The sequence below is a fragment of the Labrus mixtus genome, chromosome 12 (assembly GCF_963584025.1).
Source record: "Labrus mixtus chromosome 12, fLabMix1.1, whole genome shotgun sequence".
Lineage (NCBI taxonomy): Eukaryota > Metazoa > Chordata > Actinopteri > Labriformes > Labridae > Labrus > Labrus mixtus.
Window position 1 is genome coordinate 9,540,405 of NC_083623.1, and position 105,789 is coordinate 9,646,193.

At 39.9% G+C, this 105,789-nt stretch overlaps 4 protein-coding genes across 4 annotated transcripts; 2 read left to right on the forward strand and 2 right to left on the reverse strand.

Annotated features, from left to right (window-relative positions):
* The first annotated feature begins 16,637 nt into the window (after positions 1 to 16,637).
* Positions 16,638 to 47,622, forward strand: enpp1 (ectonucleotide pyrophosphatase/phosphodiesterase 1). The gene is made up of 23 exons (XM_061051859.1): positions 16,638 to 16,923; positions 21,558 to 21,630; positions 25,233 to 25,293; positions 27,030 to 27,127; positions 27,210 to 27,289; positions 28,801 to 28,920; positions 30,200 to 30,309; positions 30,407 to 30,472; positions 30,551 to 30,623; positions 31,490 to 31,598; positions 32,075 to 32,206; positions 32,320 to 32,351; positions 32,488 to 32,615; positions 34,059 to 34,128; positions 36,166 to 36,253; positions 37,255 to 37,439; positions 37,982 to 38,021; positions 38,108 to 38,271; positions 39,495 to 39,636; positions 40,573 to 40,647; positions 44,275 to 44,407; positions 44,990 to 45,134; positions 45,352 to 47,622. The coding sequence occupies exons 1-23, from the start codon at positions 16,792 to 16,794 to the stop codon at positions 45,502 to 45,504; spliced, it is 2,409 nt and encodes an 802-aa protein (XP_060907842.1). The 5' UTR covers positions 16,638 to 16,791; the 3' UTR covers positions 45,505 to 47,622.
* Positions 47,623 to 47,757: 135 nt separating this feature from the next.
* sytl3 (synaptotagmin-like 3) lies at positions 47,758 to 59,080 on the forward strand. The gene is made up of 14 exons (XM_061051860.1): positions 47,758 to 47,883; positions 51,003 to 51,278; positions 52,236 to 52,451; positions 53,577 to 53,644; positions 53,876 to 53,927; positions 54,033 to 54,099; positions 54,186 to 54,258; positions 55,068 to 55,183; positions 55,446 to 55,568; positions 55,744 to 55,913; positions 56,000 to 56,096; positions 56,456 to 56,626; positions 57,619 to 57,700; positions 58,596 to 59,080. Exons 2-14 carry the CDS (start codon positions 51,181 to 51,183, stop codon positions 58,601 to 58,603), a joined length of 1,341 nt encoding a protein of 446 aa, XP_060907843.1. The 5' UTR covers positions 47,758 to 47,883; positions 51,003 to 51,180; the 3' UTR covers positions 58,604 to 59,080.
* Positions 59,081 to 61,838: 2,758 nt separating this feature from the next.
* On the reverse strand, positions 61,839 to 92,387 carry ezrb (ezrin b). Its single transcript, XM_061051861.1, has 13 exons — positions 92,168 to 92,387; positions 86,058 to 86,141; positions 79,268 to 79,363; positions 76,940 to 77,214; positions 75,574 to 75,657; positions 75,333 to 75,479; positions 71,627 to 71,723; positions 70,938 to 71,101; positions 68,625 to 68,755; positions 67,240 to 67,400; positions 65,096 to 65,188; positions 64,628 to 64,870; positions 61,839 to 63,413 (listed from the first exon to the last, which is right to left on the reverse strand). Exons 1-13 carry the CDS (start codon positions 92,177 to 92,179, stop codon positions 63,249 to 63,251), a joined length of 1,752 nt encoding a protein of 583 aa, XP_060907844.1. The 5' UTR covers positions 92,180 to 92,387; the 3' UTR covers positions 61,839 to 63,248.
* A 3,865-nt stretch (positions 92,388 to 96,252) lies between these two features.
* On the reverse strand, positions 96,253 to 101,130 carry rsph3 (radial spoke head 3). The gene is made up of 8 exons (XM_061051409.1): positions 100,913 to 101,130; positions 99,785 to 99,866; positions 99,552 to 99,693; positions 99,296 to 99,441; positions 98,745 to 98,948; positions 97,365 to 97,527; positions 97,089 to 97,175; positions 96,253 to 96,670 (listed from the first exon to the last, which is right to left on the reverse strand). Exons 1-8 carry the CDS (start codon positions 101,020 to 101,022, stop codon positions 96,591 to 96,593), a joined length of 1,014 nt encoding a protein of 337 aa, XP_060907392.1. The 5' UTR covers positions 101,023 to 101,130; the 3' UTR covers positions 96,253 to 96,590.
* Between the last annotated feature and the right edge of the window lie 4,659 nt (positions 101,131 to 105,789).

Below are 105,789 nucleotides of genomic sequence, written 5' to 3' on the forward strand. Positions count from 1 at the left end.
AATTCACATATTCCAATAAAGTAAATGAGGCAATAAAAATACATATAACAAGTTAAAGCCCAACTGCTCCTTAAATCAAATTGTTACAGTAAAGTTTGGAAGTATTATCAAAAGAACACACCTTTAATATAGTATCTAAAATCGTTGGTGCAACAAGTGTCAAATATTTTACTTTAGATTGAGATTTACTTTATTGATCTTTCTGTTTTTACACTCTGCAAGTCATCAGACAACACACAAGGCTGAAATACACACACATGCACAAACAGGATCCTATGGACATGCACTAATGGAGAGATGTCAGAGTGACGGAGCTGACGCTGCTGAGCTGATGGTGGGGAGGGGGTTTGGTGCCTTGCTCAAGGGCACCTCGGCAGTGCTCGGGAAACGATCTGACACTTCTCCAGCTACCAGACCAACTTCCATACTTGGTCCGCACCGGCACTTGAACCGGCGACCCTCCGGTTTCCAACCCAAGCCCCTACAGACTGAGCTACTGCCGCCCAAAGAAGTGAAGAAGCATTAACACTTCTGAGTGAAAATACTCCACAAGTAGAAGTCCTATGACGCAGAGCCTAAATGAAAGTGTGTAAGTATTATAATGTGAGTGTGACATATATATATATATATATATAAGCCAATATAATGTGGTTTATACCATGTTATCACATATTTGATACCAGTGTATATTTTGTCTGATATGTATAGTTGCTTTTTATTTACTGTACATACAATGCAGAAAGAAATTGCTGGGTTTGGTTTTGAAATGATGTCATGATAGTATTAGAGCTGGCTTTTTTGACTGAGTGTGTGATTTCCGGTGCTTCTGCAGCCAGCCTCAGGTGGACACTGAACTGCAGGATTTTGCACTTCGGCATTGGCTTTATTTTTTTCAACACTGTAGGTTGCTGCTTTCATGCTACACACACACACGAGCCAGGAATACACACAGACGCACAAATAGGATCCTATGAATTCAAATGCTGTTCTTTGATCTGCAAACCTCTAGTCCCAACAGACTCCAGTTGCTCGCCACCGAATTGATTTAACTAACTGTTACACCCTCAGAAATTAATACAGAAAAATTGACATCTAGCATGGAGCCACGTTATGTGGACACTAAAAAATCATTTTTTGGACAAAATCTTATTAATTCCTATGAGACTTGTGGCGTAGGTTTTGGTCCAGCTGAGCTTCTTCAACAGAGCAGCAGGAAGTAAAAAAGCTCCATAATTCACTCACCTTTTTTTCCATTTATGAGTGATTCCCTGAACATGTTGCAACACAGAACTTCTCCAGAATCCAGCTGTTAGTCTGGCTCCAAGTAAAAACCCAAACGTCACACTCTTTGACCTCATCTTTTCCCTGTGCAGCAAGCCAATACTTCAAGTATTTTTTCAAGCTTGTGCGCAAATAAACCGCAGACGAAACTTTCCACCCTTGTTTAAATATCTGATGTTTACTCTGACCAGCAATTAAGCTGAAGAATTGGCGAGTGCTGAGTGAAATTCGTATATATGTACGTAAAAACAGAAGCATGTGATGATGATGATTTGACGCAGAGAGACAAAATGTCAAGTGAAAGTCTAACTGGGGCCAACTTTGATGACCTTCTGTGTCAGCGGTTTCCAGTTTGTGGTTCCCTGATGCTTTGCACGTCAGTGGGAAAGGGAGATTCTGATTGGCTCAGTGGAAATCCTGTTCTGATTTGATTTGTCATTATTGTAATTTTTCCTTGAAATTAAAGGCTTTTTTTTTTACTAGACAAACACAAGTATGGCCAAAAGAAAGAAGACATTTTGACCACATTTGGTTGTTGCTCATTTTAAACGTCATTCTTTAGTTACAAGAGGATACTTCTGTGTGCAATAACAGAATTTCACATGCAGTATATCAGTGCAACCTATAACATATCTGCAATATATACAGCATCTAACCAACGTGTGACAGCCGATGACATCTGTGCTGCTCCTCACCTGCTCTATCATTGACTGATAGGACCTGGCCAATCTTCAGTTGCACGCTGTGAGCCCGGGCCCAAAAATAGCTCTGGCTTCAATAACCAGGTCAGTCAAGTGAACCATGACTGAGCCTGCATAAATCCTACCGCCACAGACTGAAGTGCTGCAAGCCCCGGCCCGATCAATACGTCAATTAATCCATGACACTTTGATCAAAAAGGTGGCTTTTCAAATAATGCCCTTTGGGAGGTGAATACATAAGACATAACAAATGGCATTTTTAACCTGTCACAGGTGTATAAAGGGGGTTTTGATTTATCAATATGAATAGGTTATAAACTTAAGAGAAAACTGTTATGATGGTTTTTGACCCTATCACAATAAAATAACCATCAAGATCAATAGACCATCAAGCTCTATACAGCTTCATTGCACTTCTGCTGTTGAAAATAAAATCTAAGTTGAGGCTATTTTGGTCCTGCTGAGGATGTTCATCTTTAAAAACATATCTGAACATAAAAAAATCTTTCTTAAGAAGGTTTAATTTCCTTACTATATTTCTTTGTAAACAATAAATAAGTGTACCTTTGGCATTGATGATTTAGGTGATAGCTTTGGATAAAGACAATGCTTGTTAATAAAATCCATTCTTCTTTGATTGGTCTTGAGATTTGTTGATGATATTACATATTACATATTTAAGCACACACAGTTTAATCAAATGGCGGCCATTTGGCGTCACACTCATGGTTAAATGTTGTCATAATGCCTTACTGCTGTTCCCAGGTTTGTAATGCCTTATAATGTGTTGAATCTAAAAAAAAATGCTATTACTTCTGCGCATCCTCAATGAAAAATAATAGACAGTGAAAATCCGGAGGAACCATACATCAGGTTAAGACAACATAATTATACACTGTATCATACAACATACTTGGCAACCCATTAACAACAGCTTAGCCCCAGGTGCTAACATCAGCAGACAATCAATTCCTAGCTAGCTGAAATTGATGTTAGCAAGGAATATTCCCCCTTTCCGATTTTACCATGTAACACAACCAGATAAAACCTAGCTATGAAGTAGCTAAACACTAAAGTTAGCCGATGTCTAACGGTGTCAAATGGGTCATCAAATAAGTATGAAATCCTAGCTTATGTTACTGCATAGACTTACAGCTATAGCTAACGCTAACATTAGCTTAGAATTAAGTCATTTTCTATCTAATTGTGTAACATTTTCTAACAGTTATGTGTGTGCTTATGTAAGCTGTTGTCTAATGTTAGCTAACAGGTAGAAGAATAAGTTATACATGGTCAGATGTTCCTTTAGATTTTCACCTTTTTGTTGCTATATCAATAAGGAGGTGGGAGCCGGGTTTCATTTCATCAGAACCAAATGCATAAGAAACCACCCTACAAGTTTACAGGTCAGCAGAAAGAGGATGTGTTAAAAGTGCTCTTTGTTGTGTGTGTGTGTGTGTGTGTGTGTGTGTGTGTGTGTGTGTTATTTATTCCTCGGCTGAAATAAAAGCCTTGGTCTCAGCTGTAGAGTCCCGCAGACCTGCAGGGCTTCAGCTGCAGGCCGGCCAGCTCTCTGTGTACCCTCCACTGCATAATCACCAATACATCCTCATGAGCCTTAGTACTTCCTGTAGCTACTGACCCATCAGACCAAATTTTCCGGTGGCAGTCTGACCCCCGGTGATTTGTGCAGGGGATCAAGCCTGGACCCTCATTACTGCGATTTTGGAGAGGCTGCGGAGTCCCCACTGAGGTCACAGCTTTGATGTACTTTGAACCTCGTGTGTGTCCAAAAATGGAGCCTCCAAAAAGTACACTGCTGCCTCTTGAAAGTTCCCACTGGCCGATGTCCACTGGGGAAAATTAAACATAAATGGGTCAAATATTGATTCTGTTTTACTGACGCATTAGTTCTTAGGGGGATCTCTCCAGACTGCTCAGTCTCCAGATTGCAAAATGTCATTTTTTTAAATTACAAAAGTAATGCCGGTTGCAATATTTATTTGATCTCTAAAGTGCTGTGACTTTTATCTGAGACTAAACAAGTCAAGTAAACAGAAAACCCTGCAGACATAATAAGTGTCAAAGTGTATTCGCTTTGCATCTCATAACTGTGATTTAACTGTGATTCATCCCCTGCTGTGGCCTTCAGATAGATGACATACTCTTTGAAATGTGTCCTCTGTGATATGCAAAGACACTCAGATAATAAGGCAGTCAGCAGAAAGTTCAGGAGGGGGAAACAATACACGCAGGCAGGTCACCAGGCACCGCGTGTGACTGCAGCAGAGCTGGAACGTGAGACCTCACAATCATGTTTCCCAACCTCATCTTCACATGGAATTTTGTAGAAGTGGCCAAAACATTTGAACTCATTTAACTGCTTGGTGGCCGTATTTGATCTGCCAATATTAACCATTTTTTAAAATAATTTTCACATATGCTACCATTTTTATTTCTGTGATTTTTTTTTTGCCTCCACTGCAAAACATAGAATAGACATGAAGGGAGAAGAGATGGATGATGAACAAAAAGCAACAAGGAAGAAAACTCGGGACATGGTTAGTACGTAATCATCCATGCCACCATGACGCCCTTCAAGTAAAGTTGACTCAAAAGTATTTAGTAATCGCTATTTATCCACACATTTTCTAACTCTTTTCCGGGCTGGATTACGGTGGCAGCAGGCAAAATTAGATATTTCATTCCTTCAGCATATTTTAGGTCTACTCAAACCAGTTGGACGTACTTTAAAACCTTCAAAGGAAGACACCCAGGAGGCATTCTGATTAGCTTCCACCACCACACCGTCGGCTCCGTTTAATGCAAAGGAAAAGCCTCTGTGTGCCGAGCTTCCTCTGGATGTCTGAACTCCTTACGCTATCTCTAAGGCTTGAACCACCCAGTAGAAGGAAACTCATCATGAACACCTGTTGCCACAATCATATCCTGGTTGGTCACAACGCTCATGAGCTTAAGTGAGGGGCTGGAATCTAGATCAACCCAAGAGAGCAGCTAAGTTCCCTCTCCAGCGAGAAGGAGCAACAATGGCCTTAGACTTGGAGGTGCTGGCTTTCATTTCAAATGCTTCACAGCCGGAATGCAAAGCACTCCAGTTCTTTATGAAGTCAATGGAATATATATCATTGGAAATATGCAGGTACTTCTAAAAATAAAACCAAACCAAAAATATATCCTTTGAAAAGTCATGCAGGGTCTTCAAACTGGTCAATATAGTTAATTAGTCTTTATTTTTTCGGAGACATTTCTGTCAAAATGGTTTCATTCACATAGTCACAGTTAACATGCTTTTGCACTTTATTGGCAAACTGACAAATCCCAGAGGTAAAGAAAAATCCATACTTCCTGGAAATGATGCACATCGATCTTGAGACCATCCAGACAAAAATAATGATAACATATGTGTTCATGTACACATACACTGTTCATATATAGTCCTACATACACAAACAGTTGGCATGTTGGCTCTAGTATTGTTGGCTGGGCTTGGGGTGAATAAGGCTGACTAAACATCGCTGAAGAGCATATTACATAATGGCATTATAAGTGGACATCATTAAGGCAAACCCTGGGATGCAGGAGCACCCAACCCCCCCCCCCCCCCCCCCCCCCCCACCATCATCCTGAGTCTGTACCCACGCCTCACCACCACCAGCAAAGCATCGTGGGGTGCCCTTCAGCTGCCTACATCTCATTACACAAGGTTCAACGTGGCCTGAAGCTTCCCACTGACATTCAATTAAAGCCTTTCATTTTCTCATCATATGCTTTGCATCCGTGACTCTGCTCCTGCTGACATTTGATAATTATTCCAAACATCCCTCCAATTAAAGGTAAATCTGTTTATTAGCTTCAACACCCCTGTGACAAAGATACACCTGCACTGCTCTCCAGGATAAGAGGCCTAGAGCGAACACTTTGAAATAAGGTTTAAAGGTTTGGGTTAATGAAACTTCACCTCTGATCTACAGACCTCCGGGTGTTTTATTCTGGTTGAGTTGTTTTCCTGGGCTGTGTCACTATGGGTCAAACCTTAAATCATTCTGCATGACAATCACTTGTTTCACAATTGATTGCTCTATGGGTGAAGAATATTCCTATTTTTAGTTTGAAATGTATTGACTTGTCAAACCATGGATGCCAAACAGTGTCGCTGAGTCACTATCCTTTTTCATACTTTGCAATTTCCTCATGCTGTTCATTACCTCCACCTGGTCATCACATAACATTATGTTACTTTGTATTACGTTGCATTACGTTGTGTTGCGTTCCAATATGATACTATATGCGTCATTGTCCCTGTAGGGGAATTTCTAACCATCCGCCATGTTAGCATTATAATTTACAGCATGTTTGCATGCGCATGTACATTCTTTGGCAAAAAGTTCTGCTGTGCATCAACACAACCTCACAGAACTGATAACATTTCGGGAAAGCAAGACATTTTCATATACATGCTGGTTTTCCAAGTCTTCACAAGATTTCCTAATGTACAACCTCAAACCGTTGTTGGTATTAATATATATTGCCAAGTTGACATTTTTCCCAATCCAAAAATGGTTTATATGAAAGTGATCCATTTGAAGTGTCTGCAAAAATATGAGCTACAGAGCAACTGATGCAAACAAGTCAAAGAGGCTTAAAAGAAAAGCTATTAACTTGTAAGTGTACAAATACAAATAAGGGGGGCAATTCCTTTTGTTATTATCAATTTATGTCCTGAAAAATTTGTCACATAACAGATATGTTATGTAAAATGTGAAAGTCATGTAAGAAAAATAAATACACTTAAAGTAATAATGTGAACATTGTCAAATGATGAAGACAGTTTTTTTATTTCTATTACCTGTCCAAGAGTCTGAAACCTTTAAGGACTATAATGTAAGGTAATGTTACTTAAAAAAAACACCTAAAAAATTATTTGATTGATTTGAATGATTGCTGAATTATTTTCAAACCAACATCCACCTATTGCTGATTTAAGGATACACTTTTTGTACGATACATAAAGGCTACTACGATCTTGTTATGTCCTCCTCTCTAATGAACACTGTCACGTCTGTTGTCTTATTACATAATGCTCGTCTCTTTATGAATATTAATGCAGTGATTTCTCTCCTGTCACCAGATTTTCTTCACATAGATCTATAATCAACATTGACAGCATGACCCTTATTAAGTCTGAAGTGTGAAAGGTCACATATTGGATGTGGGTTATTGATTGAGCTCAAAATGAATCAGTGGCAGAGAAAATACCAGGGATATATTTACAAATAATGGGCAATTGGCAGGATCATGGATTGGGCTAAAAATAAACTTGTGACAGTACCACCGAAATTTATGAAATGTCAATTATGTAGTTAGGTAAAATTGTTAGATTTTAAAAAGCTATGTATCAATACTATGAATAGATGTATGAATAAATGTGTGCAACATAAAATAGTTATCCTGGGAAAAGGTGAGTTAAAGAGGACGCATTTTCTCCTTTAAATTCCCCAAATAATCAAAAGACAATTAAATTTATTTCAAAGCGAATTCAACTGGCATTTTCTTCACACAAAATTGAATTCTAATTTATCTTAATTTGAAAGAAGAAATGCACAACATGAGTGAGTGACAACCGTTTCAGAACCTCAAGAGTTTCTTTGAGGTGGCCGAGTGTGATTGGCCGGCCCTGCTGACACACTGATGGAAGTTAATGATTGAGAGAGCTGACTCGGGGTTCTTGCTGCAGTTGGGCGCCCCCACTGAGTGATACGTCTGACAAACGGTATTAAGACACTTAACAGCTCCTTAGATTTCCAGCTGAGCTTCGTATGGACCGGACATCGGGCTGTCCGTCTGTCCTCTCTGTCTGTCTGGTTGTCTGAAAGGACTAAAATGTTCATTTTAGTTCAGAGGTTCCTCAGACATTAAAAGCATAGGAAGTTATTAACACAATGAATGTAAATGTGACAACATACCATGTTTACTTAAAGAACACAAACTTTAACAGAAAGGTGTTTTTGCTCATACTGAAGCTTCAGATAAGCAAATCTCATTGCAGTTATTTATTATCTGAAATAAATGACCACAAATTAAATATTTTTATTATAATTATATATTAATTGAATCATTAAAACATTTTTGTGTTTACTTAGAATCACACAGCACAAAAGGCAATAAATACATTTTATTCTAAATGAATCTGCAATCACAAGGGCTTTGCATATTAGTAAAAAAAGATAATACTACTTTAAATGACAGTTTTCACTTTTTAATCCCCTGGGAGCCATAACTGTTACCATTTCACTAAAGGCTGGACCACAGCAACACAACAAACACAAGTTTCAAGGGGTTTTATTGTCCAAAAAAGGAGCAGCATGGCTTGATGTCTGACAGGAGAGGTTGTGGCAGACGCGTTGCCAGGCAGGCAGAACAAACAAGTTTAACACTTTCGAAAAACTTTTCAAGAAAATAGCAGACAAACTCTATCTCTATCCAAACGGGCCGACAATCTGGCTAAGAGTGGATGAAAGACAATGGTTTTAAAAACACTGCAAGGCTTTATTAAGGATGAGAAACAGGTGTGCAGCAAGGAGGAGGAGGAGGTGGAGAGGCTTGACCAGGTAAAGAGGAGGCAGGACTGGAGAGTGATGATTTTCGGCTGCAAAAATCGAGCGTTGAAGGAAGTTTAATTTTGATAATTTGTCACAGGCTAACTCTACAGAGCTAATCACTTACCATGGCATTTACAGCTTTGAGAACAGATACTCACTCTTGTGAAACTCACATATCTACGGAGTCAGTGGGGAACTGGAGGGGTCACTGGTGCGGGTCTGGTAACCTCAGCAGTGCTCAGGTGCCCTTGAGTAAGGCATCGGACTCCCCCCACCAGCTCAGGAGTGCTCGCTGTGGAGAAGTCCCCTCACTCTGACATCTCTCCATTAGTGCATGACCATAGGATCCTGTTTGTGCATGTGTGTGTGTTCTAGCCTTCGTGTGTGTAGCATGTTCAAAAACGGAGTGTAAAATTGAATTTCCCCTCGCAGGATTAATAAGGTATATCTTCTTCTTCTTCTAAACAAAGCCCATGTTAACCAAAAGGTGAATTGCCAGACTTCATAAAGGTTTAAAAAGTAAAATTAGTTGTTTTTCAAGAGGTTTTCTAAAAGTAACGGAGGTTGACTTATAGACTCAGCTTTGTTATCTTACGTACATTTTTAATATTTTGAGCTACATTTCAGAAGCTTTAAACTCTGTTAAAAATAATTGTTTGGCTTTGACATTCTAGCCAGATCTGCATTAGAAAAAAAAGGTAGCTCGTCCCTTATTGCAGTAATTTATTTCAGAATGAAATACATTCTCAATTTAGTCTTTGCAGCTAAAACTTGCTCACTTGAAGGGCTGTCATACTCACAGATATTGACTGTGCTGTTTTTTTTAAGCTTGAGCTGGGTCATGAAAGCTTTATCATTTGATATTCTGACCTCCTTATACAGCATGTCTCAGGTTTTTTCCTGGTAAAAATGAAGGGTTTGGATTACCCTCAATATTTAGCTTTTTATATCATATTTGAATCCTGTTTCTGCATTTTGTAATGCTGGCACTTGGCACACAAACCGCTATGATCTGTTGGTATTTTGGTCTCTTTTATTGAGGCAAAGATTTGTTTTCCCATCATTTAGAATGTAGTTCTAAGAATAGCTTTTTCCATGTGTTACTTATATTGAAGGTCTATGAGACAAGTTCTAATTTTGGGAAGTTTAAGTTTTAGAGAAAAATCTATTCATATGTTTGTGTCTATAAAGTAAAAGTGTATTCTTTAAATTATTTCAAACTGTATTTTCACGTACACAGGTATAAACACATTGAAATATACAATTGTAGAGGAATCCTTAAGTTGTGTAAAAAAAAATGCTGAACTGTTTTTAACCGTTTAAAATGAATAAACAAGAAGGTGATACAAGCTCGTTTTTTTAACACAATCCTCCTTTTTAAAAGAAATATAAATAAAGTGAAAAAGTAATCATCTTAAATAACTTTGGTTTATTTAGTTATATTTATGTAAAGGCCAATAATCTGACAATGACTCCCTTCGTCCTGTTTTGATCAGTCATCTTGAACTTGAACGTGACCAGACAGACACGAGTAGCCCAAAGTTAATATTAATGACTGAATCCACATGATGATTTATGATTGTTTCCAACATATTGCTGAATTTCAGAGATCAGAGTACAGTCAGCTGATTCAATCCAGTGGTTTTCCACACATTTCCCTGACGGACACTTTTAGTTCCCTTTCGGTGGTTGCTCCTTGTGCACATTGACCAACACTTCTTTTACCGTCAAACAAAAAGTCATGATGCCACTGATCCTACTTCTTATTTTTTGTCATGCCAAATAAGTCATCCTTTATTTTTCCAATAACAGCAAAAAAAAAAGTTCTTCAAATGAATTAGAGGAAGTGAGTAGTTAGCATTAACATGACAAGTGATTCACAATAATCTAGCTTAACCAACCTTAAACTTAGATATTATTCAAACGCTAATAGCTCTTCAAATCTCTAAAATATGAGTGCACAATGTCAGCTCTGTGTTTGTGGGAGGATTCTGTCTTCTGAGCTGACCTCTGTTCCCCCAATCAGGCTGTCACTCTTTACTAGCTTGTTCTCTACTTTTAAGTCCCACATGCACTGGTCATACGGGAATGCAGGAGTGAGTCGTACTTGTTGACTGGATTGCTGTCTGTCATTATTTGCACGGCTGTCCTGTCCTCGCTCATGGCAAACAAGATCAACTTTCAATCACTTTTGAAAGTAGCATCACCAAATGTACAGAAGCTAAAGGTTTTAAAAAAAAACAAAAAACAATACTGTCATTTTTATTTTATACTGTCAGTTTAATGCACACAATGCCAGTCATAGTCAATCCTAGAAAGCTCTAGTGATAGATTGTTTTCCGGCCATTTAGCATTTTCTGTAGGTGTGTTGTTGTTTTTTTATACTAGTCAAGATTGAAAAAAGAGGCTATTGATCTCGTTTGAATTTGAGCCGAATGTCTTGAATTCTGAAGAGAGGTTTTCCCTTTCATGTCGACCTTACTGTCAGGAGAACAGGCTTAAAGATTCTGTATCCAAAGATGGTACTTGGTCTTCCTTAATAGTTTACAGCCAAGCTAGCAACATGGCTAGCATCTTTTCAGTTAACTGCTCACATTATTGTTACCTAAAAATTGGTTAGCTAGCTATGTACTGTACCACTAATCAGGAATTCTACACATTTGCTGTCTTAACTTTAACTTAAACTCCCGAAAACTTCCTGAAGTTTTTTTTTTTTTTTTTAAGGGTGAGCTACATGAGTGAACACAAACAGCCAAATATTTCCCTCTGACTTTACCTGGACTCCTCCCAACACCCCAGTAAATTTTCCGTGTGAAGTCGGGCTGAGCTGATGGGAGGACACTGCAGGTTCAAGAAAAACTCACGGCAAGCGCGAATCCATAGCCAGTAGACACGCAACTGGTACGATCTCCATACCCGTAATGAAACTGCTTCATTATGTTTCCTCTTCTCTGCCAGTACGTTCTGATGCTCTCTTTTGTTGATATTGCGAACGTGTCCAACTACAGGTAGCATTAATATAGAAGCCAAAAACTACACCAAAAGTTTCATTAAAGTTATTCTCGGGGCAAGCTCTTACAGTACACCTATGATATATAGCAATAAGTAAGGTATTTTACCTGCTTTTTGTAACATCGCAATAAGTAAGGTCTTTTACCTGCTTTTTGTAACATAACAATGAGTAAGGTCTTTTACCTGCTTTTTGTAATATAACAATAAGTAAGGTCTTTTACCTGCTTTTTGTAACATAACAATGAGTAAGGTCTTTTACCTGCTTTTTGTAATATAACAATAAGTAAGGTCTTTTACCTGCTTTTTGTAACATAACAATAAGTAAGGTCTTTTACCTGCTTTTTGTAACATAACAATAAGTAAGGTCTTTTACCTGCTTTTTGTAACATAACAATAAGTAAGGTCTTTTACCTGCTTTTTGTAACATAACAATAAGTAAGGTCTTTTACCTGCTTTTTGTAACATAGCAATAAGTAAGGTCTTTTACCTGCTCTTTTGTAATGTTAACAGACAAAGAGTAAGGTATTTTACCTGCTTTTTGTAAAGTGTCTCGAGATAACACTTGTTATGAGTTGACGCTATACAAATAAAAATTGATTGATTGATTGAAGTTTAAAAAAAGGAAAGCTTCCACAGTTTTGTCTTTTTTTTTTTTTTCTGTGGTTTCTTCCTCCAAACATTCGCAACATAATGAGAGCGAAAAATATTTCAGAAGAGTCATTGAGAAGCATTTCCGCCCAGTTGTGTTCTTCAGCAGGCTGATGTAGGCGTCAATAAGCCTTTTGTGGGCATTTACTCTCCAATTATCCAAAATTCAGGTTCTGCTTATCTGTACACACACACACACATCAGATCTATGAAGTTTATTTCAGGTAAAACAAACCGTGTTGAGTGTCAAAAACATGTGTGTCTTATTTTTTTGTACTTTCAAATTCTGTCAAATATACCATGGGCTCAGAAGTGATGGTAGAAATCCACACATGTCCACAAAGTCAGTGGGTGGTCAGCACTATTTTATGCTCCTGTTGTGGGTGAGTAAAGCTTTGAAAGGTGCTCATTATTTCGGGACAACAACAAAAGCAGGCGGCAGAGCAAAGACACTCAGCTCTACTGTTAATCCTGGCTGACAGGTAGTCAGTGACGGATACGTCTGAGAAGACAGAAGCTTTCAATATAATGTGCGGAGGATTGTCGTGCTGAATGAATAATTCATCGCAGATTTACAAGCGCCTACAGTAAATCTCATGGGGAAGACGTGCCCATAACTGTCAGCTGATGAAATCTTTAAGCACACCTCCTGCTGCTCTTCCACCGATGTGTTATTCATAAGTCGTGGCTCGGCCGAGGTTCAAGCCACTCCACTTCACTTCAAGCGTTGCTGCAGGCTTTGAATTGTTTCAACAGTGATGCTTGATTGATTTAAGAGCAGTAGATTTATAAAGTAGAGACGGTCAAACTGATTTAAAATAACTGCAGCATCACTTGTTGCATGTACTTGTTGCTGATAAAAGAAAGCACCTACTCTAAGAAATCCTTTAGGTTGCATTTGGGTATAAAATGTGTTACAAACATTTGCCTTCACTTTTGTTTTAGTCATGGGCTGTCTGATTAATAATGGAATTATTCTTCCCTAAATGGTAAATAACTAAACTAATGCAGACATGCAGAGTGTGAATTCAAGAACAATCAAAGAACCATGAAATAAATTAAACATGCACCACATTATGGAAGTGCATTAACAATTAACAATTAATTAATAATTAAAAGATGCACAGTGAGTACTGGGATGAAGTGTGGAAAGGAATGAAAGCAATTTTAGGTTATGAACTTCCTAAGACTTGTGAAGTGCTGTATCTGGGAAATTTAACACAGGAAAATATACAAAGCAAAGACAGATACCTGGCTGGAATACTACTGGTGGCATCAAAGAAAGCTATAACAAGAAAGTGGTGTAAGGAGGACACCCCCCCCCCCCCCCCCACTCGGAGAAACTGGTTGGACATTATTGAAAAACTACATGATATGGAGAACTTTACACACAATTTAAGACTACAACAATCTGCATGCCAAGGAAAATGGATAAAGTGGGCTGACTTTAAAACCCATCACTAAGTATGAAGAGAATGGACTATTTAAAAGGAGGCGAAACTGACTATTGTTAACTGACACCAAAGATTGTATACTGTGTTTATTTTTATGTATCTTCATTAAGAAAAGCAAATAAAATATAAGTTTAAAAAAAAAAAAAGATGCACAGCAGGCCTATTGTTTTAACATGTTCTGGGGCCAATAATTATTCAAAACCACTTAGCTTTAAAGCCCAGATGACCAAAGCCTTTGATTGGTTGATAAAAGGTGAAAGGTCATTGGAGTTGTCATATGCACCGATGATGTAATGTATTTACGTTTTTTCTTATTAGGTTTAATCATGTCACCTACGTTAGTCTTTTCATTTCACTGAGAATAACAATAGTTGATGAATTTAGTTTTCTTCTTTCTTACACGTCATCGGGTCATTCCAGTGTTTCACCACAACAGGTGAATGAAATGCACCATTAACCTGAATCAAACTGTACTACTCTACTAAACATATCACAGAGCTTTTCATATTTAGACATTTTACTGAGGTATGTTAAATGTACCTTTGGACTGTTTTGAATTGCTGAAATTCAATTTGGCTGATTCTGGGGTGAACCAAAGCAAATGTAGAAAATTATGAAAAATATTCAACCATAAAAATGTTTTTCTTTCTTTCATGTAAGTATGTATTAGTTTCCATGAAGTGACTGAACAAGCACATACAGTATACAATGAACAATATATGACACACCTCATACAGTGTAGAAAATCTAATGTTTTTCTACCTTTGAGGCTATCTGGGGAAAACTAGAGGCATTCAGAGTTCAGGGTTTACCTTAAATACAGCAGCTCTAAGGTTTTATTAACTTTTTTGACTTTTATAATGATAGTTTTTGAGATGAAAGTTTAAAATACTTTCTTGATTTCGCCTTTTCCCTTGAAGCCCCTCCTACTTGTAACTAAGAACAGCTGAGCCCCCCCGCCACCCCCCACCACAGGACCCACACAAAAAAAGTTATACATTGCTTTAAAAAACATCAACCTTCATTATAATTGCTAAAATCCTATCAGAATATGCATACACATTTGTTCTTACCAACAGACCTTTGTATACATTTCCCAGGGCCGGGACCCCAGGTTGATAAACAATGGATTAGAGCGAGAGAGAGAGAGAGAGAGAGAGAAGACATGTCATGGGGACAATAAGGGCTACATGTGTAGGTCAGCATTAAAAGGTCATACAGTAAGGTTGAGGACAGCTGTAGGGAGACAGTCTGCTGAGAGACATACAGTTCACTGAGCAGGTCACATACACACCGCAGGCAACTACGAGAACACACACTCATTAACAAAACACACCTGTAACTTCAGATGATAACGCACAATCAGGCCTATCCACTCACAGATACAACAACACACAGTATATGTGGAGCATGATCAGAAATGCAATTGCGCAGCCACTGGTAAAGAGAAGGGTACACAGACAGGCAGTGAGAACAGTAATCCCTGGGCTCTTTATGAGTGCAGGACGAGGTCAGAGGTCAGGGGTTACAGCCACATGCGATCTACATTATCACACCACTGGACAACAACTGGATCTGACGTAAACCAAGACCCCACAGAGCTGTGATGTGCCTGTGTTAAGGCTATTGGGGATCAGGGGCGGTATTCTGTTATATTTATAGCTCTTCTTTGGGCTCCATGAAAATATCTCGGCCACAGGGAACTTTAGTGTCGCGTTATCTCTACTGCAACATCGCCATCTTGTGGATGCTTTTGTAACGTAGCGAAATGGATTACTCAAAGTCTGTACCTACTTGTGAGCATGTCTGTATGGAACTGAAATACAAAAGTGTAAGGCTTTACGAATGAGTCCCTATACACAACGGTTAAAAGAGAAGTTTACTGTTTTAGGGAGGTAGGCAAGACATTTAATTACAACACATCTGAGGCTAAATAAGGAAGTAGGTTGTGTATGTGCAGGTTTAAAGGGAAGCAAATTAAACTGAAATGTAAATGAATAGGCAGAACTGCTCAGCAAGCTGTGACTATTTTTACAGGTTTATGTTGAACTGTGGCGCTCGATACGCTAAGCAACTTAATCTTTAACGGCCTAGAATACCCCCACATGTGATGCACTGAAGCTAAACAAAAAGACTGAACATATGAATTATAATTTACTATCAAGTAAAGAGAGCTAATTGCATAAATATGTATGGATGTTGCTGCTAAATGTCATTCAGTGAATAATGACACTTTCAGTATTCTGCTCTTCCTGTTGTTGTTGTTGTTTTTTTATTAGGACAACTTGACATTTAGCAAGAAAGAGAGAAGCAGGAGGGAACAAATGAAAGGTTGTGAATATGAAAGAAGAAGCCCCAACTAAAGGGGCTGGTGTGTTAAAGCTAACAGGGTGTTGATATTAAACTAACCAGTAACTCCAGTCGCTGCTAAGGTAGTTACAAAGTTGATTATGTTATTCCTTGGTATGTAAACGTTCAACTTTAAACTGTGCTTCATTTGAATTAAAGTGTGTAAAACGGATTATTTTTGCCATGAAATTCATCAAAACTGGTATGAGTTTAATGACCGGTGTTGTCTGTAAATAATAAATCTGTTTTACGGTCTATGGGTGAACCACTCCAGAGTGAGCACCAGATGGCGACAGCACCTAGTCACGTAGAGCTAGATAATTAATCATGTTAATAACTGTTTGGTGTGTAGTTTTCTTTGTCTTTTTTCTTTCATTCTTTTTTTAAACTTAAAGTTCCGAGTCTTTGCTGAGTTGTCTGACGTTTTTTTTTTTTTTTTTTTTTTACTGCCGGACAGACTTCGCTGGAAAATGACATACGGGCCAAAATAGCGGACTGTTGAGGTCTTGCTCTGCCTTTTTTTTTTTTTTTTTTTTTTTTAATCAGGCTCGCAGTTTGATAAGTCAGGTCTCCGAAAACTTGGGACACGTCAAGAATCGAGGCGGTGCTACACTGGAAGCAGAGGGTCGTACCGTACCCACTGCATATGCTCCTCGCCGGGGAAGTTGTGTCTGCGTCTCAGTCCCTCCAGGAAAACACTGGCTGGAGTTTTCAGCGCTCAGCAGCATGGACGTAACCAAAGGAGAGGAGAGCTCCACTGAGCAGGCTGCGTCTTTATTTGGGGCCTCAGAGGTGGAGAGTCAGAGGAGAAACAATGAACGGGGAAAGAAGAGGAATAACTGGAAAATCATTTCTGCGGTACGTTTCACGGAAATAGTTTTTTTTCTTTTTTCTTTTTTTTAAACTTATTGGTTATACCTCTCTGCCTCACCACCTAACCCTTCTCTTATCACGACAAACAACAGTTCATGGCCACATAGTGGGATTTACTTTCCCACTTTTGCATTCAATTAAAAAAAAACAACACAGCTGATAAAAGTTGCTGTTTTTATCTGTAACACAAATTAGCGTCCCTTTCAATCAAAGATGAATTGGGTCTTGCTGTGAGTTTAACTGTAATATCAAAAAATGACTTTAAATAATATGTAAAAGTACTTTAATGTACAACACGTTGGTCATAATTAGACTATAGGCCTTACACAGAGTCCTCTTTTTCTTCTGTATTTTTATTAAGCTCTACTTATAGCCTACTGTAAACCACAAAAATGTGTCTATGAACTTGAGTGTGCCCATAAACTCAAACTTTAGTGACAGTTTAACATAAACTATCAGCCAGTCAAAACATATAAGAGACTATTTTTTTTTCATTTTCAAGCAAGTATTGGGAAATACTGCCAAATGTTCTGGTTACAGCATCTAAAAAGAGAGGATTAGATGCTTTTCTTGGTTATGAACTGTAGGCTGTCACTTTTGGTTTTGGACTTCTAACAGGACAGCAAAAATGTCAAGTTGGGTTTCTGGGAAGTTTTTTTATGAGAAGCATTTTCATTTTTTGTTGTTGTTGACATTTGACAGGCGATATGATTAACTGTGAAATTCAGCAGATTGATTTATGACAGTGTCTGACTTACTCAAAAGGCAAAGTCATCCCTCAACAGGAATCTAAAACCACAGCCTCAGGTTTGACATTTCGACACTGTTTACAGTGTAGTTAATTTACAGCTGTCAAACAGCTGAGACGCTCTGAGCAGCCAGTGTGAAAGTGGAAACAAAATGTTTTCACTCCCATGCAAAAAGACAGAGGCCTGGAGTGTCTCTGCAGGTGGAAAAGATGATCTCCAGCTACAGTGTAACGCAGACCACACAGTGCTGATTGTGATCCAACAGGGGAAGGACTCAGCTGAGAGTCTGGTGCAGCCACAAAGTTAGGAGAGGACTTTTCTTTCTCTGCATCGACAGTGTTTTGCAACAGACCCCTTTTTTCAGATGTTTATTCCGGATGTTTGACGGCTATAAAAATGGAGGGACACAGGCAGGCTGGATGAGCTTCTAAATGTTCTAACACTTTTATCTGTCACTTTCACTTCAGACATTCAGACACACCACACAATAACATGGACCAGACACTTCATCTTGGCTACAGTTTGGGGCTTTACATTACGACCAAAACCATAATTGAAAGAACTTCAATAATACAAATATATGAATAATGTGTTAGATAGGGTTTTTATGCAGCTTTGGTGGAGGCTTTATCTTAAAAACATGATATTTTAAATGTGAAATCATCAAATCAAACACTACAGTTAACCAAATTGCACTATTCAGTGGAAGAGTGATGTGGCTGTACTGTTTATCCTCAGATTTACCTCAACACTAACAAATAAAACCATGAAGATAGGAAATTATCTGACTGCATACACACAGCCGTCAGATTACCAGCAAACTGAAGCTAAAACCACAACAACCTGTGTTTACTGCTGCTGTCTACTTGGCACTGATTGGAAACACATGTGGGACACAGTCTAGACAACAACAGTAAACTCCAATCATACATCGGCATCTGTTAGTAATTGTGATACTGGTACCCCTTACACTGCACGGTGTAATTCATGTGAAATGTTTTGGGGGGCTAAAGAAAAACAGGGCTAGTGTTTTTCCTCATTTGCTTTTTCAGCCTAAACGTTCCCAAAAAAAAAAAAACTGAGCTGTTTTTGTTTTTATGTAGGTTATGTCGTGCTGTCCTGTTCAGTCCAAACAGATAATTTCCCTGTAGACATATGAGACAAAACTTAAGTTAGAAGTGTGTGTCAGAGTCAGACAAGAAGGTTTTTCTTCCAGACAGATAGTTTACTTTTTACAACCCACAAAGACCACGTCTTTCCCAGGAGCCTGTCCAACCCAGGTCTCTCTCTCTCTCTCTGTCTCTCTGTCTCTCTCTCTCTGTCTCTGTCTCTCTCTCTCTCATACACACTCTCTCTCTCTCTCTCTCTCTCTCTCCACCTATTGAAAGAGAAAGCTAAGTAAGTAAGTGCACAGTACTCCCAGACACGGCACTACGTAACAGCATATTTTCATACCCGTCTAGGAATTCTTGTTTATGTGGATCACACTCAGTGGATTACTGGTGGGGGATGATTCCTATAATCCCTCCTTTGAGACGTTAACTGCACACAAATGCAGGTTTGAAAGTCCACGAATGACTCAACCATAAACCGTCCGATCAAGGTCAGCATCAGAGGGTTGTGTTTGTCTTAAACGCAGTAAAAATGTTAGTAACGACATAATGTGCACCCTGCGTTTACCAACAAGGTTTAAACATCCATAAAGGCTTTTGTAGGCTTCAAAGAAGTTTAAAAAAAAGACAAAAAATGATTTGAGTTGTTATATTGTAACTAGGGTTGTCAGCATTAACTAGTTGATCGCGATTAATTATGTTCTGAAATGATGCATGCTATTTTGTCCCTTAAGGCGCACCGTGGATAAGACTCAGTGTCTCCCTGTAGTCACGGTGATGGAAGAGAAAGACCCCACTGCTCCTTTGTCTCATTTCACTTAAAAAAAAACAACAACTTCCAGACATCTCAGTTGGCAATTCAAAAGTAATATCCACACCGTGACATCAAACATTTCCCTTTAGCTTTTACTTTTATTCGTGTAACAGGTGATTACGTTAATGTTGTAACTTTCTTTCTACCGTAAGGCCCTTACAATTATTTATCAAAATAAAAGCAAGTAAAGCACTCTCATCTTAAGAGGGTACGAAAATTCAAAATAAAAGCCTAGCAGTTTTTATTGCTCAATGTGAAATAATGGAATTTCAAACATGTAATTTAAAAAAGGGATTCATTGAGATTAACTACAGAAATTTCAAGATGACTTGTCTAAAAAATGTAATCGTCTGACAGGCCTAATTCTAATGCAGTTAAAATATGGACAGAAAAGATAAATACAGTTGAACTGTACATTGGCCTGCTGGGCAAATTAATATTAGATTACATTGAATTACAACTTTTTCGACGCCTTGAAGACATGCGATTTTTGCAGCACAAAACCTCAAAACTAAGACAAGCAGCATTTAATTCACCTTAACTCTGTAAGGTAAAGTGTGTGTGTGTGGGACTTAATTTATGATTATAACTTATAATAGAGGATGTTATAATCATGTGATGTGTAAGCAGGGGTTTCCAGCCCAATGGTCAGGCCCCAGCAAAAACTGAAAGGGTTAAAGTGATAAAAGAAAAAAGTACTCTGCTTTGTCAGTTGCATAAATAATTAACTGAGGAACATCATGTATACATTGTACATTTGGGGGCACACGTTGACCGCACTTGATTTTTAAAATGTCACATGCCAAAACTTTGGAAAAGCACTATCTTAGTTGTTCAAAAAGGAAGGGTGCTTTTTCAAACTGTCTTTATACCTCCACACATATAACACTCTCTGCAGGTCTGGGTTTGGGTTTTACAAAGTCTTTAAAATAATCAGCATTGATAAGACTTTTAAATTGATGCTTCTCTGAAACACCCCTCTAATCACAGGCTCCTCATCCCTCAGTGTGCAGCCGTCACTGGACAGATATGAGTTGAGCAAACTGATAAAGAAACAGCAAGGCCTCCTTTCTTTTGACGTTTCAATTACTGAGGGCTAAAACCAACATTTGGACACATGGACATGGTGTACGAAGAAGGGTGCAGATGCATAGATATCACTGGGCGGGGCTGAAGAAATAAACAACGGCCTACCATCACTCCGCAGTGCAAGAGCAAGTGAAATCATAAACTAGGCGTATATGCATACAGCATAAGGATCCTATCCTAGGATACGACTTTACCTTTTCATCCTGTGGGAACCTTGAACACCTGTACAGAATTTCCTGTCAGTTTGTTAAATTGTACTCAACGCATTTCATTAAAACCAAACGTGAGCCTCATTGGGTCCTTAGAGGGGAAGCTGGAGGTTCACCAAAGTCTGTAGGATTCGTCCTCTGGGGAACATGAAACGATTTCATGCACATTGGAACCAACAGTGGTTGAGAGATTTTTCCGTCTGGATGGCTGTGGTGTGTCGAAGAAACAACATTACTATCTTTAGAGGCAAAGCTATTAGCATGGGTAAAAAACAATCTCTGTGTTGTGTAGTTACAGGAACCTCTCTGTTGTATACTGTAGAGACTGGAGGAGATGTTTATGATTCTGCAGGACGTCATGATTTATCACTCTATGAGCCAGAAGTTTGTTACTGGATGCTTGTGCATGCAGACACATGAGCGTGTCTACAGTTACAGTAGAACAACATTAAGATGTGATTTAAATGGAATTATTGTTGTTGGGGAAAAAATGATAGCTGGTCACTCCAATATCTGTTGTTTTACCTTTTCGTTTTTTCACCTTCCTTTCATCTGATCCAAAGGTTTTATGTTGGACATCTTCAGTCATGTTTTTGTAGAGCTGCAGGTGGTTGTTGAGCCCTGACCTTTGTTCTCTGGATTTTAGGTCCTGCTGCTGTGCTTACTGGTGGTCATCCTGGCCGTGGTGTTTTCTCGGAGGAAGAGCAGTGATGTGAAAGGTAAGCACTAATGACAGACTCACTATGACAGCTATTGCATGTTTTGTAATCTTTCCACACCGTCTTCATATCCAGCATCACCACAGTCAAGCTAAAGAAAGGAGTTTTTTTTGAGACTAACAATTTAAAGTACACCTCAGAGCTGTGCTTTTTGACCCCTGGTTTCACAACAGAGCAATGTTTTGATGAGAGGCTCCACATCTTGTTTGAATCAAAGTAATCTGCGAAGAAAAGTTGCAGTGTCCAAACAAAAGTTAGGACAAAAGGTACTATGATCTCATGTTGTTTTTGAGCCTACAGATGACACTTTCTTAATCAAGATATCCTAAATATTTAAAGGATATCTTGATATCTTTATTTGACAAATGACAAACATTAAAAATAAAAGTGTAAAAATTCTGAAAGTACCAAGAGTGCTGAAGGAATGAGTCCACACCACGAGTTATTCCAAATATTCCTAGAGGACTTTCTGTCATAAAAATAAGGTCTGTGGTAAAAACAAGCTCTTTTTCAATGGTATGCTACAACATTAAATAAAGGCTTTCCTAAGTTTCCATGTTGGAAATGCCATCCCAACTTTTGATCAATCTAAAAACAGACAGGTGACAACGAGGTGGATCTTAAGCCTCCTGGCAAACTGCAACAAAGTGATCATCTGTGGGCATTTTAATATGAGCTCTAGTGGGGATTTCTTGGCTTTTGCTATCAGCTGTATTTGGACATTCGAGGAACTGCAGTGTTTTGCACTTCCACTTTGGCTTCATTTTTCAACACTGGATGTTGCCACTTCATCTTCACACCAAACATGAAAAAAATGTATTCACAATTTTCAGGATCTTCATTTGCTTATGCTTTCCCTCTCATTGAAATATAATCAGTACCATATTGTATTTTTTTGTAAACCATTGTGTTCATGTTCCAACAAAAGATTAGATTAACATTGACATAGACAGAATGCATGGTCAGACACTTCAAGTGAAAATATAAACTTCCAGTTATCAGAGGCAGAAGAATAACAAAGACTGCAATCTGCAGAATAACAAACACTGGCAATTTGGGCTATTCAAAGTCCAGAACCTGCAAACACAGTGGATCCCTCTGAAACTCTAAACTGGCAGTATTTAGAGCAACAGTGAGGGAGGGTCAAGTTACCGACCAGGCAGTGAGAGAGACACACACACACACAGAGAGGTGAATGTAAACTCCTGAGACTGCACAAGAGTTCTCCACAGGATACATTTCTGTCAGGGTGGTGTGATCCAGCTTCTTTATTTAAGCCCAGTGTCTCCAAACATGTCGTAAACACACATTTAAGCGAGACAGGAATGTTCACCGGGGGTTGGCATGTTTTCCGCTGCTATAGATTCCCCTCTGGTTAGCCGTGGGCAGCTGCGTCACTGTGCTCTTTGTTGTAACCCAACGTGCCAAAACACCCTTCTTCCATTTCAGGGGCAGCGGTGGTGACTGTGGGCGAATGTCCCCAGGCTGGGCGGGGTGCTCTCTCTTCTGTGGTATTTCGCTGTAGCTTGTACTTCCTCTTAACATGGAAGCCATATGGGAAGGATACATTTTGACTTTTCAGATCTATGCAGTTTTGTTGGACTTCCACATCTTTCATCTACAATACTGCTTTCTTGGTCAGGCCTTTGGAAACAGATGAAAAGAATAAAAATAACCCGGGCACTCTATTTCTTCCTAGAAGTGCACAGTATGTAGCGCAGAGTGCAGCTGAGAGCGGGCTTTTCCCTAAGATTACAGACCACAGCAGCTCGTCTCCTGAGACGGAGCATCTCCTGTGTTTGGTCCAAACCGCTGGCCTCGACAGGCAGTAAGGGGGAGCTTTCTCACCAACACGCTAAGACTCCCTCTGTCATGTGTCCAGTCAGCAGCAGACCTGCCAGATGTGTCCAAAAAAATCTGATTCTGTAGTTTTCTGTGTTTCACCTGCATTGGCTCCTATTAAGTAAATCATATAAGTCTCAAATACTGACGTGCCTTGTCTGAAGTGCATATATTACATAAATATAAGGTGGGGACTCGTTAAATGATCACTTGTCCTTGAGAAAAGCGTGTTTGTCTCCCTGTTATTTTCTCTCCATCTGAACAAACATACTCACCAGCATATGATCTGGCACCGAAATGTGATGGTTATATTTGGCTTTGTCCTTGAGACGTTTTGCGCTGTTATCCATATGTGCTTCTACACAACATATTCATGAGTAATGGCCAGGAAGCACAGGAAGCCCTCTGTCATTCCGAAAATATGTGGATGGCAAAGTGGGATTTCACTTCCTGTTGCACGGTTGGTGAATATGAGTCGTTCATTCCTGACAACCTTGTTTTTGAAGTTAATTCATCACTCAACTCAACTCAACTCAGCTTTATTTTTACAAGACCTTTTATAAAAACATACAGCCCAAAGTGCTTCACAAAAGAACAGACAGAAAACAGCAGAATTAAAACACAAAGAAAGTCAAATACAAAGAATTGACATTTTTGTATTGACTTTAAATAAATCGAAATAACAAGAGATAGAAGAAATGATAAAGGAAAAAGTAAAAGCAGTAAAAATCGCTCCTAATTAAAAGCCAGATTAAAAAGGCAGGTCTTCAGTTTACGTTTAAAAACAGAGACTTTTCTGCTCTGATGTCCAGAGGCAACGAGTTCCACCGTTTGGGGGCGTAAAGACAGAAATCTCTCTCCCCGTATGGGTCACATGAGGGATGTTTAAAAGAGAAGCGTTCGAGTAATTATGTGCAAACGTTTTTTAACAACTTCATGTTGGAGATTTTTGTTTGTTTTAGCCTCTTCCTGTCTTTCAGAAAATAAGATAAGGTCATGTGATTATTGAATCAAACATGGCAGTTGTGGGGTTTTGGTGTTTTAGTTGTGAAACCCACAAAGGCCCAACAAGACAGGTTGAACATGAATAAGGATATTTTCTGAACTAAAAGATGAGACCTAATTATTAAATGAATTGCAACCACCAAAAGATTGTTTTTTTTTAATACAGGTGATGATTATTCCAACAAAACACACATTACATGTAAAAACAACCTTTTTACAGCTCAAGACTCGTTTGCATGTTTGTGTGGATCTCTAACTTTTGTTCAGCTAAATTCTTTCTTCCCTTTCTTACTGTGACAAAATGAGTAAGCGTCAGAGTTCCATTACATACAGTATGTTGACATCTCGGACTGCAGTGGCAGCTGCCGTGCCAACAAGTGTAAAAAGCAGAACACTGACTAATGTAGCCCCAGCCTGACCCTCTTACACAGCTACGGGTAACATCAGTACACTTAATCATTAAAAAGCAAGTCTGCTTTGTAAGCTTTTTCAAGTTAACTGATTCTTATTATATATAACTGAGTTTATAATCATTGACTGTATAAAAAGATGGACGACATGACAGCTCCCTGAAAGTGAAGCAAAAACATTTAGCACCCCCCCCCCCCCCCCCCCCTACAGACCGACTGCAATATAGGTCAGAAGCTCCACTTCCTGCTTTTATGATAGGTGAAGCCGCACATGTTCTTACTGAGAGAATAAAAACATCTGATCTATACCATGCAGCCCTATTGATTACTCTTCTTCTCCTGCAGACGGGGAGCTCTGGCTGCTGCAGGCTGATGAGGGAATTCAAGAGCTTCAGTGTCCGCCTGGGTAATAAAAAAACCTCTTTTCTGCTTAATGTGAGAAGTTATGTTGTTTAGTACCCTATCTGTCATCATGTGTCTGCCATAAGAATGACGCTTGTCAGCCGAGTCGCCCACAGCCACCATGATGAGTGGAGTCTATTGTTCCCAGTTTGCAGCATAAACAGAACTATTTCTCTCTCACTTTTATGTGGAAGTGAAAAAAAGAAGTCAGACACAAGACTCTTGTGTTATTTTATTTTATTTTTATTCATGATGCTGTTGTTTGAGTGGAAAAAGGTAACCGTCGCTACGGAAACCCAGGCAGCGACTCTGACTAATCAGGCATGTGTAAGTGAGTTGTTTCTGTGTGTGCGTGGATGATGTAGTCACATGCGTGTGTGTTTCTGCTTTGGTAAGGGAGTAACCTCAGACGGATTCATGAGATGATGGAAAAGAAAACCTGTGGCTCCAGATGAAGTTATTTTAGTTTATTTTTAGTTTAGTTTTAAAAGATCTTTAACACAAGGAAAAGTTCTTTTAATCAACCCCATTAGTCCCTGGAGTTTGATTATGTTGTTCTTGTTGGCAAACCACACTTGTATAATTTGGGGTTTGGTCTTTAGAAACAATAAAAGAAGAAGTTTGATGTCTGTGAAATGCTAATTTGTAAATGTTTCTATATGTTGATAATTTAAATTCACCATGTTAGAAATAAGAGTCGCTCCTTCTAGTTCCTGAAACTTGGAGAGTAGCTTTTCTGATTCTGATGTGCAATCTGTTTTTTTTCTTCTTTCATTTTGTTAAGATGTTTTATTGGAAGTTTTTCAAGCTTTTTTTCTGTCTTCAATCGCTACCTTTTCAAAAGTCAAAACATTTAGTGATGATGACAGAAAGGCCAACGACATCATCAGTCGTGTAATATCGAGCTCAACATTTGATATCAGTTGATACTTTAAGTTGACAATATTGACAGTATATAGTATAACTAATGTATGGAAGCCCTAAGTGGACCATATATTATTTTTTTTCCCATTTTCCTATGATAAGTCATTTCCAGTTGTTTTCTAGCGATCTCGGCTTTATTTCTCGATATCTCAGGGAATGATAATGGTTTTCTCGTGATGACACTATCATTTTCTGGGAATCGAGAAAACAAATCAGTAAAACTGATCTGAAATAGGTCGGACCAGACCATGACATTGCCATGCTGCCATTTACCACACTAATTAGGTTGTTAAGCATATTTCTATGTTTGTTTTTTGCAAGTCCAGATCTCAAGAAATGACTCATTATCACAGGACGATGGAATTGATAAAATGTACGGATGCACGCCAGCTTAAGGCCTCCGTACTTATCACATAATCAGGCAATAGCGTCCATGGATAATCAAATGTTGTGTAGTGCACAAAGTGAAATGGGAGGGAGCCATGTCTCACAGTGGGGAACAAAGAAATCTGCTGATGCTAACAGAACTCTCATAGTCTTTGATTTACTGCCAGTAGACTCACATTTCTCTTCCTGTTCTCCTCCCATGTGTTTGTGTGGTCTGTATTTCGACTTTATTTCTCCTCTCGCCTGCTTAGTCAAAGAGCCGCTTTGTGTTCTCTCTACACAGACCTACTGTACGACACGACTGCTACACTTCTGGTGCCAAAGATATCAATGTCTCCTGCTGTGTAATTGTTCCTTTTTCCCTTTCATAAATCCACCTCAGTGCACGCTCAAAGCATCATTCTTCCTCTCTGTCCCACCACCACCCAGTTTCTCCAGGCCTCCTCTCATCCTGGTGTCCCTGGACGGTTTCAGGGCGGAGTACCTCAAAGATCACAGCAGCCACCTTCCCGTCATCAACAAGATACGTAAGTCACCAACACACTGAAAGCGGCACCCGGTCATGGCTTGCTATGCATCTTGGTGTGACTGAAATGTACTTATTTACAGGACGTACTGGAACAACAGCGCCATACATGAGGCCTGTTTATCCCACAAAGACCTTTCCCAACCACTACAGCATCGTCACTGTAAGTCTCCTCTGGTCAGCGTGAGATTTATTGGACATAGTTGGTCATGTGGTTTGTCTGACTTGTTTTGTTCGGTGGTTGAAGAAGAACTTGTGTTCAACAATATGAAATTATCTAGTACAAGGAAAACTCTTTTCAAAGTCCTCATTAGGTAAAAGTATTTTGCTCTAAATGTACTGTAAAATGTTCTCTGTGACCAACATATGTCACATTCATATTTTTTGCTGGGCTTTTTTGCTTGATTTGATAGAACCGCTATAGAAAGGCAGAACATATAAGAAGAGAGAACTGATGCCTCTTATGTCGCCTTCATTTAATATATTTATAGTTTATTTTTTCATACAACAATCAAACAGCCAGACAAAGCACAATGCTTGCTTCAAAATGGGAAAGGCAGGCAGGCTTGCAAGTAGGCATCAGCGTTTTTGCCAAAACTAAAAATATGGCTCCATTTACAATCATCAAATATTTTAAGTACTTAAAGCTACTGCCAAGAGTTTTAAGCTAGTTAAGAAACATATTTAAATGAATTCTGATGATGCATCCATATGTTCTACAAAAGCAAATAAGCCCATCAGGAATGAGACTGATTGTTTCTTTTCTTTTCCTGAAACCACCGGCACTGGGTCAGTGTCACTTAGCATTCAGACCTTTGTTTATAGTTCATACAGAGAAGATTCTTAAAGAGTCACAGTGAGTGACTTTGACTTTTAGAAGACAACATGAGTTTTTTTGTTAAAAATCTGACTTAGTCATGTATAGGACATGATCAGAAAAGACATATCACACACTGATTTGGCCACAGGGACAAACAAAACCAACACAAATTCCTCACAGTGGCTTTACGACACAATGCAATGTAAGATCTAACAAATCTGAAAATACAGTATGTCTGTTCTAGGTGTTTGTGTGTAGTTTGCTTGCTCTGTTCTCCGCCTCTGATGGCAACCAAAGGTAAAGACATTGCTTGCCGATTTCTCAAACTCATTGCAAGTTGTAACCTGGCAGCTGTTGAGATTGATTTTATTTTACAAGGACTTAAAGTTTTTCCTTTAACAATTCATTATACTTACTACGTCAAATGAATACTATATAGAGGGATATACAATCATTTCCTTTTCTAAAAAGTGAAAACTACAATTACAAAGTTGCAGAAACGTGAAATACTAAGATATAATATACCTCAATATTCTACTTACATGAAGTACTCACTTAGTTTCCATCACTGCTGTTAGTCTGTGACAGCACAACAGTGCACTCTGGGTTTTCCCCCTACAATTGTGGAGCCCCATCACAGTAGATTAGAGGTTACTAGTGAGGCCTCGTGCTAACATGGGCTCATAAAAAGAAACAGCAGCAGCACTGAGGGGCTCACAGAAATGGTTTTCACCTCTCGTGGTTGAAACTGTATCCTTAGATTAACCAGACTGCTGTGGTTACGAGCGGCATTTAGGTTAGAAAATGAAAGGAGGTGACTGAATTTTTTTTATTTTTATCTCTGGATCCTGCAGGGTCTCTATCCTGAGTCTCATGGGATTGTGGACAACAAGATGTACGACGTGAGGCAAAACACATTCTTCAGCTTGAAAAGTGATGAGAAATTCAATCCAAAATGGTACCAAGGAGAGCCGGTAAGTGAATCTGTGAAACCTAAAACTTTTTTTTTTTGTCCACTTGTGGGCAATTATTCCCTTCACACTGAGGGTCTGAGGTGGAAACTATTGTTCTCGAACGTGTGAAAGCTAACACGCCCTTGCTTTGAGGGAAACCTGGCATGACTCTAGAGAAGGCACTTGTTTCTAGTGTAAGAAATATGAAGCATGGTGGAGCGTGCTGTAATTTGCCGTCTGTGAGCAGCACGAGACACTTGTTTTTCTGACAACCAGAAGTTTCATTGCTTGGAATGAAATCTTCCCATAATGAGCTTCTAAATATAATTATGGATTCTGCCTGTGCCAAACACAGCTTGTGACAGCCTGAGCTGAGCTTGTCAAGACGCTTTGTGGTTCCCTTTTAAATAGAAGTGCTCTTAAATCTCATTCCTTCAGAGTGTGACAGGCTGCTCATCTTTAAAATGCATTCACAATCTATATATCTTTCCAGGAGGGAAGGGGGGAATAGATGAACCATGATTCCCTGAATGCATTCTTTCATAACGAACCAATTCCACTAAGTGTGTTTGCTAAATAAAGCTGCGTCCTGCATACCCGTCAAATATGTATTGATTTTGACATTTTCATTTGTCTTCAGTGGGCTGTGTGACACTTTAATTCTAATGCACTAAATGCATGAGATGTAATGAGTTAAATCAGCAAGTCTAGTGCTGATTAATCAGGAATCATTTTGACTTCTTTCTTTTCTTTAATTTCACTACTTTCTTTCCATTTGTCTCTCCTCTCATTGTCTTTCTGTTCCCCATCTTTCATCTCTTTTTCTCCCGCTCCCTTTTTTCTACTTGTCTCCTTTCTTCTTTTTCGCCGACCTATTCCATCCCGTCTTTTTCCTAATTATATTTTGTCTTGACTCCTTTAATTGCATCATTTATCTCTGTTATCTTTCTTACCTTTCTTTCTTGAATCCTTGTTTTTTTGCTCTTATCTTCCCTTTATTTCACTCTTCTTTTGTCGTTTATGTTTTGCTGCTCTTTTACCTCCTATTTTCCTTTCCTTTTCTCTCCTATTGTTTCCTTCCATTTGTTTATTATTTTTCCTCTCCTCTCCTTTCCCCTCCTCTCCCCTCCTCTCCTCTCCTCTCCTCTCCTCCTCTACTCTCCATTCCCCTCCTCTCCTCTCCTTTCCTCTCCTCTCCTCTCCTCTCCTCTCCTCCTCTCCTCTCCTTTCCCCTCCTCTCCTCTCCTTTCCTCTCCTCTCCTCTCCTCTCCTCTCCTCTCCTCTCCTCTCCTCTCCTCAGGTTTGGTTAACTGCCATTCGTCATAAACTGAAAACAGGAACCTTCTTCTGGCCTGGATCAGATGTTGCCATTAATGGCACCTATCCAGACATCTACATGATTTATGACAAGTAAGAGAGATACTTTTTCCAATTAGCAAATGTATGACATAATATGGTGGTAAATAGAGGTGTTAATAAGATGTATGATTTTGTCTTTGTGTCACAGGCGCATTACCTTTGAGGAGAGAGTGGAGAAGCTGTTAGGATGGCTTGGTCTACCTCAGGGAGAAAGGTATGAAATGTTCTTTATTTTCCTTACAAATGAAGAAAAACTGAACATCACAGCTAAAAGTTTCCTTTGTGATTTCAGACCTGACTTCTACACTTTGTACCTGGAAGAGCCTGACGCATCGGGACACCGTTATGGGCCAGGAAGCAGCCAGGTCAGTCATTCACTGAACATTAACCCGACAGAGAAACTGTAAGCTGGTTGTTTATTTCCTAAAAGAACTACAGACCTGACAGGACAAGTCAAAATCATGTGATAGTTCTTTCTTGATCCTTGGAAACAAAACCTAAATAGCAGAACGTTTTTTTAAGTCGCACCTCACGATCTTCATTAGCGGGTTGGAGTTTGTTTTGTTGTAGCCAAGGGGATCAAAAGAGTGGTTTGAAATTCAAAGACTGAGAAAGAGATCAACCAGCATCACATTTGTTTGAACACTTTTCTATGTACCATTCAATTTCATTTATAACTTGCTAAAATACACACTGTTATTGTTATGGGTAATGTGAGCGAGTGAGACAATGTTTTCAGCTAGCAGCTAGCACATATCCACTCAGACGCTAGCAGGCGAGTTAGCCAGCCAGCTGCGTCTTACTTTCTTCTGTGTATGGTTCTAGTTGGTTGCTCCCTAAAATGAGTTGTTTGAGTAATTTGCCAAATGCAAGCCTGTAATTGTTTCATTCTGGTCAGCACTGGTCAGTCTGCACATTCTGATGTTATCAACTTTAAACTATGCTAATTAGAAATGTGTCTGCCTTGGCAAGCAAGTCAATGTTTCCTTAAAAAAAAGTACAAAAAAGATGCTCTATGTCTGTATTAAATGCCCTTAACAGGTCACAGCAACTGAAGAAGAATAAGGTTTACCAGTTTAAGTAACGTCAGCCATTCACATATTTGAAAAGAAAGTTTTAGTGAATAATAGTGGCGGCTTATAAGTATGTTGTCGATATGAGAGATTCTTCGTGAACCTTGCTCCTCAGCCCCAGTAAAATGTCAACTCTCAATACTTTTCTGCCTTTTCAGGTCGTTCAGGCCTTGGAAAATGTGGACAAGATTTTGGGTCTGCTGATGGACGGCCTGAAAAAGAGAGACCTGCTGCACTGTGTCAACGTAATGATCATATCAGACCACGGTGAGAAAACCACACAGACTCCACACTGCAGTGATGAAGTTTACAGATTCATATTACACGATAAAGGTATTCTCAGTATTAAGACTTAAAATAGTTTAAGAAGCTGTGTGTTACTTGGGGGGGGGACAGTTTTCAGCAGCATGTTAGGAGGATGTTTTGTGATGAGTAGTTTCTCTGAACATGTGGGGACCATATGTTTAGTCTTGTAATTAAATATGTTAAAGATCAACGTATGGGATCATTATGGCTCAGGGCGATGCCAAGCGATCCTCTTCTAAAAACTCTTTTACTTTGACGTACTTTTCTGGTTTTCACTCTGCAGCTCTTCCTTAAAGAGAAAAAAAAAATTGAGATATGGGTTTGTCTTGGAGGTAGCCACAGTGTACACACTTCTCAAATTTTCATGCTAAGAAGTCTTCACAAACGTTTTTATTTTTTAAAGCGACTAAGTATTCCTTTTTTTTTTTATTTCCCAGGCATGGAGGAGGCTTCGTGTGAGAAGTCAGCGTTTGTGTCAAACTTCCAGGAGAACACCACAGGCTTTTCTGTCATCCAAGGCCCGGCAGCTCGTATCAGACCCACCGAACTTCCAGATAATTACTTTTCCTGTGAGACCCTGGATAACATACAATTTCCCATCCTTCCCAGTTCCACAGCATCACTGAGTGTCACATTGTTTACAACAAACAGGGCTGACCTTGTCCTGTGTTTCTCTCCGCAGTCGACTATGAGAGCCTGGTGAAGAACCTGTCGGTATGTGAAGTATTTCAAGAGTGACTTTTGTATTCATAAGGAGAATGGAAAATTATCTGCTTGCTTGGCTACAAGTCAAACAATCCTTTTTACCTCTGCGGCGTGTTGATTCTCCTCCTCTGTGTCTGTTCTGAAGTGCAGGACATCTGACCAGCCAATGAGGCCGTACCTCAAAGAACACCTCCCCAAAAGGATGCACTTTGCTAAGAACGAACGCATCGAGAGAGGACACCTCTATATGAAGGAAGGCTGGCAGGCTGCACTGTAAGTCACCTAGCAGTCCACTGTTTAAAAGTTTTCACCTGAGGTCATCCAAAACTGAAGTGTGTGTGTGTGTGTGTGTGTGTGTATGTGTGTGTGTGTGTGTGTGTGTGTGTGTGTGTGTGTGTATGTGTGTGTGTGTGTGTGTGTGTGTGTGTGTGTGTGTGTGTGTGTGTGTGGGGGGGGGGGGACAACATCTTAATCATGGGTCATCCACACACACAAAGTACCAGCAAGGCATCATTCAGAAGCTAGCTAGTTGAACTTTTGAGCTTATATATCATATGCTAACATGCTTTGTAGTTCTCAAAGGGTTCCAAAGCGGCTGAAAACAACATTTTAAACTGCTCATGGTAGCAGTGAGGGCGAGCTCGTGTGTGAACACAGCAGGTTATACTCAGAAGAATTCACCTCCAGCGAGTTGGCCGAGCTGATGATGTTTATATCATGTGACTGGTGAGGTCTTCATGCTCATAATGAAGCTACTTCAAACTCTTTTCTGCTCAGCTGTATGTTATTTTCCACTTTTCCTTTGAAGGCAAAAACTATCATCATAACTCAGACTCTGTCGCTTAGTCCACCATCTTGGATTTTTGCAAACATGATTTGCACATCGTGCGTTCTCTCCCGAGACTCCCACCCCGCTCAATTTTAAGGAGAACATTTATAACAACAAGACGTTTTCACTTAATAAATAAACATCACCAACCTCTCCCACTCACTGGCGGTGAATTATCCTGATTGTATTGTGCTGTGTTCTCATATCAGCTCACTCAGACATCCTGCAGAAAATATACTGCTGTATGAGGCTGGCAGGAGAAACTCTTCAGGAGTTTTTTCTATGAGTTCTGTGAAAGTGTGAGCAAGCCTGAAGATGCATTAGAGGAGTTGATGATCACAAAGGGAAGCAAGGTAAATTAACTTCAAATGGAGGTAATAAAAGAATAGTTTAGTGGGCGTGTAATGGAGTCAGACACCAGAGGGACTTAAAAGACTTTCTCTTTAGTTTGAACGTCTTACATGAGTTAGTACCGTTCAGTTGGTGTCATAAACATTGATGTGAATATCTGATAATCAAAAGCTTCTTGGACCACACAGAAGTTGAAACCTTTACAGTAATTAGTGTTGGTACTCGTTCATAATGACTGAAGCAGGGTAAGTTGGAGAGGAGTTGTCCGGCTCCTTTGATGGATACTAACCATGTAATCATGGAAAATTGCTTCAGGCTGCAGAACCCAGTTCACTTGGATGTAGCTGCAGTGATACAACTCACTCTTCAATTTTACATTTAACTTTCCTGAACCTGAGTTTAGATTCATTTGAATGAATTAATCTTACAAATAAGATTGAAAAAAGTGAATAATTAGTACCAGAATGTACTTCCTTCCTTCATCACCGGTTTATTTTTACCCCTTTAAATAAATGATCTGTGTTTTACCTCGACAGCAACAAAAAGGAACTCAAGTATTGCACCGGTGGATTCCACGGCTCAGATAACCTCTTCACCAACATGCAGGTCAGAGGAAGGAAAGATGTGTTTTTTTCTGTGGACTCAATAAATGTTTATCAATGTTTATCCGTTTTGGTTTACAGTCTGAAATCAGGAAGCAAATCTAGCAGTTGAGTATGGTCGCTCAAAGTTTGCTCAACAAGATGTGCTCGTCTTGACTGAAATCGATTTCAGAGTAATTCTTAAGAAAATGAACTGGTGATATTGTCGGGCAGTCATGTTTAATCTCGTTTGTTGTTCTCTGACACTCTGATGAGGGTTGGGTGTGAATCCATTCTTCTTTTTAAAAACGAAGAAGAAACCCTTTAACCTTTAGCAACCTCAAAAAGCTGAGTCAGCAGATCACTTCTCCAAGGTCTGATGAGGTTTTTGCTGTAGCTTGCTGTGAGTTTATAAGCTTGATGACTCCTGTAAAGATACAGCAGCTGTTCTGCTTTAAAAACATATTAAAATAAAGCAGGACAGGTAAACACTGGAGGTAGACTTTGGTTTGAAACATCATTTGAACAATAACAATTAAAAAACAAACTATTTTTTATTATGAAATCTTTTTTTTTATACACGATTCCTGCAAATGTAACAATCATCTGGCTTCTTCTCTCCTCTATGACAGAAATAATGAATAACTTTGAGGTGTAAGGAAAACAAGACATTCGAGGATGAAGTCATTTTGGGCTTCAGGAAACACAGAGATGGATAAATGTTCATTTATGACATTCTATAGACCTGACCAAACATATTCCTTATTTAAGAAGACAATAGATAGACTAAAAACTACAATGATTCCCTAAAAAAAATGTGATTAATGTTCTGTGTAAATACTTAAACATAATTTTAAACTCATTGTTTTGTTGCACTTTGATGTGAATCAGTGAACGAAACATGTCGGAGGTTTTAACAGTTTCCAAAAACAGCTTCCCGAAAGCAAATTTAAAGTTTTAGCATCTCAGCATTAGTTGAAGTTGTAGCTCATAAACATAATTTGTAGTGTTTCATTATGATTTTGAGGAAGCTTGTTGAGCTTATGTGCATGATTTGAACTACAACTGCTCTTGTTCACTTCCGGGACCTCACACGTCTAACAACAACACGTAATCGTTGGCTTGACCGAGTAGTGTTTCTTGGAGACTTGGGATGCATTTGCAGTAGATATGTATATTCGAATCAGTGGTTTGTGTTTGAGACTTTATCTGACAGGGGTTGTTGCGACACACAGGGTTTAAAAAATGGCCTCCAGAGAGCAGAGATTTACAGAGTAATATCAAGAAGAAGACTTTCCCCTTCAGTTACATCAGAGACACAAAGTACCAGAGACTAAAGATTTATTCAAGATAGTTTTTATATGATATATAACATCTTTTAGATTCACACTTGAGTCTGTATTAACTGTTTTATTTCTGTGAATGAAACCCAAGTACAGTGTCTAAAATAAACATGACAATCTAAAATATCGTACTTGTTCTTATTAGGGCACAAGTGTCTTGTTTGTTTCAAACTCAGTACTGCAATGAGCTCTCCACCTACACATTCTCTGTGTTTGGGTGGAGTTTGTTTATGTCTGCCACCCTCATGTTTGTCGTCACAACAAGTCTTTCCATGGTTCTGGATAAACTGGAACTTAGCTTGGCATAATTAGCTCCTCCTCTGCTACTTTAAAAAAGTCTCTTCTATAAATGAAGTCAGTCTGAAAACACACAGCAGAGAAGTAGCAGCGCAGTGCTTGAAATAGACTCACCTGAAAATATCTACAAACCCACCCAACCCATTTCTGTCTCAGATATCCATTACTCACATTTTCAAGATTATCTGAGGTGATATAACTGCCTTGGTTAACTTTAAATATTTACAGGTGGCTTTATCATGGTATTTTGAGTGTGACTTCTTATTTGCTGAGGGCGTTTAAGTGAACGTCTCCATTTAACGAACTGTTCATCAGTGTTTTGTAAAGAATAGTTCTCTGCACTCTCTTTTGTTTGTACCTAGAAAATGTTCCCAGATACGTGAATAACTGTCAGCATGTTTCATGTCTATCTGCTTCTCCAGGCAATCTTCATCGGCTACGGCCCAGGATTTAAAGACAACACTGTTGTTCCCCCTTTTGAGAACATAGAAGTATACAACCTCATGTGTGGTAAGCTGCTTTGTTAGTATACTCTGTGCTTTATCCTCCTACGTCTACAACTGTTTAGACAAAATAATCCATGTTTCATGACAGACCCATAAAATATATTTTATCTCAGTCAATAAAAGATTAGGAAATATTTTTTTTAGAACTACCAGTCACTCACTGGTTGTCTGTCTCTCTATATGTCAGCCCTGTGATTGAACTGACTGGCGAACAGTCCAGGGTGTAAACCCCAAATGGGAAAAGAGGTGTAGATGATGGATGGATACTGTATAGCTCTACACACAACCATTGTTAACGCTCTCTTTTTCACACATTTCTATCATTTTTGTGGGTTTAATGCTTTCTTAAGAAAAGATACATTTTAATGTCCTGTAGAGAAATGTGTCTTAAGTTCATGCTGCAGTTACAAGAGAATACCAATCATACATAGAGATCATACAAACATCAATACATCCTATGATTCCGGTCCTGAGTGGTCTGGTTTTTTTTGGACCCCCCCCCCCCCCACACACACACACACACACACACACACACACACGATGGAGGCTGGCAAGCGAAATGGTTCAGATATAACTGTTTCTATGAGACCTAAAAGCCTCAGCATTTTTCTAAGAAGCTCCAAAAACGTGGTAAAACTAAGATAACCATTGGAGATGGATAGAGCGCAGAAAGGTTTTAAGACAGATGCAGAGCCGGCTAAACGCTGAAGCTTCAGTGTCCCTGACATGGCAACCTGTGTGAGACAACTCCAGGGTGGAGGGGGCGGGGGGATGTTTTGAATTCGGACTGCAGTATCAGTTTTAAGCGCTACGTGTCAGAGTTACATATTGCTCCTTTAAAAGACGATGCTTGATAAACAACACTTCTGTTATTGTATTCACTATTTACCTAAAACAGGACATAACGTAGACGTAGTCCCCTTTAAGAACGCATTCAGTGAACTTTTAATCGTATTGTTTAAATACACTTTTCATCATCTCTTTTTCTCCACCTGTCTCCTCTAGACCTCCTTGGCATTCGTCCCGCTCCTAACAACGGGACTCATGGAAGTCTGAACCACCTTTTGAGGCAACCAGTCCACCTCCCAGTTCACCCTGCACAGCTCTCCCACGACACCCCATGTGAAGCCAGTGACCCCGTCCCTGCTAACGATCTGCAGTGCAACTGTACATCTCAAACCAGGGAAATGGTATGTGATTACAGGAAACTGAAGTGATGTTTGGTTTTTTTAGCCTGACTTAATAGGCCTGCCTAGTTTCATCAGTGTGGGCAATAGCAGCATGGCACGCCATGATCTGGCCCATGTGACAGTTACCAGCCTATTGTTTTGTTTTCTAGATAGCAAGAAAATGTCCCCGTAGTCACTAGAAAACCAGCTTAGTTATACAAAGATAACTAAATAAATAAGTCTTTATCTCGGTAAAAAAAAACCTTGAAACTAACCTGTTATCACACGAGGTGTTGACTCTAGACTCTAAGCATTGTTTTTGTTGTAGCAGTTTATTGTTCCCTCTCACTGTATTCAAGCAAGTCTGAAAGAACCAAGTATTCCCAAAGTACAAGAAAAAAAGCAACTCTCACTTTTGCACAACAATTTGCTAAAATTCCCCATTGCAAACTCTTTTAAGATTTACAGGCTTGGTATGCTAATGTGCACGTTGACAAAGGTCATATGTGGTCAATTCTGAGATATTAAGTACACGGATACTAACAAGACAAATGTGGTTTTAGGAGAAGGATATGAACGTTCATCTCCTGGCAACCAATTCCAGTGAGTACTATTTATTTTTCTTCACATTCATGATTTCTATTTGGCGACATTTAAGAGTGTAATGAATTTGACATTTTCCTTCTCAGCAAGTGATAGAGCCAAATTACGGCGCCTCCACCATCCGTTTGGCACTCCGAGAGTCGTCCAACCACATGCAGCTTTTTGTCTCCTCTACCACTCGTACTACCTCAACGGGTACAGCAAAGATCGCCTCATGCCCCTCTGGGTGTCATACACCGTCCAGCCTCTGGTGAGCCCGCTGCTTGGAGCTGCCTTTTATCTCTAAACATAGCCTGCTTCGGTTAAGTTACTGCAGCTATATTTCTCCTGAGGTTTTTGGTTTGGCGGGAGACTGGAAGAAGGTTGTTTAGTATGTGAATCTCTAAGCAGCTGTTACTCATCTCCTGTGTTCGTGTTGGCCTCGAACACTTCTTGTCTTTCTTTATTATGCGGTGGGAGCTTTAGTGTAAATCATGACCTCAGGCAGAGTGAAACATTCCTGGGAGAGTTTACACCATTCTGTCTGAATGATGGAGCAAGTGAGGATGTAGATTTGTTTTTCATTCAAGCTTTATACAAACACAGGCAAAGCTAAATGTGGCTTGTATTGTATCCCATGTGTTCACTTTGGTTTTGAAAGAATCACGTTTTAGATTGGATTATTTAATCTATTTCATGGAGTAGCATTCAGTATAAACCACATAAACACCCACAGAAAACTTCAGTTTTCTCAACACCTCAAAGTTACTACACTTTATGAAATGAATTAATCCATGAAACCATTGCTTGAGTAAACCTATATATACTTTTTTTAGGTTTGAAGTGACTGGTACAAAAAGTGTCGTTATTGTTCCAGGAGGTTGCCTCAGCTGGCATCTTTGACACAGGCTGCAGTGGCTGTAACTTCCTCTGAGGCCACAAACACTTTGAGCCTGTCAGTGAAAATATTGTAGTGTGTGAGCAAATAAGCTTGACGCACTGCCGTACCTTTTGATAAAGACTCAGAAGCTGCTCTCTGTGGCTGTAAGCTCTGTCTTAAGCTTCGGTTGACCTTCTGTTCACTGAGTCAAATAATCTATCCGTACGCTAGAAATTCACTGAGATGAAGAAGCGAGATTTAGAAATGTAACAACGATCATTTTCCTTGTAATATGAGCCAAACTCATTGTCACAGAAAAAGGTGGGAAAACAGAAGCCCTAAAATTGAATCCATCCATTTTCTAGACCGCTTATTCAGCTTGGGATTTTGGGGGGCTCGTGTTTCAGAAAATTCAAAATTTGCACAATTTAAATTAATTTTCATTTCCCTTTGGAATAGAATAGTTTGTTTTTTAAGAGCTCTGCAAATCAAACAGTGCAACGCCCTCACTGACCTGTACACACAGGCGAGTCAAAACCAAGCCAAAGTGTCTTACACAACCCTGGCCTCGTCCTGATCTGCTCTGCTCGCCACTCACTGCTTCTTTCTCACAGACCCCTGACAGAGTCCGACCCCTGAGCCCGGAGTCTGAGGCGTGCGTTCGTGCTGACGTTCGCATCCCACCGGTCGCCAGCCAGCTGTGCGTGCGCTACAGAGACAACCCTGATCTGTCCTACGGCCTGCTGCACCCCCCCAGTGAGTGTGTGTGTTTGTGTATGTGGTGGAGGGGGTCATGGAAGTCTTACCCCAGCCGGGGTGTTGAATTCAAGTTGACATTTTTCAGAGCTGCATTCTCATGTAGGAATGCACCAGTACAACAGCTAAGAGTGACCCATCCCCCATCATAGAGACTCTACAGATCTGCTCTATTCAGACTTCAGGTAGCTCCACAAAAGGTAGAGACAGACTGAAAGTGAGAAGAAAACACTCTCCAGCAGCTGTGACAAAGTTGGACTCACAAAGACGAAATATTTCTTCTGCTACTGACTCTTGTACAAATCTCTGAGTGTGATTTTCTGATTTGTTGTTTCTTTAGATGACGGTGCTGAAAGAACGACACATAAACATGAACCAGATGGATAGAAATAAGTGTAATAATCTGAGAATAGACTCCTTTATAAATTTAACTTTAAGTCAATGTAATGAGCTTTCCATTCTCTCCTTTTCTTGTGCACAAAGTTTTCCCTGATTGTGATTTGTGCATTCTGTTTCTTGTTAAGAACATGATTACTGTTTAATTTTAAGAGTCATTTTTCAAGCAAAAATGCTGGACACTTGCCTGGACAAGTTTTTTAAATGTGAGGTCTTTCAGAATATAGTTATATAGTTTAATATCATTTTAACTGAAATGAGTTTGTTTTGGACAGTTGATCAAACAAAACAAGATATTTAAAGACAACAGCTAGAACTCAGCAAAATGTGGTTTGCTGTGATTTCTGGCATTTGTGAACAAAATGATTTATACATTTTTTTAAATAAATAAAAACTCACAGCTCCACCAGGAAGGCAATCTTATTTTTAGCAATCATTCATGATTCCTTTGTTCTTAGTTTTGCAACATGCAGTTTATTTGGATAACACCTAAACCACAAACTCCTTCAGTTTTCCTCACCTTTCATTTTCTTCCTTCAGGTCTGAATCCCGACGGATACGACAGAGACTCTCTAATCACAAGCAACATGGCACCGATGTTCCCTGCATTCAAAGGTGAGTCTGACTTACAAATATTTATAGGTTTCTTGTAGAGGTGGGCGATATGGGAAAAATATCATATCACAATTTTTTTGGGCAAAATCACGATCACGATTTTATCACGATTTTTTTCATACTGTTCTTTAGACAAATTTGTAAGTTACTGACCAGTTCAACCAAACTTATTTCCCTGTAATGTTTTTAAATGCACAAAAACTGCGCTGACAAGTTTAATCTATTTGAAAAACATCTTTGTAGGAGGTCTGGAGGTCTCTCACCCAGAACATCTTTAGCAACAGAAATGTCTTTCCCTCGATTTGATCAATATTTATACACAATTTGAAGGTTTTCCTCACCACTTTGAAATTATGATTTAGTTATGTGTCCTCTTTTTATGTTCATCAGGAACACGCAGTGATGCATTCATGTAAAAACATTCTTCGAGTTCTTGTGTTTCTGTTCTATTTTAGCCCTGCAGAGTTCCTACAGCTGGAGCTTCATACAGGCTCTGCAGTCTTTGTTGTTTTTTTATGACATCATTGGACTTACTTTAGTTTAGTTTATATATAATCAAACATAATGTGTTCATTCTGTGACACATGATCAAAGTAAGTTTTACTGACAGAAGAGTTTAATTCATAGAGAGACAGACAGTCACCATGGTTACTCACTCTCACCTGCCTGCTGCTTTATAACATCGTTCAGCCTAATCCCTATAGGTTCCGTTATCACAACAGGTGAGCTTCGAGTGGAGAGGCTTGATAGTAACTTTTAAAAACTGAGAGAGAGCAGAAAACACCGACAGCAACATTTTAAACACCGGGGTTATATCTCCACTCACTGACTGTATGAGCTCCGCTCTGTCTGACTCTCTGCAGACTGTTAACGTCTCTCCGTGTCGCTATCTGAGATGTAGGCTAATCTTAACTGTGCAAACTATGCAGATAAGTTAACTGTTGCTCACAGCGTGTCGGTTTGGAAAAATATCAAAACAGTTGCATATAACTGAGATGGAGTTGTTTTTGCGGACTTTACTTTTAAGTTTTGTTTTCACCGCTGCGGAGCAAAAGAGGGGGAGACGAGTCTGTGTCAGAGCATAAACTGCAGCATGATAGAATAAACACATTAGCCCGGTTCTACGATCTCTCTGCTTTGGCAGATCGTCAGCAAGTTAAAATCCTTCACGGTCTAAGATCGTGATATCGCCCAACACTAGTTTCTTGTTTGTTTTTTTGTTTTTTTTTATTTCACCCAAAAATCTTGAAAAGGGAAAATCAAGGTGATGCATGTGTTAAAAAAACGTCATCACAGAGTTGTCAGGAGGGTTCATTAGCCGACTGAATGAGACCATTGAGGTGAATGAGAGCTGAACAATTGACTCACTGAGTGAACTGAAGAGACTCTCTGGATCAAAACTAGACATTAAGTCACGCTCTGTCCGATGTTTTACAAGAACAAGCTCTGATGAGACATTTTATTCAACTTCATACCTTCCAAAGCTTATTTTCTCAAAGCAGACTAAACAGTACTTTATGATGTTTTTATTTTTAAGTGTTGTATGAATACAGTTATTGTTATACCTTTGGTTCTTAAGTGTATAAAAGTCAGAAGATCTGACGCCTGTGATTATATCCAACTACAGTAGTAGTTAAGCTCATCCTGTAAAGTTTAAATGAAGGTTTAGTGAACTTCTCCAGAGTTAGTCCTCCAGTCATTCTCTGATAAACACCAATGCTGCCCGTAAGCAGGGGTAAAGGGTAAAGCTTTCTGGGGCCCAGTCTCATGGACGAGGGCAAAAAAAAACAGTCCATCCTAATTTCAAGCACCAATGACCAAATTTTATTTTACACCAAAATACTCAACATTACCTCTTAAAGCAACAAAAACACACACTCTCCTTATTGTTGTTTGTTTCAAAATATAAACCCCCTCTTAAAATGACACGAGACTCTTTTTGTAATGTTACAGACACAAGCGAGCTCAGTGAACTTAACTGTTATGATAGTTATGTTGACATGAGTATAGCCCATTTCAGGACCTGCGCAAAGTTAGGATGCCAGAAAAGAAAGAAGAAGAAAAGCAGGGAGCTGGCTCGGGCATTTGTTCCCAACAAGAACTTGTTAACGAGCGTATTTCAGCCAGCTCCAAAGGCTGATGGGAGCCAGGCAGGGGGTTATAAAAGTGAGGCAGGAGGCTAGCGCTAACAGTAATGATTAAATGTGCATACATTGGTTTGAATCCTATCCTGGGAGGGGCCATTCACTGGGCCTTTCAGCCATTTCTGCAGCCGGGCCTGATAAACACCCCAGTTTTTTTACTCAATGAGATTCACTTTGAATGTGCTTTAGTTTGTCATCTGACTGAAGTTGTTCGTCAGAGCAGGCTCCTGAAAATATACTCAATCTACCTACCTGAAAACATTTGTGTTTAAAATGATGTGAAAATGGGAGTGTGAGTTATGTCAGTGCTGTCCCTTCATTCTTCTGTGCTCATTCAGACTTCTCAGGTGATTCAGTTCAGGACTGAGTTTGTACCTGCAGACTGTAAAAAAACAGGATTACGTAGGTAAATGTGTCATGTGAACCTTTCTGAGTTTTTGGTGGCTTAACACTGTGGTATGCTCGGTTGCACTGATGAGCTGTTTTTTTTGTTGTAACTTGTTGAAGGTGTTTGGTGATTAATATATAAAAAAATCTGAGCGTTATGGACACGTTGCTCTGATTGTTTGTCCTCGGGGGCCACCCACACACACTACATGGAAACTCTCAATCACTAGAATGAGGTCCCATTGGAGGAAAAAAGATCCCCCTTACAAAAAAAAACAACTTTAGCTTGTGTATGTTGTAAGCCTGTTTCATAATCAGTAAACAGATGCTGCCCCCTGGTGGCAGGTCCCTGTGTTTACATGGTGTATAGTAAAAAAAATCATGATTCACAATCAAATAAAACACACAATTATTCATTAAAGAAGCCAAACAATTAAGACTGCAAAGAATGGAGAGATGATCAGCTTAGCATGGTTCCCTGTTCAGCTCTCTATAAAACATATCTGTACACATGAGGTGTTCCTGTGTGACACATAGGTTAAGGGTCAAGTTGCTTAGATGTCAATTTGTGCATTGTATCTAAACTTGTTCTGTAAAGTACTTACAATGCAATAAAACCCCCTTGTTTAGAAATATAGAAACATGCGGTTTAAACAATAGTCTGTACATGACATTAGATAACAATCCTTACATTACAATTCAGTCGACACATTAAGATGTACTTTTCATGCAGTGGACTTAAAATGAAGACAGCACCTTTAGGTACACAAACTAATTACAGATCTGACCAGAGTCAAATAAGAGTAAATATAAAGGTACAATAAAAGGCCGTTATGATGAGGTTTGTCTTGAAACACAGACAAACACTTAGCCCATGGCTCTTACTGTATTTCTGAAGTATTCACATAATAAAGTTTACTATAAAGTTACAGAATAATCATATTTCCAAGTGCGTCCTGTTAACCCTTACCGGTTTGAACTTGTAATGATGTGAACCTCGGCCTCTTCTTTTCACAGTCCGCACCATGGTGGACTGTGTTGTGTTTTACTGGAGAACTAAAGTGTTTTGTGTGTTTCTCCCCCTTGACCCTGACAGATGTTTGGACCCATGTGCATGATGTCATTATTCCACAATATTCACAACAGCTGAACGGAGTGAACATCATGACTGGGCCAATATTTGATGAAGACTATGATGGAAACATTGACGCACTCAAAGCAATCTCAGGGTAAGTGAGACCCCCCCTCCTCTGCCTTAGAGATCTTCAAGATGTTGCTCCCAGCAGTCTATTACATGATCATTTTTACTTCCTCTTATTTTCCTAAATAACTGAGACCTGGTAACATTCTGACTGTATGCAATTATACAATCAGACATCTGTAGTTTTAGTCTGTACGTCTAAATAAAGGCTCTGTATGTTCTGTTAAATAGTTACTAGTTGTTCCCCTTGTTCCTGTAGCATACAAAGAGAGGATATATTACTCGCTTTGAAACTTTAGCCTGCAACATTGATTTCTTGATAAGTTTTAAATCAAATAAAATGAAGGAACTTTTAAATGTGGTCTGTCTAATTGCATCATTTCCAAAGTGTTGTAATTGAACAATTTAACTTCACAGTGCAACTTCTTTGACTGGCAAATGTTTTTTTTGAATTTGAATTTTTTTTTGTCCTCTGTCCTCGAACGTCCAATGCTGGGGTTAAAACGTTTTGAAGATCAGGATTTCCACCTATTTAAAGTGTGACAAATCAGGTTTTCTGTTCACTAGTTTGCAGAGGTTTCTTAAGCCCTGTGGTCTCGTGTTTCTGCAGGAACGAGGCTCCCGTGCCGACACATTTCTTCGTGATTCTGACCAGCTGTGGGAACTCAAACTTCAGCCCCGTTAACTGTGAGGGTCCCCTGCAGGCCAAGGCCTTCATCCTGCCCCACAGACCCGACTACACAGAGCGCTGTGCTGTGAGTAGCACCATGTCACACACACACACACACCCCCCCCCCCCCTCTCCACTGATCTATCTGAATAAAGACAAAGCCTAACAATAAGTCTCATCTGATCAGCCGGCCTCTGTGGAAATCCTACAGTGGAATCAACTGAACAAACCTGTGAATTTTTTGTCACTATTCTTGGCGAATGTTTATTTTTTCTCTCTCTCTCTCTCCCTCCCCCTCACAGAATCGGGGCGATCTGGCCTGGGTGGAGGGCTGGCTGCACTTCCATGTTGCGCGGGTTCGAGACATCGAGTTTCTGAGCGGACTAAGCTTCTACCATGACAGGATATCAGTGGAAGAGACGCTACAGCTCAAGACTTTGTTACAGACTGCATAACATCAGAGTCATTCTCTAATGTAGCTTTAATCTGCAAAGGAAGCCATATTGATCTGCACAGCAGGCCTCTGTCCACGTGGACACAGTTTGACCCATCATCACTGGGTGTAGCTGTTGTACATTTCTTCTCTGTTCAAACCAGAAGGGTCTGAACATTAAATCCCTTCCAGATGTTTTTTTTTTTTTAATTGTTTGTATTTCCCAAATGTTTAAGTGTGTGAAAGCTGTTTATATACACATTCTTGATCATGTTTCTTAAGCACTTGATTCAGGAAAGTTCGTCTTTTTTGTATCCAGAGCTCTGAACCAAAGACGCCGTCACAGCTGCTGACCGGCTCCAAAGATTTTTTTCTCTGTTTGAAAATTTTGTCTAATAAAAGGGAAAAAAACTACTTTTATTGATTAAAGGAAATTATATATATATATATATAGACCACAGTGTTTTTTATTAGCAGGAGCACTTTAAGAAACTCAAAAATCTGGAGACAGTTGTGTCTGCTGTCGCGACATCTGGACAGCGCTGCGACAGCCTGGAAAACCCCACATACGAGAGTTTAAGAAAACAATTAGCATCACCTGTCTAACATTGCTGTTTCATGTTCATTGATTTATTTTTGTATTCTTTTTATACATCACCAATGTTGTTGGTAATTTGAAATGTGTGCTTCTGTTAATGGATTTTTTTGTGAGAATTGTATAATTTTGAATTGTTTGCAGAAATGTTTGTGTTCTGTGTGCATGGATGGATTACAGATAAATGTTCCCCTTCATAAAGACATAAACCCTTCCAGCACTTCAAACATAGCAGCGGGACACCCAGGCTGAAAGACTGAGTGTCTATTAAAGTTGTTTGTTTTTTTGTCTCTTTAAGGTTTTTTTGTGCATATTTGAAACCATTTGACATCTGTGTTTCAATATTGCCTCCTTGAGATCATTTTATGAGCTTTCATGGTCGTCTTGCATCCCTTTGTTGTCTTCATTTCTGTTTGTGGTTTTGATTTTCTTTGTGTCTGTTGTGTGTAGCTGTTGTGGTTTTCTGCATATTTGCCACCATTTTGGATCTCTTTGTAGTTTGTTGTCATTTGTTTTGTTTTTTCTGAAGCTGTGTCGTTTTGCTTCGAGGCCTTTTTAATCTCTTATCACGTTGTGTTACATAAGTGATTGTTTGTAGTTTTCTTCTCCCATCTTTCTTTCTCCCATCATGTGTCGTCATCTCTCTCTTCCTGGGGCCCGTTTCAGAAAGAAGCTTAAGCGCAAATACTGAGTTTGTTAACCCTGAAATGAGGGAAACTCTGGGCTTTCTGTTTCAGAAAGGGAGGTCACTCAAACCCGAGAAAGAGGGGTAACTCAGGCCTGTTTGAGAGAGGGAGGTAACCTTACCTCTGAGTCAGTTACTATGGTAACTGAGTCTGTGAACCTAACCTGGTCAGGAGCAGGTTTTCTTCAACAAACCCAGAGTTTCTCCCCGTCTCCTCCCTCTATCAGAGCCATAAACGCTGTTTCATGTTCTCATTCTCTCATTCAGTCTGCGTCACGCGTGTTAGTGAAGTTGTTTTATAGCGTATAAAAAGAACTATTTTGTCGAACATGTCTTTTAGTTGAGGAGCCTCGATATGAAGGGGCTGCATTTAGTTGTCTTTGTAGCTGTGTTGCGTCAGTGATTGTTTTATTCTGCTGGTCTTTTGCATCCATTTGAGCTGTTTCTTTATTTTTTAATCTCTTTAGTTTTCTTTCTGTTGTTACATTCTGCACGCAACAAAAAGAAAAACTCTCCGATGCGGCTGTTGATTTAAAAAAGTGCAGCTTAACGTCAGTTATTTGTTGTTCGAAAATCGTCAGTCTGTTTTCTCTGTGATCCATCCCTAACTGTGTGTGTGTGTGTGTGTGTGTGTGTGTGTGTGTGTCTGCAGCTTAATGTTTATTCTGGGATAAACACAGTCCCTGTTCAATCTTTTTATCTTTGCTGTAGAAGTTGAGGTCGGCACATCATCTGTGAAGAATGACTTCGACAGATTAAGGCACTTCCATTGTGTATCAGCTTTTTTTTTTCACAGCTTTGTCAGAAATGGCAGCTACAGTCCAACACACAATTTCATAAAGACAACTCTTCTACTCTGACCTTGTGGCTTGTGTTCTTTATTCCTCAGTAGTACACCTAGATTGGGTCTGCACAGAAACACTTTTGCACACAGTGGGACGCCCAAAACAAAGGACAGCTCTCAAGAGAAAATGTGCAATGTAACCGCCCAGCAGTTTCTCTCCAGATTGCAGCATGCATGCGAACAGAGAGAGGAAGGAAATGTTCTGCATGTTCACGTCTGTGTATAAAATCTGCCACTTCCTCAAGGTGACCACTCCAGCGGTGCAGCGAGCCTGACGGTAAGCTTCTGTCAACGTGCATTTTAGCTCTGCATCAACCTGGTTCTTATGTAACAAACTTGACCTTACTTTCCCTTTCTTTGTTTTTGTAAAATGAGCCACATGAACGTTTTTCACCTGAGTCACAGGGACGTCTCAGATTTCGGAACCTCAGGGTGTGTTCAGCAAAGCTTCTGTAATCACAGCCGAGCTCTCATTTAGCCCTCCTCAAAGGATCTCGTGCACGTTGTGCTGAATGCAGAAGATCTTCACATCTTACATTCTTACGTTACACATTTTGATGAATCTTCACATTCTGTATTGGAGAGAGATGTCTTTCAACTTGTACTTCTATGCAAGTTTAAAAGTTTGAAAAAGCGGGTGCTACTTCCTGTCAGAGCTGTTCATTGAAAAGGAAATCTAGTCTCTTCGTTTGTTCTTAAATTAACTCTTCTTAATCTTTCAAAAGTTAGATGCATGGATTTTAAAAAGCACTGATGTCAACACCATGCAGATATATTCCAGCAATTGTTTTTTGTTTTTATTACTCCAGCTGGTTTTTAAAATTGAGGTCATTCTGTGTAAAATAACCAACCCACATGTCTGTGTCGGTTTGGTTAACAATCGTGACAGAATCCATCCTTTGGTTTTTCATTGGATTTGTGCATGTGGTGATCAGTATGGCTTTGCATGCAAGCATGCTGACTTGACGTATGCAGCCGCTCTCAACCGCTCTTTCTTTCCAGGAAACTCTGCTCTGGGTGGGAAATGTGTCAGAGCAGACAATGTGATAGCTTTGGTCTTTCTCACTGCTCTCAGTCTCTGTATTTAGCTCCCAGTGCAACCAGTAAGGTGTTCTTTTACTGTCACTAGCTGTGGTGGGCTGATAAGGTCCACCATGTCTTCTCGGATGCGAACTCAAGAGTCACCACTAAACCACGGACAGCCTGAGTCATCAGGGTCCTTTGCAGAGTACGAGAGAGGGTGAAATGAGTGTGCTTGTATGTGACCATCATCATCCCCTGCACAAGATAAAGCCTTCAACAAACTGTCAAACTGAGAGAACGGAAGATTTCCCAAACACGCATGACGAAACGCCCACTGCATCACAACCTTCCTAAGATATTTCACATCTTGCCTCAATGATATTTACAACTTCAGAGATTCCCTTCAGGCATGGATCACGTCAGCAAAAGGACAGATAACAGCTGTAAGCCACGAGGCCTCATTACAGCTGACACTGATGGTTTAGTCCGGCCTCCTGGCAGCTCTGGATACTAACAGGGACAGGCTCTTATCTAACAGCACAGATTGGCATCCAGCTATTCAACACACAGCTTCCTCTGCTCTCAGGATGCTTCACCACTGAAGAGGACAAGGGTTTCGTTACAAACTGCACTAGGCACAAAAAGTAGAATCTCTAATGAGATGAATGACAGCTTAAAACATAGTTTGACAATTGGAGGATAAAACTGAGCCAGGCGAGAAGTGAAAAAACTGGCAATGATCTTTCATCTGTAAGGCCAATATAAGGTCATTTAGCTTTAGGACTGGAAACATGGGGAGTTTGCCTTTGTATTGAAAGACTGACAGGCATGTATAATCTTGAACCTCTACATTTCATTGCAAGGGGTCTTATTAAAAGGTGCAGACCTAAAAAAATACCTCTGGAAGCTTCTATTAAGCAGAGGCAAAATGTGACATGAAGTGGTAGACTGCTAGGCTAGCTAGCTAGTCGCAAAATCCACTTGATATGGCTCTCAGATAATTCACATGATTTAGTAGCGACCACTTTTTGTTCCGTTATATTGTCAATTGGTTTAGAACTTTAATCATTAGCAACAGACATCTTGGTTGTTGGGATTTGGCCCGACCAGTGTGAGGTCAGATGGAAATCTGTTAGAACAGGGGAACGGGCGAGATGCATCTGCAAGAATCACGAAACACATGAGCAGATGTTTCTAGCTCCCAGACTAAGACGGATTAGTAAAATAAAGTTGTATGTATCAGAACTCCTCAGTTTTTTCAGACAGAACTTCAGGGGAAAGCATCACAACTTCAATCAGTCAATCTTTTTTTTTTTTTTGTATAGTGCCAATTCATAACAACTGTTATCTAAAGACACTTTCCAAAAGAGCAGGTAAAAGACCGTACTCTTTGTTACAGTATTTACAAAGACCAAACGTTAATCCATCATGAGCACGAAGAAGCATTTTGCAAAGTTAGGAGGCAAGGACAAACTTTAAACAGGCAGGAACTCCGAACAGAAGCAGACTCATGTTGAACTTCAGACAAGGTCAAAGGATTAAAGAAAATAAGCAAACATGCTAACGCAGTGTGCCTTTGAGAGCGACATGAGGCAAAGAAAAAGGAGAGACTAGAGTGATACAACAGAAAGAATTCAGGTAGCTGAGCTCCTTTTGTATCGACTGTTTGGAATATTCAACTTTGAACGAAGAAACATTGAGCGTAAAGCTAACACATTTTAATGTCGCTTTGTTCAGTTAACGTTAATGTCCATGAAAGTGTGGAAACCTGGCCTTGGATAAAGTCCACTGACCTGCAGAAAAAGAAAAAAAAATGGAACTAGAACAACCAGAACACAGATGCACGTCATCCATCAATAATGCAGGAGTTGGCATTTGGTCTGTTGTGCGGTTGTGTCATCAGTGAAGCATCACTGCTCTTCCTGCAGCCGAGGAAGAGGAGCTGGTCAGACAAGAGGCTAAATACTGGGGGGGGAATAAAGCCTCTAATACTGTCATAAAAGAGGAGGATGAGGGAATTAATGCAATCAGTAGTTGGGTGTTTTAAACGCTGGCCTAATGTAGTGTTGGTTTTGGTTTCATGTATCATCTGACTCTATGTTTCTGAGATATTTCTGTCTACCTGTCCTGCGTCATCAGGATGCAGATTTGTAATTCTGTAGAAAAGAGGGTATTTCCCCTGCTGTCATGTAGACACACTGAACTTGAATCATCCAAGTAGAAACACTACAACTAGTGTTATCTGCTCAGGAGGGTTATATCCGGCTCTGACGTGGAGGGAGACTTCATGGACAAAAAGATCAGAAAAAGAAAGATCCCAAGCAGCAGCAGCAGCAGCATAACCTTTACCATCTCTCTTTTTTATTCTTACAGCTTTAAGAGACTGAAGTGGAGGTCGGGGTCCAGTAAAAGTGGGAGGGTTAAAGAGAAGAGGAGGAGGAGGAGGAGGCAGAGACAGAAAGAAAACAGAGAAACAGAGTGGAGGAGAGGCAGACAGACAGAAGAGGACCAGTGAGAGAGACACACAGAAGATTGAGACCGTTGGTCAGAGATGGATTTAAGTTTGCTTCAAGCTCTGGAGAGAGAACGGGTCCTGGAGGTTCTTCGGAGAGACAAACAGCTGCGGATCATTGAAGAGGACAGGATTAGGTGAGAAATGTTCCCAGACATATCTAGGAAATCATTTTAACCAATGAAACAAAGTAGTTATTTAAAAAAAAAAAAACAGCTATCACAATGTCAAAAAGTCGTGTTTTTTTCCCCACCAGAGCTACTTCATCTTAAGTCCAGGTAATCTTTCTAATGACATGAAAATGAAGTGTAAATATCTATTGATAACCTCTTATCTAAACTTGCTTCTAAATGAGGTTCGCTCTTTTCTGTTATGTTTGCAATTGGTTTGATCTTTTATTTTGAAGGCAGGTTGTCAACTTTTCATGGCTGTTTGAAGCGGATGTTGGAAAACCGCCGGTGTTCTGACAAGATGTGCTGCCTTGACCAAAAAAATGCAACCATAGTGCAAAACAATAGAAGGGACAGGCAGGCTATCTGTATCCCCTTTGAAATAAGCACATAAGAAATAAATAACCTTATATTCTCACTCCGTATGCATTGTCAGAGTATGGAGAGCAAGTTCATTATTAAAGATTCCAGGGGACAATTATCAAATAATGCTCACAGTACAGAATCACTTTGAAACACCACTACTCGCTGCACTGTAAGGAAACAACAAGTCTGTTAAGATGCTCTTTAAGATTTCAGAGAAAGCATTTCTCGATAGATGAAAAAGCTCCCATCCAAAAATGCTCCCTGTAGGATACTGTTACTGAGTTGCATGGAAGCACATCTCAATGGGTAGCACTATTTGATAGAACACTGGTAGGAATGGAAAAAAATCTTCATGCTCCTGTTTTGAACTCTAGCACCATGATGGAAAGAGTACAGGCCCTTTAAGTATGTATGTGAATAATAACTTTAAATGAAACTGAAGTGCATGTATGAGTTAACTGGAGATACTACTGGTCCATGTCTGTTCCACCATATGATATGTTTGAAAAAAAAAAAAGAGGTTGTCCGTTATCTAATCAATACTTTCCTTTACCTCAGGAGGATGAAACATGAGCTCCAGGAGCTTCGGAGAAGAGGTGCAAAGAGTCACACGCGGCAGTACGGCGAGCGGACGTGCGCGCGCTGCCAGAGGCCGCTGGGAAAGTTCTGGAACTCTGGTGACGTGTGCCGCGGCTGCAGCCACCGGATCTGCAGCAGGTGTCGAGTGGGCGTGGGAGCGGCGGGCTGGAAGTGCACGGTCTGCTACGCCTACAGGTGAGGCGAACACTTCAACCACCTGATTAATGCGAGGAGAAAATCTATATTTATATTCATTATTAATCTCAGTTTTTGTTTGTTTCTCATTCAAACCTATACCCTAACTGAATAAAAAATCTGAGCTGAAATAAAAGTGAATATTTTAATTTAGTTTATCAGAAAAAAAGTCAGCCAGGATAGCGCTTCTTTTAAATAGTTAGGTGGGCAGGGGCAGTAAATAGAATTGCTGTATTGCTGCCTCTTGTTTTTCAGTATGAGTGTTGGATAGACTTTTTATATACACAGTCTATGGTATAGGCATACTGGTATGAGTACAGAAGCGCTGGTGGAGTGAGAAAAACACATTTTTTTTGTCTTGATCTCAATCATTTTCTTTCCTTTGTTTGACTTTTGAACAATTAAAAACAAAAATTTTGTCCTCATAATCTTTTCCTCAGTTGAGGTTCTAGTCCACTTCTACTGAGGGGGCCAAACTGGGGCCAGTTGTTTTGTCAGAGTGGAACATTAAACCCAGGTCAAAAAATATATAAATATTATGCCAAATAAAAGCGCACATCATTAAATACCATGATTTTTATTTGTTTCAGTAACAGTATTTAATACTAGATTGTGAGTCCAGTTATTGAGTTATGAGGGGGGCTTTTCCTTTTGGAGGGGGGGCCACAGTAGGGGACCAAGCTCAGTGTTACAGGGGCACTGGCCCCTGTTGGCCCCTGCCTAGAACCGCCCATGCTTTTCCTCAAGTTTATTTTCTTCTATATAACAGGAGGGGAGAGAAAGGTTTTTAAAATGTAATGTTTGAAGTTCTTTCTAAACATGCTGCATGTCTGCCCCCCGTGGCGAAAGTGAGCATTACATTAACTACCTTTTTTTTAAAAATCTTTAAAAAAAGGTCGTTGATTTTTCACCCTCAAAACCAGAAGCGGAAAAAAATAAAAAACAAAGATGATCCCGTCAAAACCTTTTGTATGCATGTTATTCCGTTATAAGCACAGAGGAGAAAACAATTGTGATCAGACTGAAAAAAAGTGTATTTCATGTTGTTTTCCCCACTTTGGGCTTCAGTATGTGTTGTCCGGTGTTCTGTCATGTTAATCATGAGTTCCTTTTTTTTTCTCACAGGGAGGTGAAGATCAGGTCTGGAGAATGGTTCTTAGACGAGTGTGCACAGAAATTTCCAGTCACCACAGGTTTGTTTGCAATACTAGGACTTCATGCATGCACCATTTGTTTCTTTTTATTTTCAACCTTTCTATGAACTAAAGATACTTCATTGTTTAAATCCATTGCCTCATAAAACAGAGAGGGTCTGGGTTGTTTTTGTTTCACTATCTCCTATGTATAGACTGAGGCAGTTAATCAATTATTCAATATCAAGGTTCAAGGTTCAAAATCATATTTCTGTTTGTTTGTTTTTTCAGAGAAATATGAGACGGTTGGGGAGAAACTATTAAAGACCTACAGTGTGCTGAGGTATGGAAATGTTAACAAATGTATCTGTACATTTTGTTATAATGTTATTTTTAAAAAGAGATTGACACAACATTAAAAGTAAGCCATCTTTCCCTTTCTCTACAGTCATATATCAGTTGTACCTCCCACTCCTCCGCCCTACATGGAATTTCCATTTCTGAGCAGATCTGGGGTAAAATACATTTTCATTTATCATTTTTCTAGAAATAAAAGTATGATTGATAAACTGATTGTCTTGTTTGTGTGTTTAATCTGCAGGATTGGAAAAGCTCAAGAACCTTCAACAAGTCCGTGGAGGACCTGATGGTTCATGTCACCTCTCACATTAAAAGTACGTTTTCTCATGATTCCAATGACTCAAGACGATGTTAGTTAACAACTCAAACTTGAACACATTGAGTGTCATTAGAGTGCATTTAGGTGTGAAATGTTTCATCAGATTCAGAATAATTACTTCCTCTGGATGTTATGTGATCTGAAGAGCAGAGAGAAAACCACAGAGGTGATGCGTCTCAAAGAGCGTGACAAATCAAACGCCCCTCTTACCTCGCCGTCAGATCTGCATCAGCTGCAGTTTCACATCAGGATGACGAACTTAGATCCTGTTGCAGCCACATGTTGCAAACTTTGCACAAACCGCTTTGACAACATGAGACTCGTGACCCATTTAAACATTCATGTGACATTCACTTAATCCAGGCAGCGAACAATTCCCTAGCTTTCAATAGTTTGCATATTTCTGTAATTATTAATTAAATTTTTTCTTTCTACTGAATTTGAGGATTTCCTGAAAGACTGGAAGGTTTTGTCGAATAATGAGTTATTTGATTGTCCAAAAAGTAAAATGGCAACTGTCTAAGATTTGACATTTTTGTAATTTTATGCAAAAATATTTGTTATTTCACGTTTTCCTTTTAGCATTCTTTAAAAAAAATCCATCAAAGAATCCAAACAATCTCAGTAAATTATGTCTTAGAAGTGTGTTAATATTATCTTAAGTAAATAACTGTAAAAATGTACCATTAATAATAATAAAAAAAGTCAAAAAGAAACATTCCAATGCAAGACTGTTAATTGATAATTGCTATAAATCAATGCAAGCTGAATCTTTCATCCACCACTTCTGTTTTCTCCATGCAGAGATTTCAACATCTCAGAATGACTTGCTCAGTGTTGACAACATCCGCAGAGGGTCCTGCTTCAACTTCAGCAACCAGAAGAGTCTCTCCGACACCGACATTAACAAATCCAAAAATGTGAGTCGGCTAAAAAAAACGTCATAAAATGCTTTAAAGGAAACTAGAGACACCGGTGTGCTTAGCAGCCCTGATCCTTCGATTAATCAGCTGCACGCTTGTATGGACCGAGTTCACCTTCATGAGAATATACCAAAGCTAACAGGGCCTATTAGAGCTCTGAAAGAGGCCATTAAAGTAATCTCTACTGGTTATACTATAGAATAACTGTCAGCCTTTAAAAGCACAGTTAATAAATGAGTTTCCTTTGTTGTTTTTTCAGCTCTTTAAAGTGCCCAGTCTTCCAAACCTGTTCAAGAAAAGCAAAGACAGCGACCATGAAGGCTCCTCCACCGGGGCAGAAGAAGAAACTTCCTGTGGTTCTGAGTACTCAGGAGGAAAGAGAGTAAGTACAATCTGATAATAGTAGAAAAAAACATCACAAAGTAACATCCTGATTTAGCAGAATTGTGGACGTACGGTGATCGTATCAGCCTCCTATCTCTTTAACATATCAATTAGCAGCTTTTACTTTAGAAACATAGAATAACGGAGTTAACGTCTGTGTTTTCCTCCTTCAGGGCAGCTCCAGCAGCATCAGCACAGACTGCAGCCTCTTCGAGAGCATCATTGTTTCAGGAGAGCTGGAGCTCGCTCTGTCCTACAGCAGCAGCTCCTCCTGTCTGGAGATATGGGTCAGGGCCTGCAGAAATCTCACCTGTGGAGACGCCAAGAGGAAGAAATGCAACCCGTAAGGATATCACAGAGTGACACTCCCGTTTTGAAGTGTGATTCACAAACATGTCAGCAATCTGTACTTGTTATTTCTTTGTGTAGATATGTGAAACTCTACGTGCTCCCAGAAAAGAGCAGCAAACTGAAGACAGCGGTGAAGAAAAACACGACTGATCCAGTTTATAACGAAGTCTTAAAGGTAAAAATAAAACATGTATGTCAGCTATTTGTCCCCTAATTTCTCAAGATAAAGAAATGATTGATCATGACAAAACAGAAGAGGACTCATCTGCTATTCTGTTTTATTTGTACTCAACAAAATGATCCGAGAAAGAAGCAGCACGTTTTTATTCAGCATTCATCCAGTTTCCAAGTTCCAGTTTTGATACAAAATAAGATAATGGCACTTTTTTTCTCAGGTTAATTAAATAATTAAAGAATAATCTTGAGATAAACACTTTAAAAATATTAGCAGGCTCAACTATTCTAAGCTTCCGTGTGGTCATGCTTGACTTTGTCACCTTAAATAAAGTTCTTTGCCTGTTTTTTTTTTAATAGTACTACATAGAGCGCCCCCTGCTGTTTGGGAAGAGACTTCAGGCCTCTGTGTGGCATTCAGGAACCCTGAGAAAGAAGATGTTTCTCGGGGAGGTCCTGATCCCCCTGGATGGCTGGAGGTTTGACGACAAGATGTCCCAGCGCTTCAACTGGTACCCGCTGTGTCCGAAGGTAAAAAGAGCAGAGGAGGTTTAGATACACAGCTGTGATGGTAGAAATGAGAAAGATCATTTTAAAAAAAGGTTTGTTGTCTACGGCCACACAAAGTGTTCAATATTAAAGATTTTAACGCTGTTGCTGAGAGTAACCTGAAAAGATTTATTCTGAGCTTATCATAAGGATTCAAGAAAATCAGAAGAATAAAAATACCACCTCTAGACTACTGAACCATGAAACTAAACATTTTACTTTTAGACTAAGATTTTATAGGAAAGGCTCTAAGCTTCTCTTTTTTTATTCTTTACACTTGGCTAAGTTTAGCTGAGCTTAATAAGAATAATATATTACATTAATGTAAACCCCTTTAAAGGACCAAAGGACACTTTACATTGCAGAGTTACAATAAGAGACAGAACAAAAAACACAAACTAGACTAAGACAAGTTACAAACGATGGGAGTCCAGAGGTTTTTAAAAAATAAAAATGTGTCCAAATATGAGGGTTGGGATAATGTGCTGCCAGGGCTTGATGCGGGTGAGGAGTTGTGTAAGTACTGGAGCCTTAGCTTAGCTAAACAAACTAGCTGCTACCTGCTGCTTTATGTATCACACAGATAGGAGAGTGGTGTGAGGATGTGAAACAAATCTTTTTTTTACTCTGCTCAATATTTCACTAGTCTCTCAATTGCATGTCAGTTTTGCTGAAACCGTGTAAAGTGATATTATTTCATACTTCAATATCTCATCAAAGAACCTGTTCTAAAAGACAAATTGGACATTTTCAAATAAATATAGCCGGTGTAGTGTTATCACTGTTATAAACTCTTTTTTTAAAAGTTGTGAATAATAATTATTTTGAATTGAGATAAATATTCAGTATGGTTATGCTATGTATATGCTTTGTTTAGTTGTCATACCAATAAGTATTTCAAAATGTTATCCTCTGAGGGGTTTTTGTGTTGGCTTATTTCTCTCTCCTCTCTTTTGTGTTTTTGTGTCAATCAGGCTGAGGGTCCAGAGGGGGGCGCTGTGGAGCTAGACGGAGGAGATCTGCTGCTCAGAGTAAAGCTCCGCTCCAACAGTCAGGGTGAGCTCCTGCAACTCAGCTCACATAAACGACTGCAAGAAAAATGCACACCTCGGCAGATTTCCTGATATAATATACTGTTATATGAATTTAATAATCACATGTCTAATTTTTCACACGATTAATAATCTGTTCGTCATCCGTACATACAGACTAAATATTGAAAACAGATGACACTTCAAAGACAGCACATCATGTCATCTTAAAACTGTGTTTTTATCCCCCCTGACAAGTTGTATATAATAATGGACTTTATAAATGCACAAACGGAAACTGCAATAATTCATATTAGGAATCCCACAGTTTATAATCCATATGGGGGGAAAGAGGTTTACTTTATTTTGCATGTAGAAACAAATTCTAATTCTAATTCAAACATGATAATGATTAATAATGTAGGGTGTGGTTATCATGTTAATGTGTTACAAAGGTGCCTTAACCAACACTTTCAAAAAGGAAAAACTAAGCTTGTAGATGAAGAAAGATTTTTTTAAAAGTTAATTTAAAGTGCAAATGGAAGTGACAAAATAGTAATTGACAGTTCCAAACCAAGTCCCAGCAGCCATCAGGTCTTGATTCTGTTATATCATCACTAGGGGTCAGAAGAACGCCTCTTTTGGAAACTTCCATGACACTTAATATGACGATGAAAGACTATGAAATACTAACTGTCCGTATCAAAGGCGCCAAACACCTTCCCATAAGTACAAACACCTGTGTCAGAGTGTAAATACGCCTCTTTGTGGCCCTGAGTGTGTCTTTGTGTGTGTGTTTCTGTGGGCGACGTTATGTGTGTACTGGTGTGTGTTTAGGAATGCTTTTAAGAGCACAAGTGTTTAATAAGCATGACTGTGTGTTTATTTAGCTTTGTGTGTGTGTGTTTTGTTGTGTTTAGGTGTCTGACCCTGAGAGCCTGCAGAGAGCTCTTCCAGAAGACGCCCATCCCTGAGGGTAGCACTCCGTCTACAGGTTCTACAGTACGGCGCTTTGAACCTGGATCTGTAGGATCCAAAACCCCTCCTGGCCCTTTGAAAGACCCCTGAGAAGACCTGAAATAGACTCTGGCAACTGAAGTGACTTCTTGTCAAATATTGAAAAAAGAATTATGGTTGTCAGAACGTAGTATAAAAAAACAAACAAAGACATTTGAAGTTATTATTTACAACTCTTCCTTTGAATAACTTGTTACACTTAGTGTATCACTTGTATCGTACATGAATATACATTTAAATAAGACGTCGCTTTGGATAAAAGCCTCTGCTAAGTGAATTGTAGAATGTTAAGAAGTCGTAATCAGGAAACAGGTGTTTATATATTTATGTTTTAAGTTATTGTACTGCAATACTTATATTTATTAATAAAGTATTTTCTCTAATTATTTCTTGATTTTCTTTTTAACAACTGAGCTTCATCAGCCAATAACAGCCAAGACATTGTCCTGAAAACTCTGTCAAATTGCCAATAAGGGGATCCGTAAGTGAGGAATTGTTTGTTGTCAAACTTGTAGTAACTGTTTTTGGCCACTTGGGGGAAGCACAAAACCGTAAACACCAACTTTATGTATCATTATAAAGTTGACACAGCAACGTCCTAGCTTGAGCACATTATGAGCTTGACTCTCCTTTAAGCTCTGTTTTTGGTCTCCCCCAACTCAAATCTCTTTGATGCTCCACTATGTTCACTTTGTTGCTAACTGTGTCTGTAGTTTGGTTCTGGACCTGAGCCATTGTCTTTAGACTGTACACCTAATGGTGACAATAACTGTGAGTGTACATTTATCATTATTATTATTATTATTATATTATTTATTAATGGAGTGAAATTTTTCTTTCAGTTTATGAAACCAACAGTTTATATTCTCCAGCATGTTGGGACAGTCTGAAGAGGACATTTGCATTTCCTCCACTGATAGAGCACAATGGAGGACACAATGTCATGCTTTCTCCATTGAAAGCATCTGAAAGGACACTTTTCCTGTTTTTGTTTTTTTTAACACATTGGAGAAACTGATTGTATTTTGTATGATTGATCCGAATCAGTAAAACAGTCATGATAATTGTAACATAAATGTAATAGAGTACAGTTTCTGCCACCTACTTGTTGTGAATAAGAAGAAGCTTATATAATCGTCTAGTCTTGCTGTTTCACTCTGTTGCATTTCAGGGCACCTTAGATTGTGTCCTCTTCAATGTGCTGCTTGGTTAGAGGAGTCAAGCATCTAAACACCATTGCAAATGAAATTACTGGAAAAGACAGCGGGATGATATTTCTTAGAAATGAAATCCAGAGCCACACCCGCCGGTCACAGGAAGTGGTTTGAGTGATTTCAGAATGAGCTGCAAGACCATCCAGTGTTTCCTCAGCCTACAAAGAAGTCCTTCTAGTCTCAGTGTAAGCAGCGTGTGAAAGACAAGCTCAGTCTCAGTTTTCACTGCGACATGAAAATAAGAAGTAAAAAAAAACAATGAGTGGTGATGTCACTGGCCTGGAATCTGTGTTAACCGATTCTCCATTGTAACTATGGAAACCAGAGCTAGGTGAACAACAAGTGACATGATGTCAGCTTGCCCGTTCATGCCAACAATGTGAACGTGACCAAATTTAACGGTTCAACACATCAGCATGCAGTTTTTATTTCTGCAGAAACTGTGATATCTAAGCAAGTCATGCTACAGTCAGTTCAAATAGCACAGATATGGCCTTACTTCAGAGCATAGTCATACTGCACTGAAGTTTGAAGGTAGTACTCTGAGATTTTCCCTTCATGACATCACAAAGGGCAGTAACCCCTCCCCAAGGTGGGTGATACTCCGACAGCGAGGTGTTGCCGTCTGAGTCCACCTTCTCACCATAAACAATCGTGCATGGAGCGAGAAAGCCCAAGCCACCAAAGTCCTTCCAGCGAGGGGGCGTGGTCGAACACATCTCATTCGCATTTAAAGGTACAGACACAGAAACAGCCTGTTCTGAGCAGGGCTGAAATAGAGGGGTTTATAGGCATGATCAAACAGGATCAGAGTGGCTCTTAACAAGCTTCACAGTCATGTTTTTGGAGACTCTTGAGTCTTATTTAAACTAGTTGAAAAGGAGGATAATAAGTGACCTTTAATGTATCAAACAGTCACACCGAACATTATCATCTTAAATTCTCTATAAAGCGATAACAAAATGCTAATGTTTGGCACGTATAGTTTACCATTAATAAATTCAAGCAATGTCACATGAGAGGGAGTAATGTTGTACTGAATGTCAGCACAGCAATGATACTTTGTACATATCAGTATGTTTCCATATGATTTATGCAAAGAGAGAATGAATGCTCTGGGAGCTACATTGTTGACGTCATTAACAATATCAGCACAATCAATCTAGAAAAAGCATGTTCGCAGTAACCTTTGTTAACAGTAGACTATTCAGAACACCTCGGGCGGAGTGATATATATATAGTTAAAAGCACCAGAGCTGTTCTGTACATCAGATCTAATCAGATCTATGGGTCAGACATAGCTGTTTTATAACACTTTACATTTGGTATAGAGCACCAAACACAAACTACGGCTGAGGAATCAGATAAAGATATGTTATCATGTAGCAAACGTTAATCCTAACCTGATGTTTAGATGGAGAGTTTAGGGTTAGCAAAAGTTTTTAAATCTATCGTAAGAGCAAAAAAATGATCAAAGAACCAAATCTCATCGAATTCCATTGAAAAGTTTCTCAAGACATTTTACTCAAATCCACAAACGTCTGTCTACGACAGTGCTGTGAAAGGAAAAGTTAAGCTTTTAGGTTCATCCTCTTCAAACCGTGAATGTCTGCACCACATGTTGTGTTATTACATCCACTTGATCCTGAGACGTTTCAGAGGATAGGCAAAACACTTCTGGGGTTTACAGATCACAGTTACAGGGTTCATCCAATGGGGAGCATGAAAATCTTCAGGTATCCATCCAATAGTTAATGACAGTTCTTATTTGGTGATATAGGCTACCAAGGGGGTTCACTTAAAAAAAAAAAAAAAACAGTAAGACGTCTTTTTTTTTTTTTTTTTAAACCAAATAAAGCATCCCATGCAAAAATGTCAACAGGATATCCACATAGTTAAAGTTTTACAGCAGACAAAGTATAAACACTGGTGTGAAATCATATTTTTCTTTATTGCCAATTTGTGTAACACCTCATTATAAAATCCTGCTCATACAGTATACAAAGGCCGACAGAGCTGTTTTCATTACAGTGTCTGTAGATGCTACTTCATGTCCACAGAGGAGAGGGGGCGAGGTTGGCGTTTACTGTCCGAGTCAGTCCAGTCAGGGACCGAGCTGCAAAATGAAAACCCTTCATAAACCTCACCTCAGCCCTCAGTTCAATCCTCGGGTCTAACACTAAAAGAACTAAAGTTTTGAATGTTACATCCATATTTTGTCTCTATGCACCTTGGCTAAGACTGAAGCCCAACCGTCTGGGCCTGAACCCTGCAGAGGGGCGGCCAGAGAGAAAGGCCACTTGGGGCTGGGGGGGGGTAGCAGCACACAATGCTCATCTTTAACTAAACATAGACATGAAACAGAACAGAGAAATAAAATATATTAAACCTAAAGTGTTACAGTTTAAACAGTGCTCTGAGGATGAAATAATCATCAAGATTCTGTGAACTGCACTGCAAGAAATTATCTAGAGTACCTAAAAAGAAAGCCATCTCCTGAACTGATCGAATGGCATTCAGCTGGATATCTTCTACAGTATAAAATAATAATAATAATTTACAGTTATATCTCTTTAGTGATCCAAAGTTAAACATAATGGAACATAAGACTTCTATTATTTTGGTCAATATATAAAACCTTTGAAAATATTAAATGTTTTATCATTAGTAGATAGCAAAAATATACAAACCAAAATGAAATACCCTTTTTAATGTCCCATATACAGTATAAATATCTTACTAGGCATGATTTGAAGCTATTGTAAAGCAAAAATAAAACATAAATGGAGGTGTTCAAATATATGGAAATCACAATCCAATTTCTTTTTCTCCTTGGACTGTTTACCCCTTTCTGAGTGGTCGCTCTAAACAACTGTCCTTTTCTTCCAACAACAACAACAGACAGACATGAAAAGGAAGCGAGGCTTTGATTACACACTCTATGTTCACATCATGAAATAATAATATCAATAATAATAATAAAATTTGGCTACTCCCACTACTTCATCTCATCTGTGGATAAAAATATGATTTGGTCTGAATTGATCAAATGAGACACATTCAAATAGACAAATAGGATGTGAAACACTAAGAAGAAAAAGGTTTTGGCACTAAATTGTGTTCAGAGGATTTGCAAAGCCTTGCATACTTCCAGACAAACCCACAACAGGAGCGTGTCTCTGTAAGCAATGCTTCTGCTGTGCTGATACTGCTCCAGTTTAGTCTGCAACTGGTGTGTGATATACATGAGTGTGTGTGTGTGTGTGTGTGTGTGTGTGTGTGTGTGAGCTGAAGAGCCAGATTTAAGTGACCATTCAGAAAGGGTGAGTGGCTGCAGGCTGTTTATAAGGCCTCAAACTCGTCGATCCTCTGCTTGGTGTTGCCCTGCCTGATCTGTCGCAGGGTCTTGTACTTGTCCCGGCCGTGTCGGACGTTGTCACTGTGGAGGAGGTCGTTCTGGGTGTTCTTGGATTCATCACGCGCCTGAGCCAGCTCTGAGGTCAAAGCCTAAAAGGCAGAGAAGGAGAAGGAGCACTTCATTAAGCCTACAAAAAAAAAAAAAAACAGTACAGCGAATGCAGTTCCAGAAAGAAAGCACACCAGTGTAGTGTCACTGTGACATCCCTCCAATGAGCCCGTCATTAATTCACCACTTATAAAAGCTTTTCAGCAGTTCAAGTTAGTGTGAGCACTTGTTGTTTTGAACACTCACAGGCGCTGTAATTAGGTCATCTATTCAACCTGAAGCCTTGCATTGTCAGCAGAACGTAGAGAACATCTGATGAAAATACCCAGCTTGGATCTGGGTGAGACTGCCCTGGAGCGATTTAAGTGGGTGTGCAGCAGTTGCCCAGAGAGAAATAAGGGTGCGTCTTACCAAACCTGTTGAGTTTGGTTAAAAAACACACTGTTGTGCTTTTGCCTATTTCATTCAGTGAGTGTGAAAAGAGATTTTACGTCCACAGATGTCTCATGTGATCCAGGATCTATGAACCGAGAAACTGTTAAATACAAATAAAGAAAGTGATCACCTGAAGTGTTTGAGTGATGTTATTGAATGATTATGTAATATCAAGTTAGCCCGTCAGAAATTGGAAATGATCACGCTTTGATCCAGACAAATCAGGTTGTGCCAATAGCGATTGTTTGTCTAAGAGGTGGTCACGATGGCTGCCACTTATGAAACTGTCAATCTGCTGTTGCGCTGGTAGTACAAAACAAAGAGGACAATAGCTGACATTAAATACAAAAAAGGTGCGTGTTGGCTACTAAATCATGTCAGTTCAATAGTCTGTGTGTTAAGTTGAAGTAGAGGCCTTATAAATTCAATGTTACCTAGCTAGCTACCAGGTCTATTTTTGGAGCTTTGACTGGTTGAAGCATCCAGTCTGCATTGAAATTTAAGAATAACCCAAAAATAGCTCCAAACTAACTTAATTTGTCATGGTGTCAGGCTTTGGAATAGCTCACTGATATACCAGAAGGCGATGAGTTATAACTTATATTGTGACACAAAATGATTTTCCTCTTGTTCCCCCTTATCAATATGCAACATGTGGCCCATTGATAAACATGAAAAGAAGGTTATGTTAAAGTATAAATATAATCTTCTCTAATGTAATATACACCTGGAAAGGTAACAGAGAGACATACATTTTTCATATCACTTTAAATAAATGGACTATATACACGTTTTCTGCTTCAGTTGGCCCTGTCCTCACCTTCAGCTGGTTCTGCACGCGCTCGTTCTTCTCGGCCTCAGTGAGGCGATCCTCCTCGTTGCGGTGGTCGTTGATGCCCTCGGTCTGCAGGTCGGCGCTGTGCGTGCTGTTGTTCTCCTCGCTGTCGCTGTTGTCGTCGATGTTGTCGTACATCGGTGGGGGAGGTGGTGGGGGTGGGGGCGCTGCCATCACCATGTGCAGCTCATCCTTGGTCTTCAGCAGATCGTCCTGGGCCTCCTTAGCCTGGAGAGAACGGAAGAATCACAGTGTGAGGGAAATGTAGTCACAAGCATCTCGCTTACGAGACAGATTCTGGATCATTTGTTAAAGAGAAAGAGTCAAAACTAATTCCAGTCCTTGTACACGTAATGTATTATAGTCTAATATAAACTAGCGTCTCTGATGACAGAAGTATTTAAAGAGCCTCAGTAAGATGTTCTTCTGTGCACAGCATGTGAAAGCTCTCACCCTGAGCTGCCAGGTATCGGCCTCTGCCTCCTTGAGTCTCTTGGCCTCCTCCAGTTGAGTGATCTTAGAAGTGTACTCTGAAAGCTCGGCAGCCTGATAGAAACAAACAGAGGAAACATTCATTTAGAACAAATATGATTACATGCAAGCACCGGTAGCTGGAAAAAGACATTATTACATCATGGAGACACCGCTTGATCAAGGTCTGAAACCTGAACGAAGCAAACAGAAGGAGGAACAAACAGACAACAAAGGAAACAATCACTGAGATAATAAAAAGATACGAGCTAGGTAGAGGAGGTTATCTTGCCAGGACAAGAAATAATCAAATTGCACAAAGAGAGAGTCGTGTTTCTCATCCTGGCAGAATGACTCTTAACACCTGTACGTAAAGGTTTATTTAACATGTGCTGTGGATTTGCTTCCCTCAGGAGGGGAGTGACATCTGGAGGATAGAGGAGCAGCATTGATAGCATGTGATCATTTCATTGAGACATGGATAAGTCAGCGTAACGGTTTCTTCTTCATGAGTCTAGGTGGTTGTAGTTTTAGCACCTTGGTCAGAAATCCTCCATTAATGAATCTTAGTTTATACTTTTAATCAAGCTTGCGTTCATCCATTTCAAACATTTCAGCTGACATTTCAGGAAACAGGGGTCAAAAACTGTCACTACTAAAACAGATAAATGACAAAATGTAGGAGAGTTGGATAGTAAACTGTGAAGAGTATCAAGTCAAATATTAAAATCTGAAATGTAATACTTAACAGTTACCATAAGGACTGGATTTCAGCTGGTTGATCAGACATTTCCTGAAGGTTACTGACCGACAGTTTAGTCACAATCACTTTTTTTTTTCCTCCGGTGACTTTTATCCCATTGAGCTCAACGCTTCTGGCTCAGATCTTTAGATGGACACTGATTGGTTGGTGTGAAACCACTTCAGCGAGAGTTTTAAACAGTATTCATCACCATGTCTTTTTGTTATAGTAGAACTCCGCAGATATTTCTGCTGCTGTTGAAAACCTTGTGAACGATACAGAAACTACAAGCAGCAACTCCTCTTGGTTTGTAGTTTCTTTCTTTCTTTAGTCTTCAGTCATTTCAATTTTATTTACTCTAAGTTCAAAAGCCTTTCAACTGTGTGGCTGCAGAGTTTACTGAGGTCACTTTGCTTATAAATCACTTACTGAATTAATTACAAGAGAAGAAATTACAACAAAAAAAATCCTTAATATTACTGGTATTTCAAACAGACGGTGATTTGATCTGAACAGCTACATGTAGGAGGGAGAGTGAGGACATCTCTTGGCTGGTGTAAAATCCTGCAGAGGATTGAAATGTGTTATTCCTAAATGATTTTCTGCTTGATAATTCAATTATCTGACGAGTTCTGATGAGTATATAAACCTCGAGTAGAACAGAAAGAGTAGAACCTCCTGGTGAAAGCAGAGTCTCTGGGTGTTGTGGTACTTTCCTTGTCACCATCACAACAAATATGGACAGCTCATCTTTCTCCACACTGAACTACCTCACCACTGCTGAACTAGGCTCAGTGTTTAATGCTGCACCTGCTGTAAGCAGACTCCTACAGTGGAGCGCTGGGCCCTGAAATTGTTACGCGAGAGGTGTTCAGCTGGAAAAGTGGTCACACAGGGACACAGTAAAGGTTCATCAATAAGTGAACATGTTGCTAAGAGGAGTCCTGCACGTCTTTTCAGTCACAGTCAGTGGATGTGACTTAATCCACTGCACAGGCGTCTTAATAGGGTTTAAGGGTGCAGGGTGTCGCAGCAGGTGTTTGGGGTAAACACAGCTTTACTGTCCTTGCTGTCAAAGTGACAGAGGAAGCAGCTCACAGTTCTGTGGGTGGTCCACAGACCGGTGACTCTAGGTGAAAGGGGTTAGTTAGTCTGAAGCAGTGGGGTGTGGTCCAGCTGGACCCTTCAGAGAGGTTTTGTCTGGATTGAGAGTATTCAGACACTGCTTCATGAAATGCCCTGCAGCCTGCCAGCTACAGAGCTGAGCAAATCTGGTGAATGGTTTCGCTCTTTAGTGTTTTATAAGTTCAAGTATATACAATAAGTTACTTCATTGAAAACTTTGCTTTAAGCGCCTGAATAATAGCACATTGTAAATACTGACCAGCTGTTCCTGACTCTTCTTCTGGTCCTCAGCATGGCGGGCGAGCTCCTCTTTAGCCAGCAGGGCAGCCTGACGCTCTCCCTCCAGGCGAGCGGCCTCTTCCTCGGCTTTCATGCGCTCCTGCTCCAGCAACTGGGCCCTCTGTCGCTGCTCAGTCAGGTCTGATATTAAAGAGGAGAGGGAGAGAAGAGACGATATAAGAAAACCATTCTTAAAGGAAGAATGGCATAGCATAAAAAAACATACGCACAGTTTAAATGTTTGTAAGTTGCATAGTGTCTCCTCCATTGAATGCATCAGTATAACACAGTGAGATTCACAACCCCCCCCCCACACCACCTATCTGTATCCCACCAAATAGGCCTTTGCACATATTTTTTACCAGACCATTGAATTAACTTTCTAGTAAGTGTGTATCATGTTCTATGTGAGCATGTGCACTTCTTATTTTCTTTAACAACGTCAGAGCAGACGCATGTTGCCCTGGCTTCTGAACAGTTCATATTTCTTCATAATGGACACGCTGTAAGTGTATAACATCTTTCAACAGGTGTGTTGTTTGGTTTTTTTCCATTGACGTGACACAAAAGAAACAGCAGGAAATGGAAAATGTGTCCAGAGGAGGAGAACATTGTTGATACATTTTTTTTTAAATGCCTTTCAAATAGTGGTTTGTTTGACCCCCCTTTTTTTTTCCTAGCCTCTCTTAAAACTAGGAACCAGTTCAATTCAAACAAGATTAACTTTTGAAAACATCTCCTAACCTGTCAGAGTCTTTTACTGTGAGCACATTGCTAACCCTCTACAGCACGTTGCTGTTCATTATTGGCTAACAACAGCCTTCAAACCAATGCTCTGATGTAATCCAGAGAGTTAAAGTTAATTAGTTGAACAAGGAGAAGTCCAATGTTATGATCTGACTAAAGAATATGTTTATAAGTATTTATTAAAGAGGACTCACAGTCATGATCCTAAAAGCCAATTAGCTAATGAGCATATTAGCTTCCTGTATGTAAATCTGTGTGTCTTAAGATCAAACTTACACAGAAAAAAAAAAACGTGTTTTCAAGTGCCTGTAGGTGAGATGGCGTGAGCAGAAACAGGTCAAACTAGATTTGAAGGATTGTGTTTGTTTGGACACTGAATCAAAGAAAATCTAAACAAAAGAAAAAACACATCCTCATCACATTACGTATCGTACAGCTTCATGCTGTTAATACTCATTACTAGACTCTGAAGTGTTTCAGCTAACACTCAAACCTTCAGAGCGTTTACACAACATGACACATGCACACAACCTGTTTGCTTCTCTTTCAACGACCTGCCAACATTAACACACACACACCCAAACACACATGAAAGCCCCTCGGTCCCCCCCCCCTCACCTCTTTCTGCCTTCTTGGTCTTCTCCTCAAACTGTAAGAGCCTCATCATCAGATCCTGCTTCTCCTGCTCCATCTGCTCCTTCTCTCTCTCGATGGCCTCCCTCTTCTTCTTCTCGTTATCCAGATGGGCCCTGCAGATAAGACAGTGCTGCCGTGAGCCAACAAACACAGCTGACACTGTTTGGTGCATGCTGGAGTTACAGCTGACGAACAACAGCCGGTGAGGCCACGCACACATTCGTACACGAGACACAGAGAGCTGCTCTGATGATCTCTAATGTTTGAATGAATTAGGAGTTGATCAATCTATACTATGACACAAACAATTGAGAACACCCATGACTTGTTCCTGAAGCGGTTATGTAATGTTTTGAAGGTTTGTTTTTGGTGCTTTTATGCCTTTAATGAGATATAAGACAGAGTCAGAAATCAAAGGAGAGAGAGAGTGGAGAAGGACACAGGTCGGATTTGAAACCCAGGCCGCCCGCTTTAAGGACGATAACCTCCGTACATGTGGCGCTCGCACTAACCACTAGGCTACCAGCGTCCCCTGATTCATCATATTATTTATGATCGACAATTAGGCATCTCCCTAAACAATCTATTTTAGGTGTTGATATTACAGACCTGACCTGTCATTATTAAAGCTCCTGTTAGGGTTTTCTTTTTACTCCAATGAAACAGACGGAAATGAATACTGGTGCATCTTAATGACCTTCAGGAAGCAAAGGAGACCATCAGGAAGAAGATTGACTCAATCTATAAATGAATTGTATAAGAAGGTCATCCTGTTACAGGGTGGGTGTCAGATGAAAACATGATCAGAAAGCTGCACTTTAAAAAAAACGATATCTATGCCAAAGAGTCATTGTGAGTTGAATGTTGCACATTTAGAATTAAGATGGATTAATGTGCATTTATCAGAAATCACTTCTCACACTAATTCTTGACAAAATAAAAATGGCCACAACGTGAAAGTTCCTCACAGAGTCTTTTATTGTGTTTCTGATGAACCTTTTAGTCCAATCACACAGTTTGAACCCGACCTCCTGTCTGGAAAATTATTTATTTAGGATGCATCAATCGATCATTATTTGTGCTACTATAATGATTACTTTATGACTTATTTGATATCTCCGTCAGGTGTTAATAGTGTCTAAACTAACACTTTTGAGGGCTTCATCAAAACCTTGTAGCGTGTGCTTGTGCCTCTCTCACAGACACTGACCACTTTGAGCTTCTGTGTGTTAGAACCCACACTCTCTGTGCACTGAAGCCCGGTGATCTAATGGCTCTCCCTCTGGTATTCACTGTGTTGTCTGCCTGCCGTTACATCACCGTGTTTGAACAGCTGTCCGGAGCAGACAGAGGAGCCGGCAGCTGGAACCGAGATCAGGGTCAACATCCATTCACTTTCAGTTCAGCCGATACAGGAAGCACGTTTCCCACACTTAAAAAAAGGAATTCTGTGATGCTGTCAAGTGAATGGATGTTTCCACTTCCACATGTGAATTGTAAAGACGGTTCAGACAGCAGAGAACAAGGCCAAACTATTCATGAGTGCTCTGTTGGTTGTAGCACCGTCTCCTGATGTGATTACATCACAAACCAGTCCAGCGTAGTCTATCTCCATGGAAACAAACACCTTTTTAGTCAAGTCTGTTCAGCTCTACAGAATAGTGACTGAGATGTAGTTTAAAAATAAGCCAGCTCTATCAGAAAACTCCAGTAAAGCTGCAATGAATATTTCTACTAGAAACAGCAGACATTTCTTCCTTTTTTTTGTCCGTTTCATATGACAGCTTGAAGAACTCTGTGCTGTTGTATTGACAAAAAATGTGCCTCTTTGGATCTGGGACATTTTACAAGCAGTTTCTACTGAGTTATGATTTTCATAGATTAAATGATTCATCATTTTATTTCATGAAAAATGTTCACAAATCGATACAAACCAAAATCTTGACCACAACTGTTTGCTATCTCATGTCACTTTCATGAACTGAAAAGTCGGTTTGTCGATCATTAATTGGTTTGCATGTTCCTTTAAATTACCCGCCCCAGGAATTGCCCCCCCCCCACCCCCCCTTTGGACCAATTTAGTTTTTAGAGCTCGAGTGGATTGAATAATCATTATTTAGTTGCAGCCCTAAACTCCTCTAAGTTCTAATACTACACATCTCAGAACAGGTGATTTGGCGTTGCTTATATTTTCAAAATGTTTTAACATGAAGTCGTGACATCACGCCCCTTTGAAGCATTCTGATGCTGTTGTCAACTCAAACGTAACACCCCTTCGCTGGTACATTTGCATACCTCTCCAGCTGTTTCTGTTGCTTATCCTCTCGGGCCTGTGCCTTCATCTGCTGCACCTCAATCGTGTCTGGCTTGCGACGGCGCATGTAGAGCTCGTGGTTGCCCATGCACAGCTGCAGGACGCGCTTGTTTATGCGCAGTCTTGGTGCATAAAACACAAAGTCCTGAAATGTGGAGAAGAAACAGACACAGTGGATAAGGAGAGGACAATCAAACAAATACAGGGCTGAATGAAGCGGCCTGTCCCTTTGTGCTTTTTCTGATAAAAGGACAAAGACGTCAGTGCTGGCCCAGAGCAGGTGCAGGGAACTTTTTAATACAGATTACTGCAACAAACGGCACTATAGAGAGTGCAGCCTGGCCCACACAGATAAGATATACAACTCTCAGTCTGCTGAGTGATTTCACCACTAATAGCATCCCCTAGAAAGATACCCCGGCTGCTCTGTGTGCTGCATCCCGCTGAGGATCTGTCTAATGGTTTTTTCGCTTCACGGCAGAGAAACATGATGCCGCAGGTAAAATGGAAGAAGAGAGCTTAAGTACAGACGCACACTGAAGCTTAATTTGCCCTCAGTGCTTCACTCTATCTGAGGAAGAACATAACTAGCAGACCTCTAAGAGGAGAGGGAGACGTTTTAGATTCAGAAAAATCAATGTGTGAAATAAAATAATGACTCATTACTCACCGGAGACTTTTTGTCGATGGGCTTGATGATGAACTTCTTATCGTTGAAGGAAATGTTTCTGATCTCACTCCAGGGGAAGCCAATCTTTGGGGTCAATCTGTGGAGGTGACGACGCAGACCATAACATTAAAGTGTCGTACTGAACTTCAGCTTACTAAACACATCAGCTTTATCACCCAATTTTTGTCATACTTTTGACCCAAAAGACACAGAAAAAGATTTCAAACAATAGCTACATAGTCTACAGAGTACACAACAGCACAGTTTAAACATTCATCGCTGGAGTGTGGCCTGTTTTCTTATGAACGCTTCACAGTAACGAGCCTACTTAGTATCTGAGTGGCCTTTTATAAGTGGCCAGATGTTGAGAATCTTTAAAAAGGAAATTTTCATGTATTCTGATTCTTAACTTAAAGGTTTTCTTTATTATTTGTGAATAAATTATAAGTTATATATGGCACTTCGGGTATCAATAGTTCGTCACTTAATCAGACACTAAAATAAAGTCACACAAGTCGTTTATTTCATGAAGTTCACCACAACACAGTGTAATGTTAAAACAACCTCCTACAGAGCGACTGTTATAACAGGGATAAAAGCGGGGTGTGGCTCCACGTTCCATTGTGCCAGACACACTGAACGGATGCCAATCTCATTCAGCACAATACAAAGTAGCACAGTAAACACTGACGGGCCCGATAGTGTTGTAATCTAGAAACTGTGCTGCTGTGAAACTGTACCGCCTGAACTGGAATTTCATTCCATCACTGACCCTGACACATGCTTGAGGAATTGAGAAAACAATGTGGAAGTTATTTCAGCGATTAAAACATTTTTTATCAGAGCCCGGCGGTTTGTGGAGCCGTGCTCTGTCAATGGATCCATGTTTGTAGGAAATACCTGCGCTGTGATGCTGTTCATACATTGTTGCTGACAGCTGCAGTGATTTAGAAAAGTGACCGTTGTTGCTGAAAACATTTTTGGAGTTTGTTGTGATGTGTGGCGTTCTGAAGCAAATGTTACTCATATATGAAAGACGAGTTTCTACACGTTTCATGAAAGATCCATGAAACATGTAGGGAATATTAGAATTGAACAGCAATGACTGGTAAGACCTGTGAGTCTGAAACAACCGGACTACTGACTTTAAAAAGTCTTATCTAGTGACAAAAACACAAGAACATATTTATTTCTAATATTTTTTTAAGTGGAACTTACAATATATCATAATGTCTAAACATGTAAACCTCTGTAGATTTTCAAAATCCCTATCATGACCAACTAACCGTAAAGTAGTATCCAGTTCATTATTATATTATTATAAGTTAAATATGATGAGAGTTTGTATTTTTAAGAATAAATAACAATTTATCAATAATCAAAATAGTTATTGATGCCGATGTGATGTTGTCAGTGTGCTAAATATCAGTGAGTTTAAAAAAATGTTCAGGATCAGAAACTGTTGAAGTCTTAAACCAGAACGTTTCAGCAGCTAGATACCAAAGAGAGAGAACTGAAACAGTTTGATTCTCATCGCTGATTAATATGTAGATATTTTCTCAGTTAATTGAGTAATATCTGGGTCTGTAAAGTGTCAGATAATATAAAAAAAGTACTTCTAAAAAGTCTAGGTTGATGTCCTAAAATGTGTTATTTCAACAAGCCAAAGATTATCTTTTTAGTGTAAAAGTGGAGAAAAGAAACCAGAAAATATTCACCTTTAAGAAGAGGGAACCTGAGAATATTTTAGTTATTACTTCCTTAAAAATTACTTGAACCACACGATCAGTTATGGAAATAGTGGTTGATAATTTGAGAGGGAAAAACCTTCATACACACTCATTTTCTAGCAAACTTTCTCTGAAACTGAGTTGCTGAAATCTTGCATTTCCTTGTAAATTTAACCTCGAATGAGTGAATGTGATCTCTGACTGGCTTCTCTGTGACCAGGACGGTTGCTAGGATGAAGCTTTAGCTCAACAAAACCTCTGAAATGAGCTAAATGAGCGGAGCTGTGGGTTCACAGAGCAGCTGAGCACAAGGAGTTAAACCAGCACCAGACAGAGCCTCGGCAAAGCCTTTGGCTGCACTGCTGCATTGTGGGCCGGCTGCCCTTGTTGGAGAGACGGTGCTGTAGGTTAGCCTCACATTCTTAAGTGCCGCACAGCTTGAAAAACCAGTCGGCGTAGCCATGGTTACAGCAGAGGGCACCGTGGAGGAGAGGCATTTCTTTGCTGATCCCAGGGAGCACATAAAGAGAGAGACTCACACGACGACACCGTTTGTGATTTTACAGTGTGTTTCTCTCTCTTGTTGGAAGTTTTGTGTCACAGTTAACATTAAATAAGGCCAAATGAGAGACTGGGGTAACTTTATACCACAATAGTATTCAACGTAAATAAATCATTTAGTATTGTTGAGCTGCTAAAAGACAAAGGATTAGACGGTGAATGTCCAATTAAAGGCCTGACTTGCTGAACTGTGTCATTACCCTGTCATCAACTTGCTGTGTTCATTTCTTCCGATGAGGCAGACAAAGTCGACCACACTGCTTTCAACAGACACTGGCATGAGAGCTGTGGGGTGCAGCCAGCTTAACATGAGAGGACCTCCAATCTGGCAGCGAACCACGACGAAACTCAGAGAGCCAGAGCAGCAGAGTGAGAGCGAGAGAAGCTGCAGAGATTTCCAGCTCCGGGTCAGTGACTGAGAGGAGAGTCACCTGGGATAGAGTGCTCTTTTAACACAGTCGGTGCACTTCACTCCAGACAAGGCCAGCAGTCAGCCACGGGAGGCCTCAGAGCTCATCAGCTCATTTAAACAAATGGAGGGTGATTACCTCCCAAACTGTCTCGCCCTATAAACAAAGTGGCAATCACGGCCAACACCAGGCTGGATCCAGGCAACACCCTTTCTACACTTCTTGAAAAGTCGGTTTGCCTTAAAGCTTAAAAAAAACATAGAAAAGCAAATACAAGAGTTATCTATGCTTCACAGTGTTTGTGGATGAACAGCAGGTGTATCCCGAGGTTACAGGTGCGTGGGTGCAGGCTGCTTTGAGGCAGGAGGAAATAACCTGTGCTCCACGAACCAAAATGGTCAAATAAACTCATCGCCTTATTGGCCAACCTGTTCTGTAAAAATTGCACACAAACACGGCCTCTCACCTGAAGCCTTTTCCGAGCTTCAGGAGTCTAGTTTTATCATTCAGCAGTATGAAGAGGAGTAATTGTACCTCGATAAGCACAGGTGTTAACAAAAGATGTCCTACTTCATACATCAACAAAAGACCATGACACACTCGCTATAAACAGGCACAGTTATAAGCAGAACGCACACAACTTCTATGTCACATATTCACACATTACGTTAGCGTCTATTAAAACCTTAAAATCTCAGGATAATAAATGAGTATAGCTTAAGAGATTTGCCTTAATGAACTTAAAAAAACAGTTTTTAAACAGATAAAAAACAAGTGATTAAAGCAAACTGCTGAGTCTAAATCTTCAGGTCTGTCTTTTGAAATGCTCCTCTCAAAACCTGCACACATTTGGTCTTCATTGTTATTCCTGTCATACTCTCTGCAGAGGAACAGGAAGAGTGGTGAAGTGCAGACATGGAGCTGGCCCAGCCAGTTTAGCTCTCTGTCACAGGGTTTCAGCTGCTGTCTCAGCAGACACTTAAAAAGAGAAAATGCTGTGCTTGCCTGTCATCTTTCTCATAAATGTTGAGTCCCAGTGCGTCCACTCCCAGCCTCAGCTCTGTTCCTTTCTTATTCTTTATGTCAAAGTAGTTGACTCCGTACATTTCCAGGTCCTGTGCGATCTTCAGGTACTCCAGCATAGCGTCCTCCCTGCAAGAACGGACGGACCGACGACCACATGACGTTATTATTCTCTTCATGAATCTCTCAAGTGCGTGCACTTTATTCAATAAAACACACTCACTTTAACATCCCATTGTGCTCCTCATGCCACACCTGAATCCTCTCCTCCCACTGCTCTCGGGATAACTTGTGCTGCTCCAGCACTCTGCAAGAGAGCGGAAAGAAGAAGAGATCAGCTTCATGAGTACAGAGTCCACCAACATTCAACCAAATCGGATATCTTTTTGCTTTTTGTTTGAAAAACGGCAAGCATTGCATCTTGCAGAGACTTGAGACCTCTTGAAAACAAGATGTATATCTAGTTTTCATAACAAGCATATCTAAGGGGTTAATCCTGATAAAGACGTTGGAAACTTAAACTTATTTTGTTCTGGATTGATCTAATGTGGCACCCTTTTTTCAAACCCCTTTTATTTACTGTAAGTCTATTTTAGTTCTATTCTACTTTCCGAAATGACAACCCATTCAAATACATAGAAAAATGATCTTTAACTCTCATTATGGCATTACTTCTAACCAGGCAGAGTTGATAATTAAAATAAATCTTAAAAGTAGCTCGACCCCAACAGCATGTTGTATAAAGGACTTTCCTCTCAGTTGATTTATTCTCTGTAAACCATATTACACATGGGAGAACAATGACTTCCAGACTGTCATTGCAACAGTACACCTACATTAATCAAAAAACAATAACATCTTGTCCTTGGCATTATATCTGAGCTGTTGGTTTTCACACCTCCACATCATTGCATGTTCCGGCCTAGCACATCGGTTTACACTTTGTCACCAGTCCCTGTCAAACCCATCCAAATGATTCCTTGTACCGTAGTGAGAGGAAGGTGCTCCTCATGCTCTTAACCATGAAAATACTAAAAGAACAAGGCCACACTCTTTGCACACTTGTTAAAGGTGCACTTGACTCTGCCATGTGCCATGATTCATGATGCACTGTGATTTGTCTCTTGAATGGACAGGTGAGAGAAATGAGCTAATCTGATATGTTTTTGTTTCATTTTAAACTTCATCACAAGTATGTATTTACAAAATGAATGATTATAAAGAGCGTTAGACACTTAATACTCCAGTAAAGGGTGAACATTTGAAAAGATGGCACATAAAAATCCAACAAAAATGATCCAGATGTTCCTGTCTCATTATCTCAACCCCAGGATTGTTACTTAGACTTTCATCATTCTCTTTTGTTTCTTCGGCCTCCAGGCTGTGGATGGTCATGTTTCCTCTCTCTCTCTCGCTCTCTCTCTCTCTCGCTCTTCAGTATGTTTAACCACTGCTGATGAGTGCAGCTCTTGCTCGTAGTTTAAGTTATTCAGTTCCTTTTTTTCCCTCTCTAACTCCTGTAAATCAGCTTGGTTTTCATACAACTCAAAAGCTTGATTCTATCTTCTGAAGCCAGCAGCACCTCTCACCTGTGTGGTAGCAGGCGTTCAGACAGCAGGTATCCCGGCCGGTGGACTTCTTTGTTGTAGTCTCCAAACTTGGCCTGAACGGAGTAGGACGCCAGCAGCACGGCCGTCTCTGGCGGACAGTAAACCTCGTCGCTCAGGATGCCCTCTTTCACCTGCAGGAAGAAAAGCTTCTGGGTGATGTCCTGGATCAGCTCCTCCGACACGTCCTCTGGGAAGAACTTGGACCGGAACTTGAACTGCAGTGGGTTCTCCTTCTTCACATCCTGGGAGGACACCTGGTGAGGAATTGTCAAGAAAGTTAAAGAACATCCAGTATATAAAGGCTAAACGGCTGCGGGCGTAAGAGGTATACAAGCCGCACAAATGTGGAAGCAATAATTCCAATCCACAGCAATTTGTTGCAAGAGAGTGGAAAAGGGCATTATCACACTATTCCTACATTACAAACCAGCAGAAAATGTGTAATGTACTAAGTTGAATGTCCACACATGTATGGGGTACAAATCAAGACTTTGACTGACTTCATTTTGAGAACAAATCCATACAGTTTGTGTTAAGTTTAACTGAAATAAATAATGAAAATGACGGCTTACAAACCCATAAATTATTTGCATTATGTGCTACAGAGGAAACATACTCAGCAACATGAGATAATATTCCCTGTCAGTGTTAAGGAAATTGTTGCGCTGGTTTAATGGTGCATTGACCTCATCAAAAGGGAAATCTACTTCACTCTCATTCAGTGGAAATAAACTTTAATAAACTTTGCCACTTCCTCTAATTTCAAAACAGGAACTGAGCGGTCTTGATGGAGAGAACGGGGCCGGGAATATTCCGATTTAAGCGAGGCATTGTGCTGGTGAGCAGCGTCAGCACACTGTGTACAGTTTACTGCTGCTGACAGAGGCCACAACAACCCCACTCTCTCTCTCTCTCTCTCTCTCTCGCCTTGTTTTTGATTGTAAAAATGCAAATAAGCTAATTTCAAAGATAACCAAGAAACATTGGCATGATTTCCTACAAGTGTTTCAGTCAGAGAACCATTCATCTGGACATTTCTGATAAACGTCGTTATGTACTGGTCTTTGGTTTATGAGGCATTAATGCCGGTAGAGAAAGGTGTTGAAGCTTTGTTAGCTCTTGTAATCGTCCAACTCCAACCCATATAGGTAAAGAAAAGATATAACCACTGATGAAGCAGAACAGGACCAATCATTCTTATAGTATACTCCTTGTTAAATCCTGGTGGCGACATTACCCACGCTGCAACTCTCCAGGTGTCAATTGTGTCTGAAATGTAACCGTGTTGTGCTCGCTGTGGCTAATGTTGCCTTGAGCTGCTTGCGTCAGAGAGAGATGAGGAGCGGGCTAAGAGGTCTGGTTAACTCACTTTTCTAAAAACACACCCCTACATTTTTACAACATTTGCATTCAACAATTCTGGAGGCAGTTTATTCCAGATTTAAAATGATGCCACAGATGGTTTTACCCATTTTATTTACCCATAAAATCACTGGGGTGCTTCTTAAAAAAAGATCAATATCAAACTGGTCATGAATGCTAAAAGGGTGGTATAGAAACTGGGATACCAGAACAATCTCGATCATCTGGAACCCTGTTAATAAGCTTCACTTCTTTCCCCTGGTCTTTTGCGTCACACATAAGACGAGTCACAAAGTGAGCAGCCGCAGGAACGGAGAGGTTAGTGAAGGTACGGTGACCGGCGTTCACTCAAGGACAACAAGGCAGCAGCTCTGGTTCACAAAAAGTTCACTCTCCTGTCAAATAATCTGCCTCCAGCTGCTTGCATGCAGCTCTGCGCAGATACCAAACAACGTCTATTGTGGGGGGATACCACAATACAGCATGTGAATATATGCATGTTGTAATACTTTGGTCACTCATTGACTGAGAGGCAAACACTGGAGCTCTAAGTACCGGATGTATTCAAAGAACACATTCTTTCTCTATTGTTCATTAAGTTTGACTCCGCAGGAAAAGTTGGGAAATACTTCAAAACCAGAGTGAGCATGCAGGTATGTAGGTGATAGGCATCATGATATGTAATGTTTGTGGAATTCCACTCTATGGGAAGGAAAGTAACGACATCAATACCTTTGAAAACTAATGAAACACTTGTCTCTACTGACATATTGTGGAATAATAACTGTAGTATCACACTGTAAAAAAAACATTGTGTTGTCTAATCCTTTACAGTATTTAGAACTGAAATGAGTCATGTTTGAAAGGTTAAGTATTGTTACACACTGGAAACTTTTATAATGACCTCACAATGGTAATAAAGACATATTTTAAAGATGAGCTTACCTTTTTGTCCAGTTTAAGCCAAGTGTGGTAACCTTTAGCGTCCATGTACTGGAGTCCAAAGTACCAGACCTCCCGTAAGCCGATGGTTTTAACCACCTGCACAGAGGAGAGAAGTGTTTAAACACTGTATCAATAGAAGACACTATTTTTGTATTCTTCTTTTGGTTGTTAATACATTGGTCTATGAAATGTAAAATAAAAAGTGAAAAATGAATACGTAAAAACTTCCCAGAGGACAACGTCCAAGAGGTAAAGGTATTTCTTACGTTATAGCGTGGCGGAAAAAAAAAAAAAAAACGCTTTAAAAGATAGTCCGAGCAAAACAACCTTGGAGCCAGCTTTTCAAAAGCTAAATATCAGTTCAGTCAACCATCATTCACATATTGAGGATGATATTATTTTCACATAACTTCTTCATAGATTGAAGGCAAGACCATTTGAATGGGAAAATAATTCCTTATTTGTCACGACAGACAGATGTTTATTTGGAAGAGTCCTGCTATGAGGAGATACAATGATTTTACTAAACTAAGACTCCATCACTGTTAAGAACTTACAGCCTGCTTTTCCAAGAGAACCAATCACAATGTGAAGATGTAAACGTAGTCAATAGACAACAAAGACATTTTCAATATATATAATTGAATCACTGATGGTTTTCGTCCAACAGAGTGAGGAGTGGTGAAAAACGCCTTTAAAGGCTTAACAGAAACGGGTGAGGTCTTAAGACTCACACCTTAAGGTGCCAGGCGCCAGATTGAGCTGCAGAAACACCCTAATAGTATGACACTTTCACAGGTGTGAGTTTGGACTAAGCTGTGGTAAAGATATTAACCACTTGCAACTGCTGCCAGGACAGAGTTCAGAGTTCACTCCTAAACCTCTTAAACACTACGTGTTTGTTGTTTGAAGCAATGTGGGCAATGTATAAAAGATTCTCTCTCTCTTGGGGATGCTCTCTAGTGCTGATTTTGTCAGATTGTCCAACTCGAGATTGGCTGGAGGGTTGTAAACTTATGCCCATGACTGATCTATCAGCCAGTTATTTTATTGATTAATCAGTGAACATTATTTAAGCTCTAAAATATCAGAAAGTGGTGATCCCCAAATATCTTAAAATGTACTTTTATATCTGAGAGCAGATGCCCCATAGCCAAAAAAGTGCAGTCCTCGAAGCATTTGCCGCACTGTCTCATTTTAAATGTAGGATATTTCAAGGATATGTTAAATCAAGTGTTTTCTCTACTTGCACTCAACTCACATCTGTCTGTGTGTCGTAATACACCAGAGCATGTGAAAGCATGATGCGGGCAGGTTTTGAAACAAAGCGGTCTTATTGTTTGAGCAGTGAGGGGGAGAGATACTGGCTAACGAGGGCGTGCTGCATGAAGCATCCTGTCTCTGACATCAGGAACAGACTAAGAAGGCAGCAGCGAGTTCTTGCCAAAAAAACTTCTCGTTATTAACGTCAAAAAGGCGGATTAAGAGCCCAGCTTTAATTTCAACTGCACAGGAAACAAGTCTGCTGAGGAGCAATTTGAAAGATTTTTTTTTTCTTAGTATTTGAGGCAGAAAGTGAAAACCCAGTTATGGATCTGGAATAATCACTTGTGCTGCACAAGGAGCTACCATTTTTCCACTGGCTCCTGGCAGGGAAAAAAAAGTCAACTTCCAGAGGCCCTTTATGGACTTCAGAGGGTAATTTTCCATCAGTGCTATGTAGGAATATATGTTTTGTGCGTGTTTTTGTATGTGTGTGCACTGTGACGTGAGACCATCCCTCTTCCAAGCCCTTTTTAAATGCATCACTGCCAAATTCCCCACCCAGTCTCCAGGTGAGGTGCTGTTATTGTTACCCGGGTGAAGCTTCCATCAACACGCTTGCCCTTAATGATAACCTTCAGCCAAAGTTAGAATAAAAATCAGACTCCCACTATTGATTGGACGACAATAAATACAGGGCAGGCCAACCTGTGAGAGAAAGAATCGACTAGCTCTGAATCATTGACCTTTTCTGACGGATTGTGTTTGGAGCCATAACAAGAATAAGACGTAAACGGGGCCTGAAATGAGGGAGCAGTTCATGCTGCATCCCACCTGAAATGAAAAAGTCAGAAAACAATCAGCCCTTTCATGATGTTTTTTTTTTGCTTGGGGGTCTGCAGAGTGAGAGGCAGAGAAACAGATTGGGCAACCACACAGCTACCTCCATGAACAGCGACTTCACTTTATTTGAAAAAAACAGATAAACCAGCCCTTTAAAAAACGGCTGGTAGAGTATAGCGAAAAATTGTAGGGTTCATTAAAGAGGGATTAAATCTCTTTTTGGGAACACAGGTTTAGTTAACTAACATCACAGCAGGTTGGTTTGGCAGGCTGCCCTCACTTTAATCAGTTGCTACGTGGCTCCAAAGTGTGTCATGAGCCACTGATGTTTCCGACGTTTGTTCTGAGTAATATGACTTATATCATAAATATAAATACATTCTACATTCTCCTTCTTTTACACAAGATGACATTTGATTCTGTCTTAAAAGCTAGGTTCAAATCATTGTGAGTTGTTGTCTTGGTTGTTTAACAATTCAATCACACTTGGTAATGAAAGTCTCTGGTCTGATATAGACAAAAAGCATGCTCATGGAGGAGGTCATGTATTTAAGCGTTATTCATGTCAAGTTTAGCAACGATTAAGTCAAGTTGTTTTGATTTCATTCTAGAAAAAAGTATTATTGTCAGCAAATGTAAACACTTGTTACACATAACACATAATACTTTACCAAAATTAGAAAAAATAATAAAAGAAAACAACTTTTGCTGTTCTTCCATAGCATCATTTATCCATTATCCCTGATGTTATCGTTAATCCAGCAGGCGTGAACTGGATCTGCACAATTAGCAGAAAATAGATCAATTGATTAACCAACCTCAAAGTTTCTACTAATATCGTCACTATCCCCTTATAAACTGTGAGCTTTCAAGATAGTGCCAAGCAGTGAAGGCAATGTTTGGTAGGGGTTTGCACAAAAACAGAATTAAATACGGTATCGAGTCCAGTAAGTATCAACAGTGTTCAAACAAATCATGATGTCAGTCAATAGGTGTATAATGTCTGCTTTAAGCCAGAAGAATGGAAGACCTTCTAAGGTCTTGTGTTGAGGAAATGTTATTCATTGCTTTATGCTTCTTTCCAAGACCTAAACAAAAATACTGGGCCAAAACAACCTTTACAAGCTGTTATAAGCAGAGAGACGAGGTCTACTTCATTCTGGCAATGATTGAAAAGGCCAAAGAAAGCTAAAGTTTCTATCAAATTCTTAACTACAGCGTCACCGCCCACTCCAGACTGGCCTTAGGTTGGAGGAGCAGAAGCCGTCGGAACAGTTAGTATTACTTCAGGGTGCAGGCGGCCTCGTGTTACAGCGACCTGACAAGAGAGTGAAAGTCTGTGTGCCTGCTTTATGAGAGCACGGGCCCTGTGGTGAGAGAGAGGAATGCCACTGGGCTGAAACAGCATTACGCACTGCATCCTCTGTGCTGGAGATCGTGGAGTCCTCAACCACTGAGGAGGAGGAGGAGGAGGAGGAGGAGGGGAAGGGAGGGGTTCCACCAGTCTGGCCCTTCTGACAAAGATGAAGGTGTTTTGTGGTGGTGGTGAGGGGGAGCAGTGGGTCTATTACTATGAGACCACACATTGTGACCACACTGTAACGATAGTGTTACAAGGCTCCTAGTTAAGAGTTCATATAGTTTTGTGTCTGTGGAAAAAAAAAAAAAAAAAAAGTTGTAGCAGCTTGGAAGCAACCTCTGAATGCGGCTTTTACATACGGGTTGGGTGTGTAAGCGGACTAGTTTCATATTTTGACACCTGTCAGCCGGATTATTTGGACTTGGATTCAATTCAAGACATTGCTGAGCTGTTAAAAGTGTGGCCACATTTGTCAGCTGTTTGAATCCAATGCTCCGTCTGCTTTCACTACACTAAAGCTACAACAAACAGCCTTTAAAGACCACATTTAATACAGTAAATGGTTAACATACTGTAACTAACCAGTACATTAGCTTAAGGCGCCACAGCTGTGATTTGTGTAACTGCGCCTCAAAGCAAAGTGAAACGCGCAGCACTTCACCATCACATGGAAGTGAAACCTTTTAAGAGGGTGTGTAGGGGAGTGGCAAGGGGGGTTTCTTTAAGAGCAGCGTGGCAGCTATGAAGGGCTATGTTCATCGCTGACCACACGGGACACACCAGGCCTCACACTGGCCCTGGAGATGAGCTCACTGTCTGTTAGTCAGCATTTCCACAGAACCTGTTGAACACATTGTGAGTACTCGTGTCTTCACAGCTGATTTCTGCCCAAGCACACATTCAGAAGGGAATCAGTCAGCTGAGAGACTTCAGGGATGGGATAATCAAAGCTTAATGTCACCCAGATGAATGTGAAGACGCCCTGAGCAGCTGCTAAGACAAGCGATAATGCTTCATAGACCATCTGTAATGTTAAACTAGTATCATTTCCCGAAAATAGAGCAATCACTATCAAGACACTATCACCAGGAGTGATTATCAGCAGCACTCAGATTGCAGGAAGTCTTTCTAACACGTAGGTGAGGGAATTTACCAACACCCCATAAATAGAAAGAAATGTCTAGGTGCTCAGCTATTTCTTCCTTTAACAGAACTGCACAATGAGAGATCCTTATTTGTCAAAAAACAAAAGTGCTGACTAGCTGACACACCCCCCCTTAGCATGCAGTGTTTGCAATATCAATCAAAAACATCAGTTTCCGACTTAAGCAGCTATTCTTGATTTCAAGACAAATTAGGTTCAACTTGGAGTTTTTTTTTTTTTGGCTGTAGACTAAAACATTCCCTGACATGAAGGGTGAATCCCCTGACGTGCACCCACAACACACACACACACGGGCGGCTACACTTGCTATTGAAAAACGAGTTATGCAGGAAGTGGCTAAAACAATGCCTTTCCTCCCCCAGTGCTGTCACACAGCCTCAGAGGAGCGCACGCTAATGACATGACGGTTACATTCGGAGTTCAGGCACTGAGCTTCCCAATGGTGACCTACAACAAGAGCTAATTTAAATGACTACCTCATCACATCATGCTTGTACTTATTACATAACTGCATCCGCTGTGTGGTGGTAGATGCATGATTAAAGAGCTGAGGACAGCCCATTGAAGGTTAACTGTTAGTTGCATTCATTCATGACAATAAAACATGTTATAATCTACTTTTTACCATGACGACAACATGCTTTTTATTCATAACAAGATAGAGTGATAGAATAAGAATATGTGTGTCAGGTTACCTCAAATGTTGCCAGACAACATAGTGACAAGAGGATCACTTGTAATAATCATGTCAAGGATTATACATACACACACATTCAATACGAGGGAGCTTAACTACAAAAGGAATCTTTAGGTTTCCATTATTGTGGCCACACCTTTAATCTTAGTACAGACACTGTGTGACTTTCAAACTGGCTTCAGTCTGAACTTTTAACATCAATAATGCCATTATTCATCATATTGGAAATAACTGCCTCAGGCCATCTTCGTTTGCTTCCATTTTACTGCTTATTACAGGAAATGAGTTAAAGTCATTTATTAAAAGGTCCCCGGACCTCGACAAAGAAGACACAGACTGATAAGGACTCTCTGAGCCAAAAGCTCCGTAATCTTGTCTGCAACAGATAACTTTTCAGACCTGGAAGTAATGAACAGAAAGAGCTTCGGAGGGACGATAATGAGGTCAGACACTTTCTCCGAACACAATTCTCTCTCAGTGAAGGCACTCCAGTTAGCCGACGATGATGATAGCCAAGACCGAAGCGGTTTGTAAGTTTAGAAAACAACTGAAATTCTTTGCACACCAAAAAAGTCTGATTGTTTACGTGACAGTCTACCTGATGAAGACTTGACTTCTTAAACGTTATAAATACATGTGATAATCTTTTATTTCAGATGGGTTCTTTTTTTTTAGTGCAATAAAATGATATTAAAACAAACACATAAAGGAATAGTTAAAAAAAATAAAAAAAATGTGGGCCTTAGTAAGAGTACAGTGGACACAGTCAGAAACAGGGATGAGGAAGTTGGGGCTAAGAGGGGGCTGAGTGGTAGGAGTCCAAGTCAGGGCTGCTGCTTTAGCCTCTGTACATGGGAAACAAAATGTAACCACTGGGCTAAACAGGCGGGCTCTTATTTGCTCCCCCCCCCCCCCCCTCTTGTTAAATCAGGAGACTGTAACCGTTCATGTCAGTGCATACAATGTGATGCTAGAGGTAGCAGTTGCTTAGCCCTACTTATTTTAGCATTGTTAACCCTAAAGACAGGAAACCAAGGGGAAACAGATAGCCTTAGTAGCACATCTTAAGCTCATTGCACAACATTAAATATTAAAAAACAGTTTAAAAATGAAACTGTCAGGGATAAGAAGACAGATAAGTGCATGGAGAGTTACCTCTGATGGGCAGTTTGTCCCAGCTAAGAACTACCTGCAAAAACCAAACTCCTTTTCTTTTTCTTCATAAAGCAGGCAAGAAGTGAAATTCTAATCATTTAAAATGCCGCTTGGCTGATAGTATCTTTGGACCAATACATGCTAGTAGTTCCCCCCTTATTTCCAGTATTCATGCTATGCTTAGCTAACAGGCCTCTGGATCATATTCATATTTTACCTCCAGAATCTATTTAAAGTTTTACTGATCACATATTGATAACAACATGGACGCTAGAGGTCAACACGACACTGCTGCGGTTCACTGTACCTGGTCAAACAGCTGCTTGCCGGTGGTGCTGGGCTGGATGGCAAACTCCAGCTCAGCGTCCATGGTGGTGACGCGAACATTGACCTGCAGAAAAACATGAGAGAACAGGAGGTCACAAGCTGACCCAGTAAAAACAGAGAGGTTTCTCATAAGTGAGGCCAGACAGCAGAGCACTGCTCTGGTGCATATGTGTGTGTGTGTGTGTGTGTGTGTGTGTGTTTGGTAAGGGGGTGTATTTGCAGAGTAAACACACGGGGCTATGTGTTTATCTCTGCTTTTCAGAGCTAGAGGGGCTGATTTGAGCTAAATCTGCAGCAAAACTTGTGTGTTTTTGTACGATTAATAAGTGACAACGTTAACTCTTGTAAGTCCTCTTAAAATCCACCAGGGTGGAACGAGAGCACTCCAGTTGCTACAGCATGCTGGACACCTAGACTGAATAGAGGAGTGCTCAAATACGGCAGCTTTCACTCCCATCCACAGGGAAAAAAGGCATGTCTTTCAGTCCCTGGGTTAATGATTGATCAGACCTGCCTCAGTATACAAAAAGAGGCGGTCCGTCTGAGTGAAACCTGCTTCATAATCAGAGAACGTAATGTCCACTTACAGGGATCCACTCCAGTGATTAATGTGTGATTTCAAAACCATTACGAATAGCATGACTGGTGAGCTGAGCAGAATAATGAGGACTGACGTCAACCGCGTCCCGTAATACAGAGAAACAATATTCTGTATTGTACGTTTGGTTAGTAAGAATCAGCAAATGGCATCTGAATTTCACACAAAGGCCACGCAATGTTAACAATGCACAAATATTTACAATAGCTGCTTTGAGGTAACGCACACACATAACTGACTGTCCTTTCATTGAGTATGATGTCAAATGTTTCTGGTATTTGTGGGGGTTAAGGAAAGACACACAGCCCCTTTAAGTATTGGCTGGACTTATTAAAGCTTAGTGAAAATGATACAAAGAGGTGAGTGGACACTGAGCGAAGAGAGAGAGAGAGACAGAGAGCCCGCTGACAGAACCCTCCAGTGACACATCTTTCATCTCCGGCCTATTGTGAGCAGCGCTGAGAGGCTCAGCGGTGAACAAACTCAATGACGCCCACTGGAAAGGGGAAGTCTGGGGATGCAGGAGGGACTATCTAGTGACTCAGAGGTCCGACGGTCCCTCTGAGGCTGCCCAGGCTGAGCGGCTATCTAACTAACTGACTGACAGGCTTAGATCCCAGACAGACAACAAATCCAATCACAGCGCCTCACCGCTGTGCTGACCAGGATATTGTAGGACCCACTAGTCTAGACAGAAGATATTCAAGGGTGACCTGTTTTTTTTGTTTTTTTTTTTAACCCTGTGTTTGCTTCTTACCAGTAGAGTTGACTCATGTGGGATTATAACACATAATCTGTGGCAAGGCAAACTCTCCTTCACCAACAACATCAAAGCCCTGGAGCACTCAAGAGTTTGCAGCTCCGTCCCACAATGCCACATGTGCATACAATCTGAAACTCTTGTAGCCAAACAGGGTGACTTTATATAACAGCTTCAAGTCACAGCTAAAACGCAGGAGAAGGAGGAGGGGGGGGAGCATTGCATTTACTTTACACAGCCAAACAAAGATCCCCTTTCAGCGGCACAGCCCCAGCAGCCCCTTGCTATCATCGGCTGCATTCTGGGGCAGCCGAATACCAAAAAAAACTACCCGGAAAACTTCTGAGGAAGTGATCAGAAACTGCACTTGTAACTTCGTGGTGCAACCCTATTCCCTTCTAGTAAGTTCTATTTGATCCTAGATGCTTCCCTGAACATTAAAGCCTGTATGTACCACAGTTAAAGTCGGGGCACCTTGAAAAACCCCTAAACAGAGAATGGAATATGTGAATGTGCAGAGCTGAGTGAATGATATCTGATCTCAAAAGGCAGTCCTCAAACGGTAACTCACAATAAACTGAGGCCATTCAGAGCGGTAAAGAAAACATGACACATATGCTAAAAATATAACGGGCAAGGACCCAAAGTTCCACAATGAGCAACTTTAGTCAGAGGAAAGCACAGGCGCTCATATTAACCATAAACCTCCGCTCCACGTGTCATTACAGTAATAACTGACTCAATCATTGGAGAGCAGGAGCAGTAGTTCCAAAATGTTACACACCGTTTCTGGGAAAGCTTTGAAACAACAATTAACTCATGCTATACACAGCTATACGAGAAGGAGAATAATGCTTTTTTTTTAAAAGGATGATGCTGAAACTCATTCTAGAAAGGGAATTTAAGAGATTACAGGTCAAATGTGGTGTCATTTCTGCACAGATTGTACAACCACTCAGCATCAATATGACTATGAAAAGGTATGATAATGTGATTAAGAATAACACATCTTTTGAAACAGCAACCAAATCGAGTGCAGAGCTCAGTCTACCCAGCTGCTCTCTCTGCTTCATGGCCTGCAGACAGTGCTGAGAGAAGTCATCTATAGGAGTCACTCTGGAATGTCACATGATGAAACCATTTCTAAGTTTTTCTTTCTTTCTGTATTATATTTATAAAATTAAACACTTCTTACCTCATGTTTGAAAATATATATTCCAATACCAATGCATGTAATAGACCCATGTTGGCCGAATTACAGCCTCTTACTGATCTAACAGTTGGGCCCTTATGTCACCTTTCTATGGAGCTAGTTTGTTTACCCTCTGTCCAGTCTTAATGCAAAACTAAAGCTAACAGTGGCATTGTTCTAGCAGCATCAAAGTTCAAACTTAAAAGAGGTATCAAATATACTATCCACAAAACTAGATCATTGTATAAACTTTAAACATCAAGATCCCAAATAGAAAGATGTAAAAAAGGAAAAAAAAGAAAAGAATGGCGGCCTTTCATAATTGCACTTATATATATATCCCAGACACCTGCCCTTACACAACCTTCAGAACATGAAAGAGATTTACAGCTAGAGCTGAGACTTACTATTATGTCAATTAATCAATCAAGCCATTCCTCAGGAATGCCAAGTATTTCCAAACTCTTAAGTGTAGCGACACACTGCCCTTCCCTGTCGCCTATAATCATAAACTTCATTCAGTCGTTTCAATGGCGTGGTTAAGAAGCTGCCCGGGGTCAAGTTAAAGAAGTAAGGTCGCCGTCACCTCTGTAGTTAAAATGTAAATAGGTTGAACTACATTCTTCAGTTAGGACCTTTGAATATTTAACCTCTGCATAGTTTGCATTGGCTTTACAAGAGCCTTTTAGTGATGGATGTTACCATGGGGATTCCACTGAAATGGTTTGAGAGTAAAATAACCATAAAGCGCTGCTTCTGTCTGAATGTGAGGCGGCAGCACCAAGACAATGGAGAGAAGGTTTTAGGGAAGATCCTATCATGTACAGTAGGTGTCTCTGTCAACACTAATGAATGAAAACTTGTAACCATTTTTGGATTAGTGTATCAGCGTTTGAGGGCGTTTCACGATTGAGTATTCAATTATTTAACGGAACAAACAGTAACAATAGGACTGGATATTAAGAGGAAACGCCCATCAATGTTGATTGTGGCCACTCCTCACATGGTTTGTGTCACTGGTCTGTGACCGCAAGAAAACAGGATTCTGGGAGAGCCAAGGAGGACTATCGTTTACTTCTGACAATGTGTCATTCAGATCGTGAAACATGAGTCACTGAAGTGCCAATACAGGAGCGTCCCTGCACCTCAAATCTGATCCAACTGTCTGCCACTGGGCGTCTTAACATTTTTTCAGCAACACAAATGTGAGTTCCCGTTTCCAAACATACCACATTGTAATGGCTGTTATTACGCCTTCTTCATGAGTTGAAATAATTCAGCTCATGGAGGCGAGATGGAACTTTAATCCCATTTGATCTTTGCTTTTCGGGGCTACTGCTGAAGTTGGCCATTTACAAGTTCTTTGGTTGAACTATTTCAGCTCACATACTGCAGTACAGAAAGACTGGTTAAACATGGGGTGAGAACTCTAGATTCAAATACAGGACAAAAAATAAAACATGCACAGCATACGGCAGTTAGATCTATTGACAGAATTGTCCTAGACATTATATTTATCCATTTACCAATTATATCTCGTGTGTGTTGTCCTTTACAAATAGAAGAATCTTTAACAATTTCTTGCAGATTAAGTTTTTCTTTAGAGGTTATGGGCCCACCGTCTACTTAAATTCAGTGTACAGACAATCTTCAAACTAATCTAACTACACACTTTTCAGAGCTCAAAATATAATCCCTTATTTGTATATCACACCAGCACTGAAAGTGAGACTCAGCATTTCAAGGATTAATTTCACAATGTGACATGTTGTAGGAGGAAAAAAACATAATTTTGATTGACCACAAGTTCTACTTTTCTTGCTAAAATGCAAAAAAAAAAAAAAAAAAAATCCACAGTAACCAGGCTGACTTTATCGTACATACAGGCTGTTTTGTGGCAACTAGACTGTCCTCTGACTCGACTCAGTGAGTTGCTGCTATCAGACAGTAATGATGTCATTTCCACAGCGACGCTCATGACAACCACGAGGCCACTCCAAACAAACCGACAACACATTTTATGACACTGACCGCTGCTTCATTCACCGTCATCACTGCACACAGCTGCTCTGTTCAAACGCAAACTGTCCATCACCATCTGAAGAGGCAACTTTGATGTCCGTTTTTGCCTTTTTTCCACTCAAATCTTGCTTTTTATTTTTACACATTTTACTTGTAAAACTTAAGCATCTGAATGTTTTAAGCACCCAAGGACTCTGCTTCTGCTCATTTAATTAAAAAAAAAAAAAAAACAGAAGATAGAGAAAAGCTGATTTAAAAAAGGGAAACATTTTTCACTTATTTCCATGACGAACACATTTCATTATATTTTCCTTCTCAGGTTCAAACATATATAGATTGAAATGCTAAAAATGACCAAACAGGGTGGAAAGGGAGGGACATGTGCCATGTGCGAATGTACAGAATGTAATAGTTGGGGTGTGGCAAATGGGAGGCAAGAGTAATTGAGGTCTAAAACCTTTTCAAATATATATGAGACATCTCCATGAAATTGTGTTGGTTTTTGCCTTTTGTTTAATGTCTTTGACACAGTCATTTCTTCTTCCTATACTCCTACTGTTTCATAAATGTACTCCTGGCTACCAGAACCGAATATTAAATGGGCGGCAACCCAAAATTTCCGCCCAGTAAATAACTTCAAAAAGGCCAAGAGATAAACCGGTACTCGTCACAGACTACAGAAGATATAAACAAAACATTTTCCAACCCTGAGATAGAAAAAATTATTTTAAAATGTGTATACACCTCCTGTGACTGACTATGCCCAGCCTCACGGCGAGCACATGAAAATGATGTTAAGTGAAACATATAGGACACCCCCAGGATATAAGCATGTGATTGGTATTCCCCTTTTAACACAGAAACCTACTCATACTGCCAGTGTCTGTGGCTACACCTTCTCTTCAGCGTCAAATTGTCCTGTCCTGGATGTAATTCAGTCAACGTAGGGTTATCAAGATCCTTCATTAGTTTCTAGACATGTATTTGGTTTAAGACTAACTTTGTAACATTTTAAAAGAAGGGACGTGATGAACAGATATGATTAAATGGAAATGTCAAATATCACTGTCATCTGTCAGCTTGAGGAAACTAACTACTCTGATAGCATCACTTGCCACCAGTCATTAAATTTTTCGGATTATATGTCTCCAAACAAACAACACAATCACACCATGTACTGCCAAACATAAATGAACACCTGTGAGATGCAACAAATCAGGTGAATCTGTCAAAGCAAGCAACAGTCATGAATTTCTCCCCCTACATTCAATGGTCTACTTTCTTTGAGGCACCAGTAACATCATGCTACATTCACTGTACCACATATTTAATTGTAATTTTAAGGATCAAAATGTAAGCGGTATTAATTAATTTGAAAAAACTAAAACATACTGAATTCAGGATGCCGAAATGTTTCCTCTCCCTTTAGCGTTACCTGTCATGGTTCAGTTTAACCCTGACTACAATGATACAACCAGCAGTGAATGAAAATATCAATAAAAACAAACGGGTACTCACCGCTTTGGGCATGTTTCTGTCCTTTTTCCTTGCTGTGAGCGAGGAGCCGATAAGTATAAAAAAAAAAAAGTCTGTCAAATGAAGAGAACCTGTGCTCCGTGTGTCTGTAGCTCTTCACTGTGCCTTCCTGGAAAAGGAGAAAGAGGAGAAACGAGTTTCAGCCACTTCGGCGTTACTTAAACCCGGGTGAGAGAGAGCGGCACTCCTGCGGGCGACAGTCATCAGTATGAATCACCGCCAGATGCTACAAACTAACACCAGCTAACCTGCACCAGACCGGAAGTGAGGCGGTCTACACTTCACAATAAGAGCACCAGTGAAGTCACTTTTCTTTCACTTTGGACAGAAGGCCTACATCTTGACATGTTTATTACCCTTTGGACTAAATCAATGTAAGGTTGACACTTAAGTTCTGTACTAATTCTCTTACGTCTTTCCAGTTAAACATTTCTGACTGTAAACAAATCATCAACAATAAATGTCTTTCACCCTAACCCAAACTGTGCAATCATTTTGAATATTTTTATATAGGTCTATTTAATGTTGTCCTCACTCTCTGCGCTTTTGTACAGCACAAACAAATTATTATTAAGATGCACTTGATACTGTAAGCTGTATTCTTAATTTTGCTCTTATTCTTGTAGCTATTTATTGTACTTAGGCCAGGGGTGGGCAACTAGCGGCCCCCATCAACCCTCAATGTGGCCCTCGGGTCAATTTTGACATATCAATTAATTGGAAACGTGAAGAAAACATGACAAAATCTGCCATGAAATAGTGAAAAGCAGAAATATGTCCATAATAATATTTGAACACTGGTATATGTTGAGATAAATTTGAGACATAATTGACTGTAATCGTTTTTGTATTCTACAATTTGGCCCCTCTGGCAGTGAGAATTAAATTACCCTTGCTGTGACACAAAGTTGCCCATCCCTGACTTAGGCTATTGCTCGATATCTAATTCCTATTTTATTAATGTTTTGATTGTATATAACTATGTTTCTACTGTTTCTACTGACCGAATTTCCCTCTGGGATTAACAAAGTATTTCTGATTCTGAGTCCACCCTTTATTAATTAACTCTTAATTACTTTTATTCTGAAATTCAACATCGGAATTCCTGCCTTCCTCTTCTAACTTGACACCTTTGAATGATCCAGGCACCAGGCAGGTTAAATATGGTACTCAACGTGCCTCACTCACCACCTACGATAAAGTTATAGTCCCCACCCTGCTCTGTTTTAGGCTTTTATTTTGACGCCATCAGTTGCTCACAAACCCACAATACATTTAAAATAAATGGAGCTATCTAGGCTATACCACTTGTGCTCTGTGTCGCTTTAAAACGCCACTTCGAGAAGCGAAAAGAACTTCTTATGTGACAGCAGATAACCTTTACGTCCCCTGTATAACCCTTTGGAGGACAGTGTGACATAATAGACAGTGCAGTAGATTTATATGTATTTTTGTCATGGCAGGGTTACGTGTAGACTATGTTCTGTGTGAAATGGGTACACACCCACAGCGACACGGGAAACGACATTTAAGCCAAACAAACGAGAATTTCCACCTCTTTGATCCGCACAGACAGACAGACAGACAGACAGAGAAAAAAAAATATTCAAATTTCAACAAATCGCATAACTTGTTCCATGATTTAACCACTTTAAACACGGGCTGTTATTGTGTTTTTTTCTCTCTGTAGGAGCGTCTCTGAGCTGCAGCCACATCCTCCGTGTAATCCCACTGACTGACACCTGTTGTGAGATTTGCCCCATTTGTGAGAGAAGCGGAAAGTACGCGGAAAGTCATGTTTTCTTGCACCAGCTTTGGCTTCTTGCGTTGCAGATCTCAGTCAGTGCATCAGACAAGATTTACACTTATTCAAACTCTTACCGGAGCGGGTAAATACTGGGAGACGAGATGATTTATTCGGCGGTCTGAAAGCTCACAGCTGAAGGTTTCCCCTCCCTCCGTTCACCTCGGCGCAATATGGCGCTCATCCATCCCACTATTTACCTGAGACTGTCCGTCCTGTCCTGTCACTGGTAGGCTGCATGAGCACAAGTTTACAAGCCAGGCTCCGGGGACCTTTATGACAGTTTCGTTATTAGTAAATGGAAGTTTCCTCTGCATGCAGGGGGGTCTTTCCCCACCTACAGGGGGACAGTTTTGTAATCATAAACTTAACCACAACAGTTGTCTGGGGGGTCGTGAGCACGGAAACTGGAAGTGTAGTTAAATTATGCATCATTAAATATGTTCTTAAATTCGAAACAATGTATCTTTGCTGTGATAAAAACATACATTATTGAATAAATACATATTTATTGGTCTGTAGCACTACATGAATGGTGCTGTTGTTTTTGTTTTTAGTGGGACTATTTTATCATTTATCAAAACAAACAACATTCTACCCAAACATAAATCGACCTACAGGCCTAAACTTTTGCTGTTTCATTCTTTAATTTATATTTAGGCAAAAAAAAAAAATCCTAGAGCTCAAATTTGGCTACAGCATAACTGTAAAATCTGCAGGAAACTGAATGGAGAGATTACGTTTCTATTGCTTATGACGGTGTGAAATTGTATCATGTCACTTGTAAATATAGGTTATATTTTTCACTGACAGTAAGTGATAGACTGTGAACACTTTTAATACTACTCTATGTATCTACTATAGAGGGGGGTTTATGATTTCCAATATCCTGCTGAATGAGATCGAATCCTATATTCTGTAATGCATTTGTTTAAACCCTTTGTGCTCTCTTATTGTGTAAGATAACACCCAGCTTTAATGTGTGACAATGTATGACTCTGTATAACTACATTTGAACTGATGTTTGAGCCGGGTAAAGACTGGTGTGTCACCTGTCGAAACCGTTTCGTTCACAGTGCGACTCACTGTTGGAGTGCGCGTCATCCTCATCCTCCCTGCGCAGAAACCACAAACCCGGAAAACGCCGAAGGCCTCGTCATAGGAGAGCCAGCCAATCAGATGAAAGGATTAAAATAGAGCCGTATATATCGGAGGTTAGGCCTACTTCTCACCATTGTACGAAACCAAAGAGTGATGTTACCGTCCTGCCCTCTACTTTGTACTACCTAACCCTAACATCAGCATTATTCACTTCTTTATGAGCCTATTTATAATTATTTCTCAAATGTATTACATGAGGCGTTGTTACCATACAGACACGAAGTCTCGTTTGTGTAGTGAGCTAAATTTAGCCAAACAGGGAGTCCATCTAAGTCATGCAAAACACTCTTAAATTTGCCTGACAGCCAACTGAGTGAACTGTTTGAATAGTGTTACCTAATGAAAATGGATACAAGTCAGTGGAAGTCTCATTGAATTGTCATCATACTCCTTCATTTAGCCCTGATGTCCATCTACAGTGTTATAAAAATAACTATAGGATTATTATTTCACAGTAAAAAAAAAAAAAAAGAAACATCTGATGGGTTGTTGTAAAACCGTAGAACAGGTAGGAACTTTCTTCTGATAGGTGTAGTTGAAAATAATCACTGTGTACCAGACCAAAAAAAAGGTTGTTGTGACATTAAAATAACAAAAAATGAGGGTAATGATAAAACTTATTTCACAAAGCTGCATCAGAAAAAGATAATGAGCGGACAATTTTAGAGTTTAGGAACTTTAATTGCTTAATGCACTGCTTGCTCGGCATTTGCGTTTCCAGTTAAAGCTTTCATTTTGTAAGCTTTGCTCAACATGGCCACTTCTGATATAATGACTGATTGTTGTGGGCTATGCTTAACTGGCCAGAAAAAATCTCCACCCACTACAGAAGAAAAAAATCTGCACCTACTGGTGAAGGCCACGATACGAGGCAGACAAGAAAAAGATTTGTTTTTGTGAACTGCTTTGTGAGGTAAAAAAAAGACCTGTCATTAAACATCTCATCTTTCCTCATACAATAGGCTACCTTCAAGGAAATCTCTGATAGAACAAGCTTTGAAAAATAAATTGTGTTGCATTAATAAAATGCCAGGGTTCATGGCCTCGTGCTCAAAATGGACTTCAAAAAAAAGTTTTACAAAAAACCAGCTGCGTCACACACTGGAGGTCACCTTTCATTCAAAAGTTACATCGTGTTCTCATTCTGTACAAACAGAAATCCTTGATGTGTTACATATTAGAACAAGTGCAAAGTGCTGAAAAATGACTGCTACAAAACTGCATTTGAATTTCATTGATTTTACAAACTCAAATATACATATTAGAATAAAAAAAACTAATTTAAATTTGAAAAATAAAGACTTGTAATCACAGTTTTCCTTCTTTTTTTTTTTTCTTCTTAAACATTTTTAAACAACCGGTTTATGTAGGTGTTGTGATTTACTTGGCAACCCTGCCCTGGCAACATGTTTTATTTTTGAGAATAAATGACTCAAGTCTCTACATGTCTGATTTTGCTGGCTGTGTCTCCTGTGCCTTGAACGCCTCCTGTCTCTTCTGGACGACATCATGGATGATAGCTGAAAGAGAGAGAGAGAGAGAGAGAGAGACAGCGTGAAGACTTTTAAGTCTGCGAGCATGTGTCAGAAGACCTCTATAATGTCTTAAGAGAACCACAAGATGTCACTCTCACAATAGATGACCTGATGATCCCTAAAGGAGGGCTTGTGAAATACCTGCTAGCCTTAAAGGATGACATAATCAGTGTCTGGATCATGTTGATTCAATTAAATAACCTAGAGACCCATGAATTAGATGAGAGGGATTTGTACTGAAATGTATAAGCATGATTTCCACCAATTTTCTGCTTCATTTTAAATTTTCTAATGTCCAGTATCCAGTATATATGTCATGTATAATTTTTCTTTGTCTGCTCCTCTTTAACAGAGTAAATTGCACTATTATGTGACAGATGACTTCTGTACTGTATTATCTTACTGTCCAGCAGCTCTCTCGCCGTGTATCTCTCGTCCAATCTGTTGTTAATCTCATCCATCAGCCACGGGAAGAAATTTGTCTCAATATCTGCAAATCAGAATCACAAATGTGATGAAACATTGATCATTCAGATCAGGTCCCATTGTGCACAGTGTGTGATGGAGCTCATCTAATCACAGAGCTTTTATTACAGATGTTGTGCAGCAAAGTGCAGTGATGCCCCCTTGTGGACATAAAGGAGAAAGCATTGAATGAGTTCAGCAAAGGAAGGCGGACCGTTCTCCACAGGGTCGTAAAAGTAGCCATGGCTCCTCAGTGAGGTGAAGACTGCTGGAAACAGGTCAGCCAAGTACTGCTGGGTGTATGCACGGGCAGCGATCTTCTCTGCAGTCTCTCTTTCTCTTTTCAGCACCTCCTTCTGCTGGGACATTCTGCGCTCCTAAAAAGTCAGAAGAAACAAAATCTCTGGTTTGCTTGAGGGGATAAGAAGAAGAGATCTTGGTTTCAAATATTTCATTTGGTTGGCGGAATGAAACATCTCTGACTTTGTATGCAAGACGTGTTTTTAAGTTGAAAAGAATACTTTTTAGTCATAAATTGATCAAGTTTAACTGCCCAAGGACACAGTTCATCAGGTCTGAGAGGTTTATTGAATGATCATATTTGATTGGCAAGGGTGTCTCCGTGGCACTACATGCAAACAGCTGCTATTGGATTGTGATGATAATTAGATCATTTCTATTACAGGCCTGACATTTGCTGATAACGGTGAGGTCGTGCAGGGTCATGTTGGAAAAGATTCTTTTTAGAATTCAAAATCAATAAGCAATAAGATGAGTCTAGATTTCAAGACATGCAGAATAAATAATGATAATTCAAACTCAGCTGCATATTTTAAAAGGATAATCTGTAATTATTCTTTAGTAATCATATCGATTTCTAGGTTCATCCACTGCTTAAGTAAATGTGATTTTGACAACCCTGAACAGGACTAACAAGATGTGAATTCTCATTTATCCCAAGCGATTGAATCTGCCCTCTGGGGATCAGTAAAGGATTATCTTATTTTATTCAATGATGACTTTAAAACAAAAAAACAACTGTTCATCTATGTTTCACAGGGGAGAAAACTTTAGTTCATTGGAAAGATTCATTATTAAAGTATGATTAAAGTAGCTGGGACCTTCTAGTACAGCGTGCAGATCCTTTTTTGTTTCTAACCTTCAGTTTGATTTTGTATCCAGCACCTGTGAACATTTTTTTTCTTTGAATGATCATACCATACACCCTGATTTGTCAAAGATTCATTATCTGCCATGAAAAAATTAATCAAAGAGTGTAACGGGAAAAAATACATAGATAAAAATAACGTCAGTAAAAAGAGCTAATCTGAAGACCTTCAAAAAAAGATATAAAAACATGAAACTGTGTGCAAAAAAAGGAAATGTTAAAACAACAATTTACAAAAGTATACAGGGAGGAGAAGAGATCCCAAGAGACACTACACAAATCAGCCATGGCAGTCACCATTGATATATAGGGTACATCAAAGATGGGAAGGCGTATTTTGTGGTCAGATTTAATTTATGTTACCATGGTAACGAGTGTTCCAGGTTAAGCCTAGGGTGAAGATGTTTCATTTTCTCTTGCATGTACCTTCTCCTCACCGCGGCGCCTCTCCTGCTCCCGAAGCCGCTGCACCTCTGCCAGCTCATTATTCCTGAGCTCTTGGAAAGCCCTCTGCCGAGCCTTTAGAGACGCCAGCTCCTCCTCCTCCATCACTTCCTCCAGAGACTGTTCAATTGTTTTCCCCACCAGGACCTCCAGCAGCGGCTGCACCTCCCGGTCAAAATCGAACAGCTGCAGAGGATAACAGATAACACGATAGCAGTTAGGTGTGTTGGGTTTGTGCATGTTAATACATTGGGTTTATTTTGATCAAATGTCTAAATATTGTATAATGTATTTGTCATTTCCGTTCTTCTTTGTCATATGGCAATAATCATTTTAAAGGGGTATGTTGTACAGTCTGTAGGGACTCGCACAAGATAAACATATGAATATGATAATACACTGATATTATAAAACTATAAACTTGCCTTAACAAGACAAGTGGAGTTTATTTTCTCTAATAACTTCTATAGGGACAATTCAAGGGTAAGTTAAAGTAGAAAATGTTGCCAGTTGTCCCAGATTAGATAACATACCTCTCCCTCCTCAATCTGTGTTTCAACATCTTTGCCAGATTTGGCCGGTATGAAGAGTGGAGTTGCCGGTCTGTCCAGGAAATCGTCAGTCTGACACTCAATATCTGAAGCCACTATGACCTCGCTCAATTCTTCCAGATACAGATCTGAAATGAAAGGTCCTGTATTACAGAGCAGCCTATAGGTTTTTGATTAAGTAGAAGGGAATTCATCACACTACTAGAGGTTCTAATGATTATCCAGATAAATGTCAAACCTGTTTGCACATCAATATGTTTTCTGCCCTGCAGGGCCTCTGGAGTCTGCGGCTTGAACTGCTCTTGCGCTCTTTTTCGAGCAACGGCTCTCCTCCTGATCTCTTGTTGTCTTTGTAGTTCGGCAAGGTCTGGTTGAGCTGTCTGTCAGAAGTGATTCATAATAACATTTTCAAAATTACTTGGCCTAATGAAGGCGTAGCCATCTGGAATCAAGCATATGTACTGTACTTACAGTCGGTATGATGTGTTGGGCGTAAGTGTTTCCTCTCACTACACGGCGGTCATACATTATGTTTCCATAATTAATCTGGGTCCTATACAGTCAAACAAAAACACAGTGTCGTCATGAAGTCAGCGCGTCAGTAGCTGACTTGACAAGCTTGTTCGCCTCAAAAAGCGATATGTTGACCAATGTTGGGCTCTTTGAAATTGTAAAAATATTTTTTCGAGGCATTTTCGGTCTGTCTAGTAACAAGGGGATGGAAGAAGAACTAAGAATGTTTACTTGGGTAAAAAAAAAGTGTAAACGACTAATTCACAAGTAAAAGTGCAGCAATCAAGCATTTTAAGGTCAAGCCCATTTTAACTTATCAAGCTTCAAGCAGTAATTGTAACATACGTTTCATGTTCTCTAAACTAATAATACTCTCATCATAAAAGTCTTCATCTATTAGTTTTCTAGTATACAGTAACTGTCAAAGAAATTCTACAATTCTACAATTCACTTAGCAGACGCTTTTATCCAAAGCGACGTACATCAGAGAGTAAGAACAACACAAGCAAGGATCTAGAAAAGAAGGGAACAATGTCAGTAAGAGCAAACAATCAGCTTTGAGTCCGACTGGACACACAGGTGCTGACAGGAAGTGACCAGAGGCAAAGCACAACATTGACGGCAGTTCTTGAGAGCTCTAATCAGTATAGAAACCATCTTATAAGTCATCGTTATCAAACAAAAACAATCGTCACAACCATCATCATCATCAATGATATCGAAACCATCATGAAATGCAGTTGAGTAAACATTATGGTAGTGAAGTCTACAGTAGGCCTATATGTAACTGTAAAATGGAAGTACACATTTTAAACTTATAGTAATATACAGTGCTTAAAAAAGAGTGTATGTAGTCACTGTTTACCTCTGTCCAAAAAACTAAAATTTCATCATCTGGATAATTTGAGATTTTTTGATATCCACTCTAATACAGACATTTAGTTGCCCTTTTCATTTAAACTACGTAGACCAGCTTACATAACAATAGTTCAGATGCACAGTAAACATTGTATTGTATCTTATGTAACTCGGTCTGTCTGCCTTCAGTGAGTCACAGTGAAGCATAAACATGAGCAACACACGTACTGTTCAGACGGAGCCTCTCTGTACTTGGAGCGGGTCTCCACAGGTCTGGGACGACTTGAGAAGGTGTAACTCCCGTTTGTATCTCTCTGGCTGTGGGAAACAAAAGCCATATTAAAGACGCTACCAGACTATCGTAATCGTAATAGTTGCAGAAAGTTAAGTTTTTTGGTGATAGCAAGGCTAATGACAAAAACGAACGGAGGAAAAGAGTTGTTGTAGCAACCGTCTCCAGGAAGTGAAATATAGCCTAACGCTGATTACGTCACTCTTTTTTTCCACAGCCTTTTCCCGGTAATTTTTAATTTAAAGGTAAAAAAAATATATACAAATAACATTTTCAAATTAGGCCTACCACATTAAAAAAAAAAGTATTTTTTTCTTTTAAATCACCACAGACCATATGAGATATATCAAACACATTTCGTTGTAATTAATTGATTACATTTATTTCAGACATATCAAATAAAATCAAACAAATCAAAAATACAAAACAAAATGAAAAGCACGAAAATACAATAAACAAAAAACAATGTTCAAATTATTTCACAAAAAAAAGAAAGAAAAAAGAAAATTACATATATTCAATTGATATGCCTGAAAAGGAGTAGGAAGAAGTATAAAACTTATTTAATCCTACCCCTTTTCCACAGCTCAATAATTAATATTTATTAAATTAAATGCCTGTGTTCCTTATAAGCTTTATATATACAATCTATCTATATACAAGACCTACCTTCTCATTTTACGGGTTTTATAGTGTGGTATAGGCTACACATTTTCAGCAGCTACTAATAGAACATTTTAAAATGTGGTGTAGAGTTCGTTCATTTGTCACGTTAGTGTGTAATCACAGTGATAAAATGAACTGCAGGCCTCCGAGGAGAAAAAGAAAATACATATTTGCAAGGGTGTTTTGAGGCTACAGACTGGGATGTGCTCTGCGAACCCCGTGGGAATAACATTGACTCCATGACGGACTGTATAACTGACTACATCTCCTTCTGTGTCAATAACGTGGTACCTGCTAGGGAGGTGAGGTGCTCTGCAAACAATAAACCCTGGACCCACCAGTGATTTAAAATGTCTGCTAAATAAAAAGAAGAAGGCATTCAGGGATGGTGACAGTGAGTTGCTGAAGAGCGTACAGAGGGAGTTGAGGGTGAGGCTGAGAGAAAACAAGGAGGCATACAGGAGGAAGCTGGAGAGCAAGCTCCAGCAGAACAACATGAGGGATGTGTGGCACGGTATGAAAACCATAACCGAAAGGAAATCAGGCTGATTTCCCCCCCCCCACTTCTCTGGCCTGGTCTGTCTGTCTCCAGTAGCCAGGTGAGAATGCAGCTCGAGAGACTCGGCCAGAACAAGGCAGCAGGTCCAGATGGCATCAGCCCCAGGGGTTTTGAAAGCCTGCGCAGGTCAGCCATGTGGCATTCTACAGCATCTTTTCAACCTCGGCCTCAGCCAGGGGAGGGTGCCAGTGCTGTGGAAAACATCCTGCCTTGTTCCGGTCCCCAAGAAACCCTCTCCCTCTGCCCTCAATGACTACAGACCAGTTGCCCTAACATCGCACATCATGACGGTACTTGAGAGGCTGGCCTTGGCCCACCTGAGACCACAGGTGACCAGCTACCTGGACCCATTGCAGTTTGCATACTGCCCAAGGGTGGGGGTTGAGGACGCCATCGTCTACCTACTCCACAGAGCCCACTCTCACCTAGACAAGTCTGATAGCACTGTGAGGATTATGTTTTTTTTTAAGTGCTTTTAACACCATACGGCCAGTACTGCTACGTGAGAAGCTGGAGCTGATGCAGGTAGACACCACCACAACATCATGGATCATGGATTACCTGACTGACAGACCACAGTCTGTGAGGCCGGGGAGGTCTGTGTCTGAGCGGGCGGTCAGTGGCATAGGAGCGCCGCAGGGGACTGTGCTGCCCCCTCTCCTCTTCACACTACACACCTCAGACTTCCAGTATAACTCTGAGGCTTGTCACTTACAGAAGTTCTCAGACGATACTGCGGTAGTAGGGTGTATCAGTGGTGGAGAGGAGACAGAATACATGATGCTGGTGGATAACTTTGTTGCATGGAGTGGGAAGAACCACCTGGTGTTAAATGTAACAAAGACCAAGGAAATGGTGGTGGACTTTAGGAGGGAAAGGCCTGAGCTAAGCACCATCTCTATCCTTGGGGATGAGGTGCAGGTGGTGGCGTGCTATAAATACTTGGGGGTGCACATGAACAATAAACTGGACTGGACGCACCACACAGAGGCCGTCTACAAGAAGGGTCAGAGCAGACTCTACTTCTTGAGGAAGCGTAGGTCTTTTAATGTGTGTAGCAAAATGTTATCCATGTTTTATCAGACTGTTGTGGCAAGTGCCATTTTCTTTGCAGCCGTCTGTTGGGGCAGCAGCAGCATCAGGGCTTGTGACTCTAAAAAGCTTAACAGGCTGATTAGGAGGGCTGGCTCTGTGCTGGGGAGAAGGATGATACAGAAACTGTTGAACATCATGGACAATAACATGCATCCCTTACACAATCTCGTGTGTAAACAAAAGAGTGTTTTTAGTGGGAGGCTACGGCATCTAAGCTGCAAAAAGGACAGATTTAAAAATACTTTTTTACCTACTGCAATTGCACTTTATAACGACTCCCCTTTAAGTAAGGACAGAAGACATTTAAACTTTTAAACTTTAGCCTGAGTTGCATATATCATATATCAAACTGTATTGTGGGCTCATGTTTTTTTGTATGGGTGGGATATGTATGTATATATGTGTTGTGTTGTGTGTTTGTATGTATGCTGGCTGCTGGAACACCTACATTTCCCTGCTGGGATGAATAAAGTATATCTTATCTTTATCTTTATTTGTCATTTCCTTCAACACATACAAAAATGCCTTTATCCTAAATGAAAAAATGTTTGCCAACTTTTCCTTGACATATATAAAACCGAACATCACCCCAAAATAGACCTAAGTAAAGTCCTCTTACTCTAAACGGTTTAATTGTAGTGACATTGTCTTGTTGGCTGTGGTTGCAGGGGCCAAGTATCTATTGGGGAACAAATTAATATTTTTGGAACAAACCTTTTCTGTGACATGACTATAGCTAAGGAAGGTAGAAAGTTGAGAGTTTCACAACATGGCTCAAACCAAAGACGCTTTGCCAGAAAGATAACACAACACATAGTGGCTTCTCTTTTTCTGTTTCACAACACATATTACCTTTTGATTCAAAGACCACCTCCTGCACTCTAACGTTTACCCCCGGAGAGCATTTTTCGGTTTTACTAAAAAGTTTGCCAGTGTTTGCAGGCAAATTCACACATAACATTCAAAACAAAGGTGAAAGCTTTGTGGTCAGAGTGACAACTGAAATGACTGCTCTTTTTATGTTTCCGCAGTTCAGATTTGCTCTCAAAGATGATTGCTGCATATCCTAGTTTGAAGTATTGAAGTTGTTTTTAGTACTTTTACTACTACAACTATTACAGTTCCACCATTAATGCAGTTAACCATGCATATACACTAAAGCTGCTGCTATTAAACCACCACTACCACATTATGGTACTCCACAGTTGTCAACTTATTTTGAACTTAAACTAAAATACATGAATTAACTCAAATATATGTATTTACTTCACTGTTAAAGCTTAAACTACTAGAACTATAAACTAACAGATCTCACCCTTAACATTATTTATAAGGAAGAAAGTGTTGCGCATTGTTTTACCAACGTGATTGGTTGTGCAACAGATAACTGAATAATGCAACACAATCATTATGTAATCTGGAGGAGAAACGCCATATCCACAACACAAATGGCCAAATGTAGCCACAGCTTGACGTGAGAACCACGCTGGAGTCATGTTGTGTGTTTTTGATCTTTTCTTTAAAGGAATAATTAATGCTCATGCAGATGAGTGGGGAGTTGTCTGTGCTGTTACGGGCTGTGATTTGCTGCGCATGCTGTTCTGTTAATACTTCAGCTGTCACAAACCATTAGGCTTCATTAAAGGGTAAACTTTTCCAGCTACAGTCACTGTGTTATTCTTTTCTCATTAGTGTTGACTGTCTGCCATGACGTTATGCAACAAGCAGGACAAACTTTCACTCTTTTTCAGCCCTGAAATGTACTCCCATCACCTTTTTTTCTTCTTTTAACAAGGTTTATTCTAGACTTTTAGACTTGATTCACATTCACAAGTAATTCAAATAGAATAATATTTTGAATCACTCTTCTGATCAAGGACGTAAGAAGCATCAACACAGGCCTTCCCCACCTCCGTGGAGCCATACTGTTTCACAATCAGCAGGTGGTTACATAAGCAATTAGGAAACTAGGTGTTAAATAATGGAGACGAACAACTCGGAGGAGAAGAGGATCTGTTATTGAAATGTTAAGCAGTCAGTTAAACAAGGTAATGAAGCAGAGGCAATTACTGTAGTATACAGGGGGGTGTCACCGGGAGTTCTGAAGCCCTTTGTTCAACTATAATCACTATGAAGAACATGGATGCTCGTTCATTTCAATGTCCAAAATAATGGATGAAATGACACCAAAAAAATATATACAGAGGAGGACAAATTCGTTTGAACACTTTGTTGTATCCTCTTAAAAAAAAACATAAACCAACACCAATGACTTCAGATTGACTTAATCACGATTATGCTAAATTTAAAGTGTCATTGAAATATTTTTAGATTTAGATTTGTGGCTGAATTGTTTCAGGTGCCCACCTTTGGAATCAGTTTGTGCAGTTCTCTTCAAGGTCTCTATTGGAGGATGGCATGAACAACTCACCAAAGCACTTTGTTTTCACACAAGAATGGTTTAACACTCGTATAACGCTGTTTCAACAGAGC

Excerpts from the sequence above, each read along its gene's own strand:
- ezrb (XM_061051861.1), bottom strand. Across the intron at positions 77,215-79,267 it reads GGCTTAAACTGGACAAAAAG|GTGTCCTCCCAGGATGTGAA; the intron begins GTAAGCTCATCT and ends ATTCCTCACCAG. Across the intron at positions 75,480-75,573 it reads GAGCACAATGGGATGTTAAA|GGAGGACGCTATGCTGGAGT; the intron begins GTGAGTGTGTTT and ends CCGTTCTTGCAG.
- enpp1 (XM_061051859.1), top strand. The coding sequence starts at position 16,792 with ATGGACGTAACCAAAGGAGAGGAGAGCTCCACTGAGCAGGCTGCGTCT. Across the intron at positions 32,352-32,487 it reads GCCTGGTGAAGAACCTGTCG|TGCAGGACATCTGACCAGCC; the intron begins GTATGTGAAGTA and ends TCTGTTCTGAAG. Across the intron at positions 40,648-44,274 it reads GATGTTCCCTGCATTCAAAG|ATGTTTGGACCCATGTGCAT; the intron begins GTGAGTCTGACT and ends TGACCCTGACAG.
- sytl3 (XM_061051860.1), top strand. The coding sequence starts at position 51,181 with ATGGATTTAAGTTTGCTTCAAGCTCTGGAGAGAGAACGGGTCCTGGAG. Across the intron at positions 52,452-53,576 it reads ACGGTCTGCTACGCCTACAG|GGAGGTGAAGATCAGGTCTG; the intron begins GTGAGGCGAACA and ends TTTTTCTCACAG. Across the intron at positions 53,645-53,875 it reads GAAATTTCCAGTCACCACAG|AGAAATATGAGACGGTTGGG; the intron begins GTTTGTTTGCAA and ends TTGTTTTTTCAG.
- rsph3 (XM_061051409.1), bottom strand. The coding sequence starts at position 101,022 with ATGGCTTTTGTTTCCCACAGCCAGAGAGATACAAACGGGAGTTACACC. Across the intron at positions 99,694-99,784 it reads CCCAACACATCATACCGACT|ACAGCTCAACCAGACCTTGC; the intron begins GTAAGTACAGTA and ends CACTTCTGACAG. Across the intron at positions 97,528-98,744 it reads GGCGCCGCGGTGAGGAGAAG|GAGCGCAGAATGTCCCAGCA; the intron begins GTACATGCAAGA and ends CTGACTTTTTAG.